General features: G+C 39.8%; 2 protein-coding genes across 6 annotated transcripts; one reads left to right on the top strand and one right to left on the bottom strand.

Annotated features, from left to right (window-relative positions):
• Window positions 1-1218: 1218 nt before the first annotated feature.
• LOC129179488 (single-stranded DNA-binding protein 2) lies at window positions 1219-78684 on the bottom strand. 5 transcript variants are annotated; one of them, XM_054772776.1, is made up of 18 exons: window positions 78373-78437; window positions 35108-35180; window positions 32537-32655; window positions 31632-31693; window positions 30753-30837; window positions 11540-11629; window positions 9545-9604; window positions 9384-9450; window positions 9169-9239; window positions 9008-9075; window positions 8594-8642; window positions 8478-8513; window positions 7113-7167; window positions 6953-7023; window positions 6785-6863; window positions 6651-6679; window positions 6479-6577; window positions 1219-5479 (listed from the first exon to the last, which is right to left on the bottom strand). In XM_054772776.1, the coding sequence occupies exons 6-18, from the start codon at window positions 11573-11575 to the stop codon at window positions 5450-5452; spliced, it is 750 nt and encodes a 249-aa protein (XP_054628751.1). In that variant the 5' UTR covers window positions 11576-11629; window positions 30753-30837; window positions 31632-31693; window positions 32537-32655; window positions 35108-35180; window positions 78373-78437; the 3' UTR covers window positions 1219-5449. The 5 variants fall into 5 exon arrangements, with proteins under 5 accessions (XP_054628751.1, XP_054628752.1, XP_054628748.1 ...); XM_054772777.1 differs by lacking the exon at window positions 78373-78437 and adding an exon at window positions 78174-78310; XM_054772773.1 differs by lacking the exon at window positions 32537-32655 and having other exon boundaries at window positions 78373-78684.
• A 21619-nt stretch (window positions 78685-100303) lies between these two features.
• On the top strand, window positions 100304-104797 carry LOC129179798 (arrestin domain-containing protein 3-like). The gene is made up of 6 exons (XM_054773511.1): window positions 100304-100648; window positions 101002-101071; window positions 101596-101743; window positions 102278-102380; window positions 102460-102725; window positions 102807-104797. Exons 1-6 carry the CDS (start codon window positions 100396-100398, stop codon window positions 102900-102902), a joined length of 936 nt encoding a protein of 311 aa, XP_054629486.1. The 5' UTR covers window positions 100304-100395; the 3' UTR covers window positions 102903-104797.
• Window positions 104798-106530: the final 1733 nt, after the last annotated feature.

Raw genomic sequence — 106530 nt, 5'->3', positions numbered from 1 at the left:
CGGTGGAGTTTCAATGCTGCTGTATCCAAAATAACGAGAAAAAAAAAACAATTTGAGGAAGAAAGATTTTAGAGTGGATTCACTTCACCAGAAAATGATTAGAATGAAAGGGACTATGAAGCAGACTAAGTTCATAAAAATCAGTATAATCATTCTACCCTACAAAAGACAGGTTAAAATAAATCTGTACTTTCTATGTGTGCGTACATTTCGGACCACGGTTGTGTATATACTGTATTATAAAATTGCATTTGTACAAATCAAGGCTAGTCCTGAATAAACAGATCACACCTCATACACACACCTGGTACTCCACAGTTAAGTGAATAAAGATCACACCTATTTCCAGATCTCTTCAGTGACGTTCAATGGAATTCAAATCTGGGCACTGGCCGAGGTCAAGACGGCTCTGGATCAGGTTTTCATCCAAGATGTCTATGTACAGCATTTCTACATTAATCGTTCCCTCTATTCTGACTAGTCTCCCAGTTTCTGACCCTGAAAAACATTTCCATGACGCTGCCACCCCCATGCTTCACAGTAGGGATGGTGTTGGCCAGGTGATGAGCAGTGCCAGGCTTCCTCCAAACATGACGACATTCACGCAAGAGTTTGATCTTTGTCTCATCAAACCAGGGAATTTAGTTTCTCATGCTCTGAGAGTCCCTCAGATGCCTTTTGGCAAACCGAAGGCAGGCTGCCATGCACATTTGATGAGTGGCTTCATGGCAAAGGGTGTAAATACTGCAAATATGTGTGAGTTTTTTTTTATTTTTAGTACATTTGAAAACACACAAAAACCCCTTCAAAATGCCATTATGAAATAATGCAGTAACATAACAGAACGGGGAATACTTGCACTGTACATATGGTCCACTTTTGGAATTCACCACAAAAAGTAGGGGTTGTCACGGCAATAGCAGAGGCACGACATTACATCTTAGAGACTTGAAGTCGGAAATTGGATTTGACGCATCTTGTTTTTTTAAACAAACATCATTACAGTACATGTAATTACTCCATCATCATGTGTAATTAAATCCAAGTACAGCTTTATTGGTCCTGTCAGGTGCAAAATTCCAGGCCCGGCCTGGAGAAAAGGTCACCATAGGCTGATCTCCCCAGAGAAAGTACAGTTAAAGGTACTTCCTGTTCTTGTTCCACATCACAATGACGGAGGAAAACACGTACACACAAAAGACAAAAGAAGTCTTTGGCTGAGGGAAGAGAAGCTTTATACCAGCATATTCAAAAACATTGAAATACTTCTCCGCATATTTACAAAAACTTAATACAAGAATAAAAAAAGAGAAAATGAACACATCACAAATGGAGTTCAACATACTGCCACCAGACACGGTCCAATTTACAACTGCATCCTCTTGTAGTCCCACTTATGGCTTCATACTTACAAAAAGAACCACAAATAAAAGTTACTGTATCTCTGGTAAGTTGTCACGGCATCAATATTATTATCAGTTCATTCCTCCTGTTTACAATAAGAATTGTCCTTAAATAATCGGAATTATAATATCAAATACACATACAAGACAGGGAGCTACATTTGGGGGCTGTACACTTTGCAGTTAGGAGGGTGGAGGGAAGATATTAACAGGCACGTGGACCTTTTGTACATGTTAAATAAAACATCTAAAAACATGATGTAAAAACTTGCTCACTTTCTGTACCAACAACCCTTTTGTGTCACACTGATGTCACAGTTTGATCGGATGATTAGTTGACGTCTCTATTTTCCATTTTCTATGCCGCGTATCCCCACTAGGTCGCAGGGGTATGCTGGAGCTCAGATGACTCAGATGACTTCTGGCGAGAGGCGGGTTACACCCTGGACTGGTGTCAATCGCAGGGCACATATAGACAAACAACCACTCATACCTATGGACAATTTAGAGTCTCCGATTAACCTAACATGCATATTTTTAGACTGTGGGAGGAAGCTGGAGTACCCGGAGAAAACCCTCGCACGCACAGGGAGAACATGCAAAGACCACACAGAGATGTCCGACGAAGATATGAACCCTGATCTTCTGACTGTGTGGCCAACATGCTAACCACAAGGCTAACCACGAGGCCACCACATGGCCCTTTTCCTCGTATTGTCTTACTTAATTTCATATTTTAACCCACAGCCTGCAGCAAAGCACATGTAAGAGCACAAGGGTCACTGACATGATTTCTCAACTTTGCTTATATATGTTATACATTGTTTGTAATTATGTTATACATTGTTTGTTTTTTGAAACAGTAAATTTGCAAAAATTACATTTATAGTTTATAGTGGCAGCTAGGGCTGTAACGATTCATCGATACAATGGTTTACTGTATATTCGTATGATCTAAATACTGATCTGTGTCCAGCAAAGTTTCCATTCAGGACGAGATATATCGATCTAACATCGTTTAAAAGGTAATCAATCGACTGAATCGATACTAGGGTATAAATCAATGGATTTAATTTGATTTGATGACGGATGACGTCATGTAAAGGCGACTGTTGTGGTTGCAAGGGTTACAGTGCGGTTGGGTGGAGCTGAGACGTCCTCTCCAAAGAGCACAAATTGAGTTTTTGTCCTGTAAAGGGTGACTCTAGACGCCCTACACCTTGGACGCCACACTCGATTCAGTCTGCCTGTGTTGTCATCGCGACGCTTTATAGTGGATTTGTACTTATACACTTTATATTTACATAGTGTTCGACCACATCGAGTCACATCAGAAGTTAAGTCCAACATTAAGTCTTTCAAATTGGATCGAAGCTTCAGGACAAGATAAAGTGTATGTAGGATAGAAATTCACTTACCTACAGTACCTACAGTACCTACAGTATCTGCAGATGAAATTTCGTTCAAATCTGATGGTGCGAAATATGTTAATTTTACCCCGAAATTATTGTGTACATGCAATTTGTGTGTGTGTAGTGAGGCCTACATGAAATGACACTTGATTTTCTTCCTTGGACTTTTTGATTATCAAAAAAATGGAAATGGCTACTCTGCTGACCTTTAAAACAAATGTCACAGCCCAAGTTATTATACATTTTGCAGTACGGTTGTACTTGCCAAGGTCCGTGGGTCGATCACAGCTTTTGTCTTGACTCAATGTTAAAGCAATGGGAACCAAAGGCACTATTTTCTGCGATGAAATTTGCCCTAACCTCTTCAATAGTTGGGGTAGAGAAGTGAATGAGGTATGAAATTAAAGTTCAAGTCATGTTTTATCAGTCAGAATTAATCACAGACTTGATTTAACTCAACCTGTTAATTCATTCATTGTTAATTCAACCGGATGTGTTGGTTGCATTTGATTCAAATAAAATGTGAACGCATTTGCCATTCATTGTTGTTTACTTGTTTAAATCATGCTTCATTTATACGTGATTCCCTTACAAAAAACAATGTGGATCTTGCAAACTTAACCTGCACAGGTATTTATATCACACTGGTTGAACTTTTGTCTGAAAAGTTTCTAAACCGATTTAAAGTTACTGAATCGTTTTGGATCGTATCGTTCTAAATGAACAAATATTATCCTCCAATCGAATCGGCAACCACGAATCGTGATACGAATCGAATCGTTATTAAAATGAATGGTTATACCCCAAGCAGCAGCCATGACAGACTTGTCATTTCCGGAAGTGACATCAGTGGCGTGACACCTCTCAGCTATACAAACATAGCGGTTTACGAGACAGAGGATGTTTACAGTGATTACAACAAAGATTTGCGTGTTGTGTCAATAGTTTTCGAGGAGAAAAGAAGAGAGAACATAGACTTAAGCCTTACGGCATGGAGATGAAGATTGGTCGCTTTCAGAACATGGAATGGTACGTGTAAATTACTCTGGAGTTGCTTATCCTTCAATTATTGTTTTAAATTGGCTTATTAATGAGCATAAAGGGGTCTTTATAGCCTGATTTATTTCATATTTTGTTGCTGTCGCAGCGGCAGCAGCTCCCACCGCCCCCCACCGTGAACATATCGCTGTGAAAAGATGTTTATATAACAGGTATAATGCTTAGCAGCCCTGTAGCTATGGTAAAATGGTGTTTAGAATACAATACGTAAACAAGACATGACTTACTCTGTCCTGTGGCAACTTTGATGTATTGGTCGTTCTTGTCCTTTTTTTATCTTCCTGCAATACCGGTACTATTCCGCTGGGGGATAGCACTATTTTCCAAAATGCGTTTATTCAGTACTTTCAAGCCAAATGCTTCTTGAAAAGGTGTTCCTTCAAAGCAGTCATCAGTGAAATGAACACTGCAAAAAAAAAAAGGAACTCTGGTCGGGCTTAAATCTGTCTCTCGTTCTCAACACTTGCTTCGTCCATTTTTGTCTTAAACCGTCTGCTTTTTGAAAAGAAAAGAAACTTACAGTATCATTCGGATACTGTAAACATCCAGCAGCAAACAGAACATTTTGGCATGACTGCTATTTTGATGAAAAATGTATCGAACAAAGTCGACGAGCTACCTTAAGAACCATTTGTTTACTCGGCTTTAGCTGAGAGGTGTTACTCCGCTGATGTCACTTCTGGAAATGATGCTTTGCTGAGACAACGAGCTCGTCATGGCTGCCATTTATGAACTCTAAATGTCATTTTTGTAAATTAGAACATAATTACAAACAATAATTACTAACATATTTAAGGGATGCTAAATCATGTCAGTCACTTTTTAAGCAACATGTACTAGTAACCACTGATTTGTACATTATCTGGTATCCAAGTTCAGAGAATGTGTAAGGACCTCATCAAACAAAATCACAAAGTCAGATGATTTTAGGTTCAATGTTCAAGCTTTGCTGATGCATTTGTAACATTATTACACCATTATGCCAGTCTTTGCCTTGCCTTGACTGCTAGAGTTACAAATGAAATGAAACAGCCTGTTTGAAAGAACATCAGAGTGGGTGGTGCTCTCACAAGATGAAGACAAACACAAATGTAGAAAAGTCATCAATGTCTCCTTAATTCTCTTATGGGAAAGATTTGACAGAAAAAGTAATAAAAACAAGGCCATGTTGACAAGCAGTTACAGAAAAGTGAAGTTAACCATCCATCCAACCAGATTGTCTTCAAACTTAAAAATAAATAGGATGCTGGCCGTCTGTGTGTCGGGACATAAAATGCAAGTTTGTGTGTGCTGTGACAAACACAAATGTACGAACGCGTTTCCTCCATGTGTTTGACGGGTTCTTGTTGGACAATCTGCATAGTTGCAGAAGAGGAACTGCTGACAGTGGCCAAGAATGGGGCAAGTTAGTAGAGACACAAACAACGGGGGACGTGAGGGTGATGGTGGGCCAAAGGCCTGGGTCACTGTCCTGACTGGGGAGGTTGAGGGCGAGGAGGAGGAGTCACAGGACTCCATGTTCCTTTGCTTTTTGCCAAAGGTTGGCAGCAGATTAACAAGCCGCTTTCCGAGTCCTCACACGCTCATGGTCATGTTTGGAGAATACTGTACAGACAGGAAAGAGATTCTGTCAACATCCTTCATGAGACAACTTTCACAATATAATCCGATGCTGCTCTATGTTTTTGTCAACATTTTTGTGACAGATTATTAATATAATAGGTATTGTTGTATGTTGTACAGTGCACAGTGGAAGTGTGGTGATGGCTGCGAATCTGTGTTTTCCTGGGTTTTCTCTTTGAAGTGAATTTTTTTCTCATATTTTCTTCTTGGTCAACATGTGTTAATGTGGTGAAGAAGGAGGGAAGGGGGGTTACATACACAAGCAAGATGTAAAGGTCAGGAAAATGAGCAGCAGGAAGAGAGAACCGAGGCACTTTCTATTTCTGAAGACTAGCAAAAACTGAATGCCACTTTTTCTTTTAGTTTTTAATTTATATTTCGTTGTGCAACGTTTTGTCGATAATAAATGGTAATAAATACATTTAAGCAACCAAAAAATCTAAGGAGCCATTTGGGAGCCAAAATAGACTGCTCTTTTTAGGGAAACGAAACAAAAGAAGTCGTTCTCTTAAAAAGAGCTGGAATTCCCACCACTATGGGAATGAAGTCTCAAGACCATCAAGGTATTCGAAAACAAAATGAGTTGCAGACTAGAAGTCTCTTTCGGAGTGAATTATTTTACAGGTATTTAATTCTTCAGCTATTTTCTCACTTTGTACTTACTATATTGTAAGTAAACTACATAACCCCAAGTGTTATTGAGTTCTATTAGTTCGTTAGTTCATTAAATCATATCACAGTTGTGGGAGGAGAAGCTTGCTAGTAAGCCCAGCCACGGTGGCAGCAGAAAGCGTTGCTAAATCATATTGAATGTATGTCAGACGCCAACGAGCTTCCCCTGATTCAAAGACCAGCAGGGGCCATGATGTGTATGTAATCCAAGAATCTTGAGTAGTGTGGGATCAAAGTCACATCTGTCAAGTGTTTCAGTGTACTTCTTGTTCAAAGCATCATTCGGTGCCGCAAAGTTGACACACTCACACTTTCACTCTGAAAAGGGTTGAGGAAGTTTCCACCCATCTCTCCATCCTCTCTGGGGGTTCCCGGCTGGTTACTCATACTCAGATTACCTGGAGAGTTCTGCATCAACATAATAAAACATTTTATAATAAGCACCCGTGGAGCTGAAACCTCAGTGATGTATTCATCTTACTTTTGGGAGGCTGTCCATATCGCCAGATCCTGAATGAAGTGCACACATAGCTCATTAATATATTTTTTATTATCTAGCAAATTTTTCTGGCAAATTATCTAAAAAAAAGACTGAAAAGACACAAAGACTTGTACCTAATGATCCATTCATGTGATGTGGCTCCATTCCAGCCATTCCCCCTAACGGGCCGTCACTGCCTGCACCCATGGGAAACTGAGGACAGACACACAGTAGACAGCCACGCACATCTAACTAGAAGCTACATACTGTCATTAAATACAGTACACACTGGCATAACTAACATTTGGTCGACTGCCACCTGGAGGGACTGTGTTGATCATCGTGTACATGTTGTCACCAGAGTTGGTCGAATCTGTTGGGAAAATTGCAGAAAGTTGATAGAAGGATGGAATGGCGGACAGATACTGTATGCACACGCTGTCGTATGCTTGCATATATTACCTGCTGGACTTGGCATTATTGGTGTGCCAGGCGGCCCCCCTCCTCCTGGAGGTCCCTGAAATTTCAAGTGCCATCAGAGTCACTTAATTACAGTCCGCTTAAGCGATGGGTATTGACTAAACTCCCTTAATCTATTACGGGGTAAATGAACAATTAAAGGTCCCTTATTATGCAAAATTTAGTTGCCATCAGGTTCTACGAAATATCAAAGACTGACCCAAAAAATGTAGGATTATTATTTTAGTGTGAATCACAATATGGGGGGAACTATGGCGCTCGCCGGAGGTCTGCGCTCTCCGAGTGCTTCTCCAGTTATGACAATAACTTCCCTTTCAAGATGAAATGACTGTTCTTGGTCTCTGATTTTATTAAATAAACTTCCACCAAAAAATGTGACTCATAGTCCAGTGCGATTTGTATATGTTTTTTTCATTGTGCATTTTTGGCCGGTGTGACTTATACTCCGGAGCGACTTATTGTCTGCAAAATATGGTTTGTAGATACTGTAAGTATGTATATATGTGTAACATATCTCCAACCCCTAAATGTCATTTACAACAGTCTATGCAGATTTATTTTAAGGTGCCCATCGAACTCATCACTGCCCCATGTATGACTCTTTGAACTGGTTACCTCTCAGTAGAAGAAGAAATTACCACTGGCTCCAATTTACTTTCAAATGCATTCACTTTAACTGTCCCTCTTATTTAATACGATATTTAATCCCATTCACATCCCTGTACCCTCTGAGACACACTCAGCAACCTTTTTTCTTTGTCCATAAAACTAATAAAGAATTTGGGCTTTTAAATTTAAAGCTCCATCAGATTGGAACTCCTTACCTAAGACTATTTAGATAATCAATTAATTTCGTATTTTCAAGAATTCCATATTTTGTTTTCTTAAAACATCATGTAACTGCTTACAGTATTGTTTATTGTACAGTGATTATATGATATATGAGTGATTTGGTTGTTCTGTGGACGGTGTAGTAATGGTGTGACATATTATTGATGTAATGTGTGATGTGGGGGTGGGGTGGTAACTAGCAGCCCGTGTATGCTGTTTTCGATTGTGTTGTTGTATTGTATTGTATATTTTATGTTTTATGTAGGACCCCCTTGAAAACGAGATGATTCATCTCAAGAGGCTATCCATCAATAAATCTGAATCTGAAGTTTATGTAAAAAGTCACACTTCTTTTATAACATATATAACACAGTCTATTGGAAACAGGCTGGACAAAAACAACTGATTAGCACTGATTAGACTGATTAGAAACATACAAAATATCCAGTGTACTGTTCTGTGTCCAAAAACATGGCAAAACAAATCTGGTTTAGTTCAGTAATGAAGTGTACATACCACATAACTGCCTGGAGATGCAGACGAATAAGGAGTCTGCAACATACACAACAAAGGTGTACAGTAAAGCAATTTTAAACATTGTTCAAATTGAGTGTGATTGGTGGAACACTCACAGAGTTTGAATTTGGAGGATTTGGCCAGGGTCTCCCCCCTCCTGGCCCCCTGGAACACACACATTTTTTTTTACACAGTTTTAGCCATGGTCTTGGATTAACTGTGGCTGACTTTGCAAAAACCCGCTGATTTATATCCATAGAGATGTGACAGGAACACCAAGTAACACACATTGGCAGACACACACACTTCTTTAATGTCACATTGCCTGTCAGTGTGTTTATCCATCCATCCATTTTCTATGCCGCTTCTCCTCATTAGGGTCGCGGGGGTACGCTGGAGCCTATCCCAGCTGACTTCGGGCGACAGGCGGGGTACACCCTGGACTGGTCGCCAGCCAATCGCAGAGTGTGTTTATCATGTGTCCTATATTAAGGGTCTGTAAGTGTATACAGTACATTTGGAACACTCACATGTTCATGCCTGGCATCCCAGGCCCGACTAGTGCATTCAGTGGTGGCCTCATCCCTCCTCCGTAGCCCTCCAAAGACAAAACACCACAAAATGTCATATGAAAGACTAGAGATTCATTAATAACACACACACACACACACACACACACACACACACACACCTGGGCCCCGAGTGGCACCATGCCTCTTGGTGGCGTCATCCGCTGCATTGGTCCACCCATATTTGGATGTCCTGCATGACAAAATCATAACTCATAACATAACTGTCATCTATCTATCTATCTATCTATCTATCTATCTATCTATCTATCTATCTATCTATCTATCTATCTATCTATCTATCTATCTATCTATCTATCTATCTATCTATACCTACCTTGCTGTCTTGTGGGGTCCATGCCACTGGGCAACATAGGTTGACTTCCTGGCACACCACCAAGCCCCTGCAGTCAAAAGAGGATCCATCACTAGAATTCCCCTGTGTTGAGTCTGTAGCCTGCCAGGAGGCGCCCCTGTGTGTCTAATGGCTAGTCATACCTGATTGGGTAATCTGAGAGGTGGTCTGGGTCCTCCAGGGTATCGAGGGGACATAAAAGGCTGCAACAAGGAGGTAAAAAAGGTTAAAAACATGTGAATATGAAGATAACATATGAATTACATCACTGAAATGCCATGCATTTTACTGATGGACCTTTTCTTGCTATTTATTTAAATGAGCATACATTTCCTTTATACAAAAGTATCAGTCATGTATCTTCATACATACTGTAAGTATAGTGATTGCATCCTATAAATAAATAAATAACTTCATACATATACACACACACATATAACATATAACGGTAACAATGAATGTGACCAACATGTCAACATTGACAGATCATTTTGTTCGACATCATTACTCAACTAGAGTACAGCATTGTTGTGTCTGCAGTAGTGTATAACTGGTATGCAAAATACTGTGAATTGTTTCTATTTTTGTCTCACATGTAGCGAAATAGGGGATCCCAATGAACAGAAACGCCACTGCAAATTCATTTGGAGAGGTGGTTTTTAATGCAACCACTAGAGGGCAACCACGTTCTTGTATTGGATTGGGGCACCTGTCCTGTAGCTTTTATGCTTTTAACAAATAATTGCGACAATGAAGAATTAGAATGTGACTAAATGAATGAATAAAATAAAATGTTTAAGCATTCCACGTGTAGGTATTAATTAATAGAAAAAAGGTATAATGACTTGACCATTACACCTACGAAAATAATAATGTGGAAATTAGCCTCTTCTTTGTAGCTATAATAGCTTCCAGGCTTCTGGAACGATGAGTGAAAGAGTGTGTTTGATTTTTTTGTCTTTTCATCCAGAAGTACATTTGTGAGATCAGAGGTCACTGATGTTAGACCTGAGAAAAGCGCTGTTGCTCTGTTCTAGTTCATCCCAAAGGTGTTTGATGGGGTTGAGGTCAAGTTCTGCCACTCCAGACTCACTGGGGTTGTGATAAGATGAAGAATTAAGAGTCACAAAGAATTAACATGTCTACAGTGCACCTCTGCACATTCGCGATTCAGCATTAATAGCCCGCAAATTCACAGATTTTTGATAAAAAAAAAAATGTATATATATATATATACATATATATATATTCTCCAAAAATAGGCTTTTTTCCTGCAGAATACACTTCTCATTCACACTAAGTCGGCTTAATTTATGAATACATGATTATACAGGTAACATGTACAGCACCACTGTTAAAAAGCCCACAATTTTTACATGTTTATGTCTTTATGCTTCACTGGTTTTCATTAAGCGCTGAGGTTTTGCACTTTTTAAAATGCGTTTAGTAAGCGTGAGGCATATGTATTGTGTATTTAGCTTGTTAGCATCCGTCACTAGTAAACAATGACAATTGAAGACAGAGGGTTCTTGAGCTGAATCTAATCTGACAATTCCAGCACTCACTTTTATTGCAAATGTTGATCCACAATCGCAGGAGAACATCAATGTCAAGCTAGCCGGAAGGTTTAGAGAGGTAGGTGCGAGTGGTGTATTGTAAATAGACATTTTTATGAGTGTATCAATTAATCACAGATTTTTGCCGTTCACTGGTAAGTGTGGAACGTAACTCCTGCGAAAAGCGGGGATCTACTGTATTCTCGCATTGATTGAGTTTGTGTATGTGTGCAAAGTAAAATTTACAGCTATTAAGATTAAGATTAAGGCTTTGCTATTATGCAGTACACAATACAACTGATTTAGTCAACACACCAAAAATAAAAAATAAATCTAAATCTGTGTGACAACCTGTACTTGCCAGTATAGCTACTGACAGAAAGATTTGCATCAGATATTCAAAAGGAGATGCATCGTTTCAACAGTGACTTTTTGAAAGCTTGGACTGGAGAAAGGCCAGTGAAGGTTATTGATCTGCATGTTAGATGTCAGCGTCCAGGTTGGACTGATAAAGACAGTTAATCAATGCACAACCAACTGGCAGACTGGACTTCACGTGGCTTTGCCAAACTATCCGTTCACCTGAAAAAATCCTGGTGGGACCGGACCCACTGGCATGCCTTCTCCTGGGGGAAGGTTCCCAAGCACAGGGCTGGGAGCTGCTGCTGCACTCTGAAAGAGGAGAGTAAACATTAAGGTACATTATTTACTGACTTCCATTATGCGTACATTACTCTGAAGCACAATTCAAAGCACAATTCACTCCATCTCATCCAACTGACATCGTGCCGAGTTTATAGATTTTCTAATACTGATTATTTCTTCAGGCTCACCTATAAGCATTATGTCTTTTCTCTACCATTGATTGTTTTTGGTAAATATTCTGCAATTGAAACACTCAGAACGAAGTACTTACAAACAATGATGATGATGATGATAGCACAGCAAGAGAAACAGATACTACTACTACTAATAATAATCATCAAACAGGGGCCACAATAGTAGACAGCTGATTGGCAAACAGATACTTATTACATGTTACTGGACCACATTAGCAGTTCCCGTGTGTTTGTCATTTTATACTTGGTTGCCATCAATATCTGCAGTACCACAGAGTTACAGTTTGAAGTCCATCCCATCCATCCATCTTCTATGCCGCTTCTCCTCATTAGGGTCGCGGCGGTATGCTGGAGCCTATCAGTTTGATGTCTTGTAACAGAAAATTTCAACTTGTATGGAAATAAAGGATATGGTCACTGACAGTGTAGTGGCTCCACGACAACTACTACTGACTTCCATGCAGCAGCAGGAGTTCAGTTTCCGCTTAGTGTGAGTGTGAATGGCTTGTTGAATGTACCATGTGATTGACTTGTGACAAGTGCAGGTCTGCTGAACGTTAGCTGAGATAGAATCCAGTTCCCCACGACTCTAAAGATAATCGGTATTAAAAAAAATGGATGGATGGAACGGCTAGATACTGTAAGTAATATGAAATATTGCCACACTTCCACAGAATGTGTCACCTACGAAACAACAGACAGCAAAAGAAACAAACATCTAATTGTCTGTGTCTCTCTCAGTGAAATGTTTATTACTGTCTCTGCAATGTTGTAGTACAGTCATCCTTCGCCACTTCGCGGTTAGAATTTCGTGACTTCACTCTATCATGTTTTTTTTAAAAATATATTAATAAATCATGCTGGTTGAATACGGCCTATTATTAGTCAAAAATGCATATTTAAGCAAATGTTATGTACTTTTTGCACAAATTAAGCATTTTCAAGAATAAAAATTGCTAAATTATCCAAAATAAAAAGATAAAGGCATTCAAAAAACACATTCAAAGATGTTGATGAAATGCAGTATTCTACACAGGTCACTAGGTGTCAGTAATGTTACTGTAATGTTCGGTGAGATGCACAAGGATAAGAATTGATAGCCAAAACAACAGACTTTTATTGCAGGTTTGAATAATCTCACAATATGCACAATAATTTCAAATAAAAATCCTGAATAAAAACACAAGCTTTTGCAGCCGTTACCCTCGCAAAGCTGAAACTTCGCCACTCCCTGTCCACCTTTCTGTCCCCTAGGAAACACATTTACAGCAACACAAACAAGAACAAGTCTTATTTATGTCTTAAATGGCTTATTTACTCTTATTATGTCGACTATATTGGGTAATACGAGTGTAAAGATTACTATAAGGGTGTTCGTTAATGTGTAGATTGCTCTAATAATATTAAAAATGTATTTACAAGGTTGTCTATGCTCTAACTACATATCTAAATATTAGATTTATAAATAAGGAATCCTTCTTCGCGGAAATTGACTTATCACAGTCGGGTCTTGAACCAATTAACAATGATACATGAGGGATTAGTGTACTGTATAGGACAACTATAGTTTTTTACATCCAAGTAGATGTTTTTTCCATAGACAGGTGCATTGCCTCTTTCTGGATCCTGTGTCATTGTACTACTACTCAGCAATCCTAATCAGTTACAATCTTATGAGTGGAAGCCTGAACATCCACATGCCTGATGATGCGCGAACATGGTTCTCGGTGGTATCTTTTTTGAAGTATCTGCCCACTCTCTGTTTTATTTCTCTGATCTCTCACTCCCTCGCTGATAGCAATGGGCAACGATGAAATTTCACCCAGATTCTATGAAGTTTCCAGCGGCTGACATTTTAGGTCAGAGAGCTGAGATAAAAGCAAACTGATTAGACTCTGGAATCCTCCCTCTTCCCTCGTCTTTCATTAATATATATATATATATACTGTACATATATATATATATATGCTGATGCAAACACAGCTTTGGGAAAACAGTGGACACAGATAGAATTAGCCAACTAGTGTTGTGTAACACTGAGCAGCATCAAGAGCATAACTTTGTGAGCCCCCCCCAATGCATCTTTCTTGCACCCTGGATTACCCAGAATGCATCTGCACTCTGGCAGCCTGGGGGTCTGCTGAGTTTGCCTTCATGCTCAGAGAGAGAGCAAGAGGGAGAGAGAGGAAAATGAGGACAAAGCACAGATTATGTGTGTGTGCGCACCAGTGGGTGTGCACTTTTTGTTTGTTTGTGTGAGTGTGTTGGGGGGACTGAAGGAGAAAAATATCTACCTGACCTGCTGACAAAGCATTTTTTCTTCAAATGAAGGAAGAAGAGAAACGAAAAACAACAAAAACAAGCGAAAATGTCTGCCTGCCCCTGAGACCAGCACCAACATCTTTGAAGGAAAAACACCACCTTTATTCAAGTACAGGGGCACCTCGGTAGTGATGTGTGGATCGTTACTAAAATATCGATACTTCCGATACAGCTCTTCATGTTCTAAAATTGATACTTAAATTAAAATATCGATACTTTTGACATTGAGGTAATGTTTGTCTGAAACGTTTGTCTGTTTGTCTGTAACGATGAATGATATTAATCATCATTAGTCATTTATTTTAATGGTTTTATTACTTTACTTACTTTGTAAGTACCATTTTTATTTTATAAAATTCTGTCCTGTGTTTTTTTGGTTTTTGTTCTTATGTATTAGCTTAGATGAACAAGCTTTCTTTGGTTCCATTGTCAGTTATTTTATTCAGCAGTGATCAATAAGAAAAGCGGAGACGTGGTGTCAACCGCTGATGATGTCATAGACTGGAAACAGAGCTGTGGGCCAATGATGTCCGGTTCCAGTGTCCATGCTAACAGGCAATGTTCTGTGATAACAAAAACAAAAAACGTTACACAGTTGGACTCACACTGTATTAATAACAAGACAAGACGAGAGCCATATTGTACGATAACATGACATGTTGTCAAACTGATTCAAAATTTTTGCAGACATTTACGACGTTAAACAAAAGCTTCGCTAACCGGTTCCACTGTGGAGTGGCATTTGGAAACTGATCTAAATATTTGAGAAAATAATCTCCTTCAAGTCGTGCAAGCATTGTTAAAAGAAGAATGTTAGACAAAAAAGAAGATATATATGAAGTAAGCAGATGAGATGAGATTAACAATCGATTCACTGTTTGTTAAGAACTGTGCGGAACTGAGTGGTCAATCTTCTTTTAAAGGAAAACGGCACTTAAAAAAAAAAATTGTTATTGTAGCAGCTAACACGAAGAACTACTTTTCTGGCATAGTGACGGTTCGCCTCACATCACAACCGAGAGGTAACGGGTCCACTCCAAAACAATGTGATAGGACACCAATCTGTACTGGCTAGGAAACAAGAACAAGCATATGAACAAACCAAATTATCTGTAAAGTATTAGCTCACATTCCATGTTTTGTTTATACAAAAGATAGATGGACTGTGTTGTGAAAACCTGTGCTATGTGCTCCATGTCATGGAGACTTATTTGATGGACAGTTGTCTGTCTGGTCCAGCTGTCTGGGGCGTCTTTTCCAGTTTATGTTGGGTAGGTGGGAAAATGTTTCTATCACTGCAGGGTTTGTTAGCGCTAACAATTCTTAATTGGTTGTGATGCAGTCTCTTGGAGCAATGTCCTCGCCATGCACACAAAGCTTTCCCATCGATGGTAACACCGTATGCCACTCAGTGCAGCAAAAACACTCCATTTCTGTCAGCATGGCTCGGAAAGCTCCACATTTCCACTACCAAGTCATGCCGGTGTAATGACATCACTCTCTCTTCTTGTGGGCTCAGCTTCTAAAACCTGTAGCTCATCTTCCATATATTCAGGCTCGAAAACATAAGGTTCTGGATCCTCATTTTTCAAAAAAGGAGGCATCTCACAAAATCTGCCATGATTAGTAGTTGCAAACCAACACGCGCTTTCTATGCTGCTATTGTTGGCGGAAGTAGAGTTCGTTCTGATCTATGGGTTCTGTGAAATCAATGCGCCCATGAAAGAAATACATATGATCATGAATGTGCCTGTTACTGCGTGGTCACAGCATGTATAGTTTGGAGGTTTCCTAGAGGGCTTTATAGTGGAAATAGGTGTGTCCCATGACGTGCATTTTTAGCTCCCACATGCTAACTGTTCTTCTCTCTTTTGAACGCACAGAAAAGGGAAAGACGTGTGCTCTTTGTGGATTGTAGATGACGGGCAAAATTCCAAAAATGTCCTTTAAAGCAATTGAGGCAAAATCAAGTGCACTCCTTGGCTGCAACCAGCAGAGGCACTGTTGAGTCAGTCTCATGTGGTTTGTGGTCTAAAGAAAAACAACATGACGTCAGCTATGAAAAATGGAACTCCAGTCACACAGACCTCCACTATGGACTCTGGTTACTCTGTTCACTACAACACTGGCATTGAAAATAAACTCCAGATCAGTCAGAGATGATCCCCACTAAAAATAATATTTAAAAAATAACAATAGATTAATTGATTGTTAATTGTCAGCACAGTCAATTGAGAAAATGAAGTCAATTTCCCATCCGCAGTGGTGATAGCTTGATCGTGGAAGAACAATGTCCTGTTTAAAAAGGTTCCACTATTTATGTTGGTGAAAAATCTATCCTGTAATCTGTAAGGATTGCTGATGAGTGGAATTTGTGTCACCGTGAGAAAGTGTCATTAGAGCATGAAAGTGCCCATCAGTGAATGTTAAACACACTCACATTTTTGTAAAACCATATTATTGTGACCACCAGTACGAAGTGTAATATCAATACCACTGTTGCTCACCTTTATCAACGATATGCCCATGTGATCACATTTGTCACTGATCATTCAAATATAACAGCTGTTACACCGTCATAATAGTAGGACTAAAGTCACTTTTTAGTACAACATCATTAACTTCTCAAAATTGTTTGCCAACCTAATTCAAAGCAGCTTAAGGGAAATCTTTGAAATCGCTCCTATTCTTTCAGCCTTCTCATTTGCAGACAGCCAAATTTAAGCATGCAAGATGTACCCAAGACAGCGTTTATTGTAAAAATGCAGTTGGAGTGGAACTGATAACCCTCGAGCTACAATCTAAGTAATCTACACTATAAGGCTAAAACGATACGGTTAGGCACCACTGGTTATGAACTACTGAAGGAGTGGGGCCAGCGTGTGCAGTGAGACACGAAGAAGACATCTTGTAGAGTGTAGCCACGGTAGGTTATCCATAACCTTGAGTACGTAAAATCCCTGAAGCAAATAGAGAGTTTTATTCTGAATGGGCATATTCCTTTGCATTCACTTACCAGTGGGATTGATATGTGGCAAGCAATTAGCAAACAAAAGAATCTGTAATGTTGAAAGACATTTTCAAAACAAGCACTCAGCTTTTTCTGAAAAGTGTCCAACTGCAGAACTACTACGGAAGGTTGAGCAGAGCAAACACACTCAAGAAGTGAATGAACGCTCAAAACTCAAATACAGCTGCTAGTGTTGTGGCTCAACATGTGATTGTAAAGAGGTTGGGAGCCATTCACAGATGGGGGATGCATAAAAGAATCATAAAAATATCAGAACATCTATTCTCCAAATTCAAAAAATAAACAGGAAATTATTCATAAAATAAAAGCAATGCCTCTCTCTGCAAATACAGTCAAGGACAGCGCCAATAAAATGGCAACAAATACAGGCAAATTCATTCAGAGCAAGCATATTCCATTGCCTGTGATGAGTGGTTAAACGATATTGAGCAGACAGCACCGATATACAAATATAAAAACTCTGATGGGCTTTTATATGTTAATGTTGACAAAGTCATGTTTTAATTTTACACAGATACGGGAAAGACTCAAAAAGGCCTACATAGGTCAGTATTTAAATTTAAACCTACAGTAAATATATCACAGTGTTTCTATATTCTACTGATGGGATTGAGCAATTGTTTTGAGGAGTGACTGTAGAGGAGCGGGATGAGGGTTAGTCCTGTCTTTGCATTAAACTGTATTTAATTGCAGAAACAATCTTGTGGACATTTTGAAACAAACTTGGCACTGCACAGAAACCACTTGAAGTCAGGCTGATCCCTTTCCACAGTGCTTCCCCGAAGAGAATGCAAAACATTTGTCAGACATTTCAATGGATTACAATTACACAACAGCACACGATTGTATAAACTAATCAGACGGCACAGAACATACACACTACACTAATCCCATCACTGTTATGTCCCAGCAATACCTAATGAGATAACGCACTATATGTTTACCACTCTTGTTCGGTGTGTATGCATAACACGTTCTTTGTGTGTCTGTGTGTGTGAGTGAAAATGCGGAATCATTTCCATTCTGCTTTAGAGATGGAGCAACACTATGAGAGACACTGCGTGAGTAGAATCTCAAACATCCTTCTGTCGTCTCTCTCTCTCTCTGTTTCCGCCTTTTTATTCCTCGCCTGTAAAAATCCTCCACACTTTGTTTCTCTTGCAGACTGGCTGTCTTATGATGAATATTATATAAAAAATATGCTTTTATCACACATACAGTATGTCAAAAGACATCAAAGCTAACAATGTTCATCAGACTGTTGTCAGCAGAAATACAAACACAATGTCTTTCTCCCAAACCAAACTTCAGCACTGTTCAATAGAAAGAGTGAGGATGCATACACATGCGCTGCATTGTGTTCTCAAAAAAATTGTGTTGGAAAGTAATTTTTTTAATTCCATAATTTGCTTAATTTGCCAATATGGCTTAACAATGTTGCCTCAAAATGTGGCTAGGGTATAAATAATTTGGGGGCTATCTCTGACATACAATGTTGTGAAAAAGTGTTCGCCCCCCTTCTTGATTTTTATTTGTTTTTTTGCATGTTTGCAAATGGCAAAAACATTGAGCAGTGGTGAACCGTCCGAGGAGTGGCCGGCTAACCAAAATTACTCCAAGCGACGACTCATCCAAGAGGTCACAAAAGACCCCCCCAACAACATCCAAAGAACTGCAGGCCTCACTTGCCTCAGTTAGGTCAGTGTTCATGACTCCACCACAACAAAGACACTGGGCAAAAAAAAGCCTGCATGGCAGAGTTCCATGACGAAAACCACTGCGGAACAAAAAGAACATTAAAGTTTGTCTCATTTTTGCCAGAAAGCATCTTGATGATCCCCAAGAACTTTCGGAAAATACTCTGTGGTCTGACATGACAAGAGTTTAACTTTTTGGAAGCTGTGTGTCCATTACATCTGGCATAAAAGTAACGCCGCATTTCAGAAAAAGAACATGGGGGTGGTAGTGTGATGGTCTGGGTATGTTTTGCTGCTTCAGGACCTATAAGGCTTGCTGTGATAAATGGAACCATGAATCCTGAAGGAAAATGTCTGTCCATCTGCTGCTGACCTCAAGCAGAAACAAACTTGGGTTCTGCAGCAGGACAATGATCCCAAACACCAGCAAGTCCACCTGTGAATGACTGAAGAAAAACAAAATGAAGACTTTGGAGTGGCTTAGTCAAAGTCCTGACCTGAATTCTATTGAGATGTTTTGGCATGACCTTAAAAAGGCGGTTCATGCTTGAAAACCCTCCAATGTGGCTGAATTACAACAATTCTGCAAAGATGAGCGGGCCAAAATTCCTCCACAGCGTGTAAAAGACTCATTGCAAGTTATCACAAACGCTTGATTGCAGTTGTTGCTGCTAAGGATGGCCCAACCAGTTATTAGGTTTAGGAGGCAAACACTTTTTCACACAGGGCCATGTAAGTTTGCAATTTTTATATTTTGAAACTGCATTTTGTGTTCAGTTATGTTGTCATTGACTAATATTTACATTAGTTTGATGATCTAAAACATATAAGTGTGACAAACATGTAAAAAAAAAATAAGAAATCAGGAATGGGGCAAGCACTTTGTCACACCACTGTATATGCAGTTAAAACAACCTAAAATTATTATTTTGACCCAGCATTTGGGTTGAATATACTGCATAACCAATTTACTGTATGTAGTTGACACAACCCAGCCCTGAAATAATTTTAACCCAGCATTTGGGTAGAATCTTTTAATTTATCTGCTGGGTTAAAATAACGAACGACGGGCTGATGCTATAATAACTACAGGTGTCTCGCGACAGTCGGTTCACGAGACGAGACAATACACAAGATTGGGTCTTTTTTGTGCGTTCTAACTAGAGAAAACGCGGTAGCATGAGCCAGCTAACATTGCACGTCATGGGCGGTCCCTATTACGACTATAAAGCCCTCTAAAAAACTCGTTATAATGTTAAAACCAACGTTTTATCATTTTATATACATGCTGTGATCATGCATTAACAGGTACACTGATGACTTGTTTCTTCGGTGCATTGATTTCGTATAGCCCATAGGAGCTAACCCTACTTCCAGCAGCATAGAAACAGCGACGACACTTGTCCGCTGTCATTGGGATGGCTGTGTCTTTCAACACAAGACTTGTGCTCCAGTCCTCAGGTAAAAAAGCTGACAGCAAACGAGCATCTTGTTGAGTCTTCGTAGTGAAATTGAGAGCCAGTAGTATCCACTCTTCCGTCTATCCTGTTGCAGTGGCTTGAGGCGTTGTGAGTGACGCTGAGACTGGCGAGGTGTTGTGTTGCTCCGCCAGATAAATATAGTTTTTTGTGTTAGCTACTGCAATAGCAATATCGCTATAGCTTGGTTACTATACAGGTCAGTTATGTAAATGGAACGCTGTTGGTGTTTTTTTAGAGGTTTTTTAGGGCTTTATCGCCATAATAGGTGCCTCCCATGACGTGCAATGCTACCTCGTTTTCTCTCATTAGAAGGCACAGAAAAGGGAAAGAAATATGTGTTTATGTTTAACAATGAGTGTGGATGATGGGCAAAATTCCCAAAAAAGTGCAGTTCTCCTTTAAATCAGGAAAACAGACACAAACACAATCAGGAGTGTATAAGACAGCTACAGATTGTGCAAGTGTACCTCTTGAAGTGTCTGGTGATTGTATGTAGGTAGACACATGTTGTTTGGTGGAAAAAAAAATACAGAACATAACACTGGCTGTAGGATGTGTAGTTTGAAGGCCGCCTGCAATACAAGAGCTTTACAAACACACCACACAGGAAGGAACTCCATCCCTCCTTCTTTCTCGCGTTCTCCATCCTCGAAAATGCCATTAGTGTACTTCCTGTGCAAGAGGCGGTAGGATGCAAAGAGGACATGCTACAAGTTTGACACACACACATACACAAGCACGCACGCACGCACGCACGCACACTCATACGGTCTAAATACACTGCTACAATCCAGGTCTGCCCAATCATCGTCTCATCTGGAGCACACCCTGACCTTATCGGGAGTCCATACAGGCACATGGAGGCCATACAAACTACTGAGCCACATTATAAGGACGTTCAGAGAAGTTGTGATCCAATTTATAATTCAGAAAATTCCTTCATGTATAGAATGTGTATGTTTTAGCAGTGTATAAGAATACATCGTTTGGTCGTCTATATAGTTTACAAAATTTACAACTATTTCATTGTAAAAATCAATATCAACAATACGTGTAGTCACATCTATTGACAGGCAAAACCTGAAAATATTTGAATAAATAAGTCCAAAAGACGCATTATTTGCTACTTTTTAGAACATTTTGTCAAAACCACACTGCTATTTGTAGAATCAGGGAGACTTCCATGTCTTGTAATGTAAAATTACGTAATTTATTTTCAAGATGTATGTAATTTAACCAACAAAACAAAACATTTGAGCTTGTTGATGTTTATAAATCAAATTTAATTTCTGTGTCCAAAATAGCACCAAAAGAAGGCCAAACAGAAAACAGTCAAGGTGAGTATTTGTAGCAAAACAAAATGATTTAATTATTATGACTGTTAAAGATAGGGAGAAGTTCGTCAGTTTCAATCAATAATTAAATATCACTGGCCCTGGAAAATGAGGCTCTTGATCTTCTACCATCTTTTCAGTCTTTATCACCTTAAGGAGAAATTGATCCAATTATTGGCTATGATGTGAATCTACCTGGCTTCAGGGGGCCATTACAGGTAGGATGCTATCAGCTACTCAGCAAGAGGTGGTGTCAAAGACAGTGGCGCTGCTTGTTTATCACTGATGTCATTATCGGCCCTTGTAAACATCTCTGGCCAGTGAGAGACCATGTGAGATGTAAGGTGGCGCGGCGGGCTGATGCGCTGTCAGATAAGTTGCAGGGGACTGAAAATGATAGCCAGTGTGCTGCTGGAGAGCCACACTTCAGCCCAAGTCTCTATCTCACTTGGCTTTAGCCACGCAGGGGGAGAGATAAGAGACTCTACAGAGCAGAGAAGAGAAAGATTACAGCCACAGCTTGTGATGAAGAGGATGCTGTGTCATGGTGTTTAATATCTGACACACGGCCATTAAGGTTAAATTATGGCCATAACATTAGGCAGAGAGCACGATCTAAATGTGCTGGCCTGTTGTGTAGCTAAAACAAAACAAAAAACAAGAACAAAAACTTCAACATATTACAAATGAATAACACCAAATGCACTTGCAATTATGCATTATGCACATTTAGATTTATAGAATACGAGGCATATTTGTTAATTGTCACATATCGATTTTGATACAGCTTCAACATTTGCTCTGACTGAATGAGCAGGTATACCTAATGTTGTGGCCAATGACTGTACATCTGTAATGTATTATCTTATTTTGCAGTATTTCATTAAATAAATGCAAGAAAAGATTAAAAAAGGTTTAAAAGAACATTGTAAATGAGACACGTATGGGTGTTGACGGCAGCAGAAACCATCAATGGGGTTAGTTGGGGGTCAAAGAAAAAAGATGACTGTGTCAGCATTCCCACTGCTCTCAGCAGTACTGCCACTGCTTTAACATCTCTATCTACAGTGCTTCCACTGTAATCCTTTTCATGCACACAACCTATGAGGCCGTTATTGTGTAAACTTGTCTCCATTTCCTTATTGTTTACCATCCTATGTGTGTGTGATATAAGACAAGGATGTAAGTGGACCTGTCTATGCAAAAACGATGACTGAATGTGATGCAGTGAAGCTTACAAACAAAAAACAAAACTAATTCCTCTGTTAAGTCCTTGTCCTTGATCAATCTACAACTGAAACCACAACTGCATGAAGCAGACATTCAATTCCATATACAGTACAGCCGTCCCTCGACACATCGCAGTTCGAATTGCACGGCTTCACACTATCACGGTTTTTCAAATATATATTCATTCATTTATTATGTTGATCCATGGTTGAATACGGCCTAATAGTAAAAAAATAGTACAAAAGTAGCACATTTAAATTAAGTATTTTCAAGCATAAAAATGGCTAAATGAACTAAAATACAAATACAAGGAATTAAGAAGACGCATTCAAATTGTGAATGTAGTATTCTACATTGGTCACTAGGTGTCAGTAAATGTTCGTGGTGAGCCAAGCACCAGACTTGATCGCTGGAACAACAGGCGATTATTGCAGGTTTAAATGATCTCACAACAGGCTACTGTTTCGGCAATCCTTATGTTAGACATGAACACGTCTTTCTTTTTTCTGTGCGTTCTGAAGATATAAAAACAGATAAAATGAGGTAGATCATCAATGCAAGACACACCTATTCCACCTAGAAATACTGTAGCTGGAAATGTGAATTTCTCTTGGAGATACAGAAAGTATCTATCTATCTAGAAAGCCCACTAACATAGAAAAGGAATGCTACACCTAGCGTTAACTTTTCCAAACACAAAAACAAAAACAGCAGCAAAAACAACAGTGGCCGCAGCTCCAATATGTATTGTTACCTTTTGGTCGTGGCCTGATGCGTTGTGAGCGCGGTGCTGACGCGCTATGAGCGGGTATGTGGTGAAGCTAGCGCGTTTCCGGCTAACAGCTAGCTGGTGCGGTGTGGTGAGGTGTCACTCCACCAGTAAAGTAGTTCATTGGCGGAACAATGTTAAAAACAATAATCATAATAATATTGCTGTAGCTTGGTTAATATGCAGGTAACATTATATAATTTCAGTGTTGTTCAGAAGGCTTTTTAGGCAGAATAGTTGCATCCCATTACGTGTACTTTTAGCTGTTTCTTTTTTTTATCTGTTTTTATATTTTTAGAACACACAGAAAAGAGAAAGACGTGTGTTCATGTCTCACATACGGATTGTGGATGATGGGCAACATTTAAAAAAAAGTGCAGTTTTCCTTTGTCATACGGAGGTGCTCATTTCTTAATGCTCCCTCCATTGTGGCTCCTTTGGTGACAACCGGTTCAGTTTATTTCATTGGGAAGACCTTTCCTTTTTGGTTAAAAACCCCATGCCCCTTCCCCGGTGAAACTACCTTGTTCTCTATCTTACCCTTTCTTGTCTTCCTCTGCCCCCAGTTAACCTCTCCCCTTCCCTCCACGGCATGCCTTCAGGTCGGTTGAGGGGGAGCGAGGTGCGCATATGTCAGCAATCACACCAACACTTACAACCTCTCACCCCCCCACATGTCCAAACATGCAAGTGATATGAGTCAGCGTTAAGGGACTATGGGAAGCGAGCTCCTCTGAGACCAGAACACTGTGTACTTGTTAAGACTTAAAGCCGGGGGGGGGGGGGAGAAAAGAAAGTGTCCATAAAAGAGGGGAAGGCATCTCAGGTGGAAAACAACAGATGAAAAGGTGCAGAAGGAGAGAAGACAGGCGTACAGTCTTGTGCGCTCTTGTTTTGCTATACCAACGGACATCATCCAACCATTCCTACCCCAGCTCAGACTGGAGTTTTCATGCTTTGTTTTCCCTCACATCACTCCCTCTCCGATGCCCCCCCACTTCTCATTGCCATGGCGATGATGCTACAGTGAGTCACCTGGACCTCCTCCCTCCTCCTCATCTGTGCCAAGGAACACTGGAGGATGGACGAGACAGAGCGAGAGAGGAGGAGAGACGGCTCTGTTTCCTTGGAAACAGACTGGGGGTCTCCACATCCCCCACTGGTTCACAACTGGTTGGAAGCAGCTTGTTACCCACAATCCTTAGAGGCAACATGGTATCTGCGTCCCTCTGTCCTTTCTGGTTTATGCTCACATGCACATACACACTTACACAATTAAAAGTTCAGGAGTGAATTTTGTAATAGGCTTACAAAATAGATGATACCATGACACAGACAGAAATGTTTGTATTATAGAATATATGTATTCCCTACCCTTTTCCTAAACAGGATAAGCGGTTTAAGTGAATACCTTTATGTGCGATGGTTTTTACGACCATATAGTGGCAAGCAGCAGTTTCTGCAATCATCAGTGTGCACTCTGACAAGAATGAGGCTAATAAACTAATTTCTCAGTTAACTCCTGGTACACAATCAATCTGAAATTCAAAACCTACCGTAAGTCGACATAAACAACAAGCCTATTTAAATACACCAGAGTCATTACGTGTGGTGCATGGAGAACGACTTTACTATTTCTCATCATGGGGGAGCTCTTCTATCATTATGGCTACGTATTTGTGTTGTGTTAATCCATCTACTGTATGTGTTAGTTAGCAGACTTCTGGTCCATAGAGAGTGATGTGAATTGTTAACCATCAATGATGAAACTGGAGAGGTTCTACCATTTGTGCATTGTAACTCAAACAGAGAAAAGAGAAAATCAATTCCTATAGCTGCATTTTTATTCAAATTTGCACCGAAATTCTCTTTTACTGGGTCTTGTGCAGTTCAGTCAATCAGTGTGAATACAATTCCAAGAGTGAGTGTATGTAAGGTGTTTTATCAAAGTGACTTGCCCTCACTGCCTCTCGCCTGTTCGTCTCTAACTGCCGTGTGTTTGTCATTTCCCAAAGTGATATCGTATAATGAGAGCCTGGCAGGCTTCTCAGTATTTACCTCAAAAGTCTGCATCCAAAAATGCTCATTTAAAGGCTTTATATTTTGAAATATATGGTATAAGAGTATTTGCTTACCTAATATTTGATTAGGTCTTTCAAATACTGGTCACTGATAGTGTAGTGGTACACGAGGCTGACTTTCGTACACAAAGTGGGATCCGTTCCCACAGTTGGCGTGAATATGAGTGTCAATGTTTTTTTGTGTACATCGTGCTCTATGCCAAAGCAGAGTGGCCCCCCTTGAGCTCCCGGTGAAATCCACATTGAATGATGTTGATTTAGAAGTCTCTTCTGGATTATTCCATCCTACCTATGTTCTCTGCTTCAGAAATCAAGGAGCATCTATGCCTTATGGTTTTGCACAATACAGTATAGCATCTAAAAGGGCCTAGAGTCACAACTGAATTGGGAAAAATAGTTTTTTGTTATTCTGCCCCCACCCCACCATACAAACTGAATTGAAAAGGTCAGGACTGGTCTCAGTCAAAGCTTTTCTTTCTGTTTTACACACTAAGCAGCGAAAAACCTGCAAACAATGCTTGTGTTTTTAATTGTTAATTGTTTATTGTTTGTTTGCTTGTTGTTTTTAAGCTTTCTTAAATTTTTTATTTATTTATTTATTTTATACAGTATATTGTGCTGCTGACCTCTTGGGCAGGTTGCCCTTTTAAATGAGATCCTGATGTCAATGGGTCTTATCTGGTTAAATAAAGGTTAAATTAAAAAATAAAATGAAAAGTGAGCAACTGGCGATCAGTCCAGGGTGGACACCTCCTCTTGCCCAAAGTCACCTGGAATAAACTCCAGCTTCCTTGCGAGCCTGAACAGGAGCAAGAACAGTAGAAAATGAATGAATGGTATCTAATATTTTTTTAACTACCTATTTAGCTACATGAAAGGTGAAAAAAATATTACAATCGTCTCCCGCTGCTTCATTCGTCTCCTGCCACTGGTTCAAATATATTAATTAATGAATCATTCTGTTTCATGGTTGAATACAGCCAACTTTTAGTCAAAACATATGCATATTTAAGCTAATGCTATGCATTTTTTGCTTACCGTAAGTTAAGCATTTTCAAGCATAGAAATGGCTAAACTGAAGTAGCGTCACATGGGAAACTCCCACAGGGGAAGTCATTAGCGGTATTGTCGGTGGTAATTGAGTGCCTCAAACCTCGTTATATTTTAAATTTTATTGCAAGTTTGAATTATCTTTTTTTTTTATTTACTATTGGAGGATGGATGATTGTATTTGCTTAAAAAATAACACAGCATGATACATTTGTGCAGTTCCCACTTCTGAGTGTATGTTGTGCTTGTGTTAGACTGTTTTCCTTCTCGTTTTTTACTTGTGTTGTTGGTTTCCCCCATTTAAGCTCGCCCACTTAATGATATTATGGCCATTAGTCAGCAAACAAACATTCGTATATGCAGAAGTGACAAATCTGGAAGATCACTCTGAGTACTACATCAGACCATCTGCAAAGTTTTATTTCTTCGCACACTCAAAGACACACTATTCACTTATTAAGCATAATTTTGCCCTGAGGACACTTTTTTCCCCAACCAACAGCTTGCTTCTGTTAATAAGCATATTCTTATCAGGGGTTGCGCAGCACAGCCAGTACAAGTGTCAGACGCTGATAATGCCCTCAGTTCAGGAGTCGGGTATCGCGCTCATTTTTCCATTCCAGCAGAACCTGCTATACACCCGGTTTCTTTGTGATCTTAGACTGCCTCTGTCTACTCTGAGACAAAATGAACCAACTCAGCTAAATCTGACTGTGTGTACACAGTAGTTAAACTCAGGACTACTCAATATACTGTATATAGACAATGCAATCTTATATGTGTAATTATTGCACTCCTATACATATTTGAAGTTTTCTTGCATTACCTTAAAACGCAGAATGCGAGCACACTTTGAAGTGAAATACCTGGCAGAGTAGTCATTAGGCTACAAATGACTTCTACAACAGCCTCATTGAAGACTGACCCCTTAAATAAGGCCATGCCTGGACAAAGCATAATCATTTAAAAATAACTTGCTTTTATGACATCATGGCCTCTTGCAAATGGAATCCATTCATTTACTATTGAGAACACAATTTACAAAGCACTTAACAGGACTGCAAACTGCACATCTGATGCCTGAGAAGCCTAATGATAGAAATCAATATCATTGCATATCACATCACTCAGTTCCTCAGTCTGTCTTTCCCTGGAATGAGAAACTTTACCACCGTGTCTTAAAAGACCATCACCCGTTGTAGTGGCGTTGTCCTTGCTTGAAAAGAGACACTAATTTTCCACCAAGAACAAAAAGATTACATGGATAAGCGCAAAAAACAGCAGCATTAATTAGCTACATGCAAGTAATTACATTCAGAATGTCTGATTAAAATCTCCATCCGTCTCAAAGTGAACAAAATTAAGGCACAGTACTTTTTTTTTTTTTTAAACAACATTTACCGCTATTGTCCTCTCATTTAGTTTTAATTGAGCGACAGATATCTCGGTAGTACCTCTGATTGGATCTCACAGGCAGTGCAGGATTGATGCGGTTGATTGAAAGTGACCCCAGTCTAATTACAATTGGTCTAATTATACTTATCTGATTACATCCTTGCAAGAAATGTAAAAATAAGTTGTTGTTAAGCTAGATTCTCCAGGTGATTCTGATCACGAGAAGACAACACTACTGTTGCTTAGATTTGACTGCTTTATATGGCTGTGGTCAAAAGTGTACATACTGTACACTCATCATGGGCATGAATGTCATGCAAACTTTTCAATTTCATTTCATTACAATTTTTTTTAAAAGCCAAACTATCCATCCATCCATCCATTTTCTATACCGCTCCTCCTCATTAGGGTCGCGGGGGAATGCTGGAGCCTATCACAGCTGACTTCGGGCGAGAGGCGGGATACACCCTGGACTGGTCGCCAGCCAATCACAGGGCACATATAGACAAACAACCATTCGCACTCCCATTCATACCTATGGACAATTTAGAGTCACCAATTAACCTAACATGTATGTTTTTGGAATGTGGGAGGAAACCGGAGTCAAACTATGCATTGTAAATCATTCCATCTGGAAAAAGAATGAGTAAATAATAATTTAAATCCAAAAAGTCATAATTTATATGACATTCCTGCCCATGATACGTAAGTGTACATTTCTGACCACAACATACATGCTTTTCATTGTTACGGCTTATCAAAAGGACACGTGTATTTATGTTTATATTTCATATCTGGTTTATCCATCTTTTCACCAGTCTGTCTTTCCTCCATCTATTCCTCAGGGCTGAGGTCATGCTGCCCTCCAGCTGCCTTCCCCACTGGCATAGGATGACATCATCACATAGCTGCCTCGTCCTTGGAGTGACTATTCATCACCCTGATCATCAGTGGCATCACCTGCCTGCATACACACACACGTGCACACACACACACACGCAATTGCACCAATCCAGATCTTGCGGCCGCTCTGCAGGATAGCAAACGTAAGAGAAAGAGGGATAGAAATGCATAGAAGAAAACGTGGAGGGCAGGATGCTCCTGCTGGTGTAGGCAGAAAGTCCTGACCTGTGCACTTCCAACAATACATCTCAATAAAGTATAATCCAGACAAATCTGATGAGTCAGACCAAAAGATCCACAGAGCGAACAGGGGTGAGAAGACCATCAACGCTCATGCATCACGTTCTCCTTCACAAGCAAAAGCGCATGTACAGTGTGTCTTCTCTATAATACACTCATTCTGAATCCACTCATGTCCTGGTGAACAAGCAATGCCGTAGCGACGAGGTGACCACATAACTGACATCATGGGGGTCAAACTCGGGCACTTTTCAGGCATTTTCAAGATCGATTTTCAAACTGTTTCAGCACTCTAGAGCTGTGGCAAAGCTCACATGTACACAAATACAATACTAGAGCAAATTTAAGACAACCAGAAATAAAAATTCCTCTTTTGCAAGAAAACTTTTTCTGAAAAAAAGTTTTTATGACACAAAAAAGAATTACAGAATTATTATTATTATTGTACCTATATTTTTTAAACAATGTTGTAAATATCAGTTAAATCTTATAATTTTTTTTTGTTGTTTGATGACTGCCTTATTGATAATCAATATCCTACAATTACCACCATTGTTTGCCCAACCTTTGAGAGACTTTTTTCATGTGGGTCTCTGTGTTTCGACTACTTCTCCTTCTCTCCAGGTCACTGTTGTGTGTGCGAGTGAGAGGAAGAAAAGCTCTGATTCATTTGTGATAAATTTGTGTGCCACCGCCTTCTGGTGCGCAGAAATCTCTATATGTCTTATATCTGGGTCAATATGGTATTGTTAGCATCTGTTTCCTTCCTTCAGGCATCAGAGCAACAAGGCATGTTTTTTCATCTTGCATGGTTTGTTTGTCTCGGTTTTTCGGTCAATTCCCCTCAGTTCACTTCAATTCCCCATCCCCGTTTTTCCCTCAATTCCACTTTGGATGCAACCTTGCCATTTATTAGGGGCTGTGAGTGATGGGGCACAATTTGGGATCATAATGCATGCTGAATGCATGAAAGGCAACATTGTGTACCACTACACAAACACATGGCTACATATATCTGACATTAATATTTTTCTCTCACATTGAAAGACATTACTTGATGCTATAAACAAACAAATAAATCAAAAGCGGAAGAAAAACACAGGAAAGGAAAACATATTATAAAATTTCCAAGAGTTTCAAGCATGTGTGGGCGTCCTGAGATATGAATTGTAAAAGCTTCAGTGTCACAAAGGAGCACCTAATACCAATCTATGTACGGCACTCTATTAATTCTTTCATCATCCAAGATAACACATGTTGCTGAAGGTTGAGTGTACAGTACATAGGAACATGAATGTGGACACTGAATGATTAAAAACAATTGCTGGGCGGAAGAAATATAATCAATTAAAAGCAATATACATTTTTTTCAGTTAATGCAGCATCATTTATGGAAGAAAGTAATGACATGTCGTTGACTCACGTAGTCATGGAAGGCCTTGGCCTCACTGGAGTGTTCACATGTGTCTCTTCTCTCTGGGGCAGCACAGTACAGGTCCCAGAAAACACTGCAACACACAGACCTTTTAGAATCACACCCATCTGAAAGAAATAATAGCATTTTTTATGTCATGATCATGCACTCAGAGGAGCTTTGTAAAACGTATATTATAGGCCTTCATGCGGATTGCATCCTATCCTATGATTCCTCATACTTACAGCATTATTTATTATCTTATATCATATTTTGCTGCAACTAATGCAGGACAAACCGTGCAAAGACCCCTTGTACATGATATCACTGCATAGGTCTTAGCGGGGGTAAGTGTGCTATTTATAGAATATAACATTATGTGCAACCATGGCAACACAATACAACCAAAGTTGAAACGGTTCACTTGATTAGGAACCCTCCCTTCAGGCCATACCGTGCAAAGCACCCCCACACGTTTTATCACTGTAGATGTATTGATAGGGGGAGGAGTGCTACTTGTATTTGGTAACAAACTGTGTAACCAAAGTTTAAAATGGGTCACATGATTAGTAAGCCACCCTTTGCCGCTTTTTCCAGGCTCTGTCGGTCAGGCATATGGTCATGAAGCAATATGCTTCATAACTTATTTTGTTCCCATACTTCTGCACTTTCTTTCTGGCTAGTTTTTTTGGAAAAATGTTTTGTTTTAGCTCTGTCGCCATCAGAAGAGGGTGGGTGAAATCAAGCTTTCAGAGGTTTTTTCCATTTGTGTGTATCGCATCAGGTAGCAGGCCCATTCAAAATTTTTGCGGGAATTTTTCAATTTGAGATGAAAAAAGACGAGATTAGGACACGGTATGGTTTTTGATTGAAGATATCTAAACTTACCACCACCAAGAGTGGAGGAACCCCGGAGGTTCTCCTAATGTGATGTTCTTCTCCCATCGGATCTGAACAAGAAGACAGAAAATGTTGCTTGAGTAAATACTGAATAAAAGGGGCTGGACAAATACAAGATGCAAGAGAATTCTTAGACATGTCATAGTGCTATTATCCTTCTTTATGTAGAGAGATCTTTACAGGATAGGTCAGTGTTTGTCCAAGATCTTGTCTATTCACAATAACCTGAAGATGTATTTGAATTGAGGTCATAGACATGTACCAGCCTGAGGAGCACAGTGAAATAACTCAAAAACACCTTTTGTCTCATTGCAGTATTTCTTAGTAAAAATGATTCCCAAGAAATGATTGACTGACCTGATTTATAGAGTTATGGCAATACTAGAACTAGCCAGATTAACTACTCACTAAGTATTAGGGTTGCCAACTGTCCCGTTTTACCCAGGGAATCCCATATATTGAGCTAAAATGGTACATAATCCTGTATGGTATGCCATTTTTCCCCTTCCTGACCAATCGATATGTCACAACTACTGATTTACCGGAGTTGGGTGGATAGTGGACTCGTCAGAAAGGTGTAGAAAGAACAAGATCAGGTGCACAAATCACTTGGGTTATATGCAGTGACTCAGTGAAGGTCAGTGACTAACACAGCAGTGACGTCACCCCGTGTACTTGAGTTTGATTTATGTTCAAATGCTGCATTTAAAAGACATGAACACACATGCTACACAATCATCATGCTGTTCCATTTCTGCAAAACTAACTGGTTGTCTTTGTGATGCCTTAAATTCAACATTTGATAAAGTAAGACTGAGCCATCTGTTTTAAAAGAAGTGCGAACGATAACAGGAAACAGAAGAACATTGCTCTTTCAATCAGACTGTCCTGACCTCAGTTGCAGGTCAGACTGTGACTTTTGAAGGAATGCTTTGCTTTGAAGCTCATTGGAGGTCAGGAAGGAAATGCCTCTCTTCTTGCATGCTTCAACAGCTCCAGCAAAGACGTTAATCTGGCATGCACCATGACGAAGACATCACAGTTACTCACAATGAAAAAAAAAAAGAGAAAAAAAAAATATCCCATCGCTCACACTGACAGCTTGAATTTGCCCTTGAATCTTACATAATTCTAATTATATAGAACAATGACCGAAAAATGTGTTTGAAATACAATTAAAATAAGCAACAATGTTGCTTATTTCATCTCAGTGAGCATCAAAAGAATCCAAACTGTGTTTTGCCTTTTCTTTGTTTTTCTTGCATGTTATTTTTCATCATTATCATCACTCTACATGAGGTCACACAAGATCTACCTATTACGTTCAGCGTCATTATGAATGGCAAAATATAAATAAAATATAAAATATGTAATAAAATATAAATATGACAAATAAAGGCATCCCCCAAAAAACACATTACCCCTAATAAATGTCTAGTTGAGAAGGCTAGGTCTAGCAGGAGCCTCATTTGTGACCATTGTTTTGATTTTTCTTCATTACATTCCAATGTAGTTGTAACACTTGGTAGGCTGAAAATGTGAAACACCGTGGTTGGTAAGCGTCATTAATTTGTTCCAGAAGGTCAGACTCTAACCCAAACAGACACTAACTGAATACATTTTTCCCATAAGAAACAATGTGAATCCAATTAATCCGTTCCAGAGTGTTAACACAAAACATGTTTTTATAGTTTTACAGGTATAGCTTTACATGCAGTCAACAATTTCAAATGCATATGAAAACAAATAAATGATTCATGAAAGGGATAAATGAACATTTAAGGTTAATTTTTACCTTCTTTGAAGATGTGATGCTTAATGTAAGTGTTCTCAAAGACAGAATTAGGCAGCGAGACACCACACGGACACCACCTTCCTAATTTGCCATGAGTTATTTCTTGAAATCAGTTCATTTCAATAGTGTTGTTCACCTTATTCAGGTGAGAAACACTTTTGAATTCAAGAAATAACTCATGGCAAATTAGGAAGGTGGTTTTTATTTCTTGAATTCAAAAGTGTTTCTCAGCTGAATAAGGTGAACAACACTAATGAAATGAACTGATTTCAAGAAATAACTCATGACAAAACAGGAAGATGGCATCCGCGTTGTGTCTTGCTGCCACATCGTGTCTTTGGGAACGCTCACATCAAGAATCGTGTCTTCAATGAAGACAAAAGTAACCTTAAATGTTCATTTATTCCTTTCATTCATCATTTGTATGCATTTAGAATTGTTTTATACATGTAGAACTATAAAAACTTGTTTTTTCATACACGGTCTATGTAGCTGACTTCCGGTTCCAGTTGCCATTTAGTAACTTAGCAAGCTAGCTTCTTGTTAGAAGCTAATAATGTTTTGTGATGAAAATACATTAAGCACACAGCTGGACTCAGGAAGTGTATTGATAACATGAAAAGACGTGCTAAACGGAAAATGCACCTAAACCGAGTAAAAATGTTAGTGTACATTTTTTACTTTAACTGAAAAACACGCTAACCGGGGCGACCATAAAGTGAGGTTCCACTGTAGGTTTCTGTAGTTTTTGTGTATACTTTGGTTCAACATGCTTTTTGTTTTGGTATTTTGGGCTGATATGCTTCCTTAGGCGGCAGATACACTTGAAACAGATGCGGATGATAAAAAAAAAGTAGATAACAGGCCTTTAAAGTTATGTTTTACTCCACCCCACTAGCTCAGTTAAACCAACACTGGGCTGAGAATTTGTGCCGGTTGTATACAAGGCTGTGTTTATACTTGTTGCACTCTTAGCTAATGCATTCTCACATTCAATACAGACACCGCCTATCCTTTTCATCTTCCACATCTGTGGAAGAGAGTGCACATAAGGTGGAGGAGGGAGAGAAGATGTGAGTTTGCGCATGTGCATACACGCACGCACTCACACACACACACAAAGTCAGAGTGATGAGATTTGGTGCCAGGTGATGATGTAACCTTTTACATCCCCTTGTTCTTTGTTCTCCTCTTACTCACCACAAAACTCTAAAATTTAAATTTATTGTCATTTTGGTTGAGCCACCACAATCTACTGACCTACTTTTCACCTCATCACCTTCTAACCTCATCTGAATTACAGCAAGGACACACTTGCATTCAAGGGAGAGTAATGGAGGTAGAGATAAGGACACAAGCAAGAGACGAAGGAAGGTATCCAAAAAGGACAAGAATGAGCTTTTGAGGCAATCACAGTCAGTGATATCATTGAAAAGACGTCAGCTGTAAGACGTCATGCTTAATGTTCTCTGGCGTAATTTCTTTTAAATCCAGAACCTGCATTAAAAAAGCTTATCTGCCACAACCAACATGTTGCCTCAGCACTATTCGTCCTGACTAATTCAATCAGCTGTTACATTTACTGGACACACTGCAGGAGGGTCAGACTATTTGTCAGAATGTGCTCAACATGCACCACATTAACATGCACAGCATGCTGGTGACTTACCTCTGAGAGGAAGGTCTGTGCTGACTTCTGGGCTCCGACATGCAGTAGGTACTCGTATACATACAGAGCTAACCTGCACATAAACGACAAGAATGGACTAATAAGTCAACTTGTTTAAGATAGTTTGCATTTATAAACAATATTAAGTACTGTAGTAAAAGTATATATTTCAAACTCATTGATAATGTCTGTTCAAGCTACAGCTACACTTTGACTCCACCTATACGCCTACATTTCGACCACTTATCCTGTTCAGGGTCGTGGGGAGCTGGAGCCTCAGTCAGCTGGGACTTCATGCAAAAGGCAGGGTACACTCTGGACTGGTCGTCAGTCAATCACAGGAAACATTCAGTATAGAGACAGCCATTCACAACCACTACATTATCAGTGACACACTTTGACTACTAATACAATATAATTACATCATATCAGGCAGTGCCAGGATGAAATGTTGAAGGGCATCACAGTCCTTTACAAATTTCAAAAGTAGCTTAAGACACAGATGAGGAGTGCTGGGTGCTGCACAATTAATCCGCATAGCTGTCATTTTACTCAAAATCAAAGCCCACAATGTATTTAAATGGGCATCCAGTAATCAGGATACATGAAAACAACAAAATATACAAGTGGGACATCAATAGGAACCCGCTTCACATCCGGCAGTCCGATTAGATTCACAATTACAGTGATGTGAAAAAGTGTTTGCCCCCTTCCTGATTTCTTTTTTTTTTGCATGTTTGTCAGACTTAAATGTTTCAGATCATCCAACAAATTTAAAAATTAGTCAATGACAACACAACTCAACACAAAATGCAGTTTTTAAATGAAACTTTTTTATTACTAAGGGAGACGAAAAATCCAAACCTACATGGCCTGTGTGAAAAAGTGGTTGCCCCCTAAGCCTAATGACTGATTGGGCCACCTTTAGCAGCAAAAACTGCAATCAAGCATTTGTGATAACTTGCAACGAGTCTCTTACAGCGCTGTGGAGGAACTTTGGCCCACTCATCTTTGCAGAATTGTTGTAATTCAGCCACATTGGAGGGTTTTCTAGCATGAACCGCCTTTTTAAGGTCATGCCAAAGCATCTCAATAGGATTCAGGTCAGGACTTTGACTTTGAGGTCACTCAGAAGTTTTCATTTTGTTTTTCTTCAGCCATTCTTTACACTGTACTCTTTACTTGCGTATCTTGCTTGCTTGCTGCTGTAACAAGTTAATTTCCCCGCTGTGGGATAAATAAAGTACATACACACATACATTCAGAGGTGGATTTGACGGTGTGTTTTGGATCATTGTCATCCTGTACAACCCAAGTTTGTTTCAGCTTGAGGTCACGAACAGATGGCCGGACAGCAGAATTCATGGTTCCATTTATCACAGCAAGTCTTCCAGGTTCTGAAGCAGCAAGACAGCCCCAGACATGCACACTACCACCACCAAATTTTACTGTTGGTATGATGTTCTTTTTTCTGAAATGCAGCATTACTTTTACGCCAGATGTAATGGGACACAACTTGTATCACCTAATATAGTAGACATAATAAGAGTAAATAAGTCATTTAAGACATAAATAAGACCCGTGCTTGTGTGTTTCTATGAATGTGTTCCCAAGAGAAACTGAGTACAAACAGGAAGTGACATCAGGGTTTCAGAGCTGAGTTTTAGCTTGGCATGTGTTACAGCTGCAACAGTAGCCTGTATTTTTATAAGGTTATTTTTATTAGGAATTTCTGTGCCTGTTGTGAGACAATTCAAACGTGCCATAAAAGCCTGCTATTCCCTGTTATTGTATGCAGCATAGAAAATGGATGGATGGATGGGTTGTACTGAGAGCTTCACACACAAATATCACTTGGGTTTAGAATGGTCTGAAAAGCAAAGGGAAATTCTTTCGGTGAAAATGTCATCTAGACTAGGCCAGAGAAGAAAATCCAGAATATTGAACAGGAAATTTAGGCTACATTTTTTACATACCCATCAGAATTCAACAATAAAAGGTTTGAAAACATTGCCAGGTCGAGTGCATGAGAGTTTAAATAATCGCTGTGAAAAACTAGAACCATCCTGCCTTGGATCAACGGTTCAGTCAGGTGGTGTAAAGGTGTTGTATACTTTGGAACATTACAACCAGAAAAGAGCATTATTTAAGCACCACTGTCTGTCTGAGTATTGTTGAGTATTGACCGTGTCTGTTCTCTTTGCACCACAGTCACGTTGTGATCACATTTTTTTCAGTCTAGTTACATGTTGCAAAGTTTAAATAAGCATTTAACTTGATGTCACTATATTCAAATGACTTCCAAAAACACTAGATATCCACCTAATCCTTGGGATGTCCTGGAAGTAGAGGTTGACATCATTGATTAACAGTCTTGTTAACAGTTTCAACTCCAAATCCTACATTTTTGACATATCAAGGTTGTACAGTATCTAGATTGCTTTTATGAACAGCCAAAATCATACTTTATTTTTCCAACATGAAGCAAAACCACAAGTGAAGGTGGATGTAGAGGCGCTCTGGCGTCTCAGTTCATACATTGGCGAACAACACTGATGCCACCAGGTAAGGGAAGATACAAACCAACATCACCAGTCCTATTTCCAGTCATCACTGCATGGGAAAGCCTACTCTGAGAGCACCTTAACCTGAGAGCTCATGTACTGTATGTTCAGTGCCACCGGCATCCCACACAGACAGGTGAGTAAAGAGCTCTGATGAGTGGATGCATCAAAGTGGATGTGAAAACTTGGAGGCTGACAGTATGTCAGTTTAAGTCGTGTTCCAAGTAAAAGTCCAGAATAGTTTAGATCCAGAGGTGTATCAGCATGCATAGTCCGAAAACCCATTTTGAAAGACACCACAAGTCTGCCAAATCTGGTCCAGACTGCTTTGGAACAAGGTAAAAATAAACTCCCCAGACTTTCTGCCTGTCTTGAAGATGATGGACGGTGCACCATTCTGCTGTACTCACAGGTACGTCTCCTCCTCCATCCCACTCCCACACTCCCATCCATCTCCTTTGTCACTTTTTTCCCCGTTTCCTGCTGTCAGTGAGCCAACTTCCATTTCACCCTGCACCCCTCGCTGACCATGTTTGTTTAATGATGAGAAGAGTTGTGCTGCACCACGTCGCCCTTTCTATCCCGCCATCCCTCATGTGGCCTGGTAGATGTCTCACCAAAGAGATAGAGACAGAAACTCGCACGGGGACAAGGTTAATGAAACAATGAAAAGCTTAACAAAACTCTCGACACCTCGACAACTGAACATGAATAAAACATGTGTCCTACTACATTTTTTCCCCACTCTGAACATCTCGAGGAACAAATAGGTTGTCTCACTCAGTTTTCTGTCTGACTTTCTGACTTGACAGATTTTGTGTCAAGCATCTGCCTCAATACAGCACATCAGTAGCGATACAATGATGCTGCATGATTGAATATACAGTACATTCTCACAGTCAAGTGAGAATGAAATTGCATCTTCTCAGAATTTGTTGGCCCCCGAAGAAGTTGCTATGTATCCACTATGACCATACAAAAACACTCCCATGTACACTGGAATCTTGGTTAATGTCATTAATTCTTTCCAGAGGCTCTGACTGTAACCAAAAGAGATGCTAACCGAATACAGTTTCCTCATAACAAATCATGTCAGTCCAATTGACCCGTTGCACAAAGCCAAAAATGTCAAAACAAAATACATTTTTACCATTTTACAATTGCAGTGTTACATGCAGAAAACAATTTGAAATGCATATAAATACCTATAAATGATGAATGAAAGGGATAAATTAACATTTAAGGTTACTTTTACCTTCATTTAAGACATGATTTTTGATGTGCCTAATTCCAAAGATACAATGTGGCAGCAAGTTCAACACCTTCCTTCTCAACACCACCTTTCTGTTATGCTGTGAGTTATTTCTTGTATTCAGTAGTGTTTCTCACCTCGATAACGCAACATGGAGCCAAAGAAAGTTGCAAATGCCAGCATTTTGTTAAAGTGACAAACATTTATTGTTACAGTTATAGTTTTACATTTATGCATGCAAAACTATAACTGTCAAACTATAAGAACATGTTTTGTGTTAACATTTTTGAAAATCAAGTTCCGACATTATAGTCAGGCGCATAGCTGACTTTCATTTCCGGTTGCCATTTTGTTAACAAGCTAAGGATGCTAACGGGATGTTTTATGATAAAAATACACTCAGAACACAGTTGGACTCACTCAGTGTATTTATAACACGACAAGACGTGCATCATATTGTATGCTAACTGGAAAATGTACGCAAAGCGAAGCAAAATGTTGGCATACATTTTTGACAGAAAAATACCCTAACCAGGGTGGATGCTAACCGAGGTCTCACTGTAGTTAGTATTGTCACTTCTGTAACGTAACCACATAACACATGAAGGATGCAAAAAGAGATGGGAAGAATGAAGATTTTGAGGAAGAATCAAAAAGGCAAACATGCTAGTAGGCCTGCCATGATAACAAATTTTGCTGGACAACAATTGTCCCACTAATTATTGCAGATAAACGATACTATTGTCAACATTATTTTGAGATTAGTTTTTCATTTATCTAATGATAATATATGGCATAGGCCTAATAATGCAAGTACACCGTATCAAAAGCAACTTTAATTTCCCAAGAGTATTTAACACTGTAATTGGAATGTCAAATAAAATAAACACACAAACAAACCACATAAAAAATTAAATGAACAAAAATAGACAGAAAACCCCAAATGAACTCAGTCTCTTTTAGCAAAAATTTCACTTAAAAACGAATCACAAGAAATTACAATATTTCTGATTTTGAGTCAGTGTCACTTTCGTTATCTGAATATTGAAATAACCTGGAAATACTTTGAAGTTTACATTGTGTGTCAAGGCAGAAGTCAGCTCCCTTGCATATATACTTCCTTGATTCACTTATAGCAACGCTGTGTGTGGAATACACTGTTTACGTTTAATGGGGTGTCACATTTTGTTGGAGTTTGGTCAAAGTCCATGGATGCAGCAACATGCGTTTGGTGCACTGTGAGGTGTTATACTTCGGGAATCACCTAAAACATAAGATCCACCATTTTGGATTATTTATTTAATTGTCTTTGTCACAAACTTTGTCATGTAAAAAAATTACGATGCGCAAACAGGCTGAACTTGATTTAAATCCTAACCACATGAATCAAGCATCAACCTCCCCCTCTCTGTACTATCGTTTTTTATATTTAGTACATAGCAACAGTAGGCAGAGTTGGAATAGGGCAGAAAGTAGAGGAAGACATGATGGTACTTTGTTAGCATTTAATATCGACCAACTTTAACTGCTCTTTTCCTTAAAAGACACATAAAAAGGCTTAAGAAACACTAAAACCTCTCACGCTGCTTGCTCATTGTTCATTTCCCACTTGTTCATTTGATAAAAAGCACTCAGCTATGTGGAAGTGGACTGACAGACAGTGAAAATACTGAGCAGAGATAAGCTTTAAGGATTAGAAGACGAGGGGACTGTTCAAGGTTAAGAATCCTCCATATTTGACACAATAAAGTGAGAGCATTAGGGGTCTTGCCATGAAATAAACTGTCAGTTTGAATAATATTTTCATTAGCGGGTGAGCAGTTCAGCTTGAGGCAGCTGGAGCATTTTTCATGGGATCTGATCCCATGCTCTTGGTCCATTCACATTAGAGCTTTTGTTGTTGGACACAAAGCTAGATTTAGTAATAGTTTAGCTGAATTTTGAATTATAGTAATAAAACAAAATCAATACATCCATTTTCTATACATCTTGTCCTCATTAGGGTCACAGCTGAGCTGGAGCCTATCCCAGCTGACTTCAGCAAGAGGTGGGGTTCACCCTGGACTGGTCACCAGTCAAACGTAGGGCACGTATAGACAAACAACCATTCATACTTAGGTTCACATCTATGGAGTCTTTACTGTCTCCAATTAGCCTAACATGCATTCACGCAAGCATGGGGGAAACATGACAACAGATATCCTGAATGTGAGGCAGACGTGCTTACCACTAGTCCACCGCTTTGCCCATACTATATATATATTAATGTATTATTTTTGCACAAAAATAGCTAAACTTAAATAAAAAATGTGTTAACAAAATTGTAAAACATACAACATATAATTATTATTAATTATATATAATTATATAAAATTAAATTGTACTTTAGTTTGTATATCTTTCTAATGTGGAAATACATGCGAGGATGAATACCACTTTGCAGTAATTACAATGTTAACCAGGTTCAGGACTTTCAACACTTTTCCTTTTCGTTCTGAGGTGACCGGGTACAAGTGGAGGAGATAAGCCAACCTTAGGATCTCCGCCTGATCTTTTTCTCCATCATATTGAAGTGTTTGTGTGTTCTCTGACTCACATCTAATCAAATTTATGTTTGGATCCAACCCTCATCCTGGCTACTTCTGTGTAAAGAAGCAGAATCAGAAGAGTCAGAGACCACCTTTGTTTGAATAAAGGCAGTTAGTGGAGACTGTGGACAGTATCATTTCTGATATGGCAATATTTTGAAACGCTGACATAATTGAACTGCTGTCTTTCTGCAATGTAAGGTTATGCAAATTGAGATATTAACTAAGAATGGGATTAATACAGTATCTGATTAATTAACCATTGTCAATTCTGACAAAGCACAGCACAAAGGGACTGGTCAGATCAGACCTCTGTGTGGAGTTGGCATCTTCTCCTAGTGCTTGTGTAGGTTTCCTCCCACCTTCCAAAAACATTCATGTTGGGTTAATTGGAGACTCTGAAGTGTCCATAGTTGTGGATTTGAGTATGCATGGTTGTTTGTATGTGCCTTGTGATTGACTAGCGACCACTCCTGGGTGTACCCCACCTCTCCCCAAAGTTAGCTGGGATAGGCTCCAACTCACCTGTGACAACAAATAGGCTCAGCAGTTTATATATCCAGGTACATGAGGCAATTCGGCAACAAAAAAAAATGTGATGAATTAATGCTAGGGATTTCACGAGATCTTAAAACGTGACAATATTTTTTGTTCAAGGAAAACACTGCCTCCCAAGAACAGGGCAGCAGAAGTCTATCAGACTGTGAGCGATGGCATCGTGTTCCCAGCGTCACTCTTTTGCTCTCAACGTGTGGCTTTGTTCATAGGCGATTAAGGTAATGTAGCCAAATGCCCATCCCTACTTACCATACAAAGCTGATTTGGCAAACTAAGAAAACAAGTGTGCACATCTAGGGTGTAATTAAAAATGATGTGCCACATTGTTTCTGTCTAAAGCAGCATTTACTTTTGTATTACTTTTCTCCAAACTGGATCTATTCACCCACTACATATCCATTATTCTCATTTGTTGAAAGGTTGCTGCAGAGTGTTTTATAGATTTATAGCTTCTTGGGCTACAAACAGTCAAGTTAAACTATGTAAACACGAAAACAATGTGTTTAAAAAAACTTTCAAACCAAATAGGACCCACAAGTTTGCCACCTGTGTCAGACACACTGACAAGTAAGTGACCGAGTCTGAATGAGGCTTGAGTGTAATGAGTAGTAATTTAATGAAGATTGAGAAACATTTACATTGTAGATCCCGCCCTGTGATCCATACCTCTCAGTTGCGTGATTCATGGAAGCGTAGAACTTCACTATGCTCGCAGTGTGCCGTGGGAGCTGACTGCACACTGACCCCTTGTGACTGCTTTGGAGCGGGGAGGACCAGCTGAGCAGCACCTGCTGCTGCTCAGTAAGAACAAAAGCTCAGAACAATACGTGCTTTCACTTTTAAGTCCCCAAATACCAGAAAAAGTTGCTAGACTAGACTGTCACCAAGAGGGTTTGGAATGTCACCAAAGTTGCCATGCTGTGTGTGTTCAACCCCGCCCCTCCACTGCGCTGTGTGGACACAGAGACATGGCCACACATCTTGACCAATGACATTCGCCTTAAAAAAAAAAAAAAAAGACGATGAAGAAACGAATCAGGTCCCAATTGGCTCCCAACGATGCGAGCCAGCTCCTAGCGTTCATTTCAAAGAGCCTGCTCTGAGAGCCGATTCGTTTGCGACCAACACTTCACTATACTAAAAGCACTTTAAACTGTCTAAATTCCAGCATCTAGCAAGGCTAGATTTTGGGCAACACACTTTGAATACTTAGAATACTAATTGTGGGACCTCTGAGACTTATCAATTAAATAGAATAATATGGGACACTTAAGTTCTGGAGTCAAAAATGTGCTTGAGTCAGTCAAATGTAATAGCTTATTGTAACTGTGGTTTAAGTGCTCTACTATGAATTATATTATGAATAACTTGCAGGTGACTATGTGACACAGAAAATAAAAGGACTTAGAGAGACAGAAAAAAGGCCACATGTGGAGTACAGAGGTGAAGGCACAGTCTAGCAAGATGAGATGAATACTCGTGGGATCTGAGCATGTTCATATTCCAATGTTGTAGCTGCACATTAAGCAGCAGCTCACTTAACATAACACCCCGCTGTGACCTCCTTTACTTGAAAACAAAATCTTCTTTACTTCAACATCAACTTAACTCGGCTACATTAGTTAAAACAGATGAACACATGAATTTTGCAGAGTGTGCTGTTATCTGTATTGTATGTATGGTAGTGAATTTCCAGTTTTAGGTCAGAAGATGCAACAATGCAACACTAATCCTAGATTGAACTCAGTCACAGTCAGGGAGTTGAAATACTACATTTACCTCTACAATTACCACTACAGAGACCCCAAATTACCCTATTAATGTGTGCTCATTTTAGCAAAAGCTGCACAGGAAAATCTACTGGGACTCGCTTTCTAAGCGCCTTGATTCCAAGTGAATACATCACTTTGGCTATAAGTCTAAAACAGACTGAAGTTTTCTGGAAAAATATGCAACTGAGGGAAAATAAAGAGCAGTGCTGGGCTGCAACCAGTCGAGGCTCTGTTGGGTCAATTTCAATTAGTTTGGCTAAATAACAACATGACAACAACTACCCTATATGTTTTAAAACTAAAGGGGTGTCTTAGAATAGTTGACTATTTGAAGATTCGATTGAGAGTAGTCTGATTCGACCATCAATCTCACTGTTGAATCTTATAAAAATGCAACTGATCAAGATTGTACCATTCTGCCTACATGGAGGTGGCCACAACGGCTGCTGAGTAGTCAGGGGCCGTTATGAGATTCTGATGGTATGATAACCTTGGGCAAAAATATCACGGTTTGACGATTTCACGGTATTATAATTACGGATCTAAAATGTGTTATTTTTAAATATCTTCATTGAAAAGAGAAAAAAATCAAATCAAAACAGTAATGCTTCCTGCTTCTGTCGAGTGCAGACGTGTATTGGCTTGCGTCTGCTTGCTTCTGTTTTTTTCACTTTGAAATCGTTCTACTTTTCCCCCAAGTTTTGGAGATTATTTCAATTCTTTTCTTTTAAGTGAACCAAGGCTTTTTGAATAATTTTTTCATTTTTCCAAGATATCTGACAAGCCAGCGACAACATGCCCGCAGGGGTAATCAAAACAAAGTCTCCTTGTGAAATCTGTTGGATACATCAGCAAGAAATTTCTGCGCTACGAGCAAGGATTTTTGCCTTAGAAACCAAAAAAGGACTTCATGAAACGCTCCCAGTGGAATCCAGAGGTAAGACATCCACAGTTACCTCCAAAGGAAAGGGTGATAAAATTGTTCTAAACGATACTGTGTCTTTTCCAAGACCCTGTAAAGACCCTTACAATATACTTGGTGCCAAGCCAGAGCCAAGTCGAAATGTTGGTATCTACGGAACAGATTTTTACAACTGTCAGAGGAAAATATGACTGCTTAAAACAAACATAGAGAAAACTATCACCATGAAGTCAGTACAAAGCGGCAGACAGACAGAAAAACTGTGCCAAGTGTCAAGGTCAATGATACTCTGGTGCTTGGAGACGGAGCCATATCTAACATAAACATAACCAGAACAGGTACTTCCAGCTATCCACGTGCCACTGTCTCTGACATCACAAAACTGATACCCGAGGAACTGGCAAAACACCAAGGGGTGAAACATCTGATTGTTCATGTGGGTGCAGTGGATGTCAGAAAGCAACAATCTGAAACCTTAAAAAAAGACTGAACTATTTGAGAGTCTTGATAAAGTGGCAATACCAACGTTCATCAGTGGACCTCTCCCAAACATCAACAAGAGGATGAACAAATTCATCCGGCTGCTTCAGCTGAACACATGGCTATCCAAAGTTTGTGAGTGCAGAGGACTGTACTTCATTGAGAATTCTAATCTCTTCTGGCAAAGAGAGGATCTGTTTAAAAAAAAAGGCCCACATCTGAACAGGGGTGGAGTGCGACGACTCACAGATAACCTTTGAGGCATCACAATGGGCCTGGACCAGATCCTGTGCTGCCACTGAGAGGTGAGAAGAAGAGCAAGAGCAGAACTCCTGCCTCGCCACCCAAGGACCCAGCTAAGATATTCAGCCACAGCAACTACAGCCGCTCCTCCAGAATCCAGACCTCCGGTTTCAGATGCAGCAGCTCCTCCCTGACCTTCACTACAGGCCTCACCACAGGCCTGCGACCCACCTGCTGCATCTATACCCTCCGGAGATGCTTTACTACTGTTCCTGTCTCCACCATCACCCATGAGATTTCCTGACCGTCTTGAAAGCTTGGTGAAACTCCTGACATGGAAAGATCAAGGATTCTATCCTCAAAAAAGAAACGGCCCTTCTCCCTCCTCAGGCCATTTCATCAACCAAAGCTCCCCCAGCTCAGCCTCCACCATTAGCGCCCCATAGCTCTTATTCCCAACAGCGTCAATGCTGTTGTCTAGGACACTAAGGGCCTCTGCGATGCTAAACCTCATATCAACAAGACCCCCAGGGCGGGAGTGTTCTCACCTAAAACAATAACTGCTGTCAAACCACATCGATTAGTTAAGAGACAGACAGTTAGACTGTTCAATCAAAACAATCTAATCCAAATCACTTGCAAGAACACAGCACCCAGTTCAACTCTAACTAATCTTAAACATACACAATGTCAAATCTTTAAGTAATACATTTAATAATTTAATTTGTATTAATTATTTTATTTCCTTTTGCAATTTTGATTTTTATGTTTTTAACTGAGACATGGCTCAACAAAAACACAGCTAATGGTGTCCTGATTGAGTCTAGTCCTCCTCATTTCAACTTTGTTTCTCAAACGTGACAAAACCAGAGGGGTGTGTCATTCAAAATGGTGTTAAACAGACTTCAATACTTTATATTACCATTTACAAACCACCACAAATTTGTTTTTTTCTGAATTACAGTTGTGTTCATGGATTTTGAATGTTTGGTCATTACAGGTGACTTGAATGTGCATGTGGATGTATCTTATGACAGGCATGCTAAAGAACCCACTGCTGACCTTGACATGTTTGGTTTAACTCAGCATGTGACTGAGCCCACCAACAATAGAGGGCACACTCTTGATTTGATCATTACTAAGGGTGTTGCTATTTCAAATGTGAATGTTGTGGATGTTGCTTTATCTTCTATCTATCACTTTTGTGTTTTCTTTGACCTGTCTGTTACACCCAAACCAGCAGTTGGTTCCATAGTTGTTCAGGGAAGACTCATTAATGAAAGCCCAGGGACAGTTTATGGCAAGGATTAGGTTTTAAAACACTCTGTGTTCTAACGTTGATGATCTGTTGAGCTCTTATACATCAAGTGTTGTAAATGTTTTGGATACCATTGCTCCTGTCAAAGTTAGAATGGTTAAAAGTAAGCAAAAGGCGCCATGGAGAAAAGAAGAGTCTGTCACGGCACTGAAAAGGGAATGTTGGAAAGCCAAACGGAAAGGGCGCAAGTAAAAGCTCAAGGTTCATTATGAGGTCTACAAAGAGAGTTATTTTTCTGAAATCATCACCACTTGTAGTAAAAACTCTCGTGTACTGTTTACTAAAGTTACGAGATTACTGTAACAAACCCTCCAGTTTCACTGCCCATACAACTCATTTCTACATCTAAGTGCAATGAGTTTGCAACATTCTTTCATGACAAAGTTCTAGGTATAAAAAAATTTAATAATTTCCACAACACAAATAACTATTCTGCAGCCATCGAGACACCTCGAGCTGACACATTTCACACCTGTCATTGACAAAACAGTTGAAGAGATCATCTGTAGTCTGGGTCCATCGACGTGCTGCCTTGGTGAGTTACCCACTAGATTTCTAAAGTCTGTGCTGAGCAGTTTGCTGCCACAACTGACGCATCTAGTTAACATCTCACATCAGACTGGACCATTTCCAAAGGCCCTAAAACTGCTGTCATTAAGTCTCTTCTGAAGAAGAGCAGTCTTGATGCCACAGTACTGAACAATTATCATCCCATATCATACCATTCTTGGGAAAAGTCTTTGAAAAGGTTGTATACCATCAGCTTACTGACTTTCTCCTCTCTAACAATGTGTTTGATACTTTCCAATCAGTCTTTATGCTCCACCACAGCACTGAGACAGCTCTGATCAAGGTGACAAATGATATCCGTCTGAATACAGATGCAGACAAAGTATCACTTTTAGTTCTGCTGGACCTGAGCGCTGCCTTTGACACAGTTGACCATGTGATCTTATTACAAAAGTTGGAAAAGCGGGTGGGAATCTCTGGTACTGCTCTAAACTGGTTCAAGTCCTATCTGGAGGACAGGAAGTATTTTGTTGGAATTGGTAACTGCGTCTCTGAGCAAATGGATATGACCTGTGCGGTTCCCCAGGGGTCAATCCTCGGACCCCTATTGTTCAATCTGTACATGCTTCCTTTAGGCCAACTAATACGCAGCTGCAATGTGTCCTTCCACAACTATGCAGACGACAGCCGGTGAACATGGTCCTGCCGATTTACTTTGTCACTTCATCAAACAGATCAGTGTGTGGATGCAAAACAACTTCCTCTAGCTAAACTCTAAATCTAGGGGTAATAATGGATTCTTTAACAGCCACATTAAATCAATAACATCATCCGCTTTTTGCCATCATAAAACATTGCCAAAATCAAGGGAATAGTGTCTCAGCCAGATTTAGAGAGACTACTCCATGCCTTTGTCCCCAGCAGGCTAGACTACTGTAACTGCCTTCTCACTGGTCTCTATAAACGAGCAGTAAACAGCTGCAGTACATCCAGAATGCTGATTTTCGAGTCCTGACTAGAACCAGGAAATATGACCATATTAGTCCATCACTCAGGTCTCTGTACTGGCTTCTTGTCGCTCAGCGAATAGACTTTAAAACAGCTCTGGTTTTGTACAGTCTTTTCATGGTCTTGTCCCAAAGTACATCTCTGACATGTTAGAGCCACATAAACCATCTGGAGCTCTGAGAAGCTCAGGAAGTGGTGTCCTATGGGTGCCCAGAATCAGGACTAAACACGGTGAGGCTGTGTTTCATAATAAGAAATAGCAAAAATAACTGAATTCTTTCTAAGCAGAAAAAAAGCAGAAACGATGGTTAGGCCGAACTAATGTTCTGCACCACCTAGCAGTGTTTCTCAAAAAGGACTGACCAAGGGTGACCACCCCTGGCCACCCCGGAGCTCCGCCACTGCTCCACTCCTGTCTCGTTCTGAATCACATGTCTATATTTGGAGACCTTCAACATGAGTAATATGTCGACCGACAACAGTGCCGCTCAATACTTCCGATTGTGAGGAATAAGGATATGACAAAGTATTTCCACGTAGCTGCCGCTCTGGAAATCCACTTTCTCAAACACCGACTGCATCCAGCTACTTCTTAAATGTATCAAAGTTCAAGAATGGATGGCAGAAAATTTCTTAAAATTAAACAAAATTAAACAAAACAAATATTTTAAATGGTGTTAACAGCGCAACTGGCCTACTTGCCTCATTCTGTCACCCTTTTGCAAGAATCCTTGGCTTTTTTATGGTCATTTTAAACTGGACAAGCAAATATCTGCAGTTGTAAAATCCAGCTTCTTCCAACTGAAGCTTTTAAATCGGGTCAGAAAATACCGTACATTCCAGTGTAGAAGCCACTACTTTTTTCTTCAACTTTGAACCCAGCAATTTATACAGCGGTGCTGCAATGACGTCAGCTTCCCTCTTCTTGCTTTGGGCTCCGGATCCTGGTGGACAGAAGCAGCATTGCAGTGCAATTTTTTATGCTTTCTATGCTTTCCTCACGTGAATTAGTTTTCGCAACCGAAATGCAATATGGGAACACTTTACAATGTTGTGTTTTTTTCATATAAAACTCATATTGATACACATTTCTATATTTCTGAGGTATAACGTTTATGTGTTAGTTGCTGTGTGATTTTTTAATGTTGTTTATAAGATGAAACTGTGAGTCAAATTGTTATATTGAGTAATGACTTCCTGAAATGTCCAATGGGTTGACAAGCTCGTCGTGAGCTTATCCATAGCTCATGATTGGCTGACTGGTCCTCACGAACTTTATGACGTGCGGCTTATACACCGGTGCAGCTTATATTAGAACAAATTTTTTTTTTCACCGCAATTTACGGTGCTTACCATCTACGGACTTCGGGAAAGTAGCACATGCTTTTATCAAATCAAGGCTGGACTTGTCATGATCTGTGTTGCCTCTCTGCCATCTTTTGCAGTGCATGCTGTGCCAGCAGAGGCGGAGTCATCCCGACACACCTGTCGCTCATTAGGACTGCTGGAGTACTTAAGATGGTCTGCTGCCTCTACTCCTTGCCAGATTGTTCTAAACGCAGCCACCACATAACCCCTCTGCTTGCAGCTCTTCACTGGCTCCCAGTCAAACAAAGGGTCCATCTTAAAATGTTGCTATTGGTTTTTAAATGCTTGCATGGAATGGCCCCACTGTACCTGTCTGAGCTCCTGCAGCGCCACTCCCCAGGTATGGCTCTGAGGTCTGCTTGACAAACTGCTTGTCTGTCCCCCGCTCGAGACTCACCACTAGAGGGGACCGAGCCTTTTCTGTGGCTGCGCCAAAACTTTACAACAGTCCCCCTGCACATCAGAGATGCACAAACACTTTTGTTATAGCCTATTTTGATAGAAAAACGGCCTAATTTGTGTTAATAAAGAATTGAACATGACGTGTGTGTTTAACAGAATTATTCTATGTGCACTTTTCCGATGTGTGCCAACAGCGTCGTGCTTTCTGTGTCACTAAATAAACAAAGGTACTGTTGTTGCATACCTACCATGTTAACTTGTTTATCTGAGTTGCTTTAGCCTTTTCCTTTTTTTTGCGGTGGAAAACGTCGCAAATGAAATCTGTACATTGGTCAAGATTGCCACCAGTTCTGCTCTTAAAAAAACAAAAATAAGAACAAATATCTGCATATTCGACGGACAAACTCTAACAAAAAATCGAATTAATCAGATTCGAATCAGATTCCAAGACAGCCCTATTTATAATGTTCAGTTTCTTATTTTAAAAAAAGGTGAATTCTTGAAATGAAACACTTTCCACATTATGTTCTTAACTCTACAATGAATATACAATTTTTAATAAATAATTCATTGATAAATTGATTGTTTTCCATTGTCAAACAAGGACATTAAGACAAATGCCCATCCCTAGTCGTCATGCATAACAAGGTGCAAACTCCTGATTCAGAGCATCAAAGCGTTACATCTGGGCCCTTCCTGATGCAGCCCTGGCTGAGAACCGAACCCATACTCGTGCCCACGACACGTACCATTAAATCACCAGAATTGTGTTTTTTCTTTGCAATACTGATTCCACATAATGTACTGCCATCTATCATGATTAGGCTATCTGCCTTTTGGTGGCTTATTTTGTAATACATGTACCAAAGAAGTACTCAGCAACCGGTTTGTGTGTGTTACTATATTTACAGATAGTAACAGTGGTTAACTTATTTTTACTCTTGACAGTTAAGGATGTTACTTAAAGCACTGACCCAAAAGATGGAGACAATTTGACCTTGGAACTTACTTATAACATTGTTTTGTAAAACATGCCAATATTCTATCAAATCTATAAAAAGTGAAAATGGAACCTATATATTGTACGTGCAAAAGCACAACACCGGGATGTTACCCATAATGAATACTGAACCATACCAAACTAAACCAATAATAACTTTTAATATACTTGTCTACATCACACACAACTTTTATCATCATTTGCCTCAAAGGAGCCAAATAGTTGCAGTCCAGTGAGCACCCTGCATCAAGCACACGCCACCTGTGGATGAGCTCTGGCTGCTTTGCACGTCATGTGCTCCTGACCACTTTGGCCCAAATAGAGAGGGACTCACACAAAAGAGTGAGTGGTGATCAAGCTGGTGCCCCCACTGAGGACAACCCTGTGAGTGCGGGCCAAACACTTTCCCTGATTAATCAAGCCTCGCAGCACGGCTTTATGTGCCATTAAGAGCCGCTCCAAATGACTCCACTTCATTCATTAAAGTGGAGCATCTTCTATGGGTCGGACCGGCTCGCCAGGAAGACAGACGGACATGTCAGGGCGCCGGGGCACAAGGAGGAAAGAGACAGGGGCACTGAGGCAAGATGAGCAACAACAAATATAGACCCATTACAATGTTGAATAATTCATCGTAAATGCAAGGCTTTGAGAAAACAACAGCGGAAAAAAATACAACAACCTTTGGGATGTTTTTTTTCCACCCAGTGAAGACTATCTTCAGAATATTTACGCACAGACATAGTCTAGGAATGCAAGCGCTGCACAGGCAAAACTCTTAATGAGAAAATCAGGCTACAGCTGATTAATCCCTGTTGCATTATCATTAGACTAAAGTATAATTGACGACTAGGTGCATTCACAGTGGCTTGTCTCTTTTGCAAACTTGCGCGAAAGTCATACAAACACAACCAGAAAGATGATGCACAAAAGGTCTTTCATAAATAGATACATACTGTAGATAAGTGATACATATGAGCAGCAAAACATAAAAGTGAAGAAACACAGAGGGAGAGGGTAAATGATTAATGAAAGGAGCGGGGAACCGCCGTGAGAGGAGGTCAGGACGAGGCTGAAGAGGAGAGATGCTGCAGCCTGGGAGCAAAGCCGAGAGGCACAACATTGTAAACATGCTGCACACACAAGTATCACCTTTGAGTGAGAACTGAGCTTATTTAAGCTTCATGCGTGACAATAACACAGACTGGAAAAGTTGGGGGATGGGAATAAAATAAAATGAAAGGCTGCTGTCACTTTGAGATAGTTTGCATGTGTATACTTTCAAATTTTGGTTAGGTATAAATTATTCAAATCTTTCTGTGCAAATAAAATGTCTGTAAAATGTTTGTCTTAAATAACTATATTGTTACTTGTCACTTTTTTTCCAGGATCATTTAAATGCTTTTATAAAAACATATTTCATAAATTCACTCCACAAATAACTTATTTGAAAGATTTAGTAGCAGCAGTCTGCATCTTCTGAGTGAGTGACAGCCATGAACGCTGGTCATCTTATTTGGGCTGAACAACAATTTCTATTCAATTTACATTGTAATTGTGAAAAATATATACTTTTTTCAGTTAAACCACTTATGGGAACACATGTGAGCCAGTGGCGGTGGTGTTATATTTTTTGTTTTTAAAAATGTCATATTGAAGCAGTTGCAAACAGTCCCTTTGCTTATGCTATACTATGACTTATGCTATGTTTCCTGATTTGATAATAATAACCCACACAATTATGAAGAAGATCAGTTGGTTGACTAGTAGAGCACTGGTATTAACAAACATACTTGACTTTGAAGAAGATGAATACAAAATGATAAAGTAAAAATAACTTTAAACATTGAAATGATGATTGTTATCAGTCTCCCCCTTGCTACAGTATATCTATAAAATTGATGGTTTCGATTCATCTCCAAGTGGCTGTGCACTGTAGCTGTATATCACTGGCTTTGCACTGATGCATCCCTAATTGACATTTCTGCTGATGATCATAAGTTAAATCTATATTCTCCATTACACTTCCAAGAAATCCCCTGAGATCTCTCTAATGGCTTCTGCTAAATGCATGGCGCTTGTGCTGAGATTTCTATAAAGTGTTTTCTCCTGCATAGATGTCAGCGGCAGGTTTGGGATGCAGCTAAGTGTTGGGAGGAGCAGCGAAAAGTTCACTTCAGCTTTGAAGATTAGCGGACACGTCATAATCCCGCATGGAAACAGTCTGGGGGGAAGACATTTGTACTCAAATAAACTTTGTTTCATCTGCTCGTGTTCCGTGTTTTGTCTCCACTGACGCTGTCTTATGCACAGCTTTCTGAGCAAATGTTTGTCATAGTCTTTATCCCTCTCACTTCCATAGCCAATGGTGAGGCTCTTGGAAGAGATTTGGATGGAGGGGCCAATTACTTAGGCTCCACTTTGGCACAATCCAGTCTATGATGGTGGGAGCTGTACCACAAAAGCCATACTGGTTGCTGATGAAGGCTGCCTGAGGAGAAAATGTTTCTCATAAAGAGTAGATGCTGTTTATAGAAGTTAAGAAGGAGCCCTTTGTGAAACTTTCCCTCCTGCAAAGGGAAGAATTCTCAAGTGGAAGGGTCACACGTGAGAGTTTAAATCCAAAGAATGAAGTTCATATCCTGATCGGGAGGAAGAGTTATGTGTTCTTTGGATCACCTTTTGTTTACCTTTCATTAAGTTGATATCCCAGAATGCCCCCCTGGCACTAACCTTTTTGACAATCCAATGTAAAATGAAAATGTGCAAAAGAAAGTGTAGTTACACAAGGATTTAGGGTAGTAGTATTTGTTTTCTTTGCTAGGAGAGCAAAAGATGTGTTTGGCAGAAGATTTATTTTGGTCAACAAAACAACTGAATAACAAAGTCATAACCCATCCTCATGGCATGATTCTACTACTACTACTACTAAATTACTGTAAAGGTGATTTAGGTGCCGTAATAATAACAATAATAATAATTAGGGGTGTCCCGAGCCGATATTGCTATCGAATATCGGTCCGATATCAGTTTTGGATCATATCGGCCTGCATTAAAATCTCCGATATTGGCACTCTCGTACAAGCAGTCCATTCCTGACTCCACTCCAGCACTTCTATGCAGCAGTGGCTGGATTCAGCATGCAGAGCCCACGTGATCACAACGGCAGTGTGTGCTAGCATGTTTAGCAAGGAGTAGGAGTGATGTTGGCCGTGTTGCAGTATTTTTCATTAAAATCTGAAAAATAAGTTGCAACAAAATGCACAGAGCCTGATCGCACAGAGCCGGGGTAATTTAATTCAACCAACCTCATCACGCATTTGACGCAAATCACAAAAAACGGCATGAGGATTTTTGCGAGACCACAGCTCCCTCAAACATCCACCGCTGTTTGAAAAATTTCCAAAGTGTCAGAAACTTCCACAAGAGAGCAAGAAGTCATTGGCTATAACAGAAAAGAGCACTAGAGCCTGTCATTTTTTCGGGATTCCCATGGATCACGAGATTCCCGCAGGAATCCTGCAGGATGGGAGTCAACTTTACTATTGATCATGTGACTCGGACGCTACAGGATAAAAAGTCAGCAGGAGCAGACGGTAGTGGGAACCAACCAACAGGAAAACATAACAAAACAATAAAAGATAGGACAGGTTCTGCCATTTTATAATTTTATTTCAATAAGCCCACAGTGTAACAGAAGTCAGCACATGGCCCAGAGGCCAATCGGCCGCTGCTTTTCACCGGAATTCAGTGAACAATGGAGGGAGCGAACATCCACAAAGAAATCAATGTGCAAAGTCAGAAATAACCATCAATCCGTAAAACTCACATAAGAACATAAGCACTCAGTTGGTGGTGATCGTAAGATCAGATCACTCTAACAAGAGTAACAGTAATATAATAAAACGACCATTGAACACTGGACGCAAGATACCTACGCCTACAACCTCCACCCTGCACAGTGTCTACACCAAAAACATGCAAGTAAACTCCAACTCCAACTCTAGACTAACTATATATTGTGGAAACAACATTTATTGTAACAAAGCTTCCTTTATAGAAGCAAGGTTAAATGTCACATCATGAACAAAAACAGTGTGAGACTTGTGATTAAATCCGGTGTTGCAATTCTCATCTGTCAATCAAAATCACATTTTTTGTTGTGGTTACATTTCCACACTTAGTTTTTTTCTGCCAGCTAAATTAACTAGAATATAACATTTTGGGAAAATAAGCATTTACATTTTGACATTTTTGACAGGTGAATAAATAATAAAGTGCCTTTGCTTTCAAGCGGAATGTGTATCACTACTCGTGTTGACTCTTTAATGAGGAGGTAGAATTATCCTACAAAACACTCTGAATGACAAGATCAATTTCAACAAGCACTTGTAGTAAAGACTTCCCATTTATCTTCAATTGAGACAAATGCAACAGCAGTGAGTCTTTGTGACTGCTGAGACGGCTGATTGGTTGGTGGGCCCCGCTCTGCAATTCTGGCAGGATGCAGAAAATCAGTGTGGCAGGAATTAAGACATGAGCAGACAACACAATGAGGAAGGACACCTCGAAGCAATCACCCTTGCACAATGAGGCTCACTGAAACAGTTGTTGTTCTGTCAGCAGCGGCGAGACTCTGCTGTCTCAGAAAGCAGACAACAATGCGTGCTGCTGAGATAACAGGAAATGCCAGCTTATCGTAGCGCAGGAGGAACAGACAGAAATGGTGAGACAGTCCAATGAGTGAGAAAGAGACTAATGTACACATATTTACAACAAATCACGGGCTGTAACATTTTGGTGCAATAAAGGAAGAAAAAACACGGGGCCAAATTCAATACAAGCAGATGTGAATGTGTCATTTCTTGATTTTAGTTCCATTTCATTGATTTGTTTAGATTGAGTCACCTCTCAAGGGAAATTTGTTTAATTTCACACATGGAAGAGCATAAATGATTTTTGGGAGCGATTTCCTTGTTCAAGTTTGTCTATACACCATTGCAGTAAATCTTAGATTCAACAAAGCCATGCAGTTAGATGAGTTAGCAATTAGCAATTCTTCTTCTTATTATTACTAGTCATGTTTTATGTTTTTACAATATGGACTTTGACCAAATTTAGCTGAAAAATACACCTCTAAACTAACAAAAATTATGTTTGCTCTACCGTCCAGCATGATGTCATGGGAGAAATAGAAGCACCTCAGGAAATCTAAATTCAGCGAGCATCAAAGGTATTTTAGGTCCCTATGATTTCCGCGTTAACGGAATCGTGGATGGAATTGCAAAATTGTCCAATAAACACAGAATTTACTGTTAAATGAGGAATCTTGCGGAAATTCACAACACGCGAATGAAATGCTGTCATCGTGAGGAGAAGGAACAATCGTGTGGGGAAGTATTTCCCCGGCGGACCACTCAATCGTTGCGGAATCTCATCACACTAACGAACACTAACCAGCACCCTCCTGAGCTAAACATGTCAAAACACCGGCAAAAGTTGGGGAAAAAACATAGAAACTCCTCTCTTACGGAGCGTGAATGGAAGCTAGCCGGGTTAGTTTACTTTAACTGAGCATGCTCGTACGGCTGTGAGTGTGTGTGTGTGTGTGTGTGTATGTGTGTGTTTTCACCGTGTTGTGTTTTAGCGCTTCTTTTGCGATGCCAGCTGACGTCGTGCAAGTCCTGAGTAAAAAAATACGAGAGGCACATTCATTCTTGCTCCCAGCTTGTCTTAAAGGAAAACTGCAGTTTTTTGGAATCATCCACAATCCTTACCAGCTGTTTGAGGGTTCAGTAGTTAACTTATTTTTACACTGGTATGATCACCAGCAACTGTGCAAATAATTATTGAAATTTCCATTATTACCTAAAAAAAAGCAATTCGCCTGTAAGAGGGCCCTGTCCTCAATCCGTTACTGCTGCTACTTCTCAGAATGCAGATTTTAATTCTGCAGAACTTTGGCTCATAAGGTCAACGAACACAGCAATTCACATTCAGTTGATTCTAGTAAATGAAAGAAATTATCCATATGAAATTTTACTTAAAGTTGCTAAATGTCATTTTTGACATTGCGTCAAAAGAGCTGAATTGTTAGGATGTTAGTGTTATATGATCATTGTCTGTCTTTCGGTTAAATACCTTTTTCATTTAACATCCATCATTCCACAGCGATGCTTCATTTTTGTTCTTCTAATAGAAGGCTGTGACTAACCTTCATCCTAACGGGAAATCAACACATCCATCCGCATGTTGTCCATCTCCCGCAATGCAACATGGTACAATCAGAAGCAAACCCAACATCACCCGGAGGGAGAAGAAGATGAATGTGAGGATTCCCCTACTCTAAATCTTTGGGTTACAATTACTTTCTTTAGAATCCTAATGAAGCTTCATTCTTTTGAACAGCAAAACCATGAGATGAGACACAATAAATGTGGAAAAAAAAACAGATAAATGCATTTTCGAGCAATCAAAGGCAAGAATGGGATGCTATTAAAACCTATTGGATTTGAAAGTAAAAAAGCAATCAATAAATGTAATATAAAGTTGTTTTAATTAGCTGCAAATGTAACAGTGTAAATGAACGTAATGAAAAAGAAGACAGAGAAAAGAACCTTTTCCATAATTGAAGAGCTACCCAACTATACACACCATACTGTTGAAGAAGTGAACTGAAAGTTTGCAATGTGACCGATGTCATCCATTATAGTGAACCGGTCAGACACCCTATGACGATGTCAACACAATACTTTAGCGCTACTTAACTTGTCTTTGTTGGATACCATTCTGATAAAACTGCCGCTATGGTAGCATGCACAGTAATGTATTTGTTTTTGTGCTGCAACTACTCATTTTTTGACACATTTTAAACGCCAGGCAACAGCATATGATATGATCAAAACTAGGTGAACATTGGTAGCGTAGTGGTACTCATAGTTGACTTGGTCAAATATGCATTGTTACACTTAAATGTGTAGACTTAAAACTGCAGCGAAAGTGCGCTAGGCTGCGCTTAATTTCATGACAATGTTGAGCAATAATCTGCACTTGAGTGAGTTTGCTCTCTTGACGCGATCTCTCTTCCCTCAGCAGCAGCACGGACGCTATGGAAGCTCACAGCGAGAAAGTAAGACCCTGATAAACGGCAAACGTCACTTCCGGGTTTGCTGAGGTCTATGGATCAGGGTGGTTGCTATGGTTCAGGCGAGTTCTTGATTTTGACTGACAGCAGCCATGGGAGTGAGCTGAGTGACCATACCGCTCCCGCCCCACCACATGCGACGCAGTCACGCAGATTCAGCAGTCAGAGCAGCCGTGAAGTCTCTTCCGGAGTGAATTATTTCACAGCGATTCAGTTCGACAGCTATTTTCTCACTTTGTACCAGTGTTGTTTTTGGCAGCCATTTTATTTTTAGTCGTAGTCTTAAGAGTTTTTGGCAAAAATGGTTCTTATTTTAGTCACATTTTAGTCTGTTCTATAAGTGATAGTTTTAGTCCAGTTTTAGTCAAGGAAAACTTACGCTGTTTTAGTCTAGTTTAAGTCGATGAAAACAAAAGACGTTTTAGTATAGTCTTAGTCAGTTCTGTTTTAGTAAAAAAAAAATATATATATATATGTTTTAAGTATTGGAAATTTCACCCGAAGTCAGCTGGGATAGGCTCCAGCGTGCCCCCACGACTCTAAAGAGGAGAAGCGGTATAGAAAATGGATGGATGGATGGTTTTGGAAATTGGAGGGAAAAAAACAAAGAGGGGATACAATTACTTTACCTCTGTATACAAAGTACAACCCCTATAAAGATCTACAAGTGAATACAAAATCAAATGTAGGTATAGCATATCTTAAAAAAACATATAATGCGTGTTATTCTGCACATCATCATGTGTTTCAGCACATCATTTTGACAAAATACTAGCATGTTAAAAAAAAAATAGAATTGCCTTAACAATCAAACAAGCAAAACAAAAATAGGTTTTGATAGCTTATTAACCACCCACACAGTACTGAAGCCTTCTGACTCTTCTTTCTTTCTGAGCAATGGCCAAAATTATAATGTATCTGTACTGCTGAGTTTGTTTTACGTGTGTAATCCCAACTTTATTGCAAGCGCACCATGGTAAGGACTGCATTACGTCACTGACCTTGTGGCTTATGGCCCAAAACTAGCAAACTCTACGTATGACAACAAAGCACATAAACTCCGCCTGTTTAACATATCGCAACGTGCTGACAGAACATAAACACACCAAGAGATGGCCACACCGTCACTGAATGTAAACACGGCAAAACATGACGCTAAATGATGTTTTAATTAAAACACATGACGAACAGCAGCAGGTCTGAAATGCTACATTTCCCTCCACATCCACGTTTCAACATTACGCTTGCTGTCCGGTCAAAAATCCCTACATGTTCTACAGCCACGCAACAGTAACACACACACACACACATGTGTGTATATGTATTTTTTTTTTTTTTTTACAATGATGTGCATTACAGTAACTTTGATTCTATTCACTATCATGGATAATCATTTCATTACTACAGTTATGTGTGACTGTTTCAATGCGGTATTATCATGGTGATCACTATCATAATTCATCATTTCATGACTGCTATTGTGTGCGACTGTTTCAATGCAGTATTGTCATTGTGATCACTGTCATAGTTCATCATTTCATGACTGCTATTATGTCTGATTGTCATTGACAGCTTTGTCATTGTGGTTGTTGATATTGATTTGTCCTTTATCCTTGTTCGTCTTTATAGTTGTCACGGACATTTATTTGCTGATGTCGTTCTGTATGTTTCTGTTGTTCTGTCACAATTGTTGTTGTTGCTGCTGTTGTCCTTGTCTCTTGTCTCTCTTTTTTTTGTTTTTGTCCCCTCTCGCCCCCCCCCCCCCCTTTTTCCTTTTCTCTTCTTCTCTGTCCCCTCCTGCTCCGGTCCGGTCGCTCCAAATTTGCTTTATAACAAGCATCAAGGTAAAAAGAAGAAAAAAAGAGAAGAAAAAAAAAAAAAAAAAAAAAAAAAAAAAAAAAAAATTCCATATAACGTAAAGCGTCAAGTCGGTGCAAGTTCAGAAATTCGATTTGTTTAGCGCTTGGTGACGCCTTCTGACGCTTCACGCTCTCATTGGCTGATTATTGGGGCACCGCCTCCGCTCTCATCTCATTGGCTGAGTTATACAGCACGTACGTGAGTTTGTGTGAGAGACAGGCTTGTCCCTTCAACCTCCTCCCTCTTCGTAGTCCCCCTGAAACTAACTTAAACAATTAAGTTGTTACAAATTAAAATTTTGCACACAGAAAAAAAAAAAAAAAAAAAAAAAAAAAAAAAAAAAAGTAACACACACACACACGAATGAATTGACATTAGTATAACACAGCTAACTTTAGCCTGAAGTTAGCACTAAGTTTGCACCAGGACTTACGTGGAAAGCTTAAGGCTTACTATGAATTTTATCACAAGACAATTAGCGAGTTACTAAGTAGCTGTAAATTACCTTCAAAGGAATATCAGTGTGACGAGCTTCAGGTGTCGCTTGGCGTGTTGCAGCCACGCTTACTGACATCTCAACACAATGCATTCAGTTTCTCTTTCGGATGGATTATATTTAAAGTACATCCACAAATCGGTGCATTGTTTCCCACCAAAAGTGCTCCCATTGCCCGCGTCAATGGCCACCGGCGTGTTGCGCAGGAAGTGCGCTGCATGCTAAGCTACGTTGCATTGTTATGTTTTAGTTTTTGATTGAAAGATTACATACACAATAGTCATAGTATTTCAAACATCTGTTAGACCACCCCCTAACAGTTTCGTCTAGTCTCGTCTCTTCAACAAAAACTCACTCACGACTCGTCACGTTTTAGTCATCAAAGAACCATGTTTAGCTTGTCTCGTTTTCGTCATGAAAAGAAGCTTTGTCAACAAAATAATTTTGTTATTGTAATCGTTGAGGAAAAACAACACTGCTTTGTACATACTACCGTATTTTCCGGAGTATAAGTCGCACTAGCCAAAACACACAATGAAGAAGAAACAACTATATATTAGTCACACTGGACTATAAGTGGCATTTTTGGGGGGAAATTTATTTTCTAAAATCAGAGACCAAGAACAGACATTTCACCTGGAAAGGCAAGTTATAGTAATAACAATAAAATGGAGAACAACAGGCTAAATAGGCGTCTATTAACGTAACATGAATAGGTGGTATGTTAACATTATTGTTATTATCATTATTATTATTATTTGTAACATATTAACAGTTATTCAAATAACTATAGCCTAAACATAACATAACTACTTTACTTAATGTGATTTTCTTTTTGGGGGCATTTGTGCTCCATCTTTCTCAGTTGTCTTTTTAAATTGATGTTTACATTGTAAATGTTGAGTGGTACAGAAGTGATAGGAGTAGCAGATACTGGCACACAAGCCCAGAGTGCTCTCTCACGGCTGTCAGTGTAAAAAAAAAACATGTATAAATCGCTCCAGAGTACAAGTTGCAGGACCAGCCAAACCATGAAAAAACGTGTGACTTATAGTCCGAGAAATACGGTACATTGTAAATAAACTACATAATTCCAGTGTTATTGAGTTTTGGGGAGGAGTAGCTCGCTAGTTAGCCCAGCCACGATGGCAGCAGACAGCGTTGCTAAAATCATATTACATGTACTGTATGTCAGACTCCAATGAGCTTGCCCTGTTTCAAAGACCAGCAGACGCCACTGCACACTATCCCCACAAATTTGGAAGCATAAAATTGGCCAAAATGTCATGGAAAGATTAACAGTCAAGAGTCAGGGGGAATCTATACCTGTCCAGATATATACTGCTAAAACATCTTTCTTTTTCTATAAAGCTGAGAAATAACAGTAACTAGACCTTGACAAGGTGATGCGCTTTTTTTACAATCTCATCAAGGATTTAATCGGGATTGGAGGACAGACACCTCTGTGCAGTCAAGTAAGGACGATACAGTTGAAGAACTCTGCTGAACTTCAAACACACAAAGAAGATGGGGAGTGTAGAATGGGTGTAGAAATACAAATGGAGAAAATGCAGAGAGGACAGGAAAAAAGGTAGCATGTACTGTACGTTTTAAGGATTTTCTAAGCCCAGCCGTCATGCATGCTTAACCTTGCGCTATCGTCAGGACGACGCTGCTTGCATACCAATGACGGAGGAATCAGCAGCAGTTGTCTGGCAGGGAGAGGCACAGCAGCTATGTCAGAAGACTCGACTGGTACTAATTGGTGAAAGATGACATATATATACTCACACAGTACTCGGCTGGTACAGAGGGACACGGCTAACAAGATAAATGTGTGAAAACAAACATTAGAAACTGCATCTTCCTCAGGTTGTCATTCATTCATTCATTCATTTCGACAGCTTCACCGGTCACCAGCCAATCACAGGGCACATATAGACAAACTATACAGAATTGACAGTCTTCAGGTAAGCTAACATGCATGTTTTAGCACTATGGTTGCAGGGACAGGCTAGTCTTCAAACTTAGACTAGTATTAAGGTTAACAGTTTCACTATTGTTCAACAGATTTAAACAACAACAACAAAAAAAACATGTTGATGAATTTGAAGAGTAGTTTGTCCTAAAAAAATATATGTGAACGTCCACATTATCCTACATGTGGCAAAAAATGAGAGGAAAGTGTATTTTTACATTTAATTATGGTTTATATATTTAATATATATATACACATTGTGTATATATACTGTGTATATATATATATATATATATATATATATATATATATATTTTTTTTTTTTTTTTTTTTTCCTCGACTGGGAAGGATGTGTATGGCAATAGCTCTGTTGAAGATACTGCAAATTTTAACTATTTTGGTGCTTTCCTGACTACACTTCATGAACACGATCAGCACTGCTTGCTGAATCCCCCAACCAACCAGATTTTCTCAAGAAGAAAACACCAGAGAACGCAGACTCGGATAAAAAAACAACAACTCCAGGATTCAAAGATTTTTTTCAAGAAGAAAGCACCAGAGATTACTCTGTTACAAATAATGCAAGGAATTGAGAATCTGCAATTAAATCAAATTCAAATACAAGGATGGATATATCGCTTCTGGAATCAGAAATTAAAAGTAATTACAACAGCTTGTATGAATTAATCACGGTTGTCAATAATTGGTGTCACAAGCATTATGGAAGAAAATACAGCACAGAGCACGACTATCACATACATTATGCAAGAAAATATGGCACAGAGCCAGGCTATAAAATACATTATGGAAGAAAATAGAGCACTGAGCAAGGCTATCAAAGCAGTAAGAAAAGAAGTCAAGGAATTGCAAGAAGAAAATGCGGACTTGAGCGCTGCTCTTAAGGAGGTTAAAAACCCTATGGAAGATATCAAGGCTCTGCAGGATGATATTAAGGTATTATTGAATGAGAATGCTGCCTTGCACTCCGCTCTTAAGGAAGCAAAAATCCCTAAAAAAATACAGCATTATGCAAGGGTGTTAGGGTTCTGCAGGATCATATCAGGGCATTATTGGAAGACAACGCTTCCCTGCGCTCTACCGTCAGAGGCTATAAACCCTATGGAAGCTGTCTTGCGTGCTGCTCTTAAGAAGGGTAAGAAGAAAATAGAGCATTATGCAATGAGATCAACATTCAGGATGATATCAAGGCAGTATCGAAGGATTCGGACCACCCTTGAGCAAGAGAAAGAAGCAAAGGAGAATATCACAAGTAAATGAAAAACTTAATTGACGAGATGGATCAGAATGCACGAATGAATGATATGGTCCTCACACGGCTCCAAACTACACCCAGGTAAAAAGATGTTCCTTCAATAAAGCAACAGATTACTAACTTCCTACAAACAATGGAGGTGGAGGTACATATAAACAGCATCGACACTTGCGTCCCACTCCATGGCAGAAACAACACCACACCTGTCATCATTTAGTTCACCAACAGGGAATTCAAAACTGCACTGCTGAAACAGGGAAAGAAGCTGAGAGGCACAAACGTCTACATGAATGAGCATCTGACCAAACGCAATGCCGACATCGCCAAGAAAGCACGAGACTTGAGGAAGCAGGGAAAGATACAAGGCACTTGGAGCACCAATGGTAAAATCTACGTCAAACTAAATGGAGGTCCAGGAGAAACAAGAGTGCTTGTTGTAAAAGATATCGGCGATCTGGATGCATATTAAAGATCACATTACTATGACAATAATGATAATGGAGGATATAGCCTACATTCAATAACAGTGACCTCGATATAATTGTTCCAAGGGCCAGCGCAATAAAGAAATAAAACGAGGAACTCATGTAACTATATTCAGTGACACTCACAGTGCAACACCAAAGCTGGGGGATGGGGATATCAACGGGGAGAAAGGAAAGGATAGAAAGAAAAGGAAGAGGGAAAAGGGAGAAAAAAGGAAAAAAAAGGTTTTTAAATATACTATGTGTACCTGTATACTGTATATGTGCGTAAGTATGTGTTGTATATACACAGTATGTGTATATATGTGTGTATATGTACAGTACGTGTATGTTTATGCATACGTATGTGTGCATTTGTATGGATACATATGTATGTACATGTATTAGCAATTGATGTGATATGAGAGGGGGTAGGATTAAATAAGCTTTGCTTCTTCCTACTCCTTTTCGAACATGTGAAACTGACTTGGAACATGAAGCATTCAATGTATACTGTATACATGTTCAAAATAAATTAAACCATAACCATAACCATAATCATATATTTCTATTTGTATTTATATGTATGTTTATTTATTATCACGATTATTATTATTTTATAATTATTATATGTAGGGTTTTTTTTCAGTGTCATCTTATACTGTTTTCTTCCACCATATTGATTATTGCACAATAGCTGTATACTGTAGTGATACCATTGTTCTAGCTCAGTGGTTGTCAAGTACCTACCCCCTGTGGAATAGTTTTTTTTCAGCAAAGTGCCCCTTAACCAGAGAAAAGCATTTTTGGTTGAAAAACGGCGCATGTAAAACACAGTACTGTTGAATGAATATCTGATTTACTAGTCCAAAAAAGTGTATCTGGAGTGATCTTGTTTGAAACATTTGGAATTATAACTACATATAAAGCTTTAATTGTACAGAAATAATGAACTTTGTCACAAGAAAATGTGCACCAAAATAATAATCAAATGAAAGTGTCCTCTTTTGCCATTGTAATAAAATGTGTTGTTAAATAAATGTATAAACTTCACTTAATAGTTTTTTTCAGGATTTATTTTTTACATTCTGCTACAGTAAACATACCAAAAACGTTCTGCACTGTTAAACAAAATATTTCTTTGGTACTTGGCATTTATACGCAATTTTAGAGGAAATTGGAATTTCTGTTTCTATCAAACAAAATTAAGTCATGTGCCTAAAACACTGCAGACTGAAAGTGTTAGTGTGAGTGTTCTTTCCACATTTGGAGCTCAAGTTACAGTAAATGTTCCGAGGGCACGCACATCCCTGGCGCGCTGCGGTTTAGAGCAAAGCTGTGCACATTTTGTGTCACCAGTATGCAACACAAAACTTCCAAACAAAACCACAAACGCTACCACTAACAACACAGCTATTATCAGACTTAACTGGCAACAAAAGTGAGCATGATTGTCTCACCTACTGTGCAGTCTTCTTATTGGAAGATTGCAGGCGTTCCTTTACAGTGCCAAATGACAATTAAATATATTAAAAAAGAAGGTAAAGTGGAGGGAAGAAGAAGTGTAATGGTGGAGTTCTAATTAAAACAGAAGCACTTGAGGACACCCATGAGTTCCCAAGGGACAAACATTGATAAATTCACTTAACGGCCTTTTCAAAGGTGTGACAAAAGGCTTTGAGGATGCTGGGGCCTCTCCTCCTTTTCTCCCTCCTCTTCTTCGTCACATACTATCTGATGCTGGCGCTTTGTTGCCTTGATCCTTTCGCAAGGACCCCCGAGGCTTACAGCACCCACCTACAGGCTGTTGTCCATTGACTGACACATCAGTCTGTCACACTTGGGCTCGTGTCCATCAGAAGCACACACAAACACAGCACACACCTCCAATAGGAGGCTGCAACTTTGATAGTAATTCTGTTTTACAATACGGGTAGGCTATCAGGATGTCAACAGATAAAAGACATGTAGCATCTAAAATGTGTTCCATCGCTGTATTAGTAAGCTGCCATCACTTATGGCATTACTGTGTGTGGTCAGCGTGCAACAATGAAGACACAAGGCAAGAAGTATAGAAAGAAGACATTATCCAAACCGAATATTCACTCGTTGGATAGATGGTTTATAAAAGAAAACTCTTGTTTTCTCAAGTCATTATTGTTGATTATCACAGTTGTTTACAAGCGTTCAGTGAGAGCTACAGTATGTAATAATGACTGACTATTGTCATTCCTGTTCATAGAGGCAGCATGGAGGACAGATGGAGATTGATTATGAGGGATGAAACATATGGGGAAAATGCTGTAAGCAGACAGCTCAGATGGGCTTATGAAGTAGCAAACACTGCTGTCATCCAACACACACATTAATACCGCTCTCTCCCTCAAGGCCCGCCGCTTTAGGCGGATGGGTCAAACAAACACAACAGACTGCACCATCAGATATCACCTTCTGAGGCCTGCTTGCAACTGTCACTTTCACAACTGACAGACACTTGTTATGAGTTACTATTGGAACTATTCAACCTCATTCTTTTGTACAGTTTAAAAATTATGGAAAAATGTAAGTTTTTCTTTAAACGTTGCAAGTAAAATATACCTACTGTCCCTTGCTACATCGCGGTTCAAACATCACTCCCTCACTCTTGTTTTTTCAAAAATGTATTAATTAATAAATGATTGCTGTTTTGTGGTTGACTATGGCCTATTACTAGTTAAATAATATTAAAAAACAAGTCATGTAGTATTGTGGTCACTATGCGTCAGTAATGTTACATTGATTAGACATACAGTACATTACCTTAGCACTCTGCATGGAGTCATCCATGGCACGTGATAAAAGTGAAAAAAAAGTTCTCCCTTTCCGTATGCAAGTGAATGTTTTTGGCTTCTTACTTTGTCCTCCCCCCACTATTAAAACACTTTCTTAAGTATGGAACAAAATTGAAGCCTAAATAGTTAGCTGGACAGCTTGCTCTATCCTATGAACGGCTTGACAATGAAATCCATTACAGTTGTATCAAAAAACTGTAAAACATAATAAATGTCAATTTCATTAGAGAGACAACAGTGGGTGATACATAGCTGTTAAAATTTCAACAGATGATCAATTAAAAAAAATGACAATGAAATGACCGATTAAAAAAATTAGTACCGACCAGTAGTGACCAATTTTAATCTTAAATATGTTGAGTTATTTAAATTGTTTGTGTTACATTAATTTATTGCAAACTGCTGCAATTTATAAACTTTGCAAATATGCACTCAACAAAAAATATAAACGCAGCACTTTTATTTTTGCTCCCATTTTTCATGAGCTGAGCTCCAAAATCCAAAACTTTTTCTATGTACACAAAAGGCCTATATCTCTTCAAATATTGTTCCCAAACCTTTCTACATCCGTGTTATGAGCATTTATCATTCAACCACTTCACAGATGTGGCACATCAAGATGCTGATCAGACAGCATAATTATTGCACAGGTCACAACCGGCCTTATGATTTATTGGCGGTGCGATTTTTGGCGTTCCCCAAACCGCTGTGGGTTTTTTTGGTTTGTGCCTAAGAAGGAGTAAGATCTTGGTACGAAATAATTTTAATAATAATTATTATTATTGTAACTCCGCACGGTGGTCTAGTGGTTAGCATGTTGGCCAACACAGTAACAGTCTGGAGATCGGGAAGATGATTCTCTCTTGGGCATCTCTGTGTGGAGTTTGCATGTTCTCCCCGTGCGTGCTTGGGTTTTCTCCGGGTACTCGGGTTTCCTCCCACATCCAAAAAACATGCATGTTAGGTTAATTGGTGACTCTAAATTGTCTATAGGTATGAATGTGAGTATGAATGGTTGTTTGTCTATATGTGCCCTGCCATTGGCTGGCGACCAGTCCAGGGTGTACCCCGCCTGTCACCCGAAGTCAGCTGGGATAGGCTCCAGCATACCCCCGCGATCCTAATGAGGAGAAGCGATATAGAAAATGGATGGATGGATGGATGGATTATTATAACTCTAATTGTTAATCATTTTATATTATATTATATTATATATTAGATTATATATAATATGTGTTATATATATTATATAGTATAATACTATAATTTTATTCATTTGACAGCCCCAATTATGACTTATGATTTAGTCTTCTCGTATATTTTCTGGTAAAATGACACCTATTTGTGTAATTCTGTGACTTTGTGTAGTGCTTTTATTTTTTTACTTTATTTTTCATTTGGCCCGAGTAGTCCTTCATCTAAACAACTAACCTAAGTATAAAAAACAATGTTAATGTTTCCTTTTTAGGAAACATAAAAAATATATACCACAATAATAATGAAATCAATTAAAACTAAGCATTATAATCGTTGTAAAGGCAGAATTGATGAATAGACATTATGTTACAACTAATTAGATTTGGGTATTGATCTTCCACAGCACTCCTCTGTTCTCAATGACCCTGACAGTAAATGTAGTAAACAAACAAAACACTCCTACATCAGGTGGCAGCTTGTACAGACAAAAGGAGCTCAGTTGATACAGGCCAGTGTGAGCATACAGTGTGTGTGTGTGTGCGTGTGTGTGTGTGTGTGTGTGTGTGTGTGTGTGTGTGCGTGCTCTAATTTCATTGTAATGTGACTCACTCTGACAGAGCCGGAGTGGCAGCCTGAATTTGTTCTGTAAGATAAACACTCCCAGCATGCAATGCGTTACTTCGGTCTGCGCTATGCTGCAATTGCAGCCTCCTGGCAGAATTCGGAGGTGTCTCGGGTTCAGAAGTAGCTGCGTGTCTGCATTTGTATGTGTGTGCGGAATGCTGATGCACAGCTCCACAAATGTGTCTAGGTCTCCACCAGATGGAAGGTAGCTGAGCTGAACAACAATGACCTAACTATGACTATCCATCCATCCATGTTCTATGCCGCTTGTCCTCACTAGGGTCGCCGGGGTATGCAGGGGCCAATCCCAGCTGACTTTGGGCGACCCTGGACAGGTCGCCAGCCAATCGCAGGGCACATATGGACAAACAACCGCTCACACTCACATTCATACCTGTCGACAATTTAGAGTCGGCAATTAACCGAACATGCATGTTTTTGGAATGTGGGAGGAAGCTCGAGTACCCGGAGAAAACCCACGCAAGCACAGGGAGAACATGCAAACTGCACACAGAGATGCCCCAACGTAAATTCCAACCCAAGTCTTACAGATCTCCTGACTGTGTGGCCAACATGATAACCACTCGGCCACCGTGTGGCCCCTAACTATGACTAATGACAACTATTTATGATCATTTGGATAAAACAATGACTTCAAATGTTAGAAATGGGCACAGGCATGTGCCTCAGGTTGTATGATGCACGGTCATAAAAAAAAGTCATGCTTGTGCTATATACTGTAATTCACTCAGAACCACAAACCTGCAACTATGTGCACTTTGTCCATCAGCTGTCAGTGACAGGAATTGTTGAACTTGTTAAACAACTGCAGTACACAGTCAGTGGTCATGTACTGTCACTCAGAATCCCAATCAAGTGCAGGCCGTAACACAGGTACAGCCTGCCAGACAGAGAAGAGCCCAGATCTGCTGCTCTCCGAGAGCCACAAAGACTGTTCAGTGAATCAAACACATATTAAGACTTCACAACCTCATACATTGACGCACAATGTACAGTACATCTACACTTCATACAATCAGAAGCTGCGGTAGAGTAGAATTCCATTATATGTACCCCATAGGGCTAATTATTGGACTCCAATGGCCATGTAGAGGTAAGTTCCTACGGTGTCAAGTGTACAAAAGCATAAGACATTGTAAATGCAATGTTGTTTTCTGATAGATGTTGAAAATTTTCAAAAAGGGAAAACAGGCAAATATGTTTTTTTAGGCAGAGGATGCACACCAAATGCAAAATAATGGTCAATAATCGATCAGGAATGAGTTGGAAATAAATGCCATTACTGTTCTTAAGGCAGTACGCACAGTGAGCTATCTGTGCGATACTTGGGCACACTTGCCAGAAAAAGTCCAGTTTTTATTGACTAGGGTGAGTGCTGCGTGGCCAACATGCCACGCTCAAGCATGGTACACTTCACTAGCCTCAAAGTTAGGTATGAGCATAGTACACAAGCACAAGCACTTAACCTGGGTGTACTGTTCATGATAACCAAACAGAAATAAACACAAGGACTCAAAATGGACCAAAGTCAGGAAAGTTGCATTAAGACAGTGTAGTATTTTCCCATGAAACTTTTTAGAGGGTCAGTATTTCCAAATAAAGACACAGATGAAAGATTTTTTGTGAGGTCATGCAACCTAAGAAGGCATTCAGCTTTAGAGGTTCCAATGTATACAGTCATTCCTTGCTACATCACGATTCGAACATCGCTCCCTCACTGTGTCGTGTTTTTCAAAAATTAATTAACAAATGACTGCTTTTTTGTGGTTGACTATGGACTATAATCAGTCAAAAATATATATAAGTTATATGTAGTATTCTAGTCACTCGATGTCAGTAATGTTACATTGATGAAACATGACATGACATTAGATTACCTTCACACTGCATGGAATCAGCCATGGCATGTCCGACATGGCATTGTGAAAAAAGGTTCTCCTCCCATTCTGTGTGGAAGTGGTATATTTTTGACTTCTTACTTTGTCCTTCTTCCCCAGTCCGTTTGAAACCCTTTCTTAAGTTTACAATAAATACATTGGAGGCTAACTAGTTAGGTTGGTAGCGTGCTATGTTTAAAGCGGCGTCCGTCTCTTGTATCCGTGCAGTGATCCCATAGCCAGAACATTACAGTTAATAATAAGAGAAAAACTGCTCAGAGATTATACATACTGGGACGAACTAAAAACCTCCTCCCTTTCCGAGCACGAATCACCATCTACAAGGCATACATACAACCACTTATGGAGTATGCTTCTCCTATTTGGAGTGGAGAAGGCACCACAGCACTTATACTATTAGACAAGCTGCAGAGGAAAGCCCTCCTATTACTAAAAATCGAGGAACCACTCAGAGCAGGAGTTCTTCCATTTGAACATAGGAGGAAAGTTTCATCCTTTTGCACTTTTTACAGACATTTCTTCATGAAACCATCAATTGAAATAGATCAAATCCTGCCCGATGAAACAACAAATGCACGCATAACTCGATCTTCTGCGAGTAGTCACCCCTACGCAGTCAATATTCCCAAGTCCAACACCCAGTGTCATCTTTCTTCTTACATCCCAAGAACAGCCAGCTTGTGGAACTCCCTCCCATCAACCGTGTTTCCAGAGACACCTAACACAAACTGTCTCAAGTCAGCAGTTAATGCACATTTTTTGAACGAAATATCGGCTTTTTGTGTTAAATTTTAGGGCTGCTTTTCATCTATTTGATGCCACCACGCCTTGAACCTGCTAATAAAAAAAATAAAAATTAAAAAAAAGAAAGTAAAAGTGACTATAGGGGTGTTATTTCATGTCTGCAGGGATCTAATAAAATCATATCTAGAAATTTATAAACAGGTTTTGTATGCTCTAACTACAAAAATATTCAATTTGTTAATAGTGAATCCTACTTTGCGGAAATTCACTTGTCGCGGCCGGGCCTGGATGCAATTACCTACGATAAATGAGGGATGACTGTATATCATTTACTCGTAGTAATATCTCATCAGCTTTGAATCAATCATAAAACACAACATGAAAATAATGACAATGGAAATGAGTGTTTCCTTAGTAGTAAAGCTTTTTAGCCATTGTTTTGGCTGCACATGGGTCTATGAAGAAGAGGCTAAAGGCAGTGTGGTGAAAGTCAGCCTGCGGTTGCTGTAGCAGCCAATGACAACTTGACAGCAGCTTTCCTGTCAATTAAGCTGAAATCTTGGAGTTCTTTGTTTATGGAAAGCTAGATGCTCATGGCGCCACTTTGATGACCATTATATGGGGGGGCAAAATATTAGGAACACCTCTCAGTAACACCCTGCGCAGTTCTACATCAAATTACAACCTCCTAAATGAGCACTAAAGTAAATCAACACCTCTCGCCAACAGATCCAATAAAAACTGAACATTATGGTCCTCATAAATGGAAGATTTATGGCCAGGTTTAATAATGTAGCTGATCAGGGCGACATTCACGTCATCTGTTGTGCCTTTGTTGTGGCTGTAACACTAACCACTAACGATCATTTATAATTCGAATAAAGGTCATTTGTGGGCATTTATGAGCAATTGCTTTAATAGTACCTCATGGGTTTTTTTTCTACCGTAAAGTGTTTGTTTTATCATCAAGAACAAAGAGGTTTGCTGGCATTTAAAACCATCTTTAAAACCATCTTTAAAACCATCTATTAAGACGACTATTAAGCAGACTATAATGTTAAGAAAAAGAAAATGTGGTCTGCTTTAGTTTCTTTCAAATTCTCAGGCAGATTGTGCAGACAGTAAATTACTTTAAAGAGACTATTTATGTGCATCGCATCTGCAGCAAGGACACATGGGACAAATCATATGAGATGGAGGTCAAATGCATTTAGATTTCACATGCATGTACAGTATATGTGTAGCTGCACAGGTCCATATCCTGAGGTCAACACTACATGCAATGAACTAATGATCCAGCAAATTCCATCACCCCAGCCCATTCTTCTCCTCTCTCTCGCTCGCTCTCTAATCTGTTGTCGCCCTCGCTCGCTCTTTGATGGCCCACTGTGCAGCAGAAATGAGAAACAACGGCTCAGCAGTAGCAGTCAGACCCGTTCTGCCTCTCTGATACACACCACTGATAAACAAGGCTGCTTGTTAAGAGCGAAATTAATCTCGCCCTTGCCTGCCTTTTGCCTTTCGCTGCGTTTCCATCTTGTCAGACAGTCCTTTATTTTGTCACAGGCTAGCAGCGCCACACAAGATAAACCTTCCCTCTTTCTTACTTATTTTTTATGTACAGATAACACCATACTCTGCAATGACCTCAGAGGACTTATTTAAATGTAAGGCCAACTATGATTTGCACAGTACAAATTAGAAGCCAATCAATCGCATTGATCAGTGTGGAAACCTACTGTAATGTAAAAAAAATGTAATTCACCAAGAGCTGTATACAATATTATTATTTTACAAAGACAGTTACGCTCAATTGTGATTGACACAAAGCTTTAACCAGGTTAGATTTTGAGTTAGCAAGCAAGCTGGGCGAGGCTAGGTGCACGGTGGTTCTCGGCTTCGGCCCAATGTATTTGCTAACTGGGGTGTAAAGGAGTGTATAAGTTATGTGCAGTGCGTCCACTGTGATTAAATGAATGATTTTTATTTATTCAACAGCATGAATATCTATAAGTAGGTGAATGTGTGCAGCCCTACATCCTCAACATGATACTCAACATGAGGATCTTGAGTAATAAATGTATTAAATCAATATTACGGCACAAATGTGACCTACACGGTGTCAGTAAAAAGAGCAGCAGCAGTTATATGAAAGCAGCAGTATGAAAGAAACATTTTCCTACTTCAGCATACAATTATAAATCTCAAAGTTGAAGGAAATTATACACGTAGCAAGTAATGCAGCCAAAACACCTGTCATTCTAGTTCCAAAGCGGTACATGTAAAACTGACTGTGTTACCAACACTTACCAAGCAGCATAAAGAATAAATGTAAAAAACGCATACATTTGGAAGACATAAATGATTGAAGTGTTTACATGTAAATTCTGCATGAACTTGATCAGGACAAATCCATGAAATCATGGAAATGAACATTTAGAAGCTCAAATCTTAACATAAAGAATATGAATGAGTACTGCTATAATACCGTGTGTCACACATAGTTCAATACATCAACTGTTGACCTTGGAGTGCATAACATTGAAAACTGAAAACATTGAGCTCCTCCACCTGGGGCAGGAACTCATTCCTAACCCGGAGGGTGCAATCCACCCTTTTCCGACTGCCTCGGATTTGGAAGTGCTGAGTCTCATCCCAGACGCTTCACACTTCACAGTAAACGCTGAACTTCACAGCCGGATGAATCCATCAGGACCACGTCGTCTGCAAATAGCAGAGATGACATCCTAAGGCCCCCGAAATGGACTCCTTCGACGCCTTGGCTGCGCCTAGAAATTCTGTCCATGAAAATTATGAACAGAATCGGTGACAAAGGGCAGCCTTGGCGGAGGCCAACGTTCCCCGGGAACAGGCTCGACTGACTGCTGGCAATGCGCACCAGACTCCTGCTCCGGTTGTGCAGGGACCGAATGGCACGTATTTGCGCTCCACCAATCCCGTACTCCCAAATGGCCAAGTTATGACAGAACAAAAATATCATTGGTTTATAGCAGTTTCATAAAAGAACCATACTCTACAACACTGTACAAATGAAGTTTGGATTTGTTATAGTCATACGAAGAAACTAACTAGCTTCAAGATATATTGCGTGGGACTACACTTTAACGGTGCAAAATTGGGGTCTTGGCCAATGTCCTGTTAATTTACAACTGCCATTATCATAAATCTACAACATATTTATGACACACACCCGCCTTTGTTTTTGGGAAAAATTAAAAATGGTGAATCTGGTCATTTGGATTGTCGATTAGTACAATTTATAGCTGAACAATGTGCTGAGGACACAATAAGGTCAGAAGTGTACTGTAAGCTTTCATGGCATCAGTTCGCAGCAGAGTGTAAAGCGGCTGGGATGAAAATCAACACCTCCAAATTCAAGTCCACGGATCTCACCCAAAAAGGGTGGAGTGCCATCATCCGGGACTAGAGCCTCCCCCAAGTGGCCAATTTATAGGTCAATCTGCAGTCCTACCCTCACCTATTGTCATGAGTTTTGTGTAGTGTCGGAAAGGACAAGATTGTGGGTACAAGTAGCTGAAATGCGTTTTCTCCGTAGGGTGGCTGGGCTCTCCCGTAGAGATAAGGTGAGAAGCAGCCAGATGAGGTGGCTCGGGCATCTGGTCAGGGAGGTGTTCAGGGCATGTCTGACCGGTAGGAGTCCTCGGGGAAGACCCAAGACAGGTTGGAGAGACTGCGTCTCTCAGCTGTCCTGGGAACTTCTCGGGATCCACCGGGAGGAGCTGGAAGAAGTAGCCGGGGAGAGGGAAGTCCGGGCTTCCCTGCTTAGGCTTCTGCCCTTGCGACCCGACCTCGGAAAAGCGTAAGAAGATGAATGGATGGATGGCTACTATAGCAATCGACACAGAGAGTAAATATTAACAGAGAAAAATTCAAAGGGTGACCATTTTGAACTACAACGTATTAATAAAGAAATATTAATGGACTGAGGTTCCCCATAGTGGTAAAATTAGTGTATCAGTAACTATGCATCAATGCACCTTCTGAGTTGGTGTATTGAGCTGATGAACTTGGCTGCTTTCACATGTTGACATGTGCCAGCAAAAGTCTGGTGTACAAAGTTGGTTGAAATTGGCTAATTTATATGAATTGGACTTCAGTTGCCTTTGTGTTTTGCCATTCCATCCATCTATGCCGCTTATCCTCACTAGGGTCGCGGGTATGCTGGAGCTTATCCCAGCTGACTTCGAGCGAGAGGCGGGGTACACCCTGGACTGGTCGCCAGTCAGTCGCAGGGCACATACTGTATAGACACAATCAACAACAATCATTCAAGCTCACATTCATACCTACGGAAGAAAACCCATGCACGCACAGCAAGAACATGCAAACGCCACACAGAGATGCCTAACGGAGATTTGAACCCTGATCTTCCCAATCTCCTGACTGTGTGGCCAACATGCTAACCACTAGGCCCTGTTTTGCCATTCCACTTTTTAAATTTTATTTAACCAAGAATGTTGGTGCTTAATCATGAAAGGGAACCCTCATTGTCTGGAAAAGTTTCCCTTAGATACATTTTACATTTGTTACATTTATTGAAAGATACCAAGATCCTGGGGACCATCGTATTGCATTTCAATCAAGTGATTGCACTTAGAGTTTAATCTTGAGGAGCTAGCTGAGTTGACTAGCCAGAAGTATCACTATAATACCACACTGTGCAGCGTTTGGTTGTGATTATGAGGCTAAAGAAAACGAGGGAACTGACGTCAGGCTTCACAGCTTTCCCACTCACAAGGGGAGGGAGGAGAGAGCAGTGGGAGACTGCTTGGGGCCTTAAAAAACTTCCAAAGTATTAACAACTGTGTTCTTGACATTTCTTTTCTTGATGGATTTGACATATTTGATCAACCATTTGAATGTCCAGCCGTTGTGTAGAATTCCTCTGTGAGCAGCATTTTCAATGATTTACCCCAACAACAATAATTAATCATTATAATAATTATAAGAATTATAAGAATTAACAACTCTTTGACAGTGTTAATAAATACTAAATATATTTGTGAAGGTAGTATTTTTGGTAAAGCTATTGTCTCATCTTGTTTTATCATTTCTTGGTGCTTCGATCCCATCTGATTCCCACTATGTGGTATGTAATACGCTAACCTGTTGTGTTTTAACAACAGCGTGTTCATATCAATTAGTCCTACAGAAAACTCACGACTCGAGGGATGGAGATGACAATCACCACAAAACAAGTTGCACAAAAGAAGCAGGGAGCAGTCATTTGAGGCAGAAGTGAGATTATGACTCTTATATGCTCATATTTGATAAGTTAAATACAAGATAGATACCTCACAAAGGTGAGTACACCCCTCACATTTCACCAACCATTTTATTATAACTTATCAAGGCACCAAACTAAAAAAAAATTAACGTGGATATGCTTTAGAGTAGTCAACGTACAGCTTGTATCGCAGTATAATTCTAAGTGTGGTTGCTCCAGTGTTGCCGGCACTGGAGAGCTGCGTTTCATTGAGGGAAACATGAATGCCCTCCCTTGTTTTTCAACATGATAACAAGCCAAAAGACACCTCCAAGATGACAAGTACTTTGCTGAGAAAGCTGAAGATGATGGAGTGGTCAATTATATCTCCAGACCTGAATCCAGTTGAGCACCTGTGGCAACCATGATGTCAACGTGTAGTGAGAGTGGAAGAGGACTCCAGTAACAACCTGTGCAGCTCTCGTGATTTCTATGCCCAAAAGGATTCAGGCAGCGCTAGATAACAATGATGCTCACACAAAATGCTGGCATTCTGAATACAATTTGGACACGTTCACTGTGAAGTTTGTGTTGCCAGCTACCTAGAGATTACTGGCTGTGTGTTGACTTATTATCAGGTTCTATACTGCTTCTCAAGCAGTACAGTGACTACTCTAAAATTGTACATACAAAAAGAAAGCATGGATACCTCACTAATCTATAAGGAATATGTAGTTTGCACCGTTCAAAGTGTGCAGACAGAACTGACGGGCTGTCTCGCACATCCTCATGCACAAATATTCAGAGACAAAGATTTTCCTTTGGAAAAGTAACCACATGCAAAAACGCCAACTCAAATTCAGCCACTTTAAGCCTTTTCAAGAATAATATTCAAGCTGTCCATTTGTTTTATTGTTCCGCTTAACTATTCAGTCAACATATTTTTGCAAACAAAATACATGTAATTCCAAGCACTTTTCACTATAAAAAAAAATCAAGTGGTCTTTTCCTACCTTGAAAACATACTATTATAATTCAAAAAAGCATTGTCAAGAATTTCAAGCACCCATCGGAGCCGTACATGCAGCAGTTGAATGCGCGCACTTCCTTCCCAGCTCCCTATGCATCCAGGCACAATGTCTAGTTTCACTTTCGCAAGTATAACTAGACTGTTGATAAGGTACACAACATTTTAAACGACTGTGCAAAAATACATCCTGAATTGATTTAAGTATGAGACCAGAAGTTGGACTGGACGAGGAGATAGAATACAGGAGGTAAAAAAAAGCGCAGTGAATTGTACCTCAATTTATCTAAAAGCTGAAAAAAACATATCCAAACTGTCTCTTTCCTAAACTAGAGCAAGCAGTCAACTTTCCAAGCCCGAACAGAGAGCTCCATGCCGCGGCTACGTGTGTGCCTGTGCTCGGCTGCTCACTCACGTCCTTCCCCACCCCCTTCCTCCACCAGCAGCGGTTTCCTCCCCCATAAATAAAACTTACTTTTCTCTGGCTTGGCTGTCGGACGGCACGTTGCTACTCTTGCCTTTGGCGTACATGCTTGCAGAGAGCTCCGATTGTCACGCACCTGTCAAACCATCACAACCTCCTTGGGCACAGCCCCGTCACCATGGCGACACGAGCAGCGTCCGCTCCCATTGGATGCCGCTTCTGGCAAGACCGCCCACAAGAAGTGGCAACCGCTGGTGAGTGACAACACATTCGCCACGCCCCTCCTGGCAAGCTCCGCCTCCCGCACTCCCTCTCCTGTCTGTCTCACCACTTTGCTTTCTATTTCTTAGCTCTGTCTGTCTGTCATTTCTTCCCTGATTGGAAAGGCTCTCCTGACACACGCACACACACGCACACGCACATACGCACGCAAACACACAACCTCCCTCCTCTCTCAGTGCAAAGGGGAATTTGAAACCGTCCAACGACTGGCTTTGGCTGCTCCTTTTTACAATCACACCCACTACCTATTTGTGCGCGCGCACATACAAACACACACGCACACATTGGGGTGTGCATACTCTTTGAACAGTTTGCACATATGCTCTTCACAGCTGTGTTTATTTACACATGTTGATACAAACACGTGTCAGGAAGAGCTTTTTGTACACACAGAAAACATGTTTTTCACATGTGAGAGAATGAATTTGTGATACAACAGTGTCAGATAAGTGAAGTGTTAGGGAGGTAGAAGTGTAAACAATCGCACGTTGGAGAAACAGTAGTTTGTGTAGCAGAAATGCAATGACTGACAACAGCTCAGACACCTCACTCACAGACGAGACGACATTTTGGAATATAATAATAATAATAATAATAATAATAATAATAATAATGATAATGATAATGATAATAATGCAATATATCCTTTAATACAGTGGTCACCAACATTTTTGAGACCAAGATCCGTGGTCTCGGTCGTGAACATGCCTGTTGGTCACTCTCCGGGAGGAGAGGGCACTGATGTAATAATACATTTTTTTTCTAATACTCTCGCGATTGACCGGCAAAGTCCCAAAGATCAAATAGTAGCTCGCGATCGACGGGTTGGTGACCCCTGCTTTAATATGTCATCTTTCACTCTGTGAAGTTGTGGAATTGGCGTCTGTGACATGTATTTTCTCACAGGCAATTTGTACAGTCTGTCAAACATTGGCAGCATTTCTTGAAACGCTGGCTTTTCAAATGTATTAAAGAGCAGCATTTCTTTTGTGATGATTTTCTGTGAACATACACAATTTTGCTCTGTTACGTTTGTATTTACTTTGCAGACCAAACATCTCAGTGAGTGTTAAAAGTTGGGACGAAGACTTTGCAGCTTTGCAGCTTAATGTGTAGTTTTTTTCTCAGATGGAAAAACTGGGTCAGGTGGATATGTTTGAGGTGTGCAAGTTTGTTTGGTTGCCTTTTAAGTTGCTATCACTTTCAAATAAATTTGGCATACTGGCTTGTTCGTGTTGATGAGCTCACCTTGCTCGCTATTAATATTCCCGCACTTGGCATTTGGCTTTGCAAACATCTTTTTCCCTCTTAACTTCTACCACGTTACCTTGCGTTGCCCCTCACAAAGGTCTGCTCTTTTGCTGTGTGTGTATGCCAGCGACCGTGCCTCCCCACAGAGACAAAGCGACTGTATGACACTCTGCTCGACGTTGTTCTAGGAAACATTGTTGTATGAAGCGTTTAGGCGCTGAACCAATGCACAGAGTGAAACCTCTTCCTGCCTGTTTGGTGACAAGAGATGATGCAAACAGACACGCATGCGCACGGCAATATGTGAAGGCAGGCAAAATTATTGAGTTTTCGTTCTGGAGGAAAGTAGTACTGGCTCTCTTACGTTAAGCGTTTTGCTTCTCAAAACAATATGCGTTCAAAAGAGTAATACATTTGCATCACAAAACTGTTTCCCACAAAAAAGTCAGACCTCTAAGTGTTTACATGCGCTAACTAACTCTCTTGCGTCGCAGTGGTCTTCATCCGCGCATGGAAACTGGAATACATACATAACATGCACATAATGGCCATGCGGCAGCGCGCAGTGATGCGAACGGAGAGAAAATAACGGCAAGCGATTGAGCGGTCTGACTTTTTTGTGGATGTGGAACAGTTTTGTGACGCAAATGTATTACTCTTTTGAATGTATATTGTTTTGAGAAGCAAAACGCTTAACTTAAGAGATCCCAGCAACTTTCCGGAACAACTTGCCGGAACAACTTTCCTCCACAACAAAAACCAACCAGAACTCGGCTCACGGAAGTGGGGGAAAATTGGGGGGAAAGTCACAGTTGATGCACTACACTACTGATGGGGATATCATACAACTTCATGTCAAAAAATCCAAACTAACTAGCTAGCACTCAGCATTTTTTTTACCCGAGGACGATGCTGAATTTACCAGCTCAATGGGGAGCACAAGTCTTGTGCTGAAAGATACAGCCAACCCATCAGTGGGCTTCACAGTGAGAGCGGACATTGTAAGTGACTGTTTTATTACAGTGTTATTTTGTCAGTAAAACGTTTAGCACTGGTGTTACATGCTAACGCTTTGAGAATGGCTTAGTGTTTCACGATAGCTGGATCTGCCTAGCACCCAGCAACATTATTCTCTGCTTGGGGAGAGTAAGAGTAAAAAGTAGTCAGCAGCGGCGGTTGTCACAAAGTATGCCATGATTAGAGTTGGCAAACGCTCTCTATTCTGCTGTTGTTGACGGAAGGAAAAAACAAATTTTAAAGCAGGCTTTGTTCCTCATCTTATAGTTAAGATTTTTGTTTTTTTCAGCAAACAGGCTAACCTATGATAGTCTGTTGTAAAATGTGATTTAATTGTCACAAGTGGGAGAAGCCACTTGTAAAAAGGGGCGGATCCCAACGCAAGGAAGCAGACCAAAAATAGATACAAAAGGTATTTAATAACACAAAGTGTCCCAAGCGGGGTAAAGTACAACATCAGCAAAAGTCACAAACCAAAAGTAGAAACACAAAACGCTGTCAGCAGGAGGCTGACAGGAAATAACTAGAATACAACTGAGAAGCACTACAGGCAAACCTGAGCTGGAACAACAACTAGTGTAGCAGGAAATAGTTCTGAGCAGAGGGTACAAGGGTGAGCCAAAAAGCGGGGAACAGGTAAGGAGCCGGACGAAGCGGTACAGGTAGCAAGGAGTACAATCTGGCACTGGCTCCTAGTTGCCGCTGGGTATATGAAGGGTGCCTGATGAGATTGCCTGCAGGTGTGTGCTGGGGACCCCACCCACACCGGCTGAAGCTGCACAGAGAGCAAATACACAGCAGGCGGCAGCAGAGCGACAAACACCATCGTAACAGTAATGTCAGCACTGCAGCTCACATAGCAATGCTAGCGTTGCTAATGTTTGTGTTCTGCCCGACTCCTTAAAGTTACGTTGTTGTATGTGATATATGGCATCTGTTGTGTTGTACTCATGCAGAGTGACAGTGTCTACATAAAAAGTGGATAACGTGCATAGTAGTGCTTCTGGGAGCCACACACTCTATGTCAGAAACAGGCATGGACAAACATAGCTCATTAGCCTTAAAGCTACATACACACAAAATGACGTGTTCCCTGTAGGACCTACTAAAAGCACTTTCAAACTGTCTAATTTCCAGCATCAAGGCTACAATTTGAGCAACACACTTCAGATTGGGGGGTCTCTATATTGGGAGATAATGAGGAGAAGCGGTATAGAAAATGGATGGATGGAGGGGAAAAAGACCTTTTGATCTGTTGTGTGGAATTGGTTGTTGATTAATCATGTCTTGAAGCAATTGAAGTGCACTACTTGGCAGTAACTAGCAGATACACTGTTGATTCAATCTCAACTAATTTGCTGTCTAAATAAGCACGAGTTACAGCCATGCAAACAACTATGGCACAACTCCTCCAGGCAGCAATTTTCTGTTCAACAAACACTGGCATTGACGCAGGAGTTCAGAACATCCAGAAATGAATTAGCCCTTTCCATAACAATGAATTAATCATTTATTCTGACGATAGTCGCACAAGGAAATTTACTGAGATGCACATCCCTATAGAAGAACTGCACTCCATCATACCAACCATTTACTTAGTGTCATATTCCTCACAGGAAGTCATCTGTTATCAGGGTTTGCAGCAGGGAATAAGTGCTATGTCATGCTGCTGTCCATCCTAGCAGCTGAGAGAGAAGAGGATACACTCCAGCAGTTGTCACAATATCGCATATACACTAAGAGGACACAACAGGAAAGAGGTGGACCACAGCACGGTTCCATTCAACATTGTGAAAAACACTACAGGCTGTTTTAAAAGGGCTGATTCACAAAACACTAGGCTGTCTGGGAAGTGTGTGCGCAGGTGTGTGTGTGTCTGTGTGTGCGCAAAGTAAGGGCGCAGCACAGGGACAGCAGTGTTTATGATTACGCAATGCTCCTGCGATGTGACCCACTTGGAGTGGATGCTGCCTTGTTCTCTTCTGTTATCTCTCACATTCCCCCCAACTCCAATTTTTCTCATCTCTGTCACCACCCCCTGCTCCCCCTGCTCCACCCCCCCCCCCCCCCCCTCCCCCCGGCGCCAAATTAACCCCTTCCCCCTGGAGACAGTCGCTGGTTCTATTTCCGACAATCGGAACTTTTAGTTTTGGGATGAGTTCCTCTGGGTTGATCACCATGACAACCACTCACATGCAACAGCCATGTGTTTGAGAGGATGGGGGGGAAGACAAAAAAGAGGGGTGTGGGGGATAGGGAAGCGGTGGGAAAAGATGGGTGACAATGTGAGGGGTAATATTCCAGGTTTTATTACAGGAATTTCAATTAGATGCTCAACTGTTGTTCAGAGCCTTTGTTATTCCACATTAAAGGTATTAAGTATTTCATTGCGTTGCTGTAATGTTAAAAGTGGTCAACTGCCGTTTTACTGTATGGCAGTTAAGAATGTTCAAATGTTAGTGAAAACATTGGCTGTACAGTTAATATTGACATTACGGTTTAACCTGGAAAAGAGCAAAACTGATTTAAAAAAAATTGTGTTCGACCTTAGACGTTCCACGATATATATGTATATGTATATATACAAGTATATGTATGTATATATAAGTATTTGCAGGTGTGGTTACAATTACTCCTATGGAATATTGGTCAAATCCATATGTTGTCGATATCATGACATTCCCCAAACTGGTCCTACAAAGTTCCAAATATAAAATTGTTCAGAAAGTCTTGGTAAGGTGAAAAATTGAGATTCAGGGGAACATAAGTCATCTACTGATTAATTATAGAGATGATTAAAAAGTGTGACGACTTGTGTTTATATAGTACAGCATAAACCTTTGTCACCAGACAAGGCTGTAATTGATTTCACAAATACTGTACAATCTGATCACATTTTCTCACAGAAAATCTGGACCCTGAAGAAACTTTACCTCCAGTCGCGTATTTTTTATTAGCGCTACATGGTTAAGCCTTGGTGGAGGTCTACACCATCTGACTTTGTTTGTGAAGCTGCTGTTTCTGTTTCCCTTTTTCCTGTCTCTCAATCCACTCACAAGGTGCTACCCCTCACTTTTTTAGCATCAGTCTAGCTGTCTCTTTTACAAATAGCATGTGCATGGATGAGAGGATTGCAAAATGTAGTCTTTTCTTTTTTTGGGGCCATTTCTGCACAATGTTTTTTTTATGCAGTCACAGAACACTTGTTCTGCACACATAGACAGACTTGTCCTTCTCTTGCTATACAAGTGTTGGCATGTTGGCAAAACAGCCTTTGTTTACTGAGTTTGGCGATGGTGCACAAATCGTATATTTCCACTGAGAGTGTCTGTTAGCAAGGACGCTAATTAGCAACCGATTAATGTTTCTGCACAAAAGAGGTTCTTGAGATTAATTGGCATTGAAGTTTACAAAATGTAGCACATCAGTGAATAATTATGTATAATGGAGCATGAACAATCGTTAAATTGTTTTGAAATGAATCTTGAATGGTTGTGAAGTATGATTTAGTCCTCTTTCATTTCACTCATTGCATGTGGTTGTTTTTATAGTTTCTGGCTCGCCCAACCCAACATCCATCCCACCACAGGTAGATATGTACTGCATACGTACATGGTCACATGCACTCACAGATAGTTTGGTCTCATGTGCACAGGCACTCAGGCATGAATGGAGCCTATTTGCCAACATGTCGACCTCAACTCAGGAGATCGTGGTTTCATTCTTTGTTAGAATATGTATGCGTGGAGTTTGCATGTTCTTCCCGTGGGTGCATGGGTTCCTGCGCGGGGACAAAATTTGTGCAAGTGTCAAGGTGGCTTAACGCACTTTCCCAGCTTTCTCTGCCATGCCTTCATGCAACTCCTGGAAGGATTCTTCCGGGATCCTCTGCAGCAGCGTTGTCACGGCCATCTTGATGTCATCCCCGTCATCAAAACGGGTCCCCTGGATGATACCCTTGAGCATGGGAACACGGAAAAAAATCCCACCGAGCCAGATCGGGTGAGTAGGGAAGTTGCTTCAGCACGGTGATGTTCTTCTGGGCATTGTGAGCAGACGCGTTGTCATGGTGAAGCAGCCACAAATTGTCTTCCACAACACCCGCCTCTTCTCCCGCACTGAAGAAAGCAAATGCAGCAGGATCTGTTTGTAGACATGTTTGGTTGTCTGTCCCTCTGGCAAGAACTTACAGTAGACAACACCCCTCACATGTAAGAATGCAATCAACATCAACAGTCCTGGAACTTTTCTGACACACCTCTTAGCTCACAAACAAGTACACAGCTGGAACAAAGTAAAACGCATGAGACGCCTCTGGTTCATGGGTAGGGGCGTCTTGAAACTGCCTGATCCATTAGGCGCTTCCTTCCTTCTTCTTTCTGCTGATGAAGAGGGTGTCCCAACCATGGATTTTGCTAATGGTGGAAAAAGTTACCAACCCTCTACATGCCTGGCTAAAAAAATCTGGAGCTAATTAGGACATTGGAACGTCCTATGTAGGCAAACTACTTGCCTGAGGGTGATTGTTGGTGTATAGAGCAACAACATGCAAACATGGATGCATAGATTTAATTTTTAACAGTAATCTGGATGTAGATGGATCTCATTAGATCACGGATGGACACAGTATGGCCACATACGACATGATTGGTGCAAGATTGTGGGTGTTTCTAATTCTAATTTTTTACTCTCACATAAGCAAAGTGATAACTGACATTGTATCAACTGTATCATTGTACTGTACATCAGCTAATACAGACATGTGATCATGTTCCATCAGTACATGTATATGTACTTAGTCAAATTAGAAAGCAGATGGTAGCGTCTAAGCCACTCTTAGACTTTAAGTGGCCATGCAAAACGGCAGGATGGCGACTTTTGTCAACACACATCTAACTCCTGGTGAAAGAAATGCAGCACAACAATTCACACAACTAATGCAACCCAAATCAAAACACGTCCAATACAGTATTGACCAGAAGATGACCCAGAATATAAGACAACCTGCACCCCCACCACTTTCTTTTGTGCCTCTCCATCTTTAGCTCCCTGTCATTAGATGACAACACAATTCAAATGAAAAAAAACAGCATTGCCGGGTCTTGCAAGACAAACAACCAGCTCTATGAAAACGGATTCAAAACAAGCCCAACAGGCAACCTGTGAAATATATATATATTTATTATTGTATTATGTCCATCCATCCATTTTCTATGCCACTTGTCCTCACTTGGGTTGCAGGGGTATGCTGGAGCCTAACCCAGCTGACTTTGGACAAGAGGTGGGGTACACCCTGGACTGGTTGCCCGCCAACAACATATATACAGTACACATACACATACACATATACATATACATATACATACACATACACATCCACATACACATACACATACACATATACATATACATATACATATACATACACATACACATACACATATACAGTACATATACATATACACTTCACACTCACATTCATACAATTTAGACATTGATAATTTAGAGTCAACAATTATTTGAGAACATGGGGAGAACATGCAAACTCCACACAGTGATGCCCAAACAGAGATTCGAACTCAGATCTTCCTTCTCTGACTGTGTGGCCAACATGCTAACCCTTTATTGCATTATGTATACACCAAAATCATAATAACATACTTAACATGAAAACTCTGAATTACTTCAAGTTTAAGTCACATGTTGGTTTGCATATACAAATCTCTAGGCTGCAAATATTATTATTCTCAACCGGTGGGTCGCGACCCACTGTTTAGGGGTCTTTGGCAAAAAATTGTAATGTCCATGAATGCATCTCACGTCTGTGCTGTTCGTATCCTTCGCCACCACGAGGTGCTTGCCATGTTTATGGGCGACTTGGTCAAGGACATCAATTGTGGACTTCCATCCAACACACAGCTAGATAGCTAGATATCGACTGGAGAAGAGCGCGGCATAACACGAAAATTCCGGCCTCAATAAAGACTAACAGGTACAGTATGATGGTACTGTTTAATGCCCATTTCAATCTATAAAAACCTATTGTTACTTTGTGTTGTGTTATTTTGCACTACCTCAAATTCAAACTGCACTTTAATATATTTTCATACAGGCTCGTGTGCACAAGTGTGTTACCTGGGGTACTGTCACTACGCAATAGGTACCCGGAACGCAATCGGCGCCACGCATGGGCGAGGACTACGTCACTTCTTCCTTCAGCAAATGTTTACGACAGCGCTTCTTCGATGTCACATGTTGTGGTAGGTATTATTTTTTAAATGTATGAACATAAATGCTCAATAGCCATACTTTATATATGTACTATATTGGGAGGCTATTTTATGAGTGACTCTCGTTAAAATACTTTGTTAGGATGCGGATGTTTCTATCATCTTGTGACATCCACCAAGACTGAGCTACGTCATGCACGTAGCGCAGACGTAAACGTCATATCCGGTTACGTATAAATACATAAATAAATAGAATAAAACACGTAAAATGCAGTGATATTTCAATGTAAACAACCATAAGCAGAGTGCAATGACAGAGGATTTTTTCTAAACGGAGAAATACTGTCCATCCAAACATATCTTCCTCGCAAATGCTTCTGTGTATATTTTTCAGTGGGAAAAAAAAAACATAAAATAATTTATGGAATGAAGAAAAGAGGGCTTATAAATTGTCCACTTGCACCATGGATATGATATAAGACAAAAATGATTGATTATGTTGTAATTTCTCAAATTTCTATGTATCTTAATAAAGTTTTTGGGAGTGGGGGGCTGCGTGTATTGCTTGCTGTAAAACAGATCCACGGATGGCGTAGATTACGCATACTTAACCTAACATGTGACTGCCAAAAAATAGGCCGACGGGATGTAGACGCATTCTGCACATGCGTTGAACCCAGTTGAACCAACTGCGTTCCGGGTACATAATGCGTAATGACAGGCACAGCTTACATGCTCGGAGAAGGAAGAGGGCGGGATATAATGCAATAATATAATGCAACACATTCAAAAGTTTGCACCTTCTAGGCAGCCACGTAACCATTGCAAATAGTATTTTTACATTTCAAATGTAAATAAATACATGTAATTTATTAAATGAATAAAATATTTGAGAAGTTTATATGAAAACTTTTCCGCAATTTGGGTCACCGCTTCTCACTGAAGAATGATAACCAGTTGATAACCGTACTGTATCCCGGGAAGAACCACTGTCTTATAATTATACTCCTAATACAGCTGGCCTTATCTAATGCAATGAAAATAGCGTATTCTCTTGTTTATTGTTAATGAAGTGAACAAGTAATGAAGAGAATGGACAGCAAAATGTGCTTTCATCAAAGTCCGATCAAAAGCTGCGTGTCTGATCTGTTGCTGTGAATTGTTGCTGTAAAGCCTCATCTACAGGGTGTCATTTTAAAAGATATGGAAATACCTTTTCCAGGAGTACTGAAATACAGTACATTGTGTGTCTAAGACCTTTTTATAGGCAATGACGATGATTCATACAGTAATTAGGCAGCTGTTAAATGGCTTGTTACTCAAGGGGCCTCAAGCAGTTCTACTCAACAGATGTTCAATAATTACGTAGGAGAGATCACTTCATTGTACATTCTAGGATACATATATGCAGTGATGCTGACCAACTGATTGATTATGTTAACGATGGTTAGGATGCAGATTTTTATCTAAACTGCAAAAACATCAGTTATCTTTATGGCACTAAGGATCCAAAAGTCAGGAATGTGTGCATTACCTAAAAGTGTATACAAGTTCAAATATCCTGGTTTGAACTAAACACAACACACATGGCAAAACACTTTTCAGTCTTATCATTTCTTTGTGGCTCTATAAAGAAAAGAATGTGACTGCGCAATAGCACAAAACTCTCTCACAATTAGATGCATGCACTGCCTTTCTCTGAATTCTAAGCAGGTTTTCCATTGGTGAAATTCCTGATGATCTGAGCTGGGTGGAACGTGCGCAGGGTGCTGATGTGGATAAGCGAGCACACCAACAGAGGAGCTTCAATTGGGCAGCCACAAAGAATTATGTGTAAGAGTTGCTGCGGATGAGAATGACCCAAAACATGACATGAGATGGCATCTATCTGTCTATTGATCAACCTAGCTCTCTATCGACTGTCTCGCTTTGTTACATGTCTTCACTTGTTTTCATTTTGTTTTAAACCTATGTGATTGAAAAAATGAAAACAAGATGCATGAGGAACACCTGCGATCTAACATTTAGTACCATGTACTCCATCTATCATTAGGGTCATGGGTCAGCTGGAGTCTATCCCAAATGGCCAAGAGGCGGGGTACACCATCAACTGTCAATCAAAGGGCACATATCACATTCACACCTATGGACAATTTAAAGCAGAGGTCTCCAAAATGTGGTCTGGTTGCCATTTGCGGCACGTGGCTAACTGGAAAAAACAACAACAATTACAACAGCAGCAAAAATGGTAAAAACAGAAGTAATTAAAAAAAAAAAGTCAATATATTAAAATGAAAAAGTTATGGTTATGGTTTACATTGAATGTTTCATATTACAATACACAATTCCACATGTCCGAAAAGGAGTAGGAAGAAGCAAATCTTATTTAATCCTACCCCCTCTTGGTATCACACCAAGTACATATGTTCACTTCCTGTATTACAAATTATTCAAAGTATTCTTCTTATTATTCTTATTTCTATCATTCCATTTTTTAAATTTTTTTTATTTTCTTTTATATTAATAAAAAAAAGTTCTTCTTTGCCCTGCTGATGTGCGGATCCACTTCCTGCTGTCTTTCGTGTTGTACTGTGAATGTCATTGAATGTAGATACATGGGCTCCTGATTCCAGTACTTTGCTGAGCAGGCTCTTGCAACGATGATATCAAAAGTCAAATGTCATTGAACTTAATCCTTCTAGTGATGTTTAAGATGTATCCAGGTGGTAGATATCTTTGACATTGAGCATTGCTTCCGCTGGACCTCCATTTAGCTTGATGTAGATTTTGCCATTCGTGCTCCAAGTGTTTTGTATCTTTTTCGCAGCTTCCTCAAGTCGCGTGCTTTCTTGGCGATGTCAGCGTTGCGTTTTGTCAGATGCTTTTTCATGTGGACGTTTGTACCTTTCAGCTTCTTTCCCTGTTTCAGCAGTGCAGTTTTGAATTCCCTGTTGGTGAACTTAACAATGATGACTGGTGTGGTGTTGTTTCTTGGCATGCAAGTGTCGATGGTGTTCATATCTACCTCCACCGGAAGTTGGCAATCTTTGCTTTGTTGAAGGAACATCCATTCCCTCTGGTTCTCCTCTGTTATGAACTGCCCTGTCTTTTGACCTCGGTGTAATTCGGCGCCCTGTGATGATCACTTCATTCATTCATGCATTCTGACCCAGCTCATCAATTATATTTTTCATTTGCTCGGTGATATTTTCCTTTGCTTCTTTCTCTTCCTCAAGAGTGGTGCGTAAGACAGCATTATCCACCAATAGAGCCTTGATATCATTGCATAATGATCTATTTTCTTCCATAGGGTTTTTTTCCTTAAGAGCAGTGCACAAGATAGTGTTTTCATTTTACAACTCCTTGATTTCTTCTCTTAGTGCGTTGGTATCCTCGCTTCGTGCTCTATTTTTCTTCCTAAGGTCTATGACATCACCATGGAGCATCAAGATCATATCGCTGGGGTAGATGTTGCACGAACTTAAATGTTGAATGTGCGTGTTCAGAAAACATCTCCTTCCACAAGGCTTGTCGTAACATCAAATCCTTCTCATGCGACAACCAGACTGACACTATTTCTGATTTTGACTCCGTATTTCCAGGGACAGTATCGTTTCTCTTTGTGTTTGACATTGTTGCTAGGCAACTTCTTTGAACTTCAGCAGTTAGCCAGTTAGCTTGGCTTGATAGCAGGTATCAGCACTTGTAACTTGTTTATTTCAAGGAATCTGTACTTCTCGCCTATCCCAGTTAAACTTGAGGGAGTCAGCAAGCAGTCCTGATCTTGTGCTTGTGAACTGTAGTCAGGAAAGCAGCAAACTAGTTACATTTCTATTATTGTCAGCAGGGCTCTTGCCTCTTGTAGTAGTAATCTAAAGTTGTAATTTAACAAGAAAAAGTTGTAAATTTACAAGAACAACGTCGTAATATCATGAGGAAAAATAACATCATTGTAGTAGCATAAAGTTGAAATATTAAAGAAAATGACTTTTTTTCAAGTTGTAAAATTAACAAAACAAAAAAGATGTCATTTTTTAAAAATTAGGTTGGGAAAAAAGATATTTTATTAAGTCATAAGTATTAAGTCATAATATTAAGTCATAATGTCATAATATAGTCATAATGAAGTCATGATTATAATTATGGGAATAACATAATATTATGAGAAGCACATTTACAAAGATTATTTAAGAAGAAAGTAGCAGTATTTGGAAAATTAAAAAGAACAACAACAGCAAAAATGTGGGAGAAGAAAGAGCAAAGACTGAAGTTCATATTAACAATATGATTTTTCATCTATATCACAAAGCTGGGATGCTTTGTGATGCTGGGATCCTTCTTAGCATATCTTCAAGTGTTGGTTTACAAAATATCAAAATGGCCCTTGAATCCTTTCATTTTTCAGCATGTGGCTCTTGGTGGGAAAAGTTTAATGTGGCCTATAACATTAAAAAATAAGTGATAAAATGTAATTCTATAGGCTGAATGTCCACAGGCTTGGACAGAGAGGCTCTAAGGTGAGTTGAAGAGTCTTTCATTTGGAAACACCTTTAACCCTCAATCCCGCTCCAAACCTAAATGATGGATTGTCCAGCATCAAGGTCAGGACAGAGGTTGTGTGCCCATATTAACTGCCCTGTTCCACTGATACACTGTCAGACCCTTGTGTCCCGTTGGCCCAAATGTAAACTAGTGCAGCCTGTGATTGTATGATTGTGACAAATGAAGGGGTCATGCCATTCCAAGCATAAGTCACATGATGTACACAACCCATTAAAATATCAGAATTTAACTAATGCCAAAACACAGCACTATAGAATCTCCAAAGTAAAACATAATTTGTTGGGGATGCTGCTGGAGCTCCAATTGTTTCGGACAAAGTAAGGCAGAAATTAACCATTCTAATGTTAGTATTTAAAAAAAAAAATTGAACATTCTGCAAAAACTACAGGGATACATGTTACTCACATGTCTCATTAACTGTCATACAAGTATAAAATGAAATCAACTATGTTAAAACACAACGCACAAATAAAATATGGCTGTCCTTCTTGTTTAACATCACAAACAGCTGAAACTCAAATGCATACACTCAATCACAGAAGATCAAAACCAAGTAAAACCAGTAACAGCGCTAAACATCACTAAATAAACCCAAAACCCACTGGCGCTTGTCTCTGACTATGATGGCACCATAACTACTCTTTATGCTCTACTCATCGCGGCATGGTTCAGGTGGCAGAGTAGTCGTCTCCCAACCTGAACGTTGCGGGCTTGATCCTCCATCCCCCCGTTATCGTGTTGAAGTGTCCTTGGGCAAGATACTGAACCCTCTGTTGCTCCTGATGCTGCGTCATCAGTAGGTGAATGTGCTAGCAGTGTCAAAGCGCTTTGGGTTCCTTGGAGGTGGAAAAGCGCTACACAAGTGAAAGACCATTTACCATTTACTCTCTGTATTTCAACACAACAAGAGTTTTTCGAACTTTTACTGTGAGGCAGTTCTTCTCTTAGGACCTTGTTGGCGGCTGCCCCTTTCTTAAAAAAAAAGTATCACAAAAAATAAAACAAACATACATACGAAAGAAAAAAAGCATACAATTAGGTCTAATGGTCTAAAACGAGTATCCGTTACGGATAATGCATTTTTGCCGAGTACGAGCATGAAATGTGTACAGCTCGACATTATTCGTAATCGTGATGAAGGAAAATCTTCATTGGGTAACTACTTATGTATTCACTCTTCACGCTCTGTGATTGGCCAGTCACACACAGCGACCGCCCCTCCCTAGACAGACACGCTATAGCCAGAACTCTTTCACACACAGACACAATACAGACAGTGACTCCAGCTCACATTCGTTATTTCGCTCTATTTCGGTTTGTATGGTATTTAAAGTTAGTTGGTAGACTTGTTAATTTGCATCCTAATTTTCTTCCTACAGGATTTGCGTGCTGTCTGCGGGTAATGTGCATGTCTCTTGTGATTTTCCCCATTTTTGCACGTAGCCAGCACGTAGGAGCACGTACGTCAGGCTGTACCTCCCCCTTTACAGATCAGTTACACACATGCACAGTACACATATAGCTGAATAATAAACAATAAATATAGAAACTTCTGATCAATCCATTTCAAATTCAGACTTCAAATAATGTACCCATGTAAGCACCACCCATTTTTTGTTAAACCACGCCCACCTCCGGTTTATGCCCGCCCACTCCGAGTACAGCTACTGATACAGATAATTTACATGGGTGAACAGATACAGATACAAATACAAATACAGATACAGATACAGATACAAATACAGATACAGATACAGATAGCGGTGTACTCGCTCATTCCCAAGCCCCTACGCTCTTTTTAGCACAGGTGAATGTTTGGCCTTTCCGGTTGACCTATTTTTACGCTTACAAATTACAAAGTTGCTTGTTTGGGCTTGTTTTTTGTTATGTCGCTTACAAATTTGTAAGTTTCCTGTTGTTTAGGGCTTGTTTTCTGAGAGCTCGTTGCTTTTTCTCTCGTGAGACCTGGTAACACGTTTGTATTACATATATTAGCGTGAACAGCTCCTAACAATGTGCATACAGCGAACATTTAACAATTTCTACACAATCATGACCCACTTGGCCACAATTACCGGTAATTCCAGGTTACATCCCACCGTGGACACCGATGTGTGCGCAGAGCGCCAGCTCCGCTCCAGTAGCACAAACATGTACGAGAGAAAACTGGTTTCCAATTGCATAATCTAGGTATGTTAAACTGACTTTTAAAAAGCCAAACACAATCTAATTAAGATGCATGGTTAAAAGCTACTTTTACCCCAATTCATGCAACAATTAGTTTTTTCTTTAGTCCATCTAAATGTACTGACGGAGTCACTAAGTGAAGTCTGGATGGGAGATCAACTGGATTTGGTTTCAAGGTACTCTCTTACTGGCTGGCTGTTTTGATTTAAAAAAAAAAAGCCAAACAGCTCAAGGCAAATATTTGACCTAGCTCTGACAGACATCCCCTTAATGCTGCAGCTGCAAAGTGATTTCAGACAGCGATGCTTAATCATTTTCACAAATAAATGTTGCTGAGATTGATGTAACTTTGCTGCCAAAAGCTTCAGATGCACTTGAGTGTGTGTGACAACTTATTCAGGATTAGTAAATACTGTTTTCCTAACGCGTGTCAACCTGAATCCTACTTTGACCTTCATTTATGGAAGAAATGACTTGGAATGGAAAAAGAGGTAGCTAAAACTTCTATCTTTGCCTGTAGAGCCACTGTGTTTTTATGCTCCACTGCCTGCTTTAAAAGAAGCACAGTTGCCATGTTCCTGGCTGAGGTCTTTGCAAGGTGAACGGTAATTGCTGAGGGAGGATTTAGCCTGACGTTGGAACAAAGCAACTCTTTTGTTTTACTGAGACAACACTCCTTTCTCTGCGATAGAACTGTGATCTAGACATGGACCTGACACATGAATGAATATAATATGTACTGTAGGTTGTGCTTGGGGTTTTTTAAGTAATCATGAGCATTCCGACAACTGCTCATAGTACGTTTACATGTACTAAAGAAAACGATTGCATAAAACAGTTTCATAAAGTCAACTGTGTTATAAAATACATGTAAGCAAATTAATCTGACGGGCTATTTTAAAGTTGTTAAAAGCATAAAGACAAAAAAATCTGCATGAAATCAGAAATCTGATATTCTCAGATGACAATCAGCCCTATGAATCAGATACAGTACCTGCTAATCCGCGTGCAGCGTGAACAGGCAGATACATACACCCTGTCAATGCAAACCTGACGTCGTCCAAATGTGACATATACACATCCTCATCTGCCCAAACTACCCAAATAACTACAGCATAATCAGAGACCATTAAATATAGTACATTAGAGGTATACAGGCCACTGAATATGCAAGATAATTGCCGATGGCGGTGGTGTTTCGTGTGTACAGTCAATGTAAACACAATTAGAGTGAATTTGGTCATTTGAAACATTTGAAATTGGGCACTTGGACCTGCGGCATCATGAAATCCTACTGTGTTGTTTGCTAATTTGCTCAACCTTTGAGCCACCGTTTTTGAGTGGGTCTCTATTATGTTGCTGCAACTCTTCAGGGCATTGGTGTGTACGTGAGTGACAGGAAGAAAAGCTTTGAATCACTTGGGTAGAAGTTGTTTAGCTCTGCCTGCTGGTTGGCATGTATGTATGTAGAGTCACGGACGAAATTTAGATTTCAGAGGTAGGGGGGGATACTGTCTTGAGTAAGGGGGTAGACAGCAAGATGCTTTGACATGACGTGATGTTGTGTAGAGGCACGTTTTGCAAATACAGTACTGTATGCTGTATGCATGTAATTGTTCCTTAATGTGATTAATAACCACAAGAAGCATATTATAGGGTTTAGAGCAGGGGTGGACAAACTTTTGGACTAATCGAAAATCGATTAGTCCATTAGTCCATCAGTCCATCATCACCATCATGAGCAATCATGGAAAAACAACATGACACCAAATAGCATTATCATTAAAAAGTATGCAATGACAGTTCATTCCCTACAAATAATATTGTCACTAGTATTGCTTGCAATTTTAGACTTATACCCTCCGTGATTTCACTGTGGATGCCGACTGCATTAGTGTTATGCAGAAAATCAGTGCTAAACTGGGGCGGTCTCCGGTTTTCATAATAAAATGACCGAACAACCAGTACTGTATTTGTGATTTTACAAAAGTACATTTCCATTGTACTGTTCAGAAAACAATGTAAGAACAATTTAGTTTTTGTAATGGTTTGAAATGGCCACACCTTCCCACAGACAGAGCGTTGATCAGTTGTGCTTGGTTGTCACGTCTTTCAGCACCATTCAGAGTCACCTCAGCCCTGATGAGCATTGTTTGTGCTGCAGAAAGCTATCAGAGGATCTACACAAGATTAGGGCTGGCAACTGTTCCCTCTGTGGCTTCCTGTTTTACCACAGGAATTCTTTTGGTGGGTGCAAAAAAAAAGCAAAACAGCAGAATATTGGAACATTAACTCCTTCCTCTTACCATGCAGCTCATTTTAGCTTAGCACAAAGGCAGTTTTACCAGACAAACACTTCATAAAGTGACAACCTCTTCTCTCAAAAACAGTCAAGATCAGTATCCCTGGTTAAAAATCACAACATTTCTGGCACTTTCATGTTGCTATTAGGATTCTGCGTTGCTCCCTATCATTGTGCTTGACTTTCCTTGCACATTTTCACTAACATACATCGTCTCCCTTCTCTGCATCTAAATTGCAAATGGCAGACTGGCGGCGGAGCTCCTCAATGTCATTAGAGTTGACCCTGTGGATTAACTGGAGGGGAGAGACGCTGTGTAGAAACTACAGATCAATAACGGAGCTTATTCTCCGCTCTTTGACTTCACTTTGGATTTAGATCAATCGCACAGAAATATCCACTCAACAACTTTTCAGAAAGAATAAAACATTTGTCATTTACACTGCACTCCAAATAAGGACTGTTGCATTCAACAGGTGTTGGAAATTAGAGCTGTCACTCGATTTAAATATTTTACTGCGATTAACCGTATTTTGTCCATAGCTAACTCATAATTAGTCACACTTAATCGCAGATAGAAATATGTTTTTATCTATAATAAGCAGGGATGTAAATCTCTTTGTGGTAAACGATTTGATACGCAACTACATCACATTTTATGGAAAGGGATATCATTTTGGAAATATCGGCCATTATTTTATTCAAAAACGAATACACATTTAGAAAGCCCCCAGTTTTTGCATGTTTAATGCGAGCGGCGTTTTGTACCACTTTGTTTGACAGTCCTTGAACGCACCTTCTAACTTTGTCCCGCGCTGTACAGATACTAGATTCTTCTCCTTCTCATATTTGGTCCCAAATGCTTTTACTATGTGGAAATGCATAAAGGTAAGATTTGATGACCTTACTGAGTGCGTTACTTATTTGTTCGGTACACAACCTCTTTGTAAAACAAGTCCAGGCTCATGCTGGTGGATGGTGGGTCTGTATTCATTTTGTGCTTTAAATTTGATGTTGTTCCTGTCATAGTTTTACACAATACATCATAAATAAGGTAAATTATATCGCTATAATGGACATATGTTTTACTGAAGTGTTGATGACTCGCTGGTGTGCTGCTAATGCTAGCTGACGCTAGCACTGCTAGCTCTTCAGCCATGGTCACATTGACATATAGAAGTCTTCGGCCAGCATGCCTACCGTTAACTAGCTGCTCTTACCCAAATTTTAACTCGCATTTCAAAGCAAAAAATCAGCCAAGCGACGGCTCGCATCTAAAATAAAGACTTTTTAGTTGGGACAATCGCATTCCAAGGTACCACTGTATAAATGACAGTAAAAAGACACGGGCAGTGCATAGGTACCTTCTCGCTTCTGTCCGGCAAGTCATCGTACTCCATGACAATTCCAATCACAGCAACAGTAGATACAAACAACTTTGGTCTTGATGTGAGAGCGATCTGCAGGGACTTTGAAGCTAAATTTACCAATCGAAATACCCCTTTCTTTGTCCATTTCTGCTCAATATCCACAGTCACCGCTACTTCCTCAAACTACAGTGTGGGCTGAGGATCAAACAGGACGTGCGCACGAGTGCCGTTAAAGGAAACTTCTCGATAGCCCTAGTGGAAATGTTAAGTCTAGGAATTGTTTTACAAATTTGGCACTAGAGTGTGGGCACAAATAGCTGTCTTTAGTCGTGCAACGATTTGTCAGGGCTTTTTGACTGACAATCATAATGTAAGCAGAGGTCTTCATGGATCAGTGCATTCCAAAAAGATAAAAAATACACATGCTCATGCCGCCAAAGGTACTACAGCTGGTACATGTAATTATCGTCACCTGACAAAAGAGATGTTCAGGTTATATGGCTTGTGGGTTGTGTCACGTTGAGTGCTGTGCATTTTATCTTTGTGTTGTTCAACATTAACCTATATTAAAAAAAAAAAAAAACAAAACTCATCGATATAACAGCATGTTGCAAAACTGTGCTTGAAAATGACCGAATAGTTGGACCTGGTAGAGCATACGCACACTTACAATTATTTTCAGACTGAAAGGTCACCTTTGCACGGAGCGCTTGTAAAGTCAAGACTACAATAAAAAAGGAAGGACATAATCAAGGTATATAGTGCCATCTAGTGGCTACAAGTTTACAAATGAACGGTCATTGCATTGCGGAGCCATTCTAAAAGGAGTAAACTGACATGCAAAACATTTAACTGTTTTTTTTAGTGGAATAAACATGATAAATGCATATATATTATGCTACATGATACATGTTTATGTTGTATGTTGTGTTGTGATACAACATCCATGGCTTCTTTCTGTTTAATTTATTTTCTGCATCTATTTCAGTTGTAAAATGAGGGGAAAAAATAAACCAAGTTACAACCGAAATAATCAACATATTGTCAAATCAACTATTTGACAGTTTCAATAACCACACATTTTGTTTACATATTAATATACTGTATGTGGAGTATGTATACATTACTGTAGGCAAAACAATTATAATTATCTTGGTACTCACTTGTGTTACTCACCAGCTATTCACTCAATAACGACTGTGTTGAGTCATTTTCAGCGGAAAGTAAATCTTTACGGCTATAAAACCTGTACACTGGCTCCTTGGAAGTACACACTTTGGAAGAGCCAGTGTACAGTGTCTACAGTGTACTGTATATCCAAGTTTAATTTAGATAGTATTGTCCATTGAGAAGATATACAGTACTGTTGTAGAATTACTTAATGGTTGAAAAGGGAAATAGACTTAAGGACTTGTCTTGGGATGAGAGGCTCTGCAGATCATCTCCATTTCAGACCCCAAGCCAGAGGAAGGGAACCAAACTACTAAACGTGCCTTAAGATGAATGATGCGTGTCACACATTTTAACTTTCCCATTTAGACAAACAGTGACATTGTGGTTTGAATCGGAAGACGGCTGGCATGAAGAAACAAAACACAATAAATCATCTCCTGTTGTAGTACAATTTAGGCTCCTCAGATCAAACAGCTCCTCTGTCATGTAAAATAAAAGCTGTGTTTTGCACTTGTTTAACTTGTTTAACTTTCTTCAATATGCCAGGTATGTACCGAATAAGCTAATGTTACTGAATACCCTGAAATCAATGCGCTGTTTAATGAAAAGTTGTGAATGGCACGGAGATGAAGTTGTTAAACTAGCAGGCTAGCAGTGTGGGACTAATGCTGTTTGGTTTCATTTTATTGTTTTTTGTAATAGCTTCCTGGCTTGCGACCAGTCCAGGGTGTACCCCCCGTCTCGCCCAAAGTCAGCTGGGATAGGCTCCAGCATACCCCACTACCCTAATGAGGATAAGCGGCATAGAAAATGGATGGATGGGTAATAGCTTCCTTTCAAATTAAACGCAACCCTTCCACACTCACTTAGAAAAATGCAGTGTAGCGACCAATACGATATACTAGTGATGTGTCGGTCACGAATGAATCGGCTCTAAGAGTCGGCTTTTTGGAATTAACAACAGGAGCTGGTTTGCGTCATTGGGAGCCAATTAGTTTGTTTCTCGTCTTTTTTTCTGTTGAAGGCGAATGTCATTGGTCAAGATATGTGGCCGCGTGTCTGTGTCTATACTGAGCAGGTGGAGGGGCGGGGTTAAACACGCTGTGGTGCTCTTAGAGCCAATTCGTTCATGAGTAAATTGCATGAAGAGATTTTGATATTTTGACCTAATTTGTCTATTGAGATGGGTCTTCATTCTTGTATTTTACAATATAACATTTTATAATATATTTTTGTAGCTGTTCTTTGAGGTTTAAATAAATCACTTTAAATAATAAACATTTGATATCATGTATTTTTACATTAGTAATTCATTTTACACAATACACATAATTTGGTAATAGACAACAAAGACAAAGACAACAAAAAAATCTGAGTAGCCACTTGGGAGCCGAAAGAGCCGACTCTTTTAAGTGAGGCGTACCAAAACAAACAGCTCTCTAAAAACAGACGAAATTTCCATCACTTTGTACCAGTCGTCTCTTCTGCCTATTTTACGTGTAACGGCCGGGTTGCCCCGGTAGGGGTCAGTGTGCTTAATTTCGCGTCCCACCTAGCCCCGCCCACTTCACGCTACGCCTGCGCATTACGCACATATGCTGGGTGGGGTGTTGGGGAGTAGTCAGGCATTTATGTCTGTATTTCTGTAGAAACAGAAACTTTAGATTTGATTCATATGTGTAACTAATTCGTATCAATAATGTTCGCCAAAACGTTTAAGGACTTTACCATTAATTTTAATGACAAGAATACTTTTTCCAGTGGAGACCTGATGACTGGACAGATTTCCTTCGAGCTCCCCAAGGCGACAAAGATCAGCTCAATCTCAATGTGTCTGACGGGACGGGTAAACGTCCACTGGTCCTCCGGCGGGGGAAAGAAAAGGAATCGAAGACACTACAACGCAAAGATTGCCTTTTTCAACCTGAAAAGCATGATTTTGACAGAGGGAGGTACGTGCCCATTATTGCAAAATACTTGCTGCACAATCCATTGACATGCAGTACAAGAGTTATTTTCAAATTGTGCCTTTACCGAGGCAACAATGCTCACTTCTGATTAACAGAGAAGTACAGCATTGAGATCTGCTCTTCATTATTACTGCGAAGGGTTTCTATTTCTAATAGCAAGGGAAGGCAGCCTTACCGCAAAATGATACGGTGCAGATACAGTATATTGTTCAGTGTCGAGCCAAACAGACCAATACAGTATCTTACAGAGGAAAGTTTGTCTCATTAGATTGTGAAGGCGTACCTAATAAAGTGTCCAGTGAGTGTATGAGTCATAACCCGCCTTTGTCTTACAGCTGTTGGTGAAGGAGCGAAACTTCCGCCTGGCAGGCATGTGTATCCATTTACATGTCATATCCCACAAGGGTGTGTAAGAGCCTCTTCTTTTTCTATGTTGTGACATGTTGCCATCATGTGTGCGTGCAACACGTATTAGGATGGAATTAAACACACACCAGCCACTGTATTAGTTACACCCTGCTAACATACTGCCATTGGTTTCCCCTTTTATTCACCTTCTGCCATTGTTCAACAAGGCACTGGAACCTTTGACCAAGATTTCTATTCCAATCAACTAACTGTTAATTCGTTCATTTTCTATAGTGATTGTCCTTATTAGGGTGATCTGGCTTATTGCATATCCTTATTGTAAATGTTGGTCCTTATCGGCATGACAGCATCACACAGTTGCTGCAGATTTGTCAACAGCACATCCGTGATGTGAATCTCCTGTGCCCAGCACACTCCAGGTGTACTTAATGAAGTGGCAGGTGAGTGGATAAAAAATGATGTACAGCAGTTTTCTATATGTAGTGGGTCCTCGAAAATGATGCTCGTCCATTCTCACATTGGTATTGTACCTAACAATTGCTGTATGTACATCAATGCAGGGACTTCCCATCCAGCTTTCGTGGACCTCACGGTCAAATATGCTACAGCCTGACGGTGAGCATTGACAGACCGTGGCATATGTCAAAGGATTTTGTGACAGAGTTCAACTTTGTGCACCACATCAATTCCAACCAACCTGACTTATGGGTAAGTAGTCCTCTTCAGCTGCTTGCAGTTTCACAATATGGCCAAATGGTGTATGCATAAGTCCACATTGACAACAATAGTCAAGTGAGCGTATTAAGGGCAAATGTCAAATGCATGAGTGAAAAATGAATATACTGTCAAGCATGTGTCAGTACACTACTGGCTCACTGTACCAACATGCTATTTCTTTACATTACACACTTTTAGTTGCCATTTCTCTGCTCACAACAACCATTGCAGAACATTAAGAGATCATTTTTAGTTGAATTGCATTGACAATATCCATAAATCCATTTGAGTGCTGAAAAGAGGAAGATGAGACAATGAAATGTCAATGATATCATTTAAAGTGCATATTACATACAATCTGGGCAGAAGATGTTCTTACATGTGTAGTTGGATTGTGTATGTTGATAAATTACATTTCTTGCATTACCGTTATTTTTGTACTTGCCATTTTCACTATACGTTTAAAGTTATCCGTCACTGAGTGACTGCGCACCTGTTCTCCTTACTTACCTCTTCTCTGTCCAGTCTCCTCTCTCAGGCTCCAACAGCATGGAAGTGTGCTTCCTCTGTTGTGCTACAGGTCCCATCACAATGACAGCCAGCGTGGAGAAGAAAGCCTTCACACCAGGTAGTCTCCCTGCTTTCTTTCCGTTTTTTTATTATTTTGTTTAATAACACAACAAATGCACAATAAACATTTCCTCCAGGTGAAACGGTCAAGATAATCTGCGACTTCAGCAACGCTTCATCTCGGACAGTGACTCCAAAGGTCAAACTGCAGCAGAAGCAGCATTACTATACTATGAACAAGGTCCATAGCAGGTTAATGGTGAAAAACTTGGTCTCTCAGACCGGGCTGCCCATTGCAGCGCACACCTCAGATATACATACTGAGATGACCTTCACTATTCCAACGGACTCCTCGCTCTCCATCTCCAACTGCAGCATCCTAGAGGTGCAGTACGTGATTGAGGTAGGAACAACCGCCTGTAAAACCTTCTGTGCCCTTAAATACAGTCTTGATGCATATCATTTTGCCTTGTGTGTCTTGTAGCTGAGGCTCTGTGCAAGTGCTTCCTCGGACCTCACCGTGGTGTTTCCCATCATCCTTTGTGACATCCCTTTTCATACTCCTCCTCCACCTTATTGAGGGTAACATTTTGTGTGTGTACCTTTTATCAGTGGTCCCCAACCCCCGGGCCGTGGGTCATTTGGCCACACAGAAAGAAAAAATAATTTCCATTATTTCATTTTTTTAATATTTTATTTTGAAAAGTGGCCGGATTCTCTCTGTTACATCCGTCTCACCTGACGCATGTCCATTGTGCGTGTGCTAACTTTATCTCATGCCGCACAGATAGACTACTACTGTATTTTTACCATTTTTCTTTCACCTCATATTTGTTGTCAAATGCTGATACTATGTGGGAATGCATAAAGGTAAGTTTGGATGACTTATTGAGTGCTAATGTGCACATTTGTCTCAGTTAATTCATGCTAGCACACTGCCTTTTACCACACACGTCAAACACCGATGTAATAATCTCTCTGGAAAAACTTGGCTGGAATTTGAACTGGTGGATGGTGGGTCGGCATTCATTTTACACAATACATAATAAATAAGATAAATTACATTGCTATAATATACACCCACCCCCGGTCCGTGGAGATTTGTGGGAACACAAGCCGGTCCGTGGGTCAAAAAAGGTTGGGGACCACTGCCTTATATGATATCCTGGTAAAATGCTTTTTGAGTTTACTGCGATCTGTGGTTGTGACTGGGAGTGCCTTTTACCTCAATTCTCATGTCATGAGACTCACAGTCTGACGGCCTTTACCACTTCAGTAAGTTTGTTACAAACTATGCAAAGATTGTACTAAAACACTGCCATGTGTATGTTTTACCATATTCTAAATATGTTACACTTGCATACATGTATATAAGTGTCAAATACTTCACACTTACATCAGTTTTAATGCTCAATTTTGACTGAGCGTAATATTTAGCTCTCAAGTAGGTCAATAAGATAATCACAATACAGAGAATGCTTGGTTAGCGTTTGTGGCGTCGCAATACAACTTTTTTCCACTTGCGATCCGATACCCACATTGCAGCCTTGTATTTCGGCGGATACCGATATCAATCCAATATCAGCACGAAACATACATACCTTTTTATTACTTATTTTGTAGTGTGGAATGACAGAAAAGGCTTGATCAAGTGATGTTACTCAAACAGAGAACAATCATCAACAGTAGGTATGAGGAAAACAGACCCATTTACTTCTTTAAGCATCTTGGGTATAGTTTTATCCACAATGTGCTGCCTTGTTGACCCGATTATAAGACTCTTCTTCAAGGCCTGTTTTTTGGGGGGGATACTCTGTTTTCAATCCTGTTGTCAATATCAGTGAAATAACTGCTAGATTACAATAAAAAGACATCACATTTCTTAGCTGCTTGACAGCTGTTTGATGATTCTGCTCGAGTGATCACCATTATTTTGAAATGAACAATACGATCGTCAGCCTTTTTCTGCCTTCTTGAAGTACCTGATGCATTCTTTGTTACTTAGCCAACACGTGTATAATTCTAAATGGCTTTGCACGCATATTCCACCTTGTTACCCATGTAAATATGTACTTTTTTAATTCCAAAATTGCTATTGTCATACTACTAAAGGTCCAGGTATTTTTTTTTTATGTAAACTTTATGGTTAAATGTTTTTTAGACCTTTTGAGAACACCAAATGGCAGCAATTACCTCAAACTGTATGGTCTCTTGCAACCAAACCACCATAACTGGGATTTTGTTACACAGTATTGTTAAATTGTTATTGATTTTAATTGAAAATAACAGGAAGAAGTACTATAATCTATATGCCATACAGTATTAAAAGAAAACATTTTATAACCTCCATGTTTTGGGTTTGTGTTTCCTTTGCTTGTTTTACTCATGATGTAAGCCTTATTGAATATATTGTAATATTAAAAATACATTTGAATTAATAGGTGCCTTTCATGGCTCAAGATAAAATACACAATACGATGTAAGACTATGTGTTATATACAGGCACATCTCAATAAATATGGAATATGCAAAATATATTTGATCTCAGGAGTTCAATTAAGACAAAGACATCCAGCATACCCGCTACCCTAGTGAGGAAAACTGTATAAAAAATGGGTGGAATTAAGACAAAGACACCAATTAAAGGCTCAGGAGGCTTTTGCAAACTACATCAGCATGTGAAATGTGCTACAAGACGGAATCATTTACTGGATAAAGTCTACTCTAACATTAAAAAGGATACAGGGCCATACCTTATAATACCTCAAATACGATTCAAAACAAAGAAGTAGAAGACTACTAAATAAAAACTTCATTTTAAAAGTTTCATTAGTAACATTGTCAACATAAGGACATGTCTCTTTGTGATTTATTTTTAGGTATTTATTAATTTACTTTTATTTTTACGTGCCACAAATTTGCAGTGTTCTTTGCTTTGCTGGTGCTGGAGCCCTGGCTAACCAGCACACCGCACATGTTGCATGCAAGCAACACCTGAGTCTTTTTTCAAGTGGCTCCCCACCTTACTCTTCCCTTCTGCCTGTCAAATGAAAATGTATGCATTTAGTGCGTTTGGTAATTAGCATAGAATTTGATACTGTAGTTAACCATTTTAAAATAAAAACAAGTGGCTGCATTGGGCTGAAAGTGATCATACAAAGGCTATTGTGAGGTGTATTAAACTAACACATGATGTTTTTATAAAAGGCTTATTCACAAAAACATCTTACAAATATCAGTTAGTCATATTTACTAGCTATTGGAAAGTTCTGTCTGCAGCTACTGAGTATTTGCAAACGGCTCAAAAACAAATGCTGAAGCAAAAATGTTTTAAAAAAGCTGACAAGTAAAATAAGAAATAATCAAAACATGCATCACGTTACAAGACTTAATACAAGGGACTGTACTACATTTTATGTAAGAATGTAGCTTCTTTCAAAACATGCAACATATCAAATTACAGCTAAATACATTACTTCAAACATTTTCAGAATTATTTTAATGACAACATTAAGTTGTGAATGTATGAGTCCCTGTAAATCCTGCATGGAAGTATTAAGTGAAGTGGGACACTGTGTATATCTGCATATATCTTTATTTCACTTTAAAACGCTGTGAAGTAACAGTTGCATCTATCTTTGTTTATCTCACAGAGATGCAACTTATATGACGTTAAAATGCTGTAATACGCTCTCTAAAACTTGTGTGAAAAAAAGTGCAACATTCTCCTTGACGGGCCCCGACAGTGTGGCACTAAAGCGTAGTGTTCTATTGTTTTACAAAGTCACAGCTTACCGACCATGGTGTAAAAAAATGTACTTTCACGTCCACCAGCCAACAGCTGTCACATCTTCACGGTGGGGGAAGATCAGCTTCCTTGTCCCAAAAAAGACCTCCAACAATAGCTTAAATGACATCCAATCAGGGTCCCTCACCTCAATCATTATGAAGTGTTTTGAGAAACTGGTCAGAAACCACATCATCCAAAAACTGTCTCCTACACAGGACCCCCACCAATTAGCAGTTATCCCCAGGCTTCTATTTATTGACTTCAGCTTGGCATTCAATACTATCATCCAAACAGGCTGGTAACAAAACTTAAACTTGGCCTGCCACATTCCACCTGCCTTTGCATGAAGGACTTCCTCAGTGACTGCACACAGAGAGTGAAAGTGGTGCCTCACCTCTCCTCAGCGCTCAGCCTCAAC

The sequence above is a fragment of the Dunckerocampus dactyliophorus genome, chromosome 4, assembly GCF_027744805.1.
Source record: "Dunckerocampus dactyliophorus isolate RoL2022-P2 chromosome 4, RoL_Ddac_1.1, whole genome shotgun sequence".
Taxonomy (NCBI): domain Eukaryota; kingdom Metazoa; phylum Chordata; class Actinopteri; order Syngnathiformes; family Syngnathidae; genus Dunckerocampus; species Dunckerocampus dactyliophorus.
The sequence above is the reverse complement of the archived record's forward strand: the minus strand, read 5'-3'. Positions and strand labels throughout refer to the sequence as shown.

Coding starts and splice junctions, on each gene's coding strand:
- LOC129179798 (XM_054773511.1), top strand. CDS start 100,396: ATGTTCGCCAAAACGTTTAAGGACTTTACCATTAATTTTAATGACAAG. Junction 102,381..102,459: donor GAAGAAAGCCTTCACACCAG/GTAGTCTCCCTG, acceptor CATTTCCTCCAG/GTGAAACGGTCAAGATAATC. Junction 102,726..102,806: donor AGGTGCAGTACGTGATTGAG/GTAGGAACAACC, acceptor TGTGTCTTGTAG/CTGAGGCTCTGTGCAAGTGC.
- LOC129179488 (XM_054772773.1), bottom strand. CDS start 78,428: ATGTACGCCAAAGGCAAGAGTAGCAACGTGCCGTCCGACAGCCAAGCC. Junction 35,181..78,372: donor GACAGCCAAGCCAGAGAAAA/GTAAGTTTTATT, acceptor GTTTATGTGCAG/GTTAGCTCTGTATGTATACG. Junction 6,680..6,784: donor TCACATGAATGGATCATTAG/GTACAAGTCTTT, acceptor CACTTCATTCAG/GATCTGGCGATATGGACAGC.